Genomic DNA, 142,538 nt, shown 5'->3' with positions numbered 1-142,538 from the left:
AGGACCTACTTATACTAAAAATGTATCCGTTGTTTATCTGACGTTGCTGTTGATGACAAGTTGAACTGGGCATCCTGGTTTTTTGTTTTTGCTGTTGTTTTGTGTTTCTCTAAATCCAGCAACTCTAGGGGAGTGGCCACATGGATCCGTTGCCTCCAAACTGAACCTTTCCCATCCCCTGCCCCAGGTCCTTTTAAGTGGTGGCCCCAGGTCCTGTTTGGAGGAAGCCCTCCTGGGGCGGCGGGGGACAGACAGGTAGCTGATGGTGGAGGTGGGACGGCGGCCCACCCCGTTCCCAAAGGCAGGACTCCCAGTAAGAAGCCGCCGTTGCGGCCACCGCTGACGCTGACTCTCTGGAGAAGTCACCAAGGTCAGCGCTCTCTTCTCAGCCAGGCGTGTGTGCCCAGAGCAGGCGTCCTCAAACCACGGCCCGCGGGCCACATGCGGGTGTTTTTGCCGTTTTGGTTTTTTTTTACTTCAAAATAAGATATGTGCAGTGTGCGTAGGAATGTGTTCATAGTTTTTTTTTTAAACTATAGTCCGGCCCTCCAACAGTCTGAGGGACAGTGAACTGGCCCCCTGTTTAAAAAGTTTGAGGACCCCTGGCCCAGAGAGTTATGCAGGGACACCTCGGCTTGGGCCATCCTGGCAGAGCCTTTGTTCTGACCATAGTCACCAGCAGGAACTGCAGGGCCACATTGACGAAGCCACAGTGTGCCGCCCAGGGGGCAGCCCAGCCCCACACGGCCTGGGGCCGGGGTTCGTGCAGGCCTTGGGCACAATGCCCAGAGGATGAAGCTCTCCCCTGGCAGAAGGCTGCCAGGCCTGTGACTCCTCACTGGAAGACGGTGACCCACAGCCCTCAATTTGCAGACTCACCTCCGTCCACATCAATATACATAACCAGGCCCGGGCCCCACCTGGACAGAAGGTATTTTGAGCCTCCTTGTCTGGGAAAAGCCAAAAAAGGGGCTGATTCATGCCCTTTTGACCACCTCTCTCTCCATGTGATTCACACAGACACATATGCATGATGCTAGAAGGAGAGACCTCAGAGTGGCTGCAGGCTCTCTCCCCTCGGCAGCCACAAGCCCCTCCCCTCCTCAGCAGGCCTGTGGGAGAAAGCTGATGGAACCAGGTCCCCACTATTGATTGCCTCATTGAGTATTTACTGAGTTCCCATTATGAGCCAGACACTGCTCTGAGTACTGGGACCGCAGAGGTAAATGAGAAGAGATATGAATCCTTGCCCTGTGCACAAGACAGTTCCCGATCAGCTACTATGTGCCAGAAACTATGCCTGATGATTGAGACTCCAAGTCCAATAAGACAAGGTCCCTGCCCATATTCATTCATTCATTCATTCATTCATTCACTGTTTCTGATCATCAACTATATGTCAGCGTCTACTAGATAGTTCAGGAAACTAAAAAGTAAGGTAGGCCTTAACAGTTTGATCTGGGAAAGAGATGTGTTTTTAAAAAAAAAAAAAAACTCTAAACAATAAGTTTTCCATTAAAGGAAGCATGAGAGAGGGGGAGACAGAAAGTCTAGAATGAGAGAATTAGAGAAAACTTTGCAAAGGAGATGGGTTTTGGAGGATGAATGGGAGTTCACCAGGCAGGGTAGATAGATGTTCACCTGTACAAAAGCACAGACTTGAGAGAGAGCTAGCTGCGTGTGTCTGGAATAACAAACCGGCAATGCAAGTAGAACATAAGATGGTGAAAATCAAGGTGAGATGGGAGCTATATGGAATCCAGTTTTAAAGAAGTTGATGTGCATGTATGTCACAAATGCTTATTGAGCACCTACTGTGCACAGGCACTCAGCGAACAGCACGAAACAAAACTGTGAAAACCCTTGCCTTGAGGGAGCTTATTTCTAGCAGGGGATTACAGATAAGACTTATTTCTAAAACCAAGTGCCTTGTGAGCGCCCAGGGATGCTCCCAGGAGCCCCGGGGGAGGGACAAGTTTAACATGCTGCCTGGCTTGAGGTCTTCAGTGGAGTCATTGGGTGAGCCGATCTGTCCAGCGGAGAAGAGCCAGAAGCCCCTCTGGCATCGGGTGCAGAGACAGCAACTGCCCTTCTTCAGAAGAGGAGTGTAGCTTTGTTTATTTTCATTTTTGCAAGTGAAAATGCTGGATTCCTAGGCCTCTCCATTGAGTATGGCTGTTCCTTTAAAAAGAAAAAGGAAGTGTGGTCCTGGCAGAGTTAACTGGAGTAATAAAAAATAAATCTTGGTAATTGTTGTGGAGACAGAAAGCAAAACAAACGGGACTTAAGTACATTGTAAGAAAATGTCAGCGTGGAGGGCGGCCATTAGCATGCGAACTCATTTATCTCCCTGGAGTCACCGCTGGATAAGGACCAGCACATTTGATTTTCTGCATTCCTCCTCCTGGGGTTTCTTGGAATGTCAGACAAATGCGTTTTTTTTCTTTTTCCTGAAAAGGACGGGTGGTTTTAAAGATGGTGATGGAGAAAGCTTTGGGGAACAAGCCCCAGGGCAGACAACTGTTAGCATGCACCATCCTGGGGATGGGTCTCAGGTGCCCGGGGGCCCCACAGGCCAGGTCACCACAGGCAGCGAGCAGGGCTGTGCCTGTGTGTGCTCACCGACGCCACCTGGATGCCTTTGAAACAGCTAGTGTCCCTTTGATGTCATCCAAAGAGAGTGTCCGTCCGCGTCATATCTATAACACAGAAACAAAATGGGAGATTCCTGCATTCCAGGGATGAATGACCTTTGTTTTCAGAAACAATAAAAAGCCTCCCTCTTTGTGCCACTTGCCACAGAAAAGAACTTTTTAGATCTGAGTAGGTCTCCAAAAGGACCTGGAATTGAGAGCAGAGATGTATAACCAGAGTTGACATCTATGGAGCATGTTCTGGATGCTAATCCCCCAAACAGCCCTGACTTTAGGGAAATGGAAACTTTCATGGGTGATCCAGTGGCCTGGGGCATGAGATTGTCCATTTCACAGATAAAAAAAAACAAAAACTGAGGCTCAGTGAGTGAGGCCAGTGGCTCAACTCATAGCTGAGATTTAAATCCAAGCCCGATTGGACCCAGTGCTGTTGGTTTACTCACAGCCGCCTCCTAACACAGCAGACGGCGTTCATTTGCGTGTAGACAGGATGCGAAGCACAGACATGGCCACTTGGTTTGAGTCTCCAGAGTCTGCAGTGATCTGTGTAAATCAGACTTCTGCTTGGGGCAAACCTGATTTCTATCTTGAACATTCTGTGGGAATTTAAGACCCAAAGATAAGCCATGTGCTTAACATAAAGAGGCCCACATTGTTTTCCCATGAGCACCATCTGCCCAGCAGGCGGTGCCTCCCTCCAGCAGTCTTGGACCCATTTGGAAAAAGAACCTTCCCTTCTCCTTCTCTAGAAATGCATTCTGAGGAGGCCCTTTTGGCCTCCAGTGCCTTTACATGGGCTCAGGTTATCGAGGCGCCAAAGGGGAAGTGCTGGGCTTCTCCAGTAAATCAGAAATCTGGACACTAAGTGCATGGAGGGGGAGAGCCAGCCCTCTCAGCCTTGAGCTCTGAAGCGAGGCCCATTAACTGGCAGAGAATAACACATGGTCGGGGATTAGCGGGTTTACAGCCTCTAAACAACTGTAACGGGAGACGGGAAGAGCTCCAACTGCCCAGCTGGGATCAGGGAAGCCCGTGGGCATTGGGGTGTGCATCCACAGGTCCCACTGGCTCCTCCTCTCACCAGCTGTGTAACCACGGGCAACAGGATTGGCCTCGCATAGCCTCCTCTGCACAATGGGCATGCACTTGGGACCATCAGTAAATCATACCGTCCATGGTATGCTGACACCCCTGCCTTCCCTCTAGAATTCCTGATCTCAGAAATCAGAAACGGTATCAGGCCCTATCCCCATTCTTTCATGACAAAAAAAAAAGAAAAAGTGTCTCCCTCATTTGTGAGGCCTCTAAGGGAGGTCATTGCTTTTGAACCCATGAAAGGTGATGGAATAATTCCCAGGTTGCAGTGGCAGACTCGGTTTCCATGAAAAGCTGCTTGTCCTGCAGAGGATCAAAGACTCGGTACCACCTTCACAAGGGAAGGGCAGTGAGGTTCCATCTCACATGGGCTGCCATCAACTAGCTGTGCCTACCTCAGCTTTCTGAGACCCCACCCAGGCCGGGGAGAACAGTGCGGCAAGCGATTGGTGATGTCTGCCCTGGAGGTTGGTGGTGGAAGTTGTGGGGTAAGTGACATGAATTTACTATTCCTGATCTAGACCTTGGGCTGATCAGAAGAAAGAATTCAGCATATGTGTGTGTAAGTAGGAAGTACTGTGTGTCTAGAAGCACCGTGGCTACAATAGCTAACACTGGTTGCACTGTTCTGAGCTCAACTCATTTACTCCTTCATCAGCCTCATGAGGAAGGGCTGTTATCAGCCCATTGTCACAGGTAAGAAGACTGAGAGGCAGAAATATGGAGTCACGTGCTCAGTAAAGGGTGAAGGGGAGACCACTTACCTCCTGGACTTCTGTGGGGTGGGAGGAAATGCTACTGGCTTTGAATGGACAAACCTGGGTTTGATTCCCAGTGCAGCTATTTGTCAGAGAGGTCAGTCATTAAGGGCTCTCAAAAAACAACTTGGTCTAGCCCCGGATGCAGGTTAGATATTAATGTTTTCATTTTATCATCTGGGGCTCAGAGAAGGAAAGGGATCTGTCCAAGGTCACACAGTTTGGAAGAGAAAAATTCAGGTCCAGATGTAGGGCTTTTGTCTGCACTAATTGCTCTTTCCTCCATATTAGATGAGAAGGTAACTCTTATCCTGTTCGACCAGAGACATGGAATCAGAACCGGTCCCAAGAATGAGCTGCAGAACCAAGCAATGCGGACCTTCTCCCTAAATATGGAACTCCGATCCTCACAGCTGCAGGTTTCCAAGATGTCCTCCCGTGTCCAGGCTGTCAGGATAGACGCAGACACCCTGGACCACACCAGCACAGCTGGTTGATGGTATTCCCAGCCCAGTTGGAAAAAGGAACTAGCGCAAACCTCAAGAGAGAGCCTGTTCTCATGAAATCCACAGCCTGGTTGGGCTGCTGGGAGTGGGAAGGGAAGTTCAGTCTAATTTCACATTCTCTTATCTGCTGACTTGCTTGGCCCTGTCTCCAGCTAGTCTTCAGCCCCACGAGAAAGGATCTGGCACAAAATGGGAGACAACACACGCAAATTGAATAAAGGAGTGAACAAAAGCTGTACCCCAAGGTGTTTACCTAGAACCCATCGTCATGGCCTCTTGACCCTTGTTTTGGGGGTCAGGAAAGACTCTTCTCTGGAGAAACATAGCTGCTGGGGTCTCCTAGGAGCTGTGTCTGCAACCTGGAGGGGTCATCTCTTAATGCTGCCGTTCCGGGGTGATTTCCTCTTGCTTCTGAGCACCCTCAGATCTGAGTTTGGGGACTTTTTCTTGGCACACAGCAACCCCCAGAGCTCGTGGCTGAACCTCTATGGCAGCACACGGCCCTCAGCAACCAGGGAGTCCAGCACAGCCTGTGAGAAAGGGGTTCCTTCTGAGCAGCACAAAACACAGGCACCTGTGTAAGTACAATGTGAAGATACCCGCCCCCCATGCCAAAGGCCATTATTACAAAGAGGTGCCCACACTAGGACTCGCACACATTCTCGCAGACCTTTCCCTGTCCTTACAGATTTAAATTTCTTAATCAGTAAAATATTAACCTTAACTTAGTTCCAAAAATCAAAACTATTCAAAAAATGTATACTTGGACAATTCACTCTCTCCCCTATCTGTTTCACAAATTCCTACTTCCTGTACATAATCAATCTCCTTAATTATTCCTGGTTTACCCTTCCTGTATTTCTTTTGAAAGGGAAATATTTTATATATAAATTCTAGAGGCCCAGTGCACGAAATTCCTGCACCAGTAGAGTCCCTAGGCCTGGCCTGCAATCAGGGCCAATCAGGTTCCCTGCCTCCCTGCCTCCTCCTTCCCTCGCTCCCTCAGCTCCCTCCACCGCCGCTGGTCACCCACCATGTTCTGCGCCATGTTCTTGCTTCTGAGCACTTTCAGATCTGAGTGTGGAGACTTTTTCTTGTCACACGGTAACCCCCAGAGCTCGTGGCCGAACCTCTATGTGGTCAGCACACATCATAGCGAGTGATTGAACTCCCGGTCCCCCGGTCGAACTCCTGAGGGGACACTTTGCATATTAGCCTTATATATATATATAGATAGATATAGATATAGATATAGATATAGATATAGATATAGATATAGATATAGATATAGATCTATACACACACACATTCCTTTGCATGTGTGTGTATAAGAAATATGCATACACATAAGTATATGTTACATGCAAAATCTCCCATATATTTTGCTTTTTGCACTTAAGTTTGGAGTGTTTTTTTGCTTAACAATGTACCCTGGATTTCCCCCCATCACAATTCAAATTGAACGGTCTCCTTCCTTCTCACAGCTGTCTAGGACTCCATTGTGCGGATGTACCAGAATTTACTCAACCAGATCTAGCTGTGCACATTTTGGTAATTTCCAATATTTTGCAAAGTCAGGTTGTGTTGTGATGAGTGATCCGTGCATGTACTAATATACCTTGCTATTGTGAGGGGCGTATTTTCTATGCGGTACAAGCCTGTGTGTTTGCATTGTTGAATATCGTGTGTTCAAGAGCACAGACACAGGGGGCTCCCTGCCTTGGCAGCACTTTGCGCTTATTCACTGTCTGACTTCCCTTCACAAATCACCTAGCCTCTCCATGCCTCCGGCTCAGATGATCAATAGTATTCTCTCCATGGGGTCATTGTGAGGATTAAATGAGCTAATGTGTGCAAAAATGCTTAGAACATACCTGGCACATAGGAAATACTCAGTAAAATTTGCTGTGTGCGTCTGTACCGGACAATGTCAGGGGTCTACCCAGGTTGGTAAATGTTTAACTATAGGTTCCTCCCCCCACAATAAAAAAAAGTCCTGAATTGTAGCGTTTGCCAATTTCTATAGTCTAAATATGTTAAGTCCTGACTTAACATTTTTTCAACCTTAAGTGAACCGACATATAATGAAACCAGTCTATCATAAGCTAACTGAAATCAACAAGAATTAAGTTTATACGGCACCTTATCAACATTATAACGAAATGACCTTGAACGAAAGGACATATTCGAGGACCTGATGGCTGTCCTCCCTGATGGCTGGTTTCAAGCTAAATCAATGGTCCTCGCTCAGCACGGAGTTGGGAAGTTGATCCAGTGGGACTGGCCTCAGCACAGCCCCCGTGTGCTCTCCAACCTCCCGGCCCGTGTGTGCCCACTGCCCAACAGCCAGCACTGGTGGCTGACTTTGCTGGAAGCCTCACTCTTGCCTGACTTCCTTCCTTTTACCCCCAGATCCTCTCTCCTCCACCTGTTTTTCCTGAGAACTTTCCTGATAAACCCCTTTCCCACATGTCCTTGTCCAGGATCTGCTTCTAGGTAACCCACCGAAGGCTTCCTCTCAAGATAGTTGTCCCTAAATTGCATTGAGATTTGGGACAGTTTTCTATGCCCCAAGACTCAACAAGCTCGCAAGTTCTCTTTCCTCTTAACTCTGCTGTAAACTTCCCTGGGGTTTCATCTGTGTCTGTGCCCTAAGGTGTGTCTGTTCGTGGGCCCTGACTCATGGAGCAAGGTCCTCTCCACTGACTCAGCAATCCCATTTCCTGCCCACAACCTTCTAGAACTCTTGCACTTTTGACACAATGGAGCCAGCCCACCCCTGATTCATCACTCAGTTTTCTGTCACATCCTGTACTTTCCCTGAGGATTTTTCTGTTCTCTTTCTGACCAAGGCCAGCGCCAACCAGCCCACAAGCACCAGAGAACAGAAATGTGGCCAGGCAGACGCCAAGATGGTTCCAAAAAATAAAGAGGCAAACATGGAGGGTCAGGAGGTCCTTGGCCCTTCTCTTGTTGGCATCGAAGTCACTGTGTTGAAATGCACATGAGTTCCCTTCCTGATTTCCCCCAAAAAGGGCATGGCAGGGGACCAGATGGCACTCCATGTGGTAGAAACGTGAATGGGTCGCCCGCCAGCAAGTGTAATCGTTCTGGAAACAGTTCAGAATATTCGTGTGTTCTGTACTTTTCCTCCAAATAAATAAGGTACAAACCTATCGGAAAGGAGTCAGCGATATCTGTAGGAATGAAGACCACAGAGAGAAAGTCCTGGGTTGAGGCGGCTCACCCTTCTGTTCTGAACAATTCCTCCATGGACCTAGCAAGGAGCTCTACTTAGGAGAAGACACCTTAGTATCTGAAGTTGGCTTCCGTAATGGGAGCAATGAGGGGGCTGCCAAAGAAATGACCACTTTCAAAATTCCAGTGAAAACAGCTAAATCAACAGAGGAATAACAAGATCCCAGGGCAAAACGAGTTGGAAAAACTTATCCAAGAGCTGCCCTGAACTGTACAGGCCATCAACTCGCACAGATCCTTCTCTTCGCCTCTGAAAACATTTGCCTCAGGATGACTTCTTGAATTCCATATGGATAATCTGTAGGCGTAGAAATCCACTCTATGGTGAAATTCAATGGTTGTTGCTTTTGTTGTTCTAATTGCTTTTTACAGAGCTCGGGGTAATATAGTACTTTAAAAGTCTAAGACTAGATGTCATTTTCCCATCAGTCGTGAAATCATTACAGTGCTCTATGGGTAAAGCCTACTTCGTACAGAGAACTCCACTAACAATCTGGAGCTATGTTCACCAGAATATTCTGAGTCCCAATTCTGAACTAAATTGAATGTCTCCTATTAAAATAATTTTTAACTAAAACAAAACAGACTAATAAAAAATAATAAAAATTTAAATACCCTACCTGTCTAACAAAATCCAAAATGAAGGCCTACCAATTTGGAGGTGACTCTGAGCATTATCAATATCTAATCTAGCACATGTGAATCCCAAATGACTCTTTCTTCAATCACCTGAGTTTTTACATTTGAATTGGTAGAAGGATGTATTCTCAGTTTCATTTTCCTGCAAAGAATCTTGCAGATCCACAAATAATGTGAGATGAGTAAAGAGTACATACTTTGGACTCAAAAACCTGCATGTAAATCTTCCGTCTGCCACTTACAAGATGTGTAACATGTGTAAAGTGCAAATGTTGTCACCTCTCTCAGCCTTGGTTGGTATCATACACGGTGGCTGTGAAGGTGATAAGACACAAGCATAGAAATAAAGCTCAATACATGACAACTATGACTATTCTTGTTTTCTTCATTTGTCCCCTATTTGAAATAGATTAGTTACTTAAACGTTGTTTTTGTGTCTCCATAGCTTTGTAATGATGCAAAATAATTCTTCATTATGCTCACACTTGGGCGCGCGCGCACACACACACACACACACACACACACACACACACATCTTTAGACGCATAACGTTTTCCAAACCACACTTTAAAGGCCTGTGTGATTTGGGCAAGGATCCTTGCTGCTGCTGTCCAAATATGTTTACACTCAAATTTATATAAAGAGCTTCATTAGCAACAGCCATGGATTAAATGGCCGCCACATGGCACACAGAGACAGTCTTAGGATGTTGGTTTACCCAATTTGCAGAGTGATTTGTTTTTAATGAATTATGCACACTGATCATAGGCTCTGCTCAAAGCCTCATTTACTCTGGAAATTCCTGAAATTGCTATTCATTTCTCCAAGTTCTTTTTTTTCCCCCTTGAAATCCCACAAACACCCTCCGAGAAAGAGAAGTATTAACATACATATATTTTGTAGGTTAGGAAACACAGATGACTTGATAGAAAGCAGGTTCAGGGTGAAATAGTCATGATAATGAATCTGCTCTCCGGCTTTCCTTCCTAATTTATGGAAACCCTGATAGCAAAGAAATTTTGATTAAATAAATTCACAGTAGATTCAAGAGTGTTCAAGGACCAGAGACTTAAACTTCTCTGGAGTAACTCGTGGTGCTGAGAACATGGTAGAGGCTCAATAAACCCGCGCCAATGAATTAATAAAATCACATTTCCAAACAAGGTCTTCAGGAAGTCCAGGAAGGAACTGACCCTTGACTTAGCGTCGTGGCGTGGAGGCTGCTTTCTAAATGGTTCAGATGCACTCTGTGGCTCTCTGCAGTGGAAAAAGCAGGTTCCCTTTCTGGGGGGGCTCATCAGACAATGGCGGGATTTCTGTATTATGTCTTCTACCTGGCTTGCAGGTAGGAGACCTCACATGCAGTATAGACAGGGCGGGTTCGATGCCAACCAGTATTCACAGAGAGCTGAGAAAACACCAGTGTGCCAGGCCTATCCCTGCCCCGAAGACCACAAGAAGAAGATATTCAGAACACCAGGAGTTGGAGCACTTGGTTGGAATAGAAACAATATGGACTCAATCATTCCATTCATGAACATTGTTGAGCACCCACCATGGACAAGTCACAAAACCAATGTAGATGTTCAGGATGTTACTTTTCCTTTGGGTCTCGGTTTTCTCATCTGCAAGAGATTTTGAAAGCTGCACCCAGTATTGGGGGATTAAATGAGTTGATATCTACCAGCTGCTTAGAACAGCACTGAATGTGCCCAGTAAGGGTAACTCTCAATGGCTAGTTCACGTTCCATCGGGTGTTACCCGGGAGCTCTTAGGCAGATCCCCAAAACTCCCTGAATGTGAGCTTGATGTTTTTACAGAGTAGATGTAAGAAAGCCCCCTCAGACAGTGACAAGATGAAACCACACACTTCTCTGGATCAGACATTGGCTCTCTTTTCTTTGGCGGCCACCACCCTGGCCCTAACCTCCCCACCCTCCTTGGATTACACAACCTCCTAACCCATTTCTCAGCATGTACTCTCTCCCCCCACCCACCTTCCCTCCCGACCCCCATCTGTTCTTCACCAAGCAGCCCTCCCAGCCTTCCCGACCCTCACTCCTGAACCATTCCAGGCTGTTGCCTACCACAGTCTAGAATGTTCTCCACCTGGCCAACTCTGCATCCCTCACTTTTTCATTTAAATGTGGCTTTCTAGCCCTGGCCAGTATTACTCAGTGGTTAGAGTGTTGACCAGTGCATTGAAGAGTCGTGGGCTTGATTCCTGGTCAAGGACACATACCTGGTTTGCAGGTTCAATCCCAAGCCCCAGTTGGGGCGTGTGCCAGAGGCAACCAATTGATGCTTTGCTCTCTCTCTCTCTCTTTCTATCTCTCTCTCTTCCTCCCCTTCCCTTCCTCCCTCCTTTCCAGTCTCTCTCTATAAAAAAAAAAAATCAATTGAAAAAGCATCCTTGAGTGAGGATTAACAAAAATAAATAAATTAAATAAATAAAAATAAATGCGGTTTTCTAGAGAAGCCTTCTCTGCCCTCAGTAACCTCCCTTTCCTAAGTCTCACAAGGTCCCTTCATTTCCTCACATGTATCTAATCCCAGCTCACGCTCTTACACTGAGAGGGGCGGTTATGGGATGGATGCCCAGCTGCTTTGCTACACTAAAAGCATTCGAGACAGAGACTGTGGCTGTCCGGTTGATTGCAGTATCCCAGCCTGTGCCTGCACATAGTAGGTGCTCATACGTACGTACTAAATGGACAGGATGAAAGATGGAGGGAGGGGTATACTCATAAGTAAATAAAGATGCCCAGCACAGTGCATGGCAGGGTACATGGCACAAAACATGCCAGCTCTGTTGTTCCAAAAGTTCTACAGTTGATAAGACAAAGAACCAGAACTTGGACCCCATCTTCTGTCCAAGACTGTTTTGTTTACCAGTTTCCCAAGTGCCTCAAGTAGTGTCTGGCACATAGTAGGTGCTCAGTAAATCTTACGGAGCAGAATGAGTCTCATGTGCTCGGCACCATACCCGCCCAAAGTTATGCAATGCACCCTAGGTGTCTGTAAATTGGGAAGGCAAGCATATTCACAATGAGTGCCCAAAGGAGTTAGACTCTAGACAGTGTTTCTCACAGTGTGATCCACTGACACACTCGGTGGATCTGAAAGAGCAAAACTATAATCATGATAATACTAAGACATTATTTGCCTTTTTTACAGTGTTGATCTTTGTACTGATGAACCAAACGCAGCAGGAAGTAAAACTGCTGAGGCCAAAAGATGAATAAAGGCAATGACACCAATTGAACTATAGTCAGTGTATTCTTCCCTGCCAGGTACTCACATTAAAAACTCAAAAGTGCCCTGGCCAGTATGGCTCAGTTGGTTAAGCATCATCCCATGCACCAAGAGGTCACCAGTTCGATTCCTGGTCAGGGCACATGGCTGGGTTGCCAGCTCGATCCCCAGTAGGGGGCATGCAGGAGGCAGCCGATCAATGTTTCTCTTTCTCATTGATGTTTCTCTCTCCCTCTCTCTTCCTATTTCTCTCTAAAATTGATAAAAACGTATCTTTAAAAAAAAAACACAAAAAACCTTAAAAGCCAGTTTCATTTGAGAATGTCTTAGATGAAGAGTAGAAATTATTAATGGTATTTAATCTCAACCCTCGGGTACATACATTATCTTTTTACTATCCTCTGAGATAACATAGAAAGTAAGTAACAGGAAACACTTCTGCCAGGCACTGAAGCCAATGCTTGACTCAGGGGAAAGCATGTGGACACTTATCTGAGTTGTGAGCTAAACAAGCCTTTGTTTTTTTAATGTAACACCATTTTTTCTCCAAAGAATAAGTGACAGAAAAACCATGTTCAGTCATGAATATTTGGAAGGCATCTTTCTGAAATGAACACAATAAGCCTACTGGAACTTCAAAGAAAACAGCTGACAATTTGTTGCCAATGATAAAATGTGAACTTTCAAGTAAAAATTAGAATTTTGGAAAATTTGTATTCACCACTGCAAGCTTGGAGAATTTTCTAATGATATCAGCAATGATATTAATCAGTGTAATTTTAAAAATATTGTATAATCCAATGTGTCAATATTTGTAATATTTGAGCCAATGTTTGCCAGATGACTAGTGCATGATGCTACAAACCATCCACGGGTAGAAGATCCCCTTACAGCACCAGGGAGCCAATAGATTTTCATGTAACAGAAAATGAAAAGTCCACGGACTCTATGTCAAAGTCTCCATTGCAACCTGCCTTTAAGAAACTGCTGCTGGTTGAGTTTTGGTGTAATATCAAAGACAAAAAGGTACAATCCTCTGGCAAAGTTTGTCAAAATACTCCTCCCTTCTCCAACCACATCTCTGTGTGTGGTTGATTTTTTTTATATGCTGTACTTCAATCAAAACACAATGCAAGAGATTGAAGTACAAAGCAGATATAATAAACACTAGGGGCCTGGTGCACAAATTCGAGCATCAGTGGGGTCCCTTGGCTTGGCCTGCAGGATCAGGCTGAAACGAGCTCTCTGACATCCCCCAAGAGGTCCCATATTGGGAGAGGGCATAGGGCAGGATGAGAGACCCCACTGGTGCACGATCTGGGCCAGGGAGGGACGCGGGAGGTTGGCCAGCCGGGGAGGGACCATGGGAGAGTTCCAGGGCATGTCCAGCCCATCTCACTCAGTCCTGATAGGCCGGACCCAAGCAGCAAGCTAACCTACCAGTTGGAGTGTCTGCCCCCTGGTGGTCAGTGCACATCATAGCCAGCGGTTGAGCGGCCTTAGCATATCATTAGCCTATTACACTTTGATTGGTTGAATGGATGACTGGACACTTAGCATATTAGGCTTTTATTATATAGGATAGATCTGTCTTCTATTACTCCAGACAATAAAGAGATGTGCAAAAATGTAAAATAATGCTACTCTTCTCCGTGACTTTTTAAACACATTATGTGTCGTTTTTTTAAATGACTTATTTAGGTTATAGGTGTATTATTGTTGTTTTTAAGTAAATGAATAAATATGCTAAAATGTTCTCCATGTTAAATTCAAATACAGTGAATATGGGTAGACATAACCCACACAAACCAGACTCTCTGGGGCTCTCAGTCATGTTTAACATTGCAGAAGGGTTCTGAGGCCAGAACATTTGAGAACCGCTGCTCAGACTAAGTGCTTCCTGAAATTTCCTCCCAAACTAAAACCCACCTGGGGAATGGTTTCCAAGAGAGCTGGAGAAGTTTAGGTGTGTGGTCATATAGCTTTTCTGGCTCAATGGATCTCCATTTCCCGAGTATTTCACAGCCTTCCTGAAATTATTTGCAGACATTTTTAGAGCTATAAGAAGGGACAAAACAAAACGGGCCCATTATTCAGAGGGGAAATAGAGGTAAAAAGTTGAGACCATTTCAAGAAGCAGATCCGTCCAGCTCCACCCTGGTATGGGGCGAGGAAGAACTGACTTCTCCTAATTTCCCGGGGAGCCTGCGAAGCCAGGAAAGTGGTGCAAGACCCGGCTTTTCTCATGACACATCCATGGCTCGGCCTGTGGTCTCAGCTGCAATCATCATGGGAATCGCTTGTCGTATCCTGGCCCCTGTTCATTTCCGTCACCGCTGAAAGCAGGAATTATCCAAGTGGGTGGAAAAAGAAAATGAGAGCAATTTCAGAAACTCGACATGAGACGTAAACAAGATCCCGGCCACCCTCCTGTTTGCTTCTCTCCCAATTTGTTTCCAACACCATGTTGCTCATCCGCGGAGTGACTGGGACCCAGGCTTGCAAGGCAGGGATGATTTAAAGTGACAGTTGGGGCCCTTTTCGCTGCTGTCTGCAAAACTCCACCTCCCTGAACCGACCCCGTTACAGCCCCTGCTCAATTTCCCACACAGGGCACTGAAAAATGACTCCGAACACCAGACCGCAAGGGGCTTTTTATCTTAGCTGTCAGCCTGAAATACACTCAGAACTCAAAGCAATTATGGAAACATTTGGATCTCCTGAACTTTTCTCTGCTGGGTTTCTCTCCCAAATAAAATGAAATGAAGCCTAGTTCTTTGGGGATTAATATAAACAAAGATCATAAAGGCATCTAGTGAACGAGGTTCGGGGACCGAGATCACAGGCGATGAATGAACAACTAACTTCACTTGCCTTCCACACAAGAGCGTCATGCATCATGGGGCAGAGGGGGCTTTGGGGGAGGGCCGGGCCATGAATATGGTTAATTCTTCTAATTACAGCCCAGGAAAATGTTGTTCCAGCTCCCCCCACCTCCCTCTGTCAATCTACAACTCGAAGGTCCTGAATAATATCAAATGCAAATATCCTTAAAAAAAAAAAAAAAAAGGAGGTGGTCAGAGGGTCTAGAGGGAAGAGGGATTTTTGAAGTATGCACTAAGTCAACAGACCCGCGAGCAGTGGGACAGTGAAATTTCACAGCCAGGCTTTGATCTGGATTTCAGAAAAATGAAGCCATAAATGTAGAGTGTTTTATGAACCCCCAAATAAGAAACTCTTTGTCTTTTATCTAAAATGTCCACTGAGAAAAATCAGAGGATTATCTAAATGTCGAGCTCGTTATATTTTATTTGTGGCAGGGTAAAAAGAGAGCACAAAAATATTTACCAAGGTTTATTTTAACTCTAAATAAACTAAACATTGTTTTAAAGTATATATATATATATATATATATATATATATATATATATATATATACACACACACACACACACACACACACACACGCGCGCGCGCGCGCGCACGCGTGTGTGTGTGTGTGTGTGTGTGTGTGTGTGTGTGTGTGTTTTCAAATGGTTTCAATGGACAAATCCATCAGCCCAACTAGGTAGAAGTGAATGCATTTTCTTGCTGAAATTGAAATTTCCCCTCAGAGGCTGCCATGACCGCTATGAGCGTTTTTATGTCGTTAGCTCCGCAGGTGAAAATGCTCCCTCCAGGTAGCCAGCTGCCCACCACGCATCCCGGTCGATGTCCCTGGGCATCAGTTGCCTTGGTTTGCACCCTGAGAGGAATGACAAATGACCTGAGGCCCCCATCAGCCTGGAGTTTCTGTGCTCTCAAATGTCTTCTTTTTAAAGAGGGCGGGGAGAGAGACAGACTTCTAAACAAAGTGCCTATACAGACCGCTCTCCTGAAAGAAGGGGGCAACCTCCACTCCTTGACAAAGACGGAGCTGGGAGCTACCGGTCTGCTCAGCTGTGTCTCGCCTGAGCCACGAGGCAGGACAGGAAGAAGCTGCCAGGGGAGCCTCCAGTGGCCCACAGCTGGATTCAGCCTCCTGCCTGAGAAGGGAGTGCTCAGGGCATCTGCCTCAGGGCGTGGCTGAGGGCACCAGGTGAGATTATGCAGGCGTGCTCAGTCCACAGTGGGGTTCCTCAGCGAGGGCCCATGTCAGCCTTCCTTGACCTCCATCTGGGATGGGGAAATAGGTGTCTTAGGCCTGCTCTCCTCAGGAAGCAAAGCCACTTTTAGGTGAGCTTGCTCAGAGGAAACAGGGCGCCCTCTACGCATAAAACCCTATAGACAAACACAGTGTCTGCTCAATGTTTTCCCACCGCACAGAGCTCCATTCCTGGAGGATGACTCGGAGCTAAGATGTTTTTTCATAGAAATGACGCTGCTCTTCACAGCCACCCTGTGAAGCAGACAGGCCATCAGGAGAATCTCGTTTATAGATAAGAAAACAAGCTGGGAGCACCGAGTGACTTGCCTGGGTGCTGGCCAAGCTGAGTCTCTAATGCAAACCTTGGGATCCCCAAACTCATTCCAAAATCCTCAGGGTTTTCATTGCTTTCTTTCCCTGGAATGTTGTGGTCTCCTCCTCGGTGAAAAGTAAAGCACCCACTTTCTGAAAAGTCTTGCCCATTTTATGTTTGATTATTCTGCTATTTTGGCAAATAATGAGAATCTAATTTTTAAAATACAAAAATAGTTTTATTGAGTTCAGAGAGGGGAAGGGAGAAGGAGAGGGAAATGGGAAACATCAATGATAAGAATCTTTGATCAGCTGCTTCCTGCACGCCCCCTACTAGGGATTGAGCCCGCTCCCCGGGCATGTGCCCTGACTGGGAATCGAACCTGTGACCTCCTGGTTCATAGGTCGATGCTCAACGACCAAGCCACACCAGCCAGGCTGGGAATTTAATTTTTAAGTTTCATGACTTCACTTAATATCCTTTCAACATCAGAAGTTAGAAGTGATACTCTGGTGTGTTTTTTTATTTATTTATTTTAAATTAAATATTCATAATAAAAAAAGAACCATCAATGAGGCCTGGCCAGTGTGGCTCAGTTGGTTGAGTGTCATCCTGTGCACCAAAACATCGCCAGTTCGATTCCTAGTCAGGGCACAAGGACAGGTTGCCGGTTCAATCCCCAGGCGAGATGTGTGAGGAAGGCAACAGATCAATGTTTCTCTCTCTCTCTCTCTCTCAACCAATTTTAAAAACATTTGTTTTTTAAAAAGAACCATCAATGAGAATCCCTTGCAGTCACTCAATTTTTTACACATTTATGACCATTTTTACTGCTGAAGTGCTTACTAGTATATTTCTGCCCCTTGTGTTAGCTGGTTATTATCTGATATTTTATAAGTTAATCCCAAATCTTCAAGGATCCAATGATCTAATAATAACGATAACTTACATACACATGATAGATGCCATCACAATCCAAAAGCCATCAGCACCTTATGCTCATCATCTCTTTCATCCTCTCTGAACCCAGCACCTGTTGTAGTACTTGCTGCCCAGTAGATGCTCAAAAAACACCAGCCACCTGACTTTTTTCCCTGGAGTTCATCCTTGCTGACAGGTGCACTGGGCCCATTTGGCAGGTGAGCAAGCTGGGAATAGAAGAGTTTACATAACTTCTTCAGGGTCATGCATCCAGTATTGAAGCCCAAAGGACACATTTGTTCCATGCCACCTGTTCCCTGTAAAGTTAGCAAAGAGGCGGTGGGGGAAGGTGGGAGCAGATCCTAGGGAGATGAAAATACTACCAGAAAATGGAAAAGAGAGAAAAGATGGTCTGAACAAATTGCCCAGGGGAGGACGGGGTCCTTATTCCCAGGTACCTCCTCCTCTGCACATGAGAGCTTGAGCTCATAAAATGTGCCAACTTGGGCTTTGAGATTCGAGAGGCAGACACCTGGATGCTCCGGGATGCTTTGATCCTACTGGGTCCAAGGTAATTCCTCTCCTGTTATGAACTCACCTCCACGGAACCCTCCCAGCCTACGTGCACCTGGCTTCCATCTCCCACTGACTCCAACCAGCCTCAGCACATGCCCAGGAAGACCCTTCCCCTTGGTCTTGCACGGTGCTATTTTGTACATTTCCACAATTTTCCCATCTGCCAGGGAAGGTTGCTTCCTTCTACCTCCTTTCTCGAAGTGCTTTGCCCATGGTTCACTCAGCAGAGGTTGTGGGTTGTTTGTGGGCACTCTAGTCCTGCAGGTCACCACACACACTAGTGGGTCACAAAGACAGTGTAATGGGTGACAATCAACTTTTAAAAGAATAGAATAGAATAGAATAGAATAGAATAGAATAGAATAGAATAGAATAGAATAGAATAGAATAGAAGACATTTCATGTGGTAAGAAGAGGCATCGTTTTTTTTTTAAACATTTGTGTCCATTGTGCATGTGTGTGCATTCGTGTGTGCAAGCATAGGTGTGTATCCTGCCTGGTGCATTAGTCAGGAATATGCTATGTTGCTGTAATAAAGAGACCCAAAATATCATAGCTTAACAAGATGGAATGTATCTCCCACTCCTGCACAGGTCGAGAAGTGGGCAGGTGGCCAGGGTTAGTGGTACTCTGTGGGATAATCCAGACACCCAGCTTCTTCCCATCTTGTTCCTCCTCCCCTGGGTGTTCCCCTCAGCATGGCCTGAGCTGACTCACACCCTCAGAGCTGCATACAGTAGCCCATGGAGAGGAAGTGGAAGGCAAGCACTTTCCTTCTCTAAGGGCACTTGGCATAGGTTTCCTCTCAGATCCTATTGGCCAGAACTTAGTCTCAAGATCACACCTACTTGCTAGGAGAGACTGATGGGAAATGTAGTCTTCCAGCTGAGCCATCAGGCACCCACTAAAACTTGTGAGGTTCCATTACCAAAATCAAGAAAGGGAGAATGGAGGCCGGGTAGCATTCCCCACCACCCCGGATAACCAAGTAAATGACTTCTTATCTAGTAAAAAATTAGGACAGTTTGATTTTCATCCTAGTTAGCAGACCCATGACCTCCTTGCCCCACAGTGTTTTCCAAAGTAAGATGAGGGCACGGTACCCAGGTCCCGAATTCACAGAGTCTGAAATGAGGTCAGGAATGGGAACTGTTTTAGAAAAGTGAAGGATGTCCTCTAACAGTAAGACAGGAGTATTCTCTTCAACTTCCCCCTCTGCTGTTAATTAACCACACCCACTTGGGTGAGTTTCTTCCCCAACAGTTCTCAGCTTTCACTCTAACTCAGGAGAGAATTGGATTCCGTGGTCTTCAAGATGTGACATTTTTTAATCTCCTTTTTTGTCCCTATCCTGAGTCTTCCCTATCTGGTCCAAAGTTAGTCAACTATAATTTTAAACAAATGAGCTTGAATATTATCAGAATGTTGTCTCTACCATAAATGCACTCAAGAGGAGTCAGAAATGTCTACTGACGGACGTGTTTGTGTTTAACATTATCACAATAAGGCCTGGTTTGTGGCTGAGTTTGCTGATGTGGAGTCACTGAGGGGGAAAAAACAAACACTGAAATATTTTACAACACACACACACAAATGCACACGCACACACTTGCTTATTGGGTGACTCTGTCAGAGGACCTCATTTCCAAACCTCAGTGGTATTTTAAAAGATAGAGTTTGGAGTGGGGTGGCTTTTTAAACAGAATGGCCATGTGTGAAGAATGCTTCCTTGCCAACCCCTTTCTAGCTATCTCCAAGGTCACCTCCCAAAGCCAGTCCAAGACCAGTTCAGCAAAGAGCCATCAACCACGTTTCCAACAAAAGGCAATGACTTTGGTTTCTCTGCCATATCATTGTACCTTGAAATTGAGCTCTTGACATGCTGTTCTTGAAATGTACAACTTTTAGCTAATTAGAAGGCTAAAAAATGCAACTTAATGAATTCAAGACTTGTTTATGCTAACCTGCCAAGGCGTTTGGCAATGAAAAAGTGTGATTTGGTGAACATCTGATTACAGGCCGTGTGGAATTCCATATGCAGAGGCTGGGTTGGATCCGATTTTTATTGAACTGTTGTCTAGAATGTGAACTAATTTCCGACTACCTCATAAGGACTTCTAAGCAGGGCTGACAAAGGATTTATCATCATTATCGCTCTGGCCAGCACCGTGATTATAAGTGATGCATGTGTAAATTGTGTTTATAAAATTTCCGAGTCACAATTAAAACATGCTGTAATTTTCTCTCTTTTTCCTTTTTTCCTCCTAGTGATGACTTGCTTTAAAAAACTTCCCTTTTTTCCTCTCTCAAATTAATACCTGCCAGAGATTTCCTTTGGATAGAACAGACTCCCAGCACATACCCACACACATTCTCAAGAAACTTTGATCTGCCATTTTTTCAAGCCTGCCCCTTAGAAAGCAGTTTAGCTATCAATACTTTACATAACCCTTCTTTTCAAAACCACAAACTGAAAGTAATTTGCAAATGCCATTCAATGCTCCATTCTTTTTCTTGCTTAGCGCCACACAATTTTTAAATCATAGAGTACAGTGAGAACATGTCTTAAAAAAGGAACAAAATGGGGTTCAGAGAGAGGGAAAGAAAAAAGGGGAGTGTGTTAAGAGCAGGGATAAAAATATCACCAAAATATGTGTACCCTGTTTGTTGGACATAAAGTTCTATATGTGTCTACTTGAGTGAACTTAAGTTATGATGTTATACAAAACTTCCATATATGCGTTATTTTTGTCTGTGTGAGCTCTCAAGGTCTAAAAGGATGTGTTTAACAATCTCCAACTAGTGAGCACTTGATGTTTTACCTACAGTATTTCTCCTCATAATGCTGTCTAGTGTGGATTCATTGGTAGAATCATTATAGAATCATAGATTTAAAAAAAAATTTATTGATTGATCGAGAGGGGCTGTGGGGGAAAGAGAGAGAGAAAGAGAAAGAGAGAGAGATTTGTTGTTCCACTTATTTATGCATTCATTGGTTGCTTCTTGTATGTGTCCTGACTGGAGATTGAACAAACAACCTTGGCATATCGGGACACAGCTCTAACCAACTGAGCTACCCAACCAAGGCTATCATTAATTTTTTTTTTTAAGAAAATAACTCAAAAAGAAAATATACAGTATAAGAAAAGCAAAACCCAGGAAGAGGAAGTGCCATCCATAGAATCAGACAGCACTAGTGACCCAAACCCTGACACACCTGAGCCTCCTGAGGGTAGCACTGGGCATCCACCCTCAGTACCACAGCTCCCTGGCCACATATGATTGGTCCAGGGCCTTCCCTTCAGATCAAGAGCAGCCAACTCATTGGCTTCAAGTAGCCAATGATGTGACTTGACACAGGTGGATGAACTGGACCAATCAGAAGCCCTCTGTCAGGAAAGCGGACGAGGCTATACCCTTGCATGAGGCCTCCCTAGGTGGCACTGCAGCACAGCGACGTGATAAGGAGGGATGCAGAGCTCAAAGGCATCTTCCCCTGGACCATGAATTTTATGGGGCAGGGTTGTGTTTGCTTAGTGGACTTGTGTGATTGGTTTAAGTTTTCATGTTAGAAATCCTGAGGGTTTTGGAAAGCCAAAGCCATGAGGAAGCAGAAAACCACAAGGCAAAGAAAATATACCCGCAGTAGAGAGCAGGACAGCAGAACAGAAAGTCACCCAGGCCCTAGGTCCCAGCACGCGTACACCTACAGGGAGACCCACGGTGGCCAGGGCCTGCTCCATGCTGCCCTTCCAGCCCCCTCCTGTCCCAGGTCACATGCAGCCATAAAGGGAACCCCTTTCCATAAAGTGTTCCCAATGGGCCCCTGCTCCCTGTACCAACAAGCAGAATATACTCACAGATCAACTGCAGGTCCTCACTTTTCCCACACTGTGTATGCTCTTCTCCCCACGACTCCCGGGACCCCAGGGACACCCAAGAGGAGCATCAAGGGACCACTACCTGAGAGGGCATGACATCGCACAGAGAGGCAAAAAAAAAAAAAAAAAAGGATAGAGAAGTTTTTACCCTAAAACCTCTGGTAAAATGTGAAAGAGCACCCTGACAGCCCTGAAACCCTTTAACTAAGAGGCACCTCCTGGGCCTGCAGCCGCCTGCACTCCTCACCCACCTTCTCTGCCTTCCCGCTCCCCCTGCCATCTACCTTATTGTGTATCTTAGAGGCCCCGCACCAATTCTCACCAAGCAAACCTCCTCCTGTCCGAAGTGCACCCAAGATTGCCCCACTGGTGTCTGGCTTCTGGTAGGAGGTGATGTGTATAAAGCACAAAGATCCATTTCCTCTAATGTAAATGGAATATTAAGAGTCCCTGCTCATACAGGAGGACTCAGTAATGGGAGCCATCACTAGCCATGATTCAGAATTAGCCTCTGCTTAGGAAGGTTGGGGAACGTCCCGCCCAAGGGCCGTATGAGGCCTAATAAATCACTTGGTCTCACCCTGCTAAGGCTTTAGGGGTGAGTTCATTATATGTTTGACCAAAGATAGCAGGCTAATTTTTTAATATATATTTTTATTGATTTCAGAGAGGAAGGGAAAAGGAGAAAGATAGAAACATCAATGATGAGAGAGAATCATTGACTGGCTGCTTCCTGCATGCCCCCCACTGGGGATCAAGCCCACAACCCTGGCATGTACCCTGACCGGGAATTGAACCGTAACCTCCTGGTTCATAGGTCGATGCTCAACCACTGAGCCACGCCGGCCAGGCAAATATAGCAGGCTAATTTTTAAGTTGATCATTTTGTATGGCCCACGGATGATGTTATAAATATCCAAATGGCCCTTGGCAGAGAAAAGGTTCCCCACCCCTGGCTTAGGAGACCATGAACGGCAAATGTGTGTATCCAGTGATTATTTCTATGTGCTAGTCCCCTCCCTCCCATGCCTGGCTACATGGTCAGGCTCCGTGAGGGTAGGGACTCTGTCTGTTTAGCTCAGTTCATCCATAAATGATGCGTTTCCCAGGAAGCTCCTCCCTGCAGCCTGGAGCCACTGCTCTTGCTTTTCTGTACCCCAGCTCCTGGCCCCACGCTGGCCCGAGACAGGTACCCGGGCAGGAACGAAGGCTGAGCGTGCTGTCCCCAGGGTCTGGTAGGCATGCTGTTCCCCTGGGCCCCCGGCCATGCTTGTCAGAGGACAGAGTTGCCATCCATCACCCTCACGCAGTGCCTGTCATCAAAGACTGAGGCCCGAGGAGCAGCGCGCTCCGCACCCGCAGCCTGCTGAGTGGGTGGCACTGTCCACAGCCGCCAGTGCCTCCGATGCGAGTCCCAGAGGTTGAGCATGCTGAGTCCCCGTCCAGGAATGTCCAGTGGCGAGAGGGATAAGCCTGACCTCTCCTCCCCAATGTCCTGCTGTCGGGACCAAGTCTGAGAAGCCAAAGGACAGAGCGTGGCCCCTGGGACCTCAGCTGAGAGCAAGCACTCTGACCCACTGGCCCTGGCCCCTCCTCCTTCTGCCGGAAGAACAAGGACAGCAGCTGTCAGTGACATGCCAGGTTCTAACCAGTGGCAGGGGCGCCCTCAACAGTTAAAGGATCGCTTCTGGGAGGACTATGTCTTAGGATTGTCCTGCCAAGGGGCCCGGAAGCTGAGCCATGGACTCCCAACTCCTGTCCCGCCTGATTGCAGGCTGCTCCTGAGGGCAGTGGCTCCATGCCCTTTGGCCTGTCCTGGGCATGGGCAGAGAATGTCCTCGGACAGTCCAAGAAATGCAGGCAGCCACTGGCATGTGTGCGACGTCTGCCTCTGACCTTCAGGTGTACTCCGCCCTGTCTCGCCCAGCGTGCCCAGTGGGAAGGGCCTCAGCTTCCCACAGCGGTAAACCACTCATGAAGGAATCCTTTATTGTCTCTCTTGCTTCCCTGTCTCCCTCCCAGCAGACCAGCCGTACAAGTTCGTGGCTCAGGCTCTGCCTCAGGGAGGTCCCAGGAACACAGGGCTGAACAATATAGCCTTTAGGAGCGAGAGCTCTGCCTGCGTCCCGAGGTCCCAACTGAGTGCAAGTTTCCTGTCTGACTTGAGTCATGTGACCTTGGGCAGGGAGGTCTTTTAATCACATTTTTTCACAAGCGAAATTGTTGTAATAATGGCACCTCTCTCCTGTGTCGATCTCAGGATTGACCGAGTGTGAATATAGAAAAGGCTTAGAGCATACGTGTCCAGGAACCAAGCAGCACACACAGGCAGCTGCTATTTTTTGTGCACGTAGCCCAGTTTCTTAGCCAGTCGAAGCCTGTTTGCACATTTGCAAATAGGAGAATAATTAGTGACAAATGCCAATACAATACTTGCTGAGAACCCACACAGAGGAGGAACTCAATCAATATCAGCTGCTGTTATAAGAATGCTGATTGAGCCCGGCCAGTGTGGCTCAGCACTTGAGCGTTGGCCCAGGAACCAAGAGGTTACTAGTTCAAGTCTCAGTCAAGGAACATGCCTGGGTTTCGGGCTTGATCCCCAGAATGGGGTGTGCAGGAGGCAGCTGATGGATAATATTTCTCTCTCATCAATGTTTCTATTTCTCTATCCCTTTCCCTTCCTCTCTCTCTAAAAATCAATAAAAACATACTTTTTAAAAGAATGATGATTAATAGGCATAATCTTTTATCATGTGTGACTGACATCCAGGCTGCCCTGTACTGCTGCCTGAGTAACAGCAAACCGTGGAGCTGAGCAGAGACAGCCCAGAGATGCACAGACTGCCCCCGCCCCTGTCGCACGCAGATGCCAAGGCCGCGAGTCCTTGCAGTGAGCCCCCACTCCTGAGTGTCCCCATGAGTGCAGGAATATGCCAAATTGCTCAGGGCACCTAGAGGTGAAGCTGCCAGCAAACTTGTGCTCTAAGCCCTTTCTATATTCAGTCTGTTGCCTCCTGGGCAGCAGCTCAGAGCACTCAGGGCCAAGGTGGGGTCACTGGTGAGACCCCTGGCAGAGGTCATGCTGAGGAGGGGTGATGGGAGCCTCTCCACCTGGGACACAGGCTATGAGGAGGAGGGCCCACTTCTCAATGCAAACTCGCCCCCCAAAGGGGCCACAGGCAGGGTCCATGCTCCAGGTCCTGTCGCATCAGTCCAGCCCAAAGACCCATTTCTCTATTGGGCGGCTGCCCCAGGAACGTGGGTCCTGGCACTGGCCACCCCGCCGCCCCAGAGCCCCCACTCCTCTCCTCTATCAGGAAAACAAACCCACTTTAGGTACTTCCTCCAGAGGGAATTGAATAGAGGGAGTGGTTACACCACTGATGCCAGCTGAGAAGCCCTGGAGGGCACTGTGAGCAACCTCGACATCACGAGCAGCCAGGGGCAGCCACCACTAAGGAGGAGGTTCCCCTGCCCAGGGCCAGGGCAGCCAGTCGGAGCCAGGACCATGGTGGTGTCAGCCAGGGGGAGCAGGACCTTGGGTAAGAGGCTGGAAGCACAGAGAGGCTCAGATGGAGGAAAGAGAGGTGAGAGAGCCTCTCCCATGTCCCACCCTCACTCCCTGGTCTTGGCCAGGGCTCCCCAGTGGCAAACCTATGGTAGCCAGGTGCAAGGCCCCTGGAGGTGTTTTCAGAGAGGAAAGGGAGGAGCAGGGGCTGGAGCTGAGAACCAGGATGGCCAAATTCTCTCCTCCCAAGTGTTGCTCACCACCACCCCCTGCAAAAAAAAAAAAAAAGTCCCTTTTCCCCCAGGGGTACCTAGGGTAAGGTGACCAGACGTCCCGCTTTTGGCGGGACAGTCCCGATTTTTAACAATTTGTCCCGGGTCCTGCGGCGTTTTTAAAAAGTCCCGATTTTTGGAAAGAATGCACGACATGCTAGGGAACGGTAGGAGAACGGGAAGGTAATACACGGTTTTCGGAGGCCATGTGGCTATTTAGCCAGGATATGAGTTTTATATTATTTTTGTTAATTTTATAATGTTAAATTTTAATAATAACAAATAATTGTTGAGAACTGATTATCAAGAACTGCTTATCAAAGTTCGCATTGTTGATCAGTTATTAGAATTCGACCACCATTGTTTGGACTTAATGAACAATGGCATTTTGGGGGATTGGCAATGACGAAAACATGTTGTAACTGTCTCTCAGACGATACACATTGTACTGCGCGCTAGTGAGCTAGTTAAACAAGTGATGTCATGACAAATCAGCTATTCAGATAATTTAGGTAAGTAATTTATTTATTTATTTCATAAATACATAAATTTTCTTGAATTTAGCAGACAGTACTCGTATTATTTATATTTTATAGTGGCGGCAAAAAGTCTAGCGCTGGCCTTGAAAGTGACACTTACGACTTACGTTACGGCAAATTCATGACCTTTTAAACAACGACAGCAATCTACTAAAAAAAATTCACTCAAATGAGAAATATGCCAAAGAATAAAATAATACTATACATAATTTCTTATTTATTATATTTGTAAATTGTACTTATGTTGAAATTTAAAAAAATATATTACAATACTATTTTTGCGTTCTATGAAAATTTTTGTTACTCCATATAGACCAAATTTTTAATCAAGGAACCCCCCCCCCCCCCCGCCCCGGTCAATGGTGTCCCGCTTTACCAATGTTAAAATCTGGTCACCTTACCCTAGGGATCTGTGTGGACACCTTCCCTCGCTGTCCTTTTCTGGGAAAGACTCCTCCCTACCCTGCAGCAAAGCTGGCAACTTCCTTCTCTCAAGAGGAAGGGACATTCATGAGCCCATTGACCTTCACCGCAGGATTCCTCAAAATTAGTCCTCGCATTTCCTGCTAAGTCTCTCCCTTCTTCCATAATGGTCAGCCACTTACCAGAAAGATGAATAAGAGTACTTCAAGCCACATAAAAACCTGTACAGTAACCCCACAATCCCTCAGATTATGCTGCAAAGGCCACCCATGTGCCAAAAATGGACCACCAACTACCCAGAAGGCTTAGGTGAGCAGTCAGTGATGGGACGAAGCAGCTACGCAGCGGCTCCACCAGGCCCATAACCCAGTCTCCTATTCTTCCCCGGCTGCGCTCTCCCCCTTCTTGCATAGCTTGGAAGTCAACTTCCCTGGATGGGGTTCAAACATCTATACATTTTTATCAGCTTTTTAAAAATGGAAGTTAAACGTCTAATGGGATTGCTGAGTAGAGATTGAACGGTTCCAGGGGAGGAAGTAATATGGGATAAAAAAGGGGGTGTTCAGTTTCAAAGACTTCTAATGGAACCTTGGAGAAGGCTCTCATAGAAAGCACTTGTCTCGGATTGCCAAGTTTTATTATGGATATCTGGTCAGAAAAAGAAGTGAAAATGTCAAGTAGAACAAGAAATGAGGGTGACCGAGGACTTTCATGGTAGGAGGAAATGTTTAACTAAGTGCATTATTCATTTTTCATTGACGTAAATGCCAGGGGCTTTAGCTCATAGTGCGGGGCTGGCAGTAATGTCCAGGCCCGACAAAGCTATGCAGTTACACGTCTTTTCCCTTTTGTAATCTCGGTTAAAGAGTTCTGGTCTTGAGGGGTCTTTTGGCTGAGGGCAAATGCTCTGTCCCCTCTAGGGAAACTCTGCCTTTTTGCTTGACAGAAAAATGGAAATGGTAACTTAATAGAACTTAGGTTTCTCTGGTTACCAGGACTTAGTGAGCCTTTAATCTCCATTGAATGTACCCAGTCCCCTGGGATTGGGTGGGAGGTCTTTGAGTCAGTGAAAAGTTCACTGTGGTTTTGACATGGGCCTGCTATTTCTTGCGGCTCCATCAGGGATTCTGTGAGTGAGCCATTCTTGAAATCAGACAGAAATGCCTTCCTTTTTCTTTCTGACGGTGACATACAACAGCAATTTCTCCTTCTTATCTGATGTGTTTCAAATGCTGTAGTTACTGCAAACTATTTCCCTAATTGATCCGGAATGAAGGCTAATTCCCATGCCCTGAATTGGTTTATGTGTCCCAAATTTGGAAATTGTTTGATGCATTTAAGACTAGTCTTAGGAGACTGTAATTTGGAGTTGTGTTTAACAAACAGACCAAGAGAGAAAGAAAGAAAGAAAGAAAGAAAGAAAGAAAGAAAGAAAGAAAGAAAGAAAGAAAGAAAGAAAGGAAGGAAGGAAGGAAGGAAGGAAGGAAGGAAGGAAGGAAGGAAGGAAGGAAGGAAGGAAGGAAGGAAGGAAAGAAGGAAGAAAAAAAGGAAGGAAGAAAGAAAAAGGTAGAGCTCTGACCCAATTATAAGTGTGTTTTTAAAATCCTACAAACATTGCAGTAATAATCACGATAATGATAACAAAAGTAGAAGCAAACATTTATTGAGACACTACCAAATTATTTGTGTGAGAGGCACAAATAAGTTCACAAAGGTATATAGAATGGATGTGGCTTGTTCAAGTCAACGCAGACAATTAGAGGTGGACCTAGGTAGGGCAAAGTTCTTTTTGGTTGAGATTCACTGTCATCTGAATCATTCTGAGTAGAGAATTTATGGGTATCCAGAGGCACTCTTTCATGCAATAACTGATGCTTCCAGTTAAGTAAAGAATAAAAAGCAGTATCCAATTTCTTCTATCCACTTATACTTTCCAGACTTGCCCTGGACCATAGCTTACTTTATATGCTGTATACACCACTTTCATTCATATCCCATTGGCCAGAATCAGTCACATGACCATACATGGGAGGCTGGGAAATGTAGTCCTTAGCTAGGCAGCTATGTACCTAGTTAAAACACTAGGATTCTACTAAGGCAAAGGGGCAAGTGGATACTAGATGACAATTAGCTGTGTCTACCACAATCTTACTCATCACTGTGTCTCCATCATCTATTCCAATCTCTGGCATATAAGTCAGGTTGCCAACCTCTGATAAGAGCCCCAACCATTATTCCAACCTTCTGGAAGTCCCGACATTAAATGTGAATATTCTTTAATCAGCATCAGGCGAATGTTGGTAACTCCATTTATAGATGATGGTGTAATATCCATACTCCCCAACTTCTTTATCAATGGGACACCAATTTTGGCCATCATTCTTGCTTACAGAAGAAAGCTAAATACTATATGTAGATGCTCTCCACTCCAGGAAGTAGAGTTTAATCCCACCCTTGAATATGAGCTGAACTTAGTGCCATCTAACTATTAGAGAATAATAGGAACCTTCAGTGGAGAAACCTGGCAGACACTATGTTAATCAGGTGATCAAGGTCAACAGCACCAGTGGTAAGTCATGTGAATATGATGTTTCCTGACCCAATATCATGCAATGAGAAGGGCATTTCATCTCTGTAGTATTTTCTCCGAAAACACATAGTACTAGTCTAATCATGAGAAAACTCTCTTGGTTGGGCGTCTTTAGGGACATCCTACAAGACATCTAACCAGTCTTCTTAGAAAATATCAAGGTCATGAAAAGTCTGAGAAATTGTCACGGTTCAGAGGAGGTTAAGGAGATATTAAGACTAATGGCAACATGGGACCCTGGGGCAGAAAAAGGATGTTAGTGGGGAAACTGGTGAGATCCAAATTCTCTGGAGCAACAGTAATGTACCAATGTTGATTTCCTACTTTGGGGAAAGGGTTATGGTCATAGAAGATAGTAACATAAGGGGAAACTGGGTGAAGGGTACACAGGAACGCTCTGTACTATCTCTGCAACTTTTCTATAAATCTAAAATTATTCCAAAGTAAAACATTTATTAAAATTAAAAATATCCAGCATCCCTTGCAGTTAGGGGTGGCCAAATGACCCTTTACTGGCCAGAGAAATTCAAAATGTCCACAGAGCTGGTTTCTGGGAAAGCTATTGAGTGTGTGCATCATGTTTTTTTCTTTTTTTTAAGAAAAATCTTGGCGCACCCACCTCTTTCCCTTTCTCTTATCACCTCCTCCACGTCTGAAATGTAGGCTTCAGGCATGTGTTAAGGACAGGAGGGCAGCAAGCCAAAGGGAGACCCGGTTCTTAACAAGTTCCTTCAGCAACTACAACGTGTCCATCTCCAGAATTCTCATCACACGAGAAAACCAAGCCTCCCAGCTTGACCTCATTTGGTCAAGCACTGGGTCAAGTTCCTATGATATGCAGCTGAGTCCACCCCTAATTTATATTAGGTGGAACCATAGGAACTTGCCAAGATTTTATTGTTTTGACCTATAAAGATGGCAATTTTTCAATGTTTGACCTACCATGGGTAATTTTTTTTGAAATGTCATTGAATCATCTTCATCAACTATAAATCTAAATAGCAAGTGGCAAACTGCCACTCACCAACATATTTTCTGGGGTGAGGATTTTGCCTCTGAAGAACCATAATATAGGAAGGAACTCTTACCATTTGCAACAGCATGGATGGACCTGGAGAGCATTATGCTAAGCGAAATAAGCCAGTCGGAGAAAGATAAATATCACATGATCTCACTCATTTGAACAACATAAACTGATGAACAAAAATAGATCCAGAGACATAGAAGCATCAAACAGACTGTCCAACCTCAGAGGGAAGGCAGGGGAGGGTGGGAGGGAAGGATAAGAGATTCAACCAAAGGACTTGTATGCATGCATATGAGCATAACCAATGGACACAGACAATAGGGGGAGTGAGGGTATGTGCTGGGGGGTAGGAACGGCTGGGGAGACGTCGATGGGGGGAAAAGGAGACATAAGTAATACTTTAAACAATAAAGAATTTTTTTAAATTTAAAAAAAGCCATAATAATAGGTTTTAAATATGTTTTTACTAGTGTTCTATCACTTCTTGATGTTTCAGATGCCTTAGTAAAAGAGATTCTCAACCTCTCACCATCGAATGCATTTGATGGCATTGGAAAACACACTATTGGTGTTTGTTTGTTTGTTTATTTATTTATTGTTGATAGTTACAAATGTCCCCCATCAAAAAAAAAACAAAAACAAACAAATGTCCCCCATCTCCTCCCCTTTTGCACCCCTTCACGCAGCCCCAGCCCCACCCCAGGCCTTCCCCACACTATTATCTGATCCTTGGGCTATGCATATGTGCATATAGGTTCTTTGGTTAATTTCTTTCAGTCTCCTCCACCCCCTGCCCCTCTGAGATCTGTCAGTCTGTTCCACACTTCCATGACTCTGGACCTATTTTGTTCATCAGTTTATTTTGTTCAGTAGATTCCACATATAAGTGAGATTATGTGACATTTGTCTTTCTCTGATTGGCTTATTTCACTTAGCATAATACTCTCCAGGTCCCTCCATGCTGTCTCAAAGGGTAAGAGCTCCTCCTTCTTTTTTACTGCTGTGTAGTATTCCAATGTGTAGATGTACCACAGCTTTTTTATCCACTCATCTGCTGATGGGCAATCAGGCTGTTTCCAGATCTTAGATATTGTAAATAACACTGCTGTGAACATAGAGATGAATATATTCTTTTTGATTAGTGTTCCATGATTCTTAGAATATATTCCCAGAAGTGGGATTGCTGGCTCATAAAGCGGCTCCATTTTTAATTTTTTTAGGAAACTCAATACTGTTTTCCACAGTGGCTGCACCAGTCTGCATTTCCACCAGCACGCACTATTGGCGTTTTTAAAAAATACTTATCTTCCCAGCAATTTCACTCCTAGGTATATAACCAAAAGAATTAAAAACAGAACTCAAACAAATACTTGCACATAAATATTCATAGCAGCACTATTCAGAATAGCCAAAAAGTGGAAAGAACTCAAATGTCCAGAAACGAATGATGGATAAACCCAATGTGGTCTAGCCCTACAATGGAATATTACTCAGCCATGAGAAGGAATGAAGCACTGACACATGCTATCACATGCATGAACCCTGAAAACATCATGCTAAGTGAAAAATCCAGACACGGAAGACAAGGTATGCATGGCTTCACTTGTGTGAAACATCCAATAGGTGAACCAATAGCGAAGAATGCAGATTGATGGTTGCCAGGAACTGAAGGAGGGATAATGGGAAGTAACTTTTGAGTGAAAACAGTTTTCTTTTGGAGTGATGAAAATATTTTGGAACTCGATAGAGGTAGTGGTTGCACAACATTGTGAAACTACTAAATTCCACTGAATTGTACACTTTCAAATGATTGATTTCATGTTTTGTGAATTTCACCCTTGATTTAAAAAAAAACACACTTTTCTTCAATATTTTAAAATGCATGATAAAACCAAAATAATTATCCTGCAAAATGACTTATAATTGAGACAAAGAAAATACGATCAAGCTAGCGAAGGCTAAAGCCCTCCTCGCACAGAGTTTGCGTCTCAGTGCTCCAGTTGGCTATTGCTACATGAGGAACCACCCCAACATGTAGTGGCTGAATGCAATGATACTTATTAACCACCCCAACATGTAGTGGCTGAACGCAATGACACTTGTTTGCTTGCAAAGCTACGCCTTGTGCAGGGTCCAGCCGGGATGTTTCATCTCTGCCCCACTCACCAAGGACTCCTCAAGGTGGAGATGGAAACACCTAACGGTCCTCTGGCACTTGGCTAGTGGTTGGCATGGGTGGGGACCTCGGATGAGGCTGCGTTCGGGACATCTATGTGTGGTCTTCCCACGCAGCCATTTGGCTTCCCCGCGATATGCCAGCTGGGTTCCCAAGATGGGCATCCCCAGAGGTCCAGGTGGACACTGCATCACCTTTCGTGACTTAGCCTCAGCTGTCACACAGCATGGCTGACTCCACAGTCACAGGCCTGGACAGATGCACGAGGTGGGCGGGGGTCAGCGTGAGAAGAACAGGGGGCCGCAACGGACGGGTGCAGCCACTGGGAAAGTGCAATCGGACACATCCGTCACGTTATACATCCTCATCCTCTTGCACATAAAGGACTGAGATGGAAAATACTAGGAAGAAGCCTGATTAATAACGTGTAACCAGAAATCTAACGGTAGTTTGGGGGTGATGATGGAGATGGTCTCTGGGTTTTCACCAGAGAACTTAGCAGTCACTTCCCTGCACACGTGTTGATGTTAAAGGACCATGGGGAAGCATCCAGCAAATGTCGCATGCCACTGAACCCCATCATTGCAGTGGTAAAACTCTCTCTCACCAGCAGCCCCTCATTTACAGCTGTAATGAACAACCTCTGGGCTCATTTCCACCCAAAGACATTTAGTTCACTCCACAGACGCTGCAAACTGACTTTAAATATTAAGCACATCTGTGTTTACCCAATCAATAACTTTTCCAAAAGAAAGAGGGGGGGAAATGAGAGAGAAAGGAGAAAAGATATATCTGAAGTTGTTTGGGTTAAATGCCAGCGTTTTCATCTTAGGGATGAAAACCACTTCCTCCTAAGGCCAGACTTCCTTAAAACACACCCTTAGGTCAGCTGGTAAGTGTTTGAGGAGCAGAGAAACCCCACTGCTCAGTCTCACCCCATAATTCAACATCCTTCCAAGGCACTCCTATGCATAGGTGGACTTATTCCTCCCTCAGGCTTCCCCCGGATTTCGGTAACCTCCCGAGTGGGACCCCACAGACCGCGGGGAGCCTGGGTAAGAGAGGAGGTGGGGGGTGGTCAGGGCCTCCCCTGGCTAACCTTGAGCTGCAAACGCAGAGTAATTCCCAGGACGCCCAGAGCCGCCAGCCCCCTGCCCCCCTGCCCCTCAGCCCCTCTGCCCCTCTGCCCACCTCTCTCTCTCAGCTTCCGTGTGTGCATTTTCACAGATCGCAGCTGAAGGCCGATGAGCATATGAAGAGAAAGAAGTCAAAGACTACGGCTCTCAGCACCTATTAAGGAAAACATGATCCACTTGGTACTACTTGGTGGAGAGGTGAGAGTTCAAACAGTCCGCCTCTCCAGCCCCTCTTACAGCACAGAGGACACAAAGCAGCCATCTCCCGCCTGAAAACCAGCTCCTAACAAACAGAAGAATTGTAAGTCAGATGTGTTACTTGTTTCTCATTATGACGTAGACCTATGACCCTCATCCTGCTGGTGATGTGTCATCATGTGAGCCCCTAATCTTTATTGGAGAGGCAGCCTCCAATCCGTGAGGGCAAAGCTGGCACCGAGCTCTTGAAAGACTAAAGAGCTGCCCTACCGTGTGCTCCGCGTCACCCGCCACGTGTTGCTGCCTGCTGACCAGGGAGGGCTCCTGCGGCTCAGGCCAGCTCCTTGGGGATTGAAAGCATATTGCTCTGGGGCTTTCTCCCCTTCTCCCTTCAGTGGGGTGACTCCCCAGCCCCATCTAGAGTGACGGCATGTGCCGTGGAGCTCTGATTGGGAGCCGGGCGCCGGGCTCCATGTCCACCTCACTGCTGCCTCCCCGCGGAGGGGCGGCTGTTTAATCTGCCCCCCAGGGCGATCCGGGGGGATTCTCCATGTGTGCCTCCGCCCTCCTCACCAGCGCCTGGGTGAGTTCTCACCTGCGTCTTTACTTCCCACTGAGTTCTGGCCACCGAGCCCCAGCTCTGTCATCTGCTCAGGGCGAAGCGCGTCCTGAGCTCCCACGTGCCAGCGCCGAGCTCAGCACGCGGTGGAGAAAGGTGAGCGAGCAGATGCTGTCCTGAACTCCCGAGTCCATGATCTAGAGAGCCAAACAGTGCAAGCCACACGGAGGTTCACGCGGGAGCTGGTGGAGGAGCAGGAGGCTGCCCAGCAGGGAAAGGGCTGGTGCTGCAGGCAGAGGAAGCAGTGGGAAGCCTGGGTCTTTGCACAGCTGCCTCACCTGAGGAATGGAGAATGTGCCACATGCGCCAGAGTGATTCTTTTAAAACCTGAGTCAGGCCCGGCTGGTGTGGCCCAATGGTTGAGGCACCAAGAGGTCACCGGTTTGATTCCCAGTCAGGGCACATGCCCGGGTTGCAGGCTCGATCCCCAATGGGGGCCATGCAGGAGGCAGCCAATCGATGACTTCCTCTCTCATTGATGTTTCTCTCTTTCTCCTTCCTCTCTCTCTAAAAATCAATAAAAATATATTTTAAAAAAATAAAACCTGAGTCAGATGTTCCTCTGCTCAAAAGCCTCCAGTGGCTTCCCACTTCACTTTGAATTAATAAAGTCTTTGCAGGATCCACAGACCCTGGCTCCCCTCCCCCACCTCTTGAACCTCCTCTTCACACTCCCACCCTGCCCATGCCCACTCTGCTTCAACCACACTCACTGTCTCACTGTTTGCAAAGACGCCGCCTCAGGGCGTTTGCACAGGCTGTTCCATTCCCTCTTCCAGGGAGTTCTTCCCCAGGCACCCCCCTCCCACACATCCCTCAGACCTCTCTTAAATGCCCTCCTCTCCCCCTGTGTGACCTCACTTCCCCTCTCCCCCATCACATTTGCCTTGGTGGCACTTTTTTGCCACTTGATACAATGTATCTTTTTCTATTCAGTGTTGGTCTTCCTCCAGTTTGTTCCTGGCTGCATCCTCACACCTAACCCGGGTCCTGGAACAAAGTAGGGGCCTCCAAGATGGCCCTGAGTGGCCCAGGCCTCGTGTGGCCCTTGTCGAATCGGGGCCGGTCCTAGGTGACCAGTGGAATACCAGGAGGTGATGCAGGTGTCTTCTGAGACTCACAGCCTCCCCTGTGGACTCTCAGGACACCCGACCTGGAGCCCTGAGCTGCCATGTACAAACCTGGCTTCCGGGAGCCCACCACCCCAGAGTGGTCCGTGGAGGGCCCACGTGGAGAGGGAGAGGCCTGCCCCGCCCCTTCCTGGCATCCAGATAAGGCCTCCAACAACATGCAGCAGAGACAATGGGTTCCTGCAAGCCCCGCCCAAATCGCAGATCCAAACACAAAGGAAAAGATTACTGTTGTTGTGGAGTCCTTTGTTAGGAAGCAACGGATAAACCGGAACTTCTGCCAGATAAATCCCAGCCCAGGGTCGGCTCCTGGGGGCCCCCACCCTGACCAGGTGTGAGTGTCAAGGGAACAAGCATGCACAGTGGCTGCCTTCCTTCACACCCGGCGGTGGCTCCCTGTCTGGCTGTGTGCTAACCTCCGCCAGGAGGCTTTACAGACGTGGGCACAACGCTGTAGCTCAGCGCACCGCAAGGCGTCTGCGCCGGCGAGAGGGAGTGGAGAGGTTGGCAGCTGGGAGGCCGCGGAGTGAGTGGAGGAAGTGGCTAGAACCAGGCCTTCGGAAGATGCGTGGTATTTCTCTTGGAACCGAGTCAGCAATTAAAATGTAACTGGAGGTACATATTATTCACATGAAATGATGCTTTGTACAAGGTCACGGCAAATTGAAATCACCTGGCAGGAGGACCCTGGGGCTCCGGGAAGGTGCCTGTGCCCGGGGCCACGGATGGCGGCTCCGCTGGGCCCCACCCCGCAGCACAGCCTCCACGGAACTGAGCTGCAGATGTGGGAGCAGGGGGCCCATGCCTTTAAAGGAGGCCGAAAGTCAGGATTCCAACCCAGGGTGGACAGACACCCAGCAGGGGAGCTGCCGGGTAGAGAGTGATGAGGTTTTTGACCGGAGGCTCCAGAGGAGGCAGCGAGATCAAAAGAGGCCTCGGTCACAGGCCGGGGCTCTCCGCCCAGAGCAGGGCTCTGTGTCCGGCTCCCGGGGCAGCCTGGGAACTGGGATTTTCCTGCCCCGTAACTGACTCTTCTCGGACCCCTTGGGAGGTCGGGACAGCTTCCCCAGCATGGAAAGGCTGCGGTCACCGAAGGCTTATGCCGTGTGCCCCAGACGCCACTCTCAGTGTTTCCTATGAATCATCTCATTTAATGACCCCCACCGCGCCCTTAGCCTCCATCCCATTCTCCGGAGGGGCAAACCAAGCCCGAGAGGGTCAGCCAATTGCTCAAGGTTCGTCACCAACGGAGGGCGCTCTCAACTCACACCCAGATCTGGCTGCCACCAAAGCCCACTTCCTGAAATCAACTTTTTGGGGGGATATTATTTGCATATGATAAAAGGCACGCGTTTTATGTCTACAGCTTCATACACGTTGGCATGTGGACCGTCGGGCAACCACCATCCCGACTGAGATGTGGGACATTTCCATCATTCCGGGGACCCTCAGGTTCCCCCTCTGCCATTCATGCACACCTCGCCTCATCCCTGGACCCAGGGGGTCACTATGGGTTAGTTTGGCTTTTTCCAGAACCTAATCTAAAGCATCTCGGTGTGTATTCGTGTGTCTCGCTCCGTTCTCTCTGTGCAGTGTGTGTATGGGGCGTCCTCTCTGTTGTGAGCATCAGCCCTCCGTGCTGAATTGTGTGGATGAGCCCAGTCCCTATCCACGGCCCCACGGGGGGCACTGGGGCTTTCCAAGGTGGGCTGTTAGGCAGGAACCTGCCTGAACATTTTAATACAAGTCTTTGCGTGAATGTAAGTTTTCATCCCCCCTGGGTAAACAGCAGGCGTGGAATGGCTGGGCTGTATAATGTGTGTTTAACTTTATGAGACGCTGTCACCCTGTTCTCCAAAGTGGCTGTGCCGTGTTACACTCTGAAGTCTGTGTGTCTAAGAGCGGCCGCCAGCGTTTGCTCACCCGGGTTGAGACGCATGAGGAGCAGCCTAAGAAGACTCAGCTCCAAAAGCACTTAAAGAGCTCAGATTAGAGAGAGAGAGAAATCAGTCACACGAGGTCCGTTCACAGCCCCGCCCAGGGTGCAGGCTGGGCCTTGTGCAGAGGGTCCTTGTGCCACAGCATCCTTGGGGGTCCTGCCAAGATCTGTCCCCTAGCTCTGCCCCTCCCACACCCCTGGGTGCCCCAGGCCCTTGCCATCTAGGAAGAAAATGGGTCTGTTGGACAGCAAGTTCCTTCAAACCTTTGTGGAGTCCAAAGACTTAGGCTCAAACCCCCACCCTGCTGTGTGACCGTGGGCAAGTGACTTAACCTCTCTGGGCTCCTCTCTTCATCTAGGTAAAACAGGAGTGATAAGGAACCCTCTAAGCTCATTGTGAGGATAAAAGAAGGCATTATATGCACCCAATAAAGATCGTTATCTTGAATTGTGGTGGCTTTAATGAAACATGTTAAGGAATGGGTAGGATTTTGAGGGAAGTTAGAAAATGAAGAAATCAAAAGGGAAAATAGGTTCAGCTTTTCAGAAAACATCCAAGTGCTCTCAGTGGAAATCTATTTCCCAGCTGCGCCAGCACCGCCCCCCCTCTGCCCCACCCCCGTCTTCCAGTCTTAGTGGAAAAGGGTTGCAATGAACCCTGAAAACTGCATCCAGGGTGACAGTGCTGAGATGGGCGCCCGGCCACCAGAAAGGCGGGTTCCTTCCAGTCTGGCCAGACCTGGGCTGTTTTCCTGGGTGCTCAGGATTGTCTAGACGTGGCCTGGCCGTGCCCAAGCATGCGAAACCCCACGGTGGGGCCTGACAGCTCGCTTGGCAGCAGGCTGGGCGGAGTGATTGGCGCCAGGACTTCGAGGATGACGAAGTGCTGAAATCTCCCTCAGACGGTGTCATATCAGATTGTGCGGCTGCCAGCTCTGGGCTCCAGGCTCACCAGCACGTCCCCGGCAACTTGATGGAGAGATAGGAGGGCCGACATGACAGCCCTCAGCCCGAGGAGCTGGCCAGGAGGGGTCTCCAGGCTGCGTGAGTTGTCCCTCCCCAAGGCGAGCCAGCGAGGGTGGCAGGAAGGAGCCCTGGACTGGGAGGTAGGTCCCTGGTTCTGTTCATGTCACTGACCAAGTGATGGGAGAAACGGCTAAGTGACGAAGAGGGAAGACCCTGATGTCCTATGCACTGTGTGGACCCTGCTTGCATCCTGACTTGGATGGATGGGTGGATGGAGATGAATAGATGAGTAGACAGATAACATGGGTGGATAGATAAGAGAGAGAGATTAGAGATAAATAATGGGTAGACAGACAAATAGCGGTGGGTGTGTAGATAGATGATAACAGATGAGGGATAGGTAGATATACCAGTAATCATAGGTGATATGTATAGATACAGATATAGATATAGATACAGATATAGATTATTTAGATTAATATAGCAGGTCCTTGGGTTACATCGGAGATCCGTTCCTACCACGCGACGTATCGCGATTTTCGCCGTAAGTCGGAACCCACCTACATAAGCACCTACGTCGCTCACATGGAGCATATACACAGCAGTAATGAAGTGAATCAGTAAAAAAAAAATTAAAAGATAACAATTCCTGACCCTTACTTGTGGTAAATAAATAATAAAAAACAAAGCACATATGTACATACGTCGAAATGATGGAACTTTTTTTATATAAATAAATGGGAGATGGTGACGTAACCACAAAATGACATACGTCGAGTCCGACATAACCCGAGGACTGCCTGTTACATACAAATTTAAAAATTTGAGCAATAACTGGATACTTTATTCTTTTGAAAAGTTATTGTTTGATTTTTAGGTGTGAAAATGGTACTGTACAGAGAGTAGGTCTGGCCAGAGTCCTTCATGAATTTAATGTGCATAGGCTGAGAGAGGGTTCTACTTACCTCGTGGATCAAGGACCCTACAGGCAGCAGGAAAGAGAGGAATAGAAGATGGTCGTTTAGTGCGGTTTGTGGGCTGCCAGGCACTCACCTTGGTGAGGGACACAAGGCAGGGCTTCCCGTCTCAGCTCCCACTGGCCTGGCCACCTGCAGCTGTTTACATGTGTCCATCAAAGTAGATGGGGAAAAATCAGTTCCTCAGCCACACCAGCCACATTGTCAAGTGCTCTAATAGGCACATGGCAACCGGCTGGGACAGCACGGTTCTAGAACATTCCACGGTCGCACAACTTCTGACAGTGCTGTTCTAGAGAGTCACAGGCTGAGAATAAACAGTGCGGTTAGGACCATGAGCTGAGAGGCGTGGCAAGGCGAGATGGGAGCGAGGACCGCCAGCACTGTGCACGCGCAGGGGCGTGGAGGCGAGACTCGGACGCGTGCTTGGGGAGCCTCCCTACCCATGCCCCTCGGAACCACGTGTAGTGTCGAAAGCAGGCATGAACCAGCTAACCCCTTACATTCATTTAGGCACGAAGTAGCTTCTTGCTCCCCAGCCACGAGCGGCTTAGCACTGAGCACCTTCCCAGGTTGGAGTCACTGTGTCCCAGGAGGCTCTGGCCTGCGTCGGCATTTCCTCTTCAGACCACGCGCCTGTGTGTGTTCCACCGTCTCTCCCCAAGTCTCCATTCCCAGATGCCCGTTTAGGATACCGGCATGCACAGCAGCCGGGCTATGCCACCGATTTCCCTCTGGTGGCTGACAACCATAGACAGCCTGAGCAGACAGCCAATTACACTCACCACTGACCATGCAGACCCTCCCCTAGACCCCAGCCCTGACACCCCACCGTCTGCTTTCTGTCCATGACGCCAACCCCCGATTGACCGAGACCCAAACCATGGCATTTCATCCTTTCAGTATTTGCTGGTGACAGGAGGAAAGAGGATGGCCCTCTCTACCATCCATGGAGCACGTGACACTGTGTCTCCTTCCAGGGGAAGGGGCGTTTTTGCTCTGCGTGGACTCAACGCCCACCTCCTGGGTTTCAGATCAGCCTCCAGTCCCTGGAGATCTAAGGTGGTTTTCCTTTTGGCCACATGTTTCTTTTAGACTCAATGGCAGCTGGCTGCCTACAATGAGTCTTAATGTGCCTGGGCTCCAAATGGCTGTTGGGAAAAGGTTTATTGGAAAGGTGATATGGTTTTGGATAATCTAGACATTTGGTGACTTGGTTTCTCTACTCACCTGCTTGTTATTGGTCCCAACTAATGTGGTGAGAGGAAGGAAGGGCTGAGAGCTGTTGATAACATAGATTTAATCGAACCCCTAAGAAAGTCGATGGGGTGGGGGTTGGGAGGCAGTCGATGGGTTGGTGGCCTCTGTGGCTGGATGTTGGGCGCTGCAGGTGCAGCTGTGGAGCCTGGGAGCAGGGCGCTGGGCAGCAGGTGGCATTCAGGGAGCAGGAGCTCCCGCAGGTGGGCAGGGCTCCAGCCCAGGAGCGAGAGGGCAGCGTCAGAGGCAGCGAGGTGTGGGTGCCCCTCTCAGGGCCCTCTGTGATGCTAGACTCGGGGACAGGAGTCCGGATCCTGGAAGGACTGAGAAAAGTCACACCGAGCCCCGAGCCTGGGAGAGACGGAGAGTCAGGCGTGGCCGACAGTGACAAGGCAGAAAGACACGCTGAGACCAGAGCCCTGGTGGACCTGTGGTCATAAGGAAAAAGCTCACAGCCCAGTTGCTGGAACTTACTTGCCCCAGAAATGAATTGAATGTATATATTTGCCCCAGGAAAAGTCTAAAAGGACTGTGGGTGCTACCAGAAGCCCCATGTGGGCCAGGCCTTCTGGGAACCAAGACCTGGCTGTCCCACACCCCTGTGGGGCCCACACTTTTCCATCTCATCACTGGGTGGACACGTAATCGCTCTGCCCAAGAACTCCCCACACGCAAAGCTGCATGGGAGCGGCCCGGCCCATCCTGTTCGGTGCATTCAGGATCCGAAGCAGGCACCCAACAAGGATCTGTGGGGGAGGGTGAGAGGAGGCATGGAAGAGGGGGAGATAAAAGCCGGGGGTGGGGGAGAAGGGGAGGGAGCGGGAAGGAGGGATGGGAGGAGAAAAGGAAGGTATGAAGGGAAGGAAGAAAATGAGGAAGGAGGGAAAGCAGCAGAAAGAAAGGGAGGCTCCAATCCTGAAGACAGGCTCAGCCCCCTGTGGGCTGTGGGCGATGGCCCTTCTCCGGTGGGGCCCGGATGTGCACACCTGGCACCTTGGGGAGCTGGGGGGCGGGGAGTGCAGAGCATTTACAGAGAGCAGAGCAAGGACAATGAGACGGGCCCTTTAGCCTCCCGCACCATGGCACCCACCCTCGCCCTCGGACACACTTCTTTCCCTCTGCGTTTCTCTCGTAGCCTTAGCTCTTCCTGATTGCAGAATTTGGAAAACTCAGCAATTTTAGAACACCAGGGAAGAAAATAAAGCTGACCCTTCACCCCCACCGTACTCTTCTCATGTCCAGGAAAAAAAAGGTGCTTGTCCAGCCTCTTATTGTTTCGTTACTTTTAAATGAGACCGTGTTGGTCCCAAGAGTTAAGTGGGAAAAGGGGCTCCCGAGTTCTCCATGGATGACAAACGGGAGAGGTCAAGGTTGTATTGCCAGCATGGCAGGCGTGGCAAGGCCGAAGCACGTTGGTGTCACACTCTGGGGATGAACGGTGCAATCCAGGGACCTTTTATGTAGGTCCAACTGAGCCACAGCAGACAGGGCGATGCTTGCATTTTTTACATGCCACAGCCAGCACTGAGCTAGGAGCCCCTACTCAGAAGGGTGTTGCTACATTTGTTTAATAACGACAGTAGCACCTACAGTTAACTAGCCACGAATTCTGTTTTTAAAATATTAATAAACGATGAGACTAGGTACCTGGTAGACAGGGTAGGGAATTAGGAAATCCATTTGGGGGCGCCAGTTGGTTGAAACAAGTTTTGTGAAAGGCACCGTGGTTACATCCAGTAAAATATTTTACAGGTACTTACCTTTTGACTTCAAATTCTCCTTCAAGAAATGTATCCTGAGAAACACGTTTATCAGCACGCCAAAAATGACTGTACACGGTTTTTCACTGGAGCGCCATTTGTCCTAGCAAATCATTAGAAACGACCTAGTAGAGGCCTGGTTAGGTAAATACAACCGAGCAGGAAGCACCCAGCCATTACAGAGGGAGAGCCAGGTGTGTGGGCACTGAGGGAACGCCCAAAGTCTAGCATCAGGTGACAGGAGGAAAGAGGATAACAAAACAGGTAGTGACGCTCATTCCCACTGTTACTAAAAAGAAATAAAAATAATATATGGTGGGTGGACATGCAACCATGTTTCCCAGTCTCTGATGTAGGTTCTCCAAGAGTGGGAATGATACCCCTACATCATTCCTCTAATGTTATTTGGATTTTTAAAAAATAACTGTATGTCACTTGTTTAGTGAAAAACATGTTTAAACAAAATATAAGTGGACAAAAATAATTACTGTAAAATTACAGTTTAAAATGCCAGAGAGTTAACTAAATTTTTAAAAAATTGATTTGAGAGAGAAAGGAAGGGAGGGAGAGAGAGAAACATCCGTTTGTTGTTCCACTTTTTTGTGCATTCATTGGTTGATTCTTATATGTGCCCTGACCGGGGATCAAACCCATAACCTTGGCACAGCAGGATGATGCTCAACCAACTAAGCTACCTGGCCAGGGCTGAATAAAAAATTTAAAAAGTAAAATCTGCTATACATCTGTGATGCTTGCATTTTTTAAATCCTCACAGGAGGATATGCTTACTGATTTTAGCCCTTTGCACTCGCTTGCTTTTTTCTCGATTCCTTTATTCTACTCGGGATTTAATTTTTTAAATACCCCAGATTTTACAAAGCGCGGCAGTAGATTAAAAAACTGGAGTTTCTTTTCATACAAACTTATTTATTTGGATTTTTTTATATTTCAAATTATTGATACATTCAATACAATTCGACATACGAGCTGCTACCGATGCTAACCGTGTTGAGTCACACTCCGACATCCGAGTGCAAAAGGTTAGAGAGAGGGGGAAGGAGAGAGGGGGAGACAGAGAGAAAGAGAAAGAGAGAAAGAGATGAGAGAGAACATCAATTGGTTGCCTTCTGCACGCGCTCCAACTGGGGATCGAACCCGTAACCTAAGTACATGCCCTGACTGGGACTCAAACTCGAAACCTTTCAGTATACAGGATGACACTCCAACCAACTGAGCCACAGCGGCCAGGGCGATGCTTGCATTTTTTACAAATATATGTGAATTTTGCTGGGGAAGGAATAGTTCTTTAAATAAACCACCAACATATTTTTTAAGAACTCAGCTGCTAGTACTTTGTAAACCGTTGGAGAAGTTTATTTTGTTATTATTCTCCTGGATGCAGTTTCCCTCTCTGCTAACAATAAGGCATGGTAAATATTTGCATTCTCTTCACTCTGGAGAGAGCAAAAAGAACATTCCAGATACCCTCCCTCAATGCTTGAGTCTAATTTAAGTAAAGAAGTGCACCAAATATTATCAGAGTTGATAACCTATATGCTACTTTGCTTTCAAATTATGAAAAATGATTATGCCAGTTCTGGCTGACACTTCCTGGTTGCAGATGGTCACCTTCTTACTGTGTCCTCACGGGGTGGGAGGGGCCAGGAATTTCTCTGGGCTCTTTCATAAGGGCACTAATCCCACTCACGGGGGCTTCGCCCTCATGCTCTAATCACCTCCCAAAGGCCTCACCTCCTAATGTCCTAATGTCACTACATTGAGGTGGCGTTAGGATTTCAACATATGAATGTGGGGGGTGGGGGCAGGGACACAACATTCAGATCAGAGCACCGTCTTTTAACTCTGCTTTCCTCTCTGTCTGCTCTACTCTGAGGCAGAAAATGCCCTCCTGGAGGCAGGATGGCTGCCTGAGCACCAGCCTTGCATTCTATCTCCCTGAGCTCCCAGCCTAACAGACACATTCCTTTCCCAATGGCCCACGACCACTGTGCCTCTTTGATTTATGTGGGTCCCATATCTGCCCCTGACCCCAATACTGTGGCAGGAGGAGGATGTGGTTGGCCAGCCTGAATCCCCAGGCCACCCTGGACCCGGGAGTAAAGTACTCCCACCCAAACCAAATGGACTGAGTGTGGAGGAGGGGAGGTGCCGTGGAAGTTCCTGGTGCTGCTGTTATTAAGAAAGTTAAACCGATCATGAGTAGGCAAAACAGCAGCTGTCGGCCTTATCCTTGAGGTGGGACCACACCACACTGCATTCCCTCGGACTTCCGAGTGTGTGGCGGGGAGTGCTTGCTCACCCTCCTGTGGTGCTGGAAGCGTTGGCTGGGTATTGCGTGGGGCCGACCACATTTACTTCCACCTCTTGTATCACAGGCCAGCAGACAGAGAACTGCATTTCTCCCAGCCCCTGGCCTCCAGCAGCATCCTGCATACATGGCATGGAAGAGAAGCTGTCACGCAGGGTTGGGAAGGCAGGAGCCACTCTTGTTTCTCTGGCAGCCATGGAGGATGTGTGGGCTTTGGCAAAGGTAGGCCTTGGTGGCCACTGACGTGATGCCTCGCCAGCCACCCAGCTCGGGACCGCAAGGCAGCCCTGTCAGCCATGGTTTCCCGCCGTTTTCTGACCTATGGGCAATGGCACCAACTCATCGAGTCTTTGGATTATCCGTTGGGTGGCAAACCCGAAAGCTGAATACACACAGCCTCTCCTGACTCCTCCCGCAGGTTTTCTGAAGATTTTGTAAACACCGAATTCCCTACATCCAGTCCCTTTCCTTTGAAACACCTAGTGTGGCTTGTTGTCCTACTTGGACCCGACTGGACTATTGACTTTGGTGGAGAATTTTAAGACGCTCTAATCGATCCAAACTCCTTTTACTCTGATGAGGAAAGTGAGGCCCAGAGGGGAAACTGACCTGCTCTGATCACCGGTTTGCGGAAGTTTCCCCTCAGCCTGCCCTGCCGCCGAGGCCATAGCCACCAGCCACATGTGGCGGCTGAAATGGAAATGAAGTAAAACGAAATCAAATTTAAAACTCAGTTCCTCCATTGCTCTCTCCACATTTCAAGTTCTCGGTGCCACACGTGGCCAGTGACCCCCGTCCGGGGGAGCACGCACCTGCCACCTACGGAACAGTTCCGCGGTCACGGGATGTTCTATTGGCCAGTGCTGTGCTAAGCAATCAGAGAACAAGTCTCTGCCCCTTCTGACACTGACTTTCTTCTTAATAAACAGCAGCACTAGAAGGAGGGCGCGGCCAAATCCTCTGTTACAAATGGGGAAACTGAGACCCAGAGTCACACAGTGACTCAGATTCCCAGGGGCCCCACAAGGCCCTGTCGCCTAGTACTTCACATCACTGCGTGTATTTATGTCACAAACAGCACGAATCTCCAAAAGGATGCCAAGAGAAAGCAAGCAAGCCAGTCGTTATTCTTACAAATAACCATGAACTATTGATTTCTCAATGGATTCAACTAACTGCCATTTAAACAATATGGTGGGCCTTTTATTCCCCACATAAACCACGTTCTGCATCTGATTCAGATTCCAAGATTCTAAGTAGAATTTTATTTTAGTTTTTTAATATTTTTTAACTTTAACGATTCGAGAGAGAGGAAGGGAGAGAGAGAGAAACGTCGATTTTGTTGTTCCGCTTATTTATACATTCACTGGTTGATTCGGCCAGGGCTCTAAGTAGAATTTTAAACGCCATCTGTAGCGCCTTGTTCTCTACGAGCCGAGTCATCGAGCCAGGGCACACTCTGTGAGTCACAGCACATGTCTGTTTCCTACAGGCTGGTCACTGGGGGATAAGATCCCTTCCAATAAAAAGCCTGTGGGAATGTGTTTTCTTGCAAGGAGCCATGAGTGTTTTAGAGGCAGAAAAAAAATATTTCTCGGAACGCTTTTGCCTCGTTATGGCTTATGGGGAAGAATGGCCCGGCTCGGCCATCTGGGTGTCCGGGGATGCCCCGCTTGGAGGCAGGAATATCATGGGGCGCAGTGTCTGTGGATGCTGAAATGAAAGAGCGAGAAGGACACTGGATGTGCTTTTCTCCAGCACAAGGTTCCTCCCCCAGAACAGCTCAGAGACTGTCGGAAGCTGGGCGCCATTCCAAAGGTTAGAGACGGGGCCAAACCGTATCATTTTAGCCTTTTCAGATGGCCCTTTCTGTCTCTGACACGGTAAATAGCGTCTCGCCACAGTTGTAGCAGTCCATCCCTCAGACAGAGCCTGGAGGCAGAGCAGTGCCATCTGCCTGGCACCCCCAGCGCCTCGCCAGGCTCCTGTGCCCGGACCCGTCTTCCTCTCTGAGTTTGGGTCGGGCCAACTCCTCCTCGCTCACAGTGGCCGCTCTGGCAACTTGTTAGGAATCGTGTGGCTCACTCCTCCTAACGACCCCAGGAGGCAAGGTTTCCAATTCTCAGCTTTCCAAGGAGGGGAAAGGCTCATGGAGGTTAGGTGACTTGCTCAGGGTCGCACAGCTGGGAAATGACCAACCAGCAGCCCAGCCTGGGGCCCCAGCTCCGGATCCGGCACTCGCTGAGCTGCCCTGACACCAGAGGGAAACCATCCTGCAGCCCCGGGGGCCCTGTCACTGTGACCCACAACATGTGGCAGTGCCCGCGTCTGGAGAAGTGTTTATCTATATTTGTCCTACAGTCAGGTCGGCTGCCTCGTCCTAGGGCAGCGGCTATACCATCTGAGTAGACACAACAAACTTTTAATAACCCTACCCAGCTCTACACCAGAGTATATTTTTACTCTTGTGAGTCAGCAGCGGTTTATTTGTCAATAGAGGCCAGTAAAGGCAAGGCCCAGGGCCATTTATAAACAGACCATAGCCCTGGAGACAACCCGGGAAGCCAAACTCTTTAGGAATGTGCTTGTCCCTGAAAACAATGCCCGAGGAGCCCACGAGGCTGAGGGCTGCCTGGGAAAGGGGTTGCTGGGGGGGGCGCAGAGGTGCTCAGAGGTGGACGGGGTGATGACCCCGGAGCCCCCGGGGCCTGGCAGCTCTGCATCCCAGCGCCACCACGAGGGACCCATGGGACAGAGTGACTCGCTCCTCTGAGCCTCAGCTTCACCATCCGTGAAGCGGGCGTGAAGATGCCGGGCTTTCGGGGCTTTGCCAAGGTTAGAGGCGGTGAGTTACGCAAGGAGCAGCGCTCAAATGCCACCCGTGCTGTGCTGAGGAGGGCGGTGGCTGTGAGGATGGTGTGATGGGAAGGGGGATTTGCTCAATAGTCATTCTCCAAAAGGGAACTGCATTAGCTGAACACCTACTCTGTGCCAGGTGCTCACCGTGAGTTGAGAGAGGAGGGTGAGAAGGCCTATGTAAACGCAGCCCCCCTGTAAAGAGTAAATGGAGAAACAGCAGCTCCGCCTCCCCAGGATCTACCAAAGCTAAAAATGCAAGCGCTCATGACCAGCAATTCCTTTTCTGAGTAAGACCAACAGCAGCTGGGTTTATATTCTTCTAGAAAGCTTGTGCAAAAATGCTCATAGCGTCTGGACACAGACATGTCAATTTCAAAAAATATGCTCATAGCAACTTTACTCTTCATAATCAGGAACGGCAAACAATCCAAGCTTCTGTCAACAGTAGACTGAGTAGATTGTGCTGTATTCCTACAGGGAAATGGTGTACTGCGATGAAAAATGAACGCATCACTGCCACACACAATGGGTGAGTCTCACATCGTAATGCTGAGGAAAGGAAGCCAGACAGCAAAGAGCACACACTGCGTGATTCCATGCACGTGACTGTCCAGAGACAGAAAACCAATCGATGGGGAGAGAGGTCAACGTGGCGGCTGCCTCCAGGGCGGGGGAGGGCACAAAGGAACTTTCTGGGCTGATGACAATATTACATATCATCATCTGAGAGGCGGTCCACACATGTGTGAATGTTCTGTGTGTCGTACCTGTTTTGTCTTTTTAATTTCTTTTTAAATATATTTTATTGACTTTTTTACAGAGAGGAAGGGAGAGGGATAGAGAGTTAGAAACATCGATGAGAGAGAAACATCGATCAGCTGCCTCCTGCACACTCCCTACTGGGGATTGAGCCCGCAACCAAGGTACATGCCCTTGACCGGAATCGAATCTGGGACCCTTCAGTCCGCAGACCGATGCTCTATCTACTGAGCCAAACTGGTTTCGGCCCCCGGTGTGTCTTTTTAAACAGGAGCATGTAACCACAGAACTGCCAAGACTGGAAAGTATCCCAGAGATGAGATTGCCTTGTGACCCTGAGGGTGGCAAACTCAAACGCCTGCAGGGGCCAGGAAGGGTGGAAAAGTGGCTGACGTGGGCCTGGTGGAAGGCAGGAGGCTCTAGGTCGCTCAGATTGTTACCAAGGATAAGACCTGCGACACAGTGTGGTTTAAACATACATGTTGTTGCCCTCACCGGCTTAGTTGGTTAGAGCATCATTCTGTGCACCAAAAGGTTGGGGCATGTATGCGAGGCAATGGATTGATGTTTCTCTCTCTCGTTCCTTCTCTCTCTTTCTCTTTCTCTCTGCCCCCTTCCTCTCTCTCTCTAAACTCAGTAAACATATTCTCAAGTGAGGATAAAATAATAATAAAATACATGTGGTTGACCCAAAGAAACAGCTGAGGCTGCAAGTCTGTGCCCTCTGTATTGAACGTTCATTTCACAGTTGGACAACACGAGGGGACCTGCCCAAGCTGGCCAGTGATACGAAGCAAACGAAGAGATGTATCCTAGAGTGAGCTTTATTCCAACGCTGCAGAATCGGCAGCAGGCTGCAGAGGAAGGACCTGGACTGGGGAGTGAAAGGACATGGTGAGGGAAAGAGACTTGACTTGGGGTGGAGAACACACAATACAATATACAGGGGATCTGTTATCACATTGTACACCTCAGCTCTGGCTGGCATGCTCAGTGGTTAGAGCATTGGCCCACATACCAAAGGGTCATGGGTTCAATTCCCAGTCACGGGCACATACTTGGGTTGCAGGTTCATCCCAGGTATGTGCCCGGTAGGCACACGTTAGGGAGGCAACCAATTGATGTGTCTCTCTCATATTGATGTCTTTCTCTCTCTCTCTCTCTCTCTCTCTCTCTCTCTCTCTCTCTCTTTTCTCCCCACATTCCCTCCTTCCCTTCCACTCTCTCTAAAAATCAATGGGGAAAATATCCTCAGGTGAGGATGAACCAAAAATTTTTTTAAAATAAAAAAAAATTATACCTGAAATCTATATAATCTTATTAACAAATGGCACCCCAATAAATTCAATAACAATTAAAATAAAAATTATATGGTCCCACCCATGATGAGAACTAAGCCTTAGGCTGGCTTCCCACAGCCACAGGGGTGACTTCCCTGATGGCCAAAGCAGTGCATGCATGCTGGAGTTCCTTCACCTTTGCTGTGAGTTGTACCAAATCATCCACTTGTGTTCTTTCATTTGTACCATTCCTTCAAATAAAGTAATTTGGAACCCCACCTTGAAGAAAGGTATTGTCCTACTCCTGGCTCCACCTGAAAGCTCAAGGTTAAGTCACTTAACCTCCTTTGGTGTCTCAGTTTCTTTATCAAATGGATAGAGTCTTGGGTATCACCTACTTGGACATAGAAACTCCAACTTACATCTTTGCCATCCCCCCAGGGTGCCCCACTCGTGGTAGGTACTCAGCAAATGTTGCTTAATCAATCAATCAGTCAACCAACCATATCAAAGGGATGCTCTGAGAAAGAAGTGGTAACCATGAAAGCACTGAGTCAGGTGACCCAGATGCAAGGTGCTCGGTGGAACAGCCTGTCACCGGAAGCCAGCTGTTAGCAAGGATGAAGCTGGGGAAACTCAAGGTCCAGAGGCTGAGACTAGGGATGCAGCTTCTCTCTCCAGAGCTCTCCAGGAGCCTGTAGAGCTCTTCGCAAAGCAGTTAGATCCGTCGAATGACCGTTTACAGACACCCTGTTTTCTAGACACTAATCTGTCCAAAATGTGCTTTTAAATGTAATTTTAACAGGTGTAGTTCATCAGAGCTGTTTGGTTGGGGTGACAGCAATACAACACAATCTGGCCTCAGTAAACTGGCTTAAGAATTTATCGGCTCCTTGAATCAAGTATCAGGAGCAGAGTGAGCCTCAGAGACTCAAATGCGTGTTCTCTCTCTCTCTCTCTCTCTCTCTCTCTCTCTCTCTCTCTCTCTCTCTCTCTCTCTCTCTCTTCCCATCCTGCTCTTTTTTCTTCCAAGAAAAGGGACCACTAAACTGTACCTCTCCTTCTTGACATAATTAGATGGGGTGGGAAAGAATAAAAAGGGGGAAAACTTTCTCCCTGGGAAACTCTCAGGTCAGCTCCATCCACCCACCAGCCGGCTGGAACCACTGTCACAAGTACTGGTACCTCCATCCTTTCTCAAGGAGTATTTACCTGCCAGCTCCAGTGAGAAAAAATCCTGTGCTGAACTCTGATTGGCCCCATTGGGGTCACATGTCTGAAGCAGGGCCAATCACTGTGGCCCAGGGGTGGTGTCTGATAGAGACATCACTCCTGAAGGAATCTCTGGGCTGCCATCTGAAGTTATTTTTGATTCCTCAAACACAGATTTGTGGTTTCTTTTTAGTCTCTACCCAGCTGCCTGCATTACATCCTTTTATAGTTCCAGAAAGATGTTGAGTGAGTGGGGTAATCAAGTAGAGAGAGTAAAAACTATATTGAAGGAGGAGGTGGAGGAGGGAGAAGTGTTGATTAGAGGAATACAGAGAAGATGATTAAATTGTGATAATAATTAGTTTTTATAGACACTTACATTCCTCATCTCTTTGCTCCTCAGCTGAAAGCTCCTCAGGCGAGGAGGTGGGGGTTCAGGGCAGGAATTACCCTCCCCCTCTCCAGGTGAGACCAAGAGATTGCAGAGAGGTGAAGGGACTTAATCTAAATTTACTTGTTAGATTATGAAGAGGATGAAAAAGACCCAAAGGTGCTTGCTGCCCCCCTCCCTCCCCAGCTCTCCATCAGGCTCCCTCCTCCCCTGTCCACCTCTCAGACAGCAGGCATCCCCCCAAGTGGGCCGTTTCCCATAGTCCAGACCACTGTTCCACTATTTGGTGAATGTCTTCCTTTAAGTCCACTCCTACTTTTTACTTTAATGATTTTTAAAAGCAGAGTTTATAGGACTGCTGTCCATGGAAAAATCACTATCTCTCCCTAAGTAGACTGTAACTAAAAGTGGATACACCGGAAGCAAAGCAGTGTAGTTCAACTCTACCTGGACTCTGTTACCTGTCAAGCCTCTGGGAGAGGCCCTGCTCTGTCTTCCTCGAATGAGGAGATCAGCAGGTGTTAGAGAGAAGTTAGCACCAACGGAGACTCTCCTTGATGTCATCAGATGGCGTGGGAGAGAATGGAAACGGGAAAAGCTCTCTCGCTGGGTGACAACTTATAATGCACATGTGAGCACACCTAACAATGAAACACGTGAGAACATGCTTACTTTAGTTGTATGTTCACTTTCTGGATAGTTCTGATTTCTCCTACCCCTCACTCCTGTTGGGTCTTAGGACATGATGGAACAGGACACATTTGATGTCTTGTAATTGTGGGTCCAAATAAATTTTTAAAATGTGTGTGTGTGTGTGTGTGTGTGTGTGTGTGTGTGTGTGTGTGTGTCTTATATCCAGAGAATGGAGGTATATGCAGGACCAAAGGCTATATTTCAAGGTAGAAAACAGTAAATATTAAGCTACCAAAATGTAAAATAAATTGTTCTAATAAGATTGACTGTATAAAGTCGTTTTATGCATAATCCCTAAAAAAATTCATATTTTCTGGAGAAAAGAAATGTGTTAAGTGCAAGGATGCAATAAAAAAATCCAAAATGTGGGAAATGCCTCATGATAAATAACCTATTTCTTCAACAAATACATTTCCAAAGGAAAGAAAGAAGAGAGTAACCAAAGGATTGATAGCAACCTAAGAGATACATATAGCAATCAAATGAAATATGTGGTCCTTGTTTAGACCCTGATCCAAAGATCCCAATTAACAGTATAGCGGTGAGAAAACAGAGGAGCATGAATCACTGACGGGATATTGGATGGCATTTAGGAAATCATTGTCGATTTATGATCAGGGTATTGTGTTCTAAGAGAGAGATACTGAAATATTAAAGAATGAAATGAGAGGAAGTCCAGGATTCATTTCAAAAATCAAGGTTGTTACGGAGCTGATCATTGCTGAAGCTTGGTGAGCAGTATGTGGGGCATTCTCCAATCTTATACATGTCTTAAACTTTTCATCATAAAAAGCTTAAAATGACCCAGACTTTATAAACAAATTAGAAGTCCCTCTAAGTTATGTTCTTCTAAAATGTGGGAAACCAGTGCTCATAACGTCTCCCGGACTGCCCTGCCCTACCCTGGGCAGAGCCAGGTCGGAAAGTAAGTGGTTTCATCGTTCTTGTGGCTGCAGGGCCCGTGTTGAGGCTCCTGGACAAGGCCGTGGGGCCCTGGCCCTGGACTTGGGGGAGGGGTCCTGACAGGTCTTCAAAAGAGGCAGGTTTTGCCCATTTCACAGCCCACTGAGAATTCACAGTTCCCTAATTGTGAACCAAACATGAACTTCTTTCGGCTTGGGAGCTCATTTGTGCTTGGCAAAAGGCAACATCTCATTTCAAAGCTGGGAAGGGAGGACTTTAAAAGATTTAAAATCCAACTCCGAAAGCTCCTTTGGACATCAAATAGCTTTTCTGAAATAAGGTTTTGATGAGTTAAGAGCAAACGAATCAGAAACATATGGAGTAAATTCCCCTTCAAATCCACATGGGCTTAAAAATGAAGGAGAAAGGGGCTTGGCAAATATCTTCTCGGTTTTATCAAACCCCCAAGCATTTTACAAACAGCACGAGATGGTCGGCACATCTCAAATGCGGCTGAACGTGTCCAGTGCTAACAGCAACGTGAAGGAAAGGCTCCTGCTACGGAACGCTCTTCCGGGGTGAGTGTTAGCTCCCCTTCCAGCTCCCCCTCCGGCCAGTAAGCACTGGTCCCTCCGTCACCCCAGGACGCTGGGAGCTGAACTTCAGCCACAGGGCCATGAAGTGGTGCTGGTCCTCGCATCTCCTTGTTCTGCTTGCTAACTGCATTAAAGAATATTGTAAAAGTCAGCATTTCCATACTGTTCTGGTCCCTACCCCCTATTAGAGACCCTCCCCCCAAAATCCCCACTGCGGCCATCTCCGGGGAACCAGAATGGCCGCCCCAGAGGAAAGCGATGTGAGCACCACGCTGTGTGCCGGAGGTGAGCCGCTGCCTCGGGCCCGAACAAAAAAGCAAAGCACATGTGCTTTGAGAATCAAAGTCTGGAGGCTAGAAGCAGACTCTGGGGTCAGGTGTATACGACAGGGGGCCCTCTGAGCTCAAATGGCAGAGGCCTAATGCTCCTCGGCCATCACTGGGGTCAACCCCCTTTCAATACGAGCGAGGAAACTGAGTCCAGAGAGCACAGGGCCCTGCAGGGGGGGGGGGGGGTCACCCATCGAGGTACCCAGCAGTGACGCCAGTGATGGGATCCAAACTTCCTGATTCCCAGGCCATGCACAGGCTGCACCTCAGTATCAGGTGTTGCACAACTTGAAGAAAACATTCCGGAGCATAACTGAGGATCCTTGTAAATGGTGTCACACTGGGGCAGCGCCAAAAAAAATAAAATGCATTGGTGGCCGACACATTTCCAGGGTAAACACCAGTTCCATTTGCCATGTCAGTGCCACCTGCAGGGCAGCACCCATCCCATCCCATCCATAGTCACTGAGAAGGTTCAAGGAGATGGATGAGAACGGCGGTAGGAGAGTGGACTCGGGAGCCACACTGCCTGGGTTTGCTTCCCGCTCTACCACTTAGAGCTGTGTGATGCTGGGCAAGCTGCCTAACCTCTCTGTGTGCCCAGGTGGCTCCTCGGTACAGTGAGGGTAGTAAGGGTTCCCATCTCAGGCTGTTGGAAGAATTGTATGAGTGTCTGCGTGTAGGGCTGTTGGTGTGGGTTTGGCCCAGAGTAAGCGCTCAGCCAGTGCTCACCCTGGTGATTATGATGCTGTGCCGGTCATTGCAGACACATGACCTCATCGCATGTCGTCCTCATCACCCTGTTGATGTTATTACCCCATTTGCGGGATGAGAAATCTGAGGCTCCAAGAGGCTGCGCAGCTTGCAAACAAGTAGCAGGGCCAGATCTCCAGTCCAGATAGGGCTGCTCCCAGGCCGCCTGGAACCCCGAGGCGCCGCTGCTCCAAGGTGCACAGCGTGGCGGGCAGAGGGCAGGCTGGTGTTCTGCCCCAGCTCAGCCTCCTGGCCAGGTCTGTGCAGTGCAGAGGCTGTACAACCAATCGCCAGGGCCTTGTCTGAGTTCAGAGCCCGCCCCCCCTTTTTTGAGCAGGTAGGGAGATAAAGGAGGGGAGACTCCACTCCAGCGCAGCATCCAAAGCCCTGTTCTGAGCTGCAGTCCCAGCCCTGCCTCGTCCTAGCCAGGTAACCTTGAGCAAGTTAATTCTCTGAGCCTTAATCCCCTCATCTGCAAAATGGGCCTGATATTACATCACCGCGCTGAGAGAAATAAACCACAGAGACCTGTAATATTCTCACTTGGCAGGGGTCCCAGCACCTGCTAATTGCCCGGTAATTCTGAGCCCACTCATGACTATGTTGTCACTGCCAACCAGACGCTCCACCCTCCACCTCCAAGAGGACAAATGTCTCCATCTCAGTGTCCTTCACGGTTCTTTCCTGCCTACAGCTCGCTTCCGGGGCATACCTGCACCCAGCATCATGCCTCCCAGAGCCTGCCCAGGAGAGAAGCATGGAAATGCCAGGGAGTGCCAGGGCTCCCATTGTCTGCGTATCTCCACTGGCATTCTGGGGTCCTCTTCGTGGGCGAGCCAGGTGCTCGGTGATTGTTTCGTCCATGAACATGCAAATGGCTGCGTCTCGTCACACTTCGAGATCTGGTACCAAATGAGAAACTTGAGGCTCCAAGAGGCTGCACAACTTGCAAGCAAGTAGCAGAGTCCGTCCAGACAGGGCTGCTCCCAGGCCACCTGGAGCCCAGCAGGCGCCTCTTCTCCAACATGCGCCATGTGGCCAGCAGAAGACAGGCTGGTGTTCAGCTTCAGCTCCGCTTCTTGGCTACAGTCTAAGATGGATGTGGCCAAAAATAGGGTCTTGTAAATAGGTCATATTTTCATCCAGCATGATGGATACAGACTGAACTTCCCTCCACTTTCGTTTTTTTCATCTGCAAAACAGAGCCAATAATACCTGCTCACTCATCTAGGGGAAATGATGAACAACATAGACTGATGAACAAGAACAGCATCGATCAGGCTGTCAGACCTCAGAGGGAAGATAGGGGAGGGTGGGGATAAGGGAGCTAGATCAACCAAAGGACTTGTGTGCATGCATATGAGCCTAACCAGTGATCAACGACAACAGGGGGGTGGGGGCATGCGTGGTGAGGGGTTTGGGATGGAAATGGGGGGATGAGGACAAATATGTGATACCTTAATCAATAAAGTAATGAAAAAGTAAAAAAATAAAAATAAAAAAAAATAAAAGGTGGTACCCAGAGCATAGTAAGTGCTCAATAAATGGTATTCCCAACACTGGAGACTTTACTCCCATTCCCAATCCAGTTCACACTAAAAGCCAAGAACACTGTAGGTCAACCTCTAAGCAACAGGCATAGTGATGAGCCCACCCCCTGGGCTCACTGAAGATGAAAAGACTTGCTTTGCTATGTCAAGATCACAAACCTATTACACTTTTAAAACCCAAAGAGGAGGCCCAGGCCCTTTGAAGCCAACGTAAATACAACTGTTTAACAGCTTATGTTAACTATCCAATGGGAACCGAGTTGCCTAGATGGATTCACGTTGCCAGCAATCTCTTTTAGAGACATGGTATTTGTTGGAAATCAGGATTTTACTAAATGTCCTGCGGTCGCCTCCGCTTTGTTTCTTAACAGGGCTGTCTTTATGTGAGTTTTCTTTGGCTTCCCAATAGAAGAGTACCAGATTCCTTTTGAAGTTTTTTATTGATGAATGAGCCGCTATAAATAACCCTTCATGGCAGCCGCCCGATCTCTGAAGTTTATTCTGGAATAATAGTAGCAGTGGGAATGAAGGGCAATTTACGGCAGCGTGTCACGGAATAGTTTAATGGGCTTCATACTGTTTAACTTAATCTTTACAGATGTAAAAACAGAAATACAATTATTTTAACAACTATTATTACATATTGCTTTGCTAATGAAAACAAAGGTGTGGGCAGCCCTCTGAGACAGAGAGGGGATCTTATGAAACAGAGAGGAGAAAGTGTAGGGTGCTGGCAGGATCCCCCTCGATTTGGGTATAGATGAAGACCCATTGGTGGAGATTCTTGATCCCACCCCCCCCAAAAAAAAGTCTCTTTCTGCCTCTCAACTTTGCCACATGCACACATACCCAACCATACACACACACACACACACACACACACACACACACACACAACCACACACACATCATCATCATCATGTGTTCATACTAAGGGCAGCTTCTCTGAGCTGATCTCAAGCTCAGCTCTGCGGTATGAATTATGGGGCCCATGGAGAATTTCTGCTGCTGGGAAAGACAACCGCTTGCTCTTAATGGAGCTTGAAGGACTTTTCCTGTTTCTCACAGTCCCCAGCTGCCACCCCACCTCCTTGTTCCTATCCCATCCCCCCACCTTCACAACTCCAGCTTCCAGGGAGCACCCTTCTCACCAGAGGAGACAGGGATGCAACGCACTTGAAAGCCTATAAAGCCAGGGGTTGGGTGTACAGTTTGAACGCTCTCCTTGCCCCTCTGGGAGGTGGTGGAGATTAAAAAACGGAACCCCTGGGCCTCGTCCGCAGTGATGTAAAGACTGCCCTCCGCTTTGATTCTTCAGGGAGGTCCTTGCCTCCGGAGGCGGTCCAAGCCCAGAAGCGCTGTTCCGGTTAGCATTTTCTCATGAGCTGCAGCCGAAGCCCCCTGCACTCCGGACTGGGAGCTGGGAGCCCCCACGCGACCCTTCGCTATTTAACTTGGTGCCTTGGGGAGTTCACTTCTCCTTGCCCCTCAGTGGGATTCTCACCAGTAACACTGGGAGATTGCCTGAATTCTGCAGCGTTTGGAAAATGACAGGAGTGGGCAGAGAGGAGTCAAAACATTTATTTTAAAGCTCAGCTGGAGACTGTGGCTTATATTCGCGGTGAGCAGAAGCCTTGCCCACTAGTCAGTGGCAGCTCCGGCCACCACAGCCCCCACCTCATAGGTGGGGTGGGTAGTGGGCAGAGCCTGGAGAGCAAAATAGAATGTGCAGCTCACTCCCAGGGAATAAAGAGCCAGGTTGGGTCCCGATACCCAGTTAATTCTACCCTTGTTTCCTCATCAGATAAGCCCCACTACTGCCCCCACCCCAGGCTGAATCAGTCTAGTCGTGGAGAGCAACGCTACGTGGAAGAAAACATGAGGAGTGGGGGAAAGCGCTTTCATTAGATTGCGCATCCGGTCTGCAAATACTACTGTCTGTTCCGCACCGAGCACTTGTTTATAATAAGCTGAGGGGTGCTCCCCAGCAGGAGAGTCAGGCATCAAGGCAAATGTAATCCTGAAACGAACATATTTTGGATGCCGACTATGCAGCCGAGTCCCTTCCCAAGGTCTGAGAGAGCCTGCGTAATCCTCTCCGTGAGATCTTGACCCCAAAGCATGGAGCTAAAGGCAGAAGCTACATTTCTATGCTCATCTCCTCTCTGGGATTTCAAGATAAAGGGCCTTTTAATGCTTCTTAATCAGTGGTACCTTTTTTGATCTTCCAGACCAGTGAGTAAAAAAGAGTAATCTAATGAGTTTAGTAGCCACATTAAAAATGGATGTACTCAGCAAATATTAAAATGCACTCAGCCAATCTTAAAATGATTACTAGCCCCTCCTGGATCGTATCATTCTTTTATCAGCGTGTGTTTTTACTGCAAACTCTCCTCCGTGTACACAGAGTTTGCACATGGCTCACAGAATCTTGGTAGCATCGGCTGAAAACACAGATTCTAGGTTGAGCTCCAGGCGTGGTGGCCCTGCAGGATCCTGCAGAGCTGATCACTAAGGCAACGGTGATGGAAGACTTCAAACTCGGAAATGGCTTCAGGCTTTAGGCTCCAGGTCTGCAGCCTCAAAGTCACACCACACCCTCCTCCTAGCCCACCTGGCTCCACAGGAGCACACCTGTTCATCTAGTGGTAGACCTTATCCCAGCACACAGAGACGAGTAGGGATCTCTTCATTTTTATTTTATACTAGAGGCCCGGTGCATGAATTCATGCATGGGTGGGATCCGGCCAGCCAGCCCAATCAGGACCGATTGAGCCAGGCTGGCTGGGGGGGGGGGCCTCGGGTGGTTGGCCGGCCGGCCCTGCCCCCTGGTCGAACTCCCTTTTGAACTCCCAGTCAAGGGGACAATTTGCATATTAACTTTTTATTATATAGGATCAGGAAGATCGATTGAAAGTATCAGGAAGTGGAGAGTGTTTAAAAGATTTTTGAATAACCATAATGTCCAGAAGGCATTGGCTGGTGCATGTCAATTTGCTTTTCTAGCTTTCCTCACCTGAATGCAGGCTCCTCGAGGGCAGGGCCTGGGTCTGGTCCACCCATATATCCCTCAGGCATGTCACAGTCCTGCCAATTAGTGAGCACACACTTGCTATTTGTTAGATGAAGAATAACAAGCTATTCTGATTACAAAGGCTGCTTGGTACAAGTTGTATTTCTGACCATCCTTTATAATAAAAGGCCTAATATGCAAATTGTCCCCTCGGGCGGTCATTCCACCAGGAGTTCGACTGGGAGACCGGGAGTTCAACTGCTCACTATAACATGTGCTGACCACCAGAGGGCGGCACGGAACATGGCAGACATTGGCAATGTGCTGCAACCTCTCGCTGGCTATCCGGGGGCAGGGTGACAGGGACAGAGGTGCAGTGAGAATGCGGGGTGTCTGCTAAGCTCGCTCTCACTCCCCCTGCTACCCTCACCTGGGACACCAGGGCTCACGCACCAGGGAAGCCCCTGAGCTCAGGTGCCGGGAGCCCATGAGGAAACCACGCCGCACCCACCCATGTGGCCTCTTCCAGGTGAGCCAGGCCACAGCCTCCAGGACCGCAGGGGCTGGTCGGGCTCCTGGTGGGTTTGCACAGGAGCCAGTCTGTGAGGCCATCTGGGAGAGAGCTCACTGCCGGCCCGGCTTCCATGAGGCACCGCTGGGTGGCCCAGAGGCCCATGCTGTGCCCCGGCCCACGGCCTCTGACTGCACTCACCACATCTTCGAGTGGGGACTCGGGTGCCGTGACTCAGGCAAAGGAGGGCAAAGGTACTGTCCAGGGCCCAGAGGTCAGCTGGGACCTGCCCTTCCACGCCAGATGCTTGCGCTTCAATCACCAGCCAGGCCTAGGGACCGCACCCGTGCACAAATTTCGTGCACCGGGCCTCTCGTGGAAAAATATAAAACCTCCTCCTTCTTCATGCATGTTCCTAAATGCATGGGCTCCCTTTATCCTGAGCTAACACGTGTGTTAACATTTATGAAACTCTCATATATGCATCATTGAAGATGGTGTGAAAGAGAGTGGGACCTTTAGCAACAACTGGCCTTAATTTTTGACCCAGGTTCTTCCCAACTATGTGCCATTGGTCAAGTCTCCACACCCTGGCCTTGACTTCTATCCATCAAGTAGGGAGAGTAAGCAATCTCACAGGGTGGGTGAAATGATTGAATGAGGTGATGTGTGCCGAAGATTATAGGCTCAATACCCTCTCCCAAGGAGAGGTGAAGACATGAGCCTTGAGTGATGTCGGCAGCTGGTCTGCTTCATTCGGTCCCGATCCTACTTTTTTGTTTCTTCATGCCAAGTGCTTTTTCCAAATAATCCGGGTACTTGACCTCAAGCCTCCCCTTGCTTATATGGAAACTGCTGGCTCCGGAGCTCAGCGGCACACTAGACTCACTGGAGAAGGTTTCTGAAATACCATCTGGGGCTACAATGCAGCCATCCGTGCTTCTTTTAAGATGCCCCGGTGATTCCAGTGTTTATCCAGGCAGAGGTTCACCAGCTATACAGATGAGAGTCGAGTTTCTAACCAGCAGCTATTTCCATAACTGGGGAGAGGATGGAAACCGACATGGCAATGGAACATGGTTCCTGGATTGGCTTAGATGGAGACGTTGGCCTGACCCCTGTGAGGGAGGGGACAGTGAGGACACTGGTTGGATCTTTCAACCAATGGTTACTTCATGGGGGTCTGTCCCCATTCCCTGGTGCCAGACATCAGGGCAGGGGGTCAAAAAGAACCCACAGTGCTGGGAGTGTGCCCCAAGGCTAATTCTGAAACTGAGTAGCCATGTGTCTTAGGACATGGCCAGCTGTCCACTCTGTACATGTGTATAAATGGAGATTACAGTAACACCTACTTAATATGAGGGTGGTTGAAATTAAATGAGAGAATGGATATGAAAAGTTTGCACAAAGTAAGTCTCTTTTACCTCCCTATACATTTCTTTGCACCTTCTACTCTTGTAATTATTTCAAAATCTAAAAAGTTTAAGTCAATCAATCAGTCTTTTCCACTCATCTCTCCATGTTGTCAGGATGTTGGCAATTGAAGTAAAAAAATTGTGCCTTATAGAGGCACTGCACAGGGTATGCTGGAAAGCTCTTTGGTGACGATGGTGGTGGTGGTGGTGGTGGTGGTGATGGTGATGATGATGATGGTGGTGGTGGTGATGGGGATGGGGATGGTGGTGGCAGCATTGAAGTAAAAACTATGTAATAAGGATATATAAAAACAAACTGGAAATACCACAATCTCTTGGAGGTAAGATTCTTACAGATAATCATGGGGTTAAGGTTTGTTCTCTTTTTAATACTTTTCTAAATACTCCACATTTCTTTCTTGAACACATATAACTTCTATAATGAACACATTCTACTTAAAGGAAAGATGGTTGAGTTCGTGGAGAGAAGCTATGCGTCTATGATGTGTAAACATGGGTAGAGGGAAAGAAAGAATAAAAGATGATGCCGAAACCGGTTTGGCTCAGTGGATAGAGCGTCAGCCTGCGGACTCAAGGGTCCCAGGTTCGATTCCGGTCAAGGGCATGTACCTTGGTTGCGGGCACATCCCCAGTAGGGGGTGTGCAAGAGGCAGCTGATCGATGTTTCTAACTCTCTATCCCTCTCTCTTCCTCTCTGTAAAAAATCAATAAAATATATTTAAAAAAAAAAAAAAAAAAAGATGAAAAAGCCACACCCTTCCTTTGACGCCAACAGATCTACTCAGTGGTGTTGGGACCTCACTGCTGTGGCTCAATTCTGGCTGCAGAAGGGACTCTCCTGAGGAGCTTTAAGAAACACTCTGCCTGTCCCACCACAGGCCCGTTGAATGGGGATCCCTGGGATAGGCCGGGGCACTGGGAGGGGCAAGAGCTTCAGGCTCCTGCAGCAGAGGAGCGGGCCGGCCCCCTGGTTTATTCTCATCTCATCTAGTCCAGTGAGCACTAGAACAAACAGCAGAGACAAGAAGTGAAACGCACTGGAAATAGATTTATTTCTCTGCAATTCCCACTTCCTATGTCACTGTGTGGCCCGTATTCAGACCAGACTCTGGGTTATTCTTAACCTGGCAGTGTCTCCCCGCCCCCACCCATCCCTGTCCTCTAACCCCTCACCCAGGGAGCAAAGGAGGAGCCGCTGGCCAGTGCGCTCAGGGCACCAGCAAGCGCCCAACATGAATGGCTCATCACCCTCCCCCCATTATGCTCTCAAGATGAAGCCCCCAGTGCTGACTTGAAGTCCAAAAATGTGGGAAAGTTTATTTATTTCTCCAAAGCATTCCTGATTTGTAATGTGCTTTCTAAAAATGCTCCAACTGACCAAGCCCCTGCTATATTTAGCCGCAGCGTTTAAAGAAATGTTCCTTGCACTTTATAAGGCGGGCTTGGAAATGAATGCATTTAGGGGAAACGGCTCCCCAGTCTGGTCCTTGTCTCCCCAGAAGTGGGATGGAACCTTCTCCTGGCCTATAGGGAAAGCCCTGGTGCTGGGGCCGAAATGAGGAGTTTTGTTCATTCCCAAAGCCCTTGAGTTCACAATGGCTGGACTGCCATCCCTGGGGGCCCCTTCTAAGCTCCTAGGAAACTCCACAGGGACTCTGCTCCCCTCGGCCTGTGCAAACAGACGCTCCTGTGGTTTTCCTAGCTCCCCTGCCACGCAGAGCTGCTTTTTTTTTTTTGCTTTTGGTTTCGTGTTCAAACGATTGGATCATCTCAGGAGATGTAACATTGCAATGGAGAAATGAAAATGGAGGCCAGCCCACCCGCAGGGAGAACTGGAGGAGTCGGCCCCCAGGAGTCTTCTGTTACCTCCAGAATTATGTAACCTGAGCAAGAGTTGTTGGTTCATGATTTCGTTACCGAACTAAGAAGTCACGATGGAATTGTAAAATAAACATGTTTAGATTCGAGGCTCTGTCTGTCTACATGGACAAAACCTCCCGTTACTTACTGCTGTCTGTGCACCAGATATTTCATAGGCATCAACTAATCTAACTCTGACAATGGCCCTATGCAGGAGGAGTCGTGATTATTCCCATTTCGCAGGCGAGAACGGGGGGCCGGTGCTGGCCTACGAATTTAATCCATCATTTCATGTCCTCCTCACAACAGCCGGATGAGGCAGTTACTAATATCATCCGCCCCCCCCCCCCCCCCTTGTACAGATGAGAAAGGTAAGTCTCAGAAGAGCCAAGTTATTTTACTCTTAAGTTACCGGTGACACACAGCAAGTGAAGGCAGAGCTGGGTCATTAGCCTCTGTCTGGTGGGCTCCAGGGCCACACATATGACGAGGTTAATGCAGCCCTCCCGGCCCAGCTGAGTATCACATTGCTGCCTAGTAACAAATCAGTAAGACACTAACGACAGGGGTGTGTCTACAGAGACCTAGGCAAGTGCAGAGCAGGGGGTGGAGAGCAGCTACCTGGGGAAGGTGGTGATATCAGCCCAGACGCTGGAGAGGCCTGATATTTACATTCCGCATTGAACATGAGGAGCTGAGTCACGCTTTACAGTTCCTGCCGTCCAAGGACATGACCTTGTGAACACCAGGTGCTGTCCCCCCACCCTTGGAAGAGGCCTGACCTAGACACTGTCCAGGGCTGAGACACTTCATTCGAATCCTACTTCCTCTGGACCTGGGCAGGGGGACAGACACCCTCATCAGCATGTGATTCACACGTGGGAAGGGGGCGACAGCATCAGCCATGTTCAGAACACCACCCGGTAAGGGATGACTTCGTTTTAGGTGCTCAACGAACTGAGGACAAGTTCCTGTACAGTCATTCACAGCCCTTAGCAACTTTTCCCGGCTCAAAGCTGTGAGGGCAGGGTCTCTACAGCCAGGGGGCAGGCCCTGGGGAGCTAAGTCCAAGCCCAGACCCTGGTCCCTTAAGAGGGTCACAGATTAGGATCTAGAACCACCTTCTCTTTGAAAGTTGCCAGATGAGAGAATTCAATCACCTAGAAAGCCAGCTACGGCCCCCAGTATGATCCCAGTATTATCGGGGAGAGTCTAGTCTTGGCTCTTGGCTGTCAAAGGAGTGGTCAGGGAAGCTGCAACCAACTGCCCCCAGGGGAAAGTCCTCTGCTGCGCTGGCCATCTCTGTCTGCCCCACCCGGCTGGGTGCATCTCAGCCCCTGCTCTGGCCCTGCAGGCTGACCCCTATGGACTGCATCATCTGGGTTCCCGGTAGGCTGGACTACTACAGGGGTTCAACCAATCAGAGGTCTGAACATGAGGAGGGTGGGAGAGGGGGGTGTTTCTTCTGGCTCCCACCTGGACCAGCACTGGCTGCATCCCCTCTCCCCTGTGCTCACCCTGGGCTGGGCACCTTCCCTGCTCCCTCGCCCCTGTAACGAGTCTCTTCACCCTCGTCTTTCCCAGTGGCCCGTCTAGGTGAGTTTCTGTTTCCTCCTGGAATCCTGGTTCTCGTGCCTGATGGAAAAAGGACTCTGGGACCGAATCTCAGCCCCAACACCTCCCTTTACCCTCCCTCCTCACTGCCAAGGTCATTAAAGACACCTGACTTGACTATGTACCTCCAAGACTTAACAGGTCCTCTGCTCCCTTCCTCCAGCCACCTCCCAGGGGGAGAACTAAATTTTGTGCTCCATCTCATCTGCCCACCACGGAGTAGTCCCTGGGCTTGAATCCACATCTGGCCAGTGAGCCCAGTGCGATTGGCATTCGGATGCCACTGGAAAAGAGAAACCCCCCCAGTTCAGCCAGACTCCACCCCCCCCCCTTATTGCCCACTGCAGGCTCCCGTACACATCTAGGGTATCTGCCTAACCCCGAGGGCCCTGGGTGTGGGGCCTCTGAATAAGGGCAAGTGTAATAGAGAACTTGCCATTGGCTATGCAGGCAGTTTGTAAAAACTGCTTGAAATGTGGATGAAAAATACTTACTTTTCCAAAAAAACTGATGCTCTCTAATTTTAAACACAAACTTTGCTTAATATTGTGTATTCTTGACTCTATAACACAACTCCTACTTCATGGAAGCAAGACTCCAGCCACCATGTACATGGGAAGTCCACCCAGTCCTGGCTTTCACTCCCACTTGTTCCTGGAAAGGCCACCCACTCTTGTGGTGGTAACATTAGCCTGCCAATGTCTGGGCAGATGGGCCCTGGCCTCCAGCTGTGACAATAGCATCACGTGAGGCTAATTCTTTAACCCACAAATGGATACACACGGACCATTCTGCATGAAATGGTGGAGACACAGGTGGCCTCTTTCTCAGAGAGGCACAATTGCATGCAAAAATGACTAAACACTTCCCCTTCAGTTTCTAGAAAACCTGATGGGGCATTTGAGACCCAGGAGGCCATTAGCCTCTACAAGAGCCAGCACATATCCAAGGCCAGACAAAGCAAAGGCCTGTGCAAAGTTCTCTTACCCTTCTCGACGTCATGGGAGTGAAGGTCTCACGTTGATACATCTTCCAAGATTCTTTCATAAAGTCCATTTTAGTTTCACTACACTAGTGCAAAAACTAAATTGTTCCTGGCTTGAACTAAGTAGAAAAACAAAATCTATCAATACTTGGGCTACTTTTAAAGGTTTCAGCACTAGATTTGAGACTATCTGTCCCACCTATATGCAAAAAAAGATGAATTTCTGACCATCTGTATACACCAAACATAAACATACATACACACACATGAACACTTGTATGTGCATATATACATACATACACATTAATTTATTTATCATTGTGCACATGCCTGCATATCCCCCATATGATCACAAGTGAACTTATGTGTGTGTGTGTGTGTTGTGTTTGAGAGAGATCAGGGCTTGAACCAAAGGTCATTTACAGAAAACAGAGCCTGTACCCCTTGTTTAGATGAGAGCACAGAGGCATACCTTCAAAGTGCCTAAGAGTAGAATGATAGCTATTTCTCCTTTACCCTAAATATTTTAATTATTTGAAGCCCATGATTAAATCTGGAACATTAAGAAAACTATTTGGATTACTAAGAACCAAAGCCCTCTTTCTCTTCAATAGGAAGACATATACATGAAACTGTATAGAATCCACAGAAAATGACCCCACTGTCCACTCCTCTTGGCTTCCCTAAGCCAGATAAATGCGGGGATGAGGTAACAGAATGTCTCTTTATATATGCATAAACCCCCTTACAAAGTAGATGCACATTTCTGCCTTTTCCCCCCTGTGACATAAAAAATGTTTATATTATATTTTTAGAACTGTAACTCTAAAATACCATCCTTTTTAAATGGCAGTATTAGATTGTTGGCTTCTCCAGAAGACAGCCATCATATATTAACAAAACACACAAGATAGAAAGTCAAACACAAAAAAAGAAAAAATATATAAAACATCCTATACAGCGGCCATATCCTATACTTTTTGACATGCAGGCAGTATCCAATGGTCCTGGGGTTTCCTGCTCAGGCCCCTGAGATGCTGACAGAGTTGCCAAATGTAATCCCAGTCTCCTCTTTCTTATTACATTGTTTGTTTATTCCCCCCAGTAATCCACCGAGCCAGTCACTGAGAGGTTAGTAAAAAAACAACTTTATTCGCAGAGGCTGAGACTTTGGGGATAACAAAATAGCCAATGGCAGCTCTTCTGCCACATTTTAAGTCAATCACAGTGAGCCTAGATCTCAGCAATGGAATCTCATCCAAGTCCTGAACGTCAAGGGCACTCTGCAGCTCACTAATGTGTTCCCACCAGCCTGGGTAGAATGGCGTCAGGGAAACAGTTATGAGTCAGTAGCACATAGCTTTAAGGATGAATTCTCAGAAAGTCAACTCTGTGCCCACAAATCATTAAATTATTAGGCTTGTCCTAAATGTCCTTTCCAACATATTAGCCAACAGGCTCTCTTAATGTAAAGTTCGTGTTCATTTTTATGTAAGTCCTAGAAACTATTTAAAGGTCATTTTGAAGCCCTATCGCAGCCCACCTCCAGAACTTATGACTTATTGTGCCTATCCCACATCAGATAAAATTAAAGTAACTTGGAGGTTCAGTAAATCGGCTTTCAGAACTCCTAAGATAACCCAAAGAGAGATACCACAGAGGTTAGGTGCATTTTCCAGAAGTTCTGAGCTTAAACTGGGCTGTAAAAATCTCAATTTTCTTTTTTAAAAAAAATCTCAATTTTCTTAACTAGATCTTTGCTGCAGACCCTGCCTTGCAACCCACCCCTCCTACCAGACTTCCAGTCACCTCCATAATGGGTTTATTTAGCTTTGGCTCTGGGTCTGCTTGGTAGGGGTTAGAGGGAGGAATGGGGTCAAGTTGCAGACTGGGATGCAGTGGGCTGGGAATATCTAAAAGAATCCTCCCAACATGCCTTGTGTTCCTTGGGGTCCAGAGAGTGGCCACCAGCAGATTCCCTTACTCCTCCCGCCCCTAACCCATCTCTCTCTTTGCCTGCTTTCCATGTGTTTGTTTCACCCAACTTTTTTGATGATAGTAGTCCTTCACTACCCAATTCTGGAAATGTAAAAGCAATTACACCTAGATCTTGAAGAAAACATGAGAATAGAAAATCTTACGTTGTCTGCGACATCTTCCCTCCCCTTCACACACTTCCGGTCCCCCCTGAAATCTTTGATCCCTTAAAAACAAAAGTAAAGAGATAGGACTACTGCTATGGTTGGTAATGTGCGTTGGAGAACATGTGATTGACTAATGACTAAATTATATAGAGTGCACTTTCTTAACAGTTGTCAATATAAATGCTTTCACAGGGCAATTGTTATAGTAAAAAGAGTCAAGTATTTAGCCAAAGAATAGAACATGTTTCTTTTCCTGTCTAGAAAGAAAGAAAGAAAAACACAGAAAACTTCTCTATTTAAAATAAAAATGTGGTTTCTCATCTTCCAGCTGGACATTGGTTGTGAATCCTCACCAGGACTTAGATCTGGCAAAGAACCTGAAAAACAGGGTCACTCTCGGTGTCCCCATAACTGGACTTCAGGGACGAACCCAGCGGTGAGCACCCACCTATCTCCCAGACCTGTGGGAGCCAAGGCCCGAGTCACAGGGACAATGGAGCCGGCCACTCTTCCTCCCATCCGTTCTGCCTTCGGGGTGCCTGGGCCTTCGTGTGCCCCAGACACGCAGGACCGGTGGTGGGTGGCCGAAGATCACACCTTTAAACTGACCTCAGGTCAAGGAATTCTCCTCCCGCGGTAGGAGGTCTGAGATGCCCCAACTCCAAGCGGGCAGGATCTTCTAAATATCCGAAGACGTCCAGGTCCGGGGAAGGTCCCCTCCAAGAAGCACCTCCCCCCACCCTCCCCCCGCCACACACACACACACACACACCTGCGCGCATAAGTTGGAAACACTTCCCAGGATCCACACCTCCGCGAGGAAAAGATGTTTTTTGTTGTTTTTTAAGACTCCTTCCCCCAGCAGTGGGAGCCCTGGTGACTCATGAGAAGCCCAGACCGGGGCAGACGCGGGAAGAACGGCTCCGATGTGCGCTTTACTGGAAGTGCAGCAGGGTGTCGGGGAGCTGCAGAGGGAAGTAGGAGAGGAAAGGAATCCCGAGCTGGTAAAAGCCGCCCTGGACGTGCGGGTCCAGCATTAGGGAGGCGTTGAAAGGCGGACAGAGGCTCGTGGAGGCGGCCAGAAGCGAGGTCCCCAAACAGCCGCCGGGATCCTGCTTGGCACCATCTCCCAGGAGCTCGGCCCCTGCCGCCGGCTTCTGGCCCTGCCGTCCCGCCAGGATACTATCTATGCTGAAGCTCTTGGACTTGTCGGAGCTCCTCGGAGAGCTGCGGCAGGCGGGGCGCGCTGGGGTCCCCGGGCCGTCCACCGGGCGCGCCTGCTGGCCCACCGCCACCGCCGCCGCGACCTGGACAGCACCGCCCCCCGCATCCACCTCTGGGGGCTCGAGGCCGGGGCCGAGGAGAGACGCCGGCGGGGAGCCCTCCCGGAGGGGCCAGGGGCGCGAGGGCGCTCCCTCGTGGCGGGGGGTCGCGGGTCTGGGCCGCCCTTCCCCGCTCCCCGCCTCGGGGTGCGCTTCTGCGGTGCGCTCTGGCGTCTCCGCACGAGACCGCTTGGTCTCCGGGGGCCCGCCGCCCGGCTTGGGCTTCCTCTTCCGGCGACGGTAGTTGCCGTTCTCGAACATATCCAGGCAGCGAGGGTCCAGCGTCCAGTAGCTACCCTTGCCCGGTCGCCCCTTCTCGCGGGGCACCTTGACGAAGCAGTCGTTGAGCGAGAGGTTGTGGCGGATGCTGTTCTGCCAGCCCTGCCTGTTGTCGTGGTAGAAGGGGAAGCGGTCCATGATGAACTGGTAGATGCCGTTGAGGGTGACCCTCTGCTCGGGCGCGTCCTGGATCGCCATGGCTATGAGCGCGATGTAGCTGTAGGGCGGCTTCTGGGGGGGCTCTGCCCGGCCCGTGGCGGCCAGTGCGGCCGCGGGGGCGAACGCCAGAGGCAGCCCGGGTCTCTCGGGGCCGTACAGATAGAGCATGGGCGACGCCGCCAGAGCCGGCAGCCGGGGGCCGAAGAGGTGGCTCATGGCGAGCGCGCGCCGGCGCTGAGCTCCCCGCGAGGCCGGAGGCCCGGGCGGCTTTAGGGACTGCGCCCCGCGCCGCAAGGACCCTCCCGGGGAGCCTGCCGTGCGTCTGCCTCCCGCTCCGCCGCTCTCCCCGGCCGCTCCACGCTCTGTCCCTTCTTCATGGCTTTAAAAATGTTAAATAATTGTTGTAAGTTTGCTATTATATGTTGACTTAGCGCTGGAAAATAAATTGTCTATGATAAACAGTCGTTGTGTTCTCAGCCCACCCACATTAATTAAAATTTCATTGCTGAAAAACTCCAAGCTTTTCCCTCCACGTGTCTTTTTGATACCAGCCAATCGGTTTCGGGGCTATTCCTTCATTTGTTTATAGAATTAGTCTGTTGATAAGTCCGCCCACCCAAGTTGAATCAAGCTGTGTTTATTTGGAAAAATTTCCGGGCACCCAATATATAAACGCACTGATCTGATGTTTGAAATATCGCGTCCACCCCTTGACGCTGTGAGCACACACAGTCAGCGAGGCAGGATGTGGGCCCCGGGGCCTGGGAGCAGGGTCTGCCGGGCCAGGAAGGAGAGGTGGGGATGGGGGGCGGAGCGCACGGGTGAGTTTCTACCGCTGACCTGGGGGAGCCCCCCTCCCCCCAACAGCCCAGCCTCCCACAAAAGGTCTTTTCTTCTCCCAGGCTTAGTAGGAGGTGTAGAGATGGCACCGTCTCCTGAGACGCCTTCCTAGATCTTTGAAAGCTTTCACCTCTGTTGTGGGGAGAGGCATCTCCATCAGAGAGGTTTGGGAGTCTGATGAGAAAAGGATGCAGACCTCCTAGGGCAGGTCCTGGGCTTGCCCCCGAGGAAGTCACGGCCCTCCCCAGGTGGCTGGTACCCCAGAGGCAGCAAGCCTCGACCTCCAGGGAAAAGGATCCTGGAGCCCAGCTTTTCCTGAAGACAACGCCGATGGTGCCAGGGAGCTGGGTAGGGCGTGGGGTTACCTGGTCCACAGCTCATTTGAGGAACGTTTCCAAATACACCCGATTGGAAAGTTCAGGGGGAGAAACTAAGGTCTTTCTGATGGGGCTGAGGTTGCAAGCAAGAAAGACCATAAAAGGGGAATTTGGCAGCTGGCTGGGGAGAGCTGGTATTTGTGAATGCGGGTCTCTTGCTTTATATTCTGCGCTTTCCTGTTTATAACAAGGAGGGGGTTATAACAACTTTACAAGTGCACGCAGCTGGCCCATGATTACATTAAACATTTGGAAAGCCTGCTTGGTCTCCCCCGACCCACCCACTCACTCTGGGGTTCAGTGAGCACACCCCCCCCCCCATGCATTTTACATTCAGCCACGTCAGAGTTTGAATCGAAAGCCTTGGATGGTGCTGATTCCCTTGGAGGTGTCCTGCCCTCACTCCACCTCGTTGGAGGGAGGGGGGCCTGTAGCGTGACTAGTTCTTGTTTATGATCTCTGATGAATATTTTTTAAAGGAAAAAAAAAACACAAAAAACACCAGCATTCCAGATAACTGAATTGGCATTCCATTGAGTGAATCGGCCGTGATGCCAAAGAGAAGATGGAGGAGTGGGGGGGGGGGGGGAGTCGAGGGAAGGTGGGCATAGAAATTGCCCAGACCTGGCTCCCACCCTGGATGGGGAGAGAGGCACTCGAGGTGCATTGGGGAGGGGGGGGGGCTGCCACTGCTGCTGTCAGAGAGGCGACACCATGCTGCAGGCTGGTTTCGAGCGCTCAGGATAATATCACCCCAAAATGGGGAGTCCAGAAGTTTGGGGGTTCCGGATAGCCCGTGGGAGAGCGAATGCGTTTGAAATACCGAAAAGGACGCGGCAATCTGGGTGGAAAGACCGGTTTGGGTGCAGGCGCGGCTTGACGGAGTGCCAGGCCAGGCCCTGGGACACACCTCCGAGCCTCCGACCAGGGCGCCGCATTTCTAACCTGGGGCAACCTTTGGGACCTGGCCCACCCGGGCCTAGGTCCTGAGGGCGGCCCTCCTGCCTGGAGGGGGCGGGGCGCTGTCCTCTCTCTGGATCTCTGGCTCTTACCTGAACACTCCTTTCAACCCGGGAGGGAGAAAAGAGCCTCTCTGCCGCGCTTTTGCAACCCTCGGTCCCACAGTCCCGGGGGATCCCCAACCTCTCCAAGATCAGCGCGCCCCCAGCGAGTACAAGTTGAGGTCCAGCTCGGTTTCAAGCCTCGCCCGCCCTAACAGACGCAGAACAAAAGATAAACCGGTGTCATCCGCACCTCCCCCCCACCCCCACCTCCGCACTCTCAGCCCTTCACGGAGCTACCCAGGCACCGGAGTCCAGCACGCACATCCCTGCCTCTCCAGAAAGGCGCGCCGCAGCGACGCTTCTTCTAAACTCTAAGGCGTATCCGAGCTGGAATTCGTACAATAATAAACACCACCCAATTTGGGCATGGGCCGGACGCAGGCGGAGACACGCGCGTCTGGTGGGCGGGTCACTGATAGTAAAGGGCGGGGGGGGGGGAAGAAAAATCCGAGTTCTAGTCGCGGTCTGGAGAGGCATCGCCAGCCCGGCGTGTTTGCTGAAGTTTGCGGTGTTTCCCAGAGCTTGCAGCCGCAGAACTCGGGGCTGGCGCCCCAACCCGGCTCCCCCGCGGAGAGGAACCCTGGCCTCCCAGGTGAAGAGCTTTTGTAACTGCGAGAGGAAAGACCGCGCTGGAGCGAATTTCCGGGGAGCGCAAGGCACGAGCCTTAAAGTCTGAGAGCGGATGCGCCCTCGTGCGGAAGCTCTGTGGGTTAGGACCCAGCGGAGCCGAGGCCCAGTGGCAGGGACCTGGGAAGAGGAGGAATGGGGGAGGGGGGAATGGGAGGCTGCGGAGCCTGCATGGCAAGACAGCTGGGCAGAGTGGGAGTCCCAGAAAGCCAGGTGGAGACACTGAAAGTTCCCTGTGGGTTCCTAAGCCTTCAGATCCCAGAAAAGAGCATTCGTGTCTGAAGTCAGTGCGAGCACCAGCACCAGCCTGCAGGAAAGCCCCGCGATGCCCTGATGTTTCCGGAGGGACCTCGGCAGAAATCAGGTTCAGCGTGGGATGAGGGCAGGCAGTACCTTTCCCAGTTCCCACCTGTTGAGAGAAAGCCTTCTCCTTGGGCAGGCTAGGCAGAGGCCAGGCACCAACCTGGACCAAAGAGGCGGAAGGGGAGAGAGGAGCTCCAGTCACTGCCCTCGCACTACTGGGGTCATCTACCCTTCCTCTGCTCCGCCGGCAAATTAAAAAGCAGACAGTCTCGTGAACGATGACCTGTGTTCTCTCTCCAAATATGTGCATCACTTTCTAAGCGTGAGGACAGTGTATATGTGTATGTGTGTATGTACATGTGTGTGATTGATTCTACCATATGTGCAATTTATTTGACAAGAGTGAGGGTGGAAAGATGCAGGACTGACTTAGCCAGGTCACCTGACTGACACCCTGAAAACACTGGAAAAGGTGATGATACAAAGAATACCATCAATAACTAGAATGTCCTGGAGGCTATTATACGCTGGCACTGCTCTGAGTGCTTTCCATGCGTTAGGTCATTCGTTCCTCACAGCAGAAACCTGCGCCGTCCCCATTCTGCAGACCTAGAACCTAAGGCCAAGTCCTCCCTGAGGAAGGGATGCAAAGCCAGGGAAACAACTGCACGATATAGTCGCCGATGTGTGAGGATGCTAAGGGCCCTGCGGCAGTTCTCTTGAGAACCCTTGCAGCATCTATGAAAGACAGGGGGGCTGACCCATTTCACGGATGATGAAACGGAGGCTGGGCACAGAGCACCCCCAAGACATGGTAGGTAGTGAACAGCAGAACAGGGATCAGAACCCACACTTTTCCCCCCAAAGGTAGGTTCTCTGAGGTCTGACAACCTCAGGTGTCCACAGACGCTCCAAGGGCTGTGCCTGGAGTCAGCTCCAGAGAGGGGAGGTACGCAGCACCGCCAGAGCTGGAGGTTTGGGGCATTATAAGCAGGAAACCAAGCGTCCTCGCTTTTATCCTACTAAAACCCAGAAGCCCCTGCTCCCCCCCACTCCTCCTCCTCCTCTCCCACTTTGAAAGGACTGGAGAGCCGGGTCTTTGCTGCTTCTCAGCAATGGGGGTAGGGGGTCGGGACTGAGATAACCCTTGGCTGGTCAGCTGATGCTGAGTGAAACCCACAGAGCAGGGTGAGATTTTCCTAATTATTTATTGTTTAGAGCCCACCTTGTTCCCCCAAAGGATTTAAAGGGTCTAAAAGGGGGCAGTTAGGGCATACACTGCCCTGCCCAGTTTATCCTGATACGTACAGTTAATTGAGACCACAGATGCCGTTCTCTTCTGTGTCCGGGTAAATCCTATCATCTAACAGTAGGTCCTTACTATGGGCTGGGCCCTGTTGAAGCACTTTCGTGTCATGTGTTGGGTTCATTAATCTTCACAACAGCCTTATTTGATGACCCCATCGTTTTCCAGTTGAGAAACCAGCCCAGAGAGCTGGAGGTGGTGTGCCCACCCGAGGTCACATAACCCTCCGCTGGCCTGTGCAGAGGGCCTGAGCTGGTGCCTGTGGACTCAGCTCAGAGAGAAAGGCTCTGCTGGGGAGCCCGCCTGCAAGAACAACACGAAGGCAGGGAGAACCAGAGGGGCTGCTGGGAAAGGGAAGGCCCAGGCCCAAGGGCCACTGAGTCAGTGGTCAGAGGAGCCTCTGGCCTTCACGACCTCCCAGCCTGGGTGGCCATAGATTGAGCACAAAGCTATAGCCCAGGCTCAAGAGGCCAGGGACTGCCCTCCCATGCTCCCCAACTTCGTTCCCTTCAGGGGACTTGCAATGCCAGCAAGCCCATCAATCTGTCAACCCACCCCCCTGCCCTCCACTTCAGCTTTTCACAGCCTCACGGCCCCAGGGATGAAGTCCCCATAAGCCTGACCCTGGGAAAACCATCGCACCGGAGAGACACATTCGGGAACCTAACTCTCCACCAGCTGTGCCCCTCTGCCTCTGCTGCACAGCAGGCATCTTGCAAAAGCAAGAGAAAGGCTTGCACAAGTCCAGGCGGCGGCGTCTTCCCAGTCACAGTGGCCGTCCCGTCCCTGACTGTGGCTGCCCAGCCTTCCAAGCGCCCTAAAACATTCCGCCCCCTTCCTCACATGCCTGTGTCAAAAAGCAAACATTTCAAACGCCTTGGTGAGCTGAGGCCACGCAAGAAACAGGCAGGCAGGGAATGCTTCTCGAAGTTTGGGAAAGCATTCCAAGTATGTGGTGCCGGAAGTCACTGGTGGCTCCGACCCAGTGTGTCCTGCTCACCTGGAGTCCAGCCCCCAGCCGTCCCTGGCCTGGCTGACACAAAGCCGTAAACCCTCGGCTCTCTACTTGTCCATTTCCACCACACGGATAGCCACGATGGTGCTGCCCAGGGGTGAGCCCGACACACATTCCGCGAGGTGCCAGGCACAGACTCTGAGACCCCAGCACACTCTTAAGAAGCGTAGTTCCGTGCCTTAATCAAGGTGTCTTTTCTCGGTAAATTTTCATCGGGCCAACCTGGCCCAGGACCCCGTCCAGTTTTATTTTTGGATTTGGGATGGGAAGAGGAGCGAGGAGGCAAGTGCTCAGCCACCACGGCTTGTTTTCTCCAAGGGGGACCTGGGAACTCTGCTCTCTGTGCTTTGAGTGCAGCTCACAAGCCTCTCCCAGGCCCGGAGGTGACCCCCAGGCAGTCTTGGGGTGGAGAGGAGGAGATGGACCCCGAAAGATTTACGAGCCAAGTGCTGAAGTTCCCAGGACCCTGTGCTTTCTTCCCTTCAACATGGGATCTTCCCTTCTTGCTGACAGGGAAGGGGAGAGGGGATCATTGAGGACCCAGGGCAGGAGGCCCAGCGGCTGGGAGGGAAAGCGCTGGGCTGCCCCCATGCCCTTGCACTCACCTGGTCAGGCTACAGACAGACGAGCAGACCCAGGCCAGGGCGGGAGCCGCCTCTTCACACAGCGAGATGTGGCCTTCCGGTTCCTAGCCCAGCGCTCCCGCTTCCAGGATGGACGTCAACACTGATTTTGGTTACGGGAACAGGCCGTTTGAACCAGGGCAGGGAGGTCCAGCCAGCCACGGACCCCAGCCTGGCCTTGGAGAGAGGTCAGGGTGGCGGCACACCAGCAGCCCTTCCTCCCTGAGAGGTGAGGTTGGGCATCTCTCCACGTCTTACGCGAAGCAGAGGCTACTCCAGCTGCCGCCTCTCCGGACCTGGGAGCGTTCGGGGTGCTCAGAGGCCTCGGGGTCTCTCCAGGCTGCCCATGTCTGTCTGAACTGCTCAGAGACACGGTCCACCCCGCCGAGGCCAGTGCGAGACCCAGGGTCAACTTCCAGGGAAACGGTTTCTGCCGTGGCCTTCGGGCTGCTTCCCTGTTATCCGCAGGATCGTTGAGACCTGCAGGACTGCATCTTATTAGGTCACGAAGGAACCTAATCACCAGCATGGCTATTTGCAGACTGCGTTCTGTTGGACCACAGAGCCACCAAGCCCTGAGGCCCACCAGCCTGCACGGACTGTCAGGCCCTTCCACCCTGTATTCCCTTCCCCCTTTCCGGACAGGCCCTGGGATCCTCCGGAGGACCGAGGACCGACTGGCTGAAGGAAGGGGCAGCAAGTGGATCTGAGAAGCAGACAGCCTGTGGGCCCAGCACTCAGCCTTTGTGCCTGGGCAGTAGACCTGCAGGGTGCTGGGAAGTCACCAAAAGGCAGCCCCCGCTGGTGCCTGGATGCCTGCTGCTCAAGGTGTCATGCTTGTGCTCCAGGATCTTCCTACTTCGCCAGCCAGCCCGGCAGAAACAGACTCCCCGAGGCCCCACGTCGGGGTTGTAAAGGCTGAGCTGAGCCAGCTCTGAGCTCAGCGCCCAGCACAGGGGCCAGCCTTCTGGCACCCACACCTATCTTGGCTCCTAGGGCTTCAGACTGAGGGATCCCGAGGTGACCCTCCACACCCCGGCCCTCCACACTAAACGCAATCCCCCAAGTTGCCCATGTTCCCAAGGGAATGAGGAGCCCCTCACTATGTCGTGCACCCCATTGGGGGGAAACCTTCTGGAGAGCTACCCCCACCGTGGGGACTTAAGATGCTTTCCTGAAGGGAGAAGATCCAGGGCGTTCAGAGGCTGGGCTGGGTCTCTCCCCAACTCCATCCCATTTCTCTGTCTTGTATTCTCCGCGTGTCTCTCAGAGCTGCTCTGAGTGCCAAAACTTAAGATGAGGGTAATCTTTTGGGAGGACTCTTTGAAACACCTGGGGAGGGAGAAAGCCAGCTAGAATACTCTCGCTTCTCCTGCGGCAACAGCATAAAAAAAAGTAGGAGCAAAACGAAAGCAGCGTGCCAGGGCTGGGCAAGGAGCAGGCTGCCTCTTTCTGCAGCTCAGAGAGGGGGAGGGGGGTCTCTCTCTCTCTCTCTCTCCTCTCTCTCTCTCTCTCTCTCTCTCTCTCTCTCTCTCTCTCTTTCTAACACCCCCTCCCCCCTGTAGCTGGCTAGCCCAAAGCACTGTGGCCTGGGGGCCTGCCGAAGGCAAGCCTGGAGCACTGGGGCTCCCGTTCCCGCACATTATGAAAAGGAATAAAAGGCAGCATTTTAACCACATGCCACCTCTGGGGCCACAGACTGAAAGAATCTGTGTCACATGTATGGGGGAAATTATTATGATCAAACTTTCCCTAATTCTATCTCAGCATGACATAGAGACAGAATGCCATGTTTAAAACCACAATACAGCACCCAGGTTATAGCTCCCGTTTCGCTGCATCAAGGAAAAACACCTTTTGGGAAATCGTCCTGGCTCCTAATGTTCCTTTCACATGGAGCTTGGCCCTGGGGGAGGCATAGCTCACCTGCTGGGGTGGGAAACATCCCCCAATTTGGAGCTCCAGCCTCAAAATTCAGGCACCGGGACCAGCAGGGGAGTTGGCCGGGTTTGGGCCAGTGAAATCGGATAACAAAACCATTTCCCCTTGGGCCACATCTCACAAAAGTTGTGTTGCTATTAAAAATTAAAAATAAAAAAGATGAGATATCAAAATCGAAGAGAAACAACCTCATTACTTGAAGTCTGAAAAGGTTAATAAATTTAGAACCCAAAGCACTGGAAATTATTTTTGAAGAGCAATGAAGCTTTAAGATTTTTCACTGCCATAGAGTAAGGATTTGGAAATCAAGAAGTGAAGAGATCTGAAATCCACCTCTGAACAGGCCATTTTCGGGATGGTCATTAAGCGATACAGACTCAGTCCCTTTTGGTCTTTCAATGGCCCAGTTCAAACTCTTCTCCGAAAAACCACTGAAGTGGGTAAGGAAGTCCGCATTTTAGGAAATCCAGGGGGAGCAGGACTCCTCCGGGTTTGTAGTTCGCTAACAGAAGATGCGGCTCCTTCCCCGCCTAAATTGGGGATGGGTGGGCATTCAGGTGGAATGGCACTGCTGGTCTCAACAACTGACCTGTTTTTCTGCATTTAGCCAAATGCATGACAGCAAATGACATTCCAGCAAGCAGTCCTTCTGAGCAGTCGCGACTAAGCAGGACCGTCCCTGGGTTGCCTCGACTAGGTTGAAATTCACCAGGTTGAAATTCTGAATTAATAGAAAGCCTTTTCTGTCATGAAGACGACAATAGGGAAGTACCCCTCTTGTTCTGGGATCACCTAGATATGTCTGTCTACACACTTACCCACCTGTGTAACAAAAATAACCCAAGCAGGTGGATCCGCAAACCCACCGTGGCTTCGTTTTAAATGCGAGAACACAAACACACTGTTTTTGGGGCAGAAAAACAACATGGGTTTATTTTAAGGTACGTACAACAATTAAGACCACATAAGACAAACACAGGTGACGTTAAATTTTTTAAGGTTTTTTTTTTTCTTTTCTTGTAGGAATGCTCAAGGAGAAATCTACTATACAAAACCATCACACTTTGTAAATAAAAAGTATCAGATACTTGACTTCTTTTTCGGCCAACAGCAACAAAAAATAAATTATGTTCTTGTTTTGCCAAAGACCTACAACTGGGGAAAGAATTATATCTCGCAATTGTACAAGGGGGAAACCCCACATAGGTTTTTTTTATGAATTTTCGATTTGGCAGTTAGAATGGTTGGGCAAGATGAAAATTATCCAGTGAACTCAACTTTAAATATTATATTAATGGCTCTGAACAACAACAACAACAACAAAATAGCCTGATTACAAATCCACACATTTGTACAGCACGGTTAGAGAAATTTAAAATTACACACAGCACATACACAAATCTATAGAGATCCCCATAAACCTATGGAAGTCTCTACAGAGAGTCCTTACTGGGTCGCTATGGGATTTGGTCCATAATTTAATTTTGGAAACCCAGAGTGGAGCCGAGAGCACAGCCATCCTGGTAGGGGAGGGGGATTTTAATATTCATTTCGTTGGGCTACGTCCCTTCACGGGGGCGCTTCTCAAGAATCTCAGAAACGGGGCGGCGAAGGTAAGTTACCTGCAGCTTCACGCTCTGCTCCCGGGTCTGAGAAAAAGCTGGCGGTCGTGTTTGGGTTCTTTCCGCGTCTCTGCAAGGCTGAACTGTCCGAGAGGGTCACGTCTGCGAGGCGAAGCCAGAGCCGGTCAGTATTTGGTGCAGTCGTAGGAATAGGGGGCGGCGTGGCGGTAGAGGGACGGCGTGGATCTGTAGGGCAGCTGACAGCTGGCATTACCGCTCACTTGGGGTTCCCCGAGGGTCGAGTTCTCAAGGCCCAACCGGTGGGAGTTGAACATCTCCCGGACGTTGGGAAAAGTCTGCTGCTGGGCCGCAAACGTGTGGCCTGGGAGGTGGTTCAGGTCCCCGCTGTGGTTGAGATACCAGGAGGCCGCCTGGGCCGCGGCGGCCGCCGGCTGCGGCGCCGACTGGGGCTGGGGAGCCGGCGGGGGCGGCGGCGCCTGCGGGTGGTGGTGGCCGTGGTGTTGGTGGTGGTGTCCCGCGGCGGCCAGCGCGCCCTCCTGGCCCGCGGCGAGGTTGAGGGCGCTCAGGGGCGACGTGGGGCCGCTCGGGTGGTCCGAGAGGGCCTCGTCCAGCGCCGGCGGGACGCACATGTGCGCCGGCCGCTCGGCGCCCGTGTACAGGCTCATGGCGCGCATGCTGCACTGGTAGCCCCCGGCCGCCCCCGCCTCCAGGCCCTGCGCGCACGGCTGCCCGTACGCGGCGGGCGGCGCGGCGGCATAGGGCAGCGCCAGCGGCGGCACGACCAGGCCCGCACGCCCGGCCGCCGGGCTCAGCTCGCCGCCCGGCGGCGACGTTCGCAGCGTCATGATGTTTTCCACGCTGAAGCCCGGCAGCCCGTTGGGCGCGCCCGAGTGGTGCTCGGGCAGCGAGCCGTCGGGGGAGCCGGCGGGCGTGGAGGCCGCGCTGCGCGGGCTGCCCTGCAGCGCGCTCTCGGGGCTCAGCGTCTCCACCTTGGTGATGACCGGCAGGGCCGGCGACGCCGCCTCGCTCTTGATCACCACCTTCTTCTCGGCCTCCTTGGGGGCGTCCGCCAGCGGGGGGCCGGCCGGGGCGCCCTTGGAGGCCGTCGGGGGCGGCTCCTTGAGGTGGGCCCGCTCCTCCTTCTCCTTGGGCACGTCCTTCTTCTTGAAGCGCCGCCGGCGCCGCAGGAAGCTGCCGTTCTCGAACATGTTGTAGGAGTCGGGGTCCAGGGTCCAGTAGCTGCCCTTGCCAGGCTTCTTGTCGTCGCGGGGCACCTTGACGAAGCACTCGTTGAGCGAGAGGTTGTGGCGGATGCTGTTCTGCCAGCCCTGCTTGTTCTCCCGGTAGAAGGGGAAGCGGTCCATGATGAACTGGTAGATGCCGTTCAGGGTGATCTTCTTTTCGGGCGCGTTCTGGATCGCCATGGTTATGAGCGCGATGTAGCTGTAGGGCGGCTTTACCAGGTCCTTGGGCGCCGCGGGCTGGTGGTGGTGGTAGGGCGCGTAGGAGCGGCCCATGCCCGCGCCGTACTGCTCCGGGTGGCCCGAGTAGACGCCCATGGGGCTGGCCATGCCGCCGTAGCTGCCCGCCGCTCGGTAGTAATTCTGCTCGCTCAAGTAGGGCACCACTCCCAGGGCGTTGGGGTCGGACACGGAGTAGCGCGCCTGCATGCTGCGTCCGAGACGGCTCGCCACCGCCGGTTCGCACGGACCGTGAGGAAGGCCCTGCGAGAGCGAGAGAGCGAGCGAGAGTGAGAGCGCGAGAGAGGAAGGGAGCCGGCGGGGGGGAGCCCCGGGTGCTTGGAAGCCTCGGGGACGAGGTGGAGGAGGCGCCGGCGCTCGGCTCCCGCCTGCGGACGGAGAAGGGACGCTCGCTTCAGCTGACCGGCGGGATCAGCATCCTGGAGGGCGCGACCCGGGCGAGCGCAGCGCCGGCCCCTGCTCGCTCGCTCGCTCGCTCTCGGGACCGGCGGGTGGCAGCCCCGGCAGGCGGCTGGGGACCCAGCGGAGACGCCACGCGCGCAGTGGACCGAGGCTGGCCCCCTGGTCTGTGCCAGGAGGGGTAAGGCGGCTCTCCAAGCCTCCCAGCAAATCGGTAGCCCTGAGGGTCAGCGAGCCGGGGTCCAGACCGGCTGCCCTGCCGAGCCCGGAAAAAGAAGTAAAGTCCCTTTTAGGGATTGGGAAAAGTTTCAAAAGTCTTCTTGCTGAAAGCGAGTTTTTACTTTCCTCCGGCCACGCCCCCTCCGGGAACTTTGCACCAATAACTCCGCAGCTGTGGGGAGTTGGCACCCAATCAGGGCGAGGAGAGTCCGTCGGCTCTAGGACCCAGCCGCGCAGAGCCAGACTTTAATGCTGCTCAGTCTCAACTTGAAAAGATTTTCTTTTTTTTTTCAAGAAAAGAGTTATATCTTATTAAGTTTTATTTTATTATCAAATTTTGGTTAGTGGGCCCACGTGCCCAGAGGGAAAAAAAGATGCTCCTTTGCAAAAAAATAAAATAGTTAGTTTGAAAAATAAAAGCGAATTGATTAATGTAGTCAAATATCACTCTCTCCCCAAAGACCTTATAAGTAGCAAAGACCCAGGGACTATTTTTCTTATTAATGAGTGATGAGGCGAATAATTAGATTTCCTAATTGTCGGGGCCCAGGTGTAATGGATTCAAAGCAAACGTGCTGGCTTGGCCTAGAAGGGGCCTCGCCTGGATGTTATTATTTAAGCCAATAATTAATAATCAACAGGGAGTTTCCAGGTTCAGGGCCGTCAAGAATAACCTAGGAATGTTTTGGGGGTAAATTACAGAAATGGAGTGCCCCTTGCCCCCACCCGAGGAGGTGGACCGCAGTGTCTATAAGGGGAAATGAGGAGTAGGGGGAGATAGCAATATCTTGGTCCTTTAATCCTGTAAATTCGCCGTGGATTCGGTAATTCACCCGCGTCATTGTGAGCAGTTTTGTGGAACTTGGGGACCTCGGTGAAATAACTCTGCTCAGCTCCCCCTTCCCCTCCCGCGTAGACGCGTGCAGCCCACAACTCCAGCATCGCAGCGGCTCCCTTTTCCCGGAGAGAAATGCCCTTCGAACGCGCGTCCCGAGCGCCGGGAACAAAGCAGCGGGTCCCCGGCGGGCAGAGCCCGGCCCCTCGGCCCGAGCAGAGAGCCCCGCGGCTTTCCGCGGGGACTTCTCCCCGCGACGCGCGTCCCTAGCGCGGGCTCCCTACCTGGCCTGCGCCGGGAACGCCGACCCGGGCCGCAGTTCCTCTTCGCGCCCCCGGCAAAGCCCCTTTGGCGTTCTCCAAACTGACTTTTTACATTTCGGTGGGGTTTGGTGGGTTGGTGTTTGATAGGTGATCTGGGCACCGGGGCTCCGTGGGAGGACGCGGTGAGCGATTGCAAACGGTTTAAGACGCCCCCGAGAAGCGGTTCCAGCACTTGGAGCGTAGGGGTCCTCGCCCTTCCAAGTTTTCTTCTTCTCTCTAGGAATCCTGGAAAGTTTGTTTATTTGTGGACTGAGTATTTATCCCTTCAACACCTCGAATCGTCGGACCCCCCTTTGCCCGCTTCCCCTGAAGGGGCGGGACCCCCTCTCCCCCGCACAAGAAGGGCTAGATGCTGGTCAGAATTCTCCTGGAAGTTGTCCATCCGGTTGGGTGGAGAAGAAGACCAGATACAACGTTTGTTTCGGGTTTCCTTTCCCCCTCCTAACCCTCATTAGATTCCCAGGAAAGGGGTGAGAATCCACCGCCACACTTAGCTTCTGGGAGGTGAATAGAAGGCATGGGGGGCATCTCATTCATTTTCTCAATAAAAGGGCAAAAGAAAATACATGTACGTGCATGGTCGACAAATGATATTATCTCGTGAAAAACGCAGAATCAAAGAGAAAGTGCAAAACAGGTTCCTATTACCTCGAATAGTCTACTTCTGAAACGCTCACTCTATTTTTTTTTTTTATGGCTGCTCTGAGTTCTTGTTCTAATTTGATTTTTTTTTTCCAACGAAGTAACATAAAGCTTCCCAGACCTTAGCTCACAGGTGAATGGTTTGAGAGTTCTCTCACCCCACCCCCTCAATTCCCACTACGACTTTATTATTTTTTAATACCTCTAGTACGTTCACATCCATCTCTTTTTTTAAAAAGTACTCTGGCGAAAAGTGCCTTTCTCGGGGCGCGCGTGACAGGCACTCGGCGCTGCTCACAGTTTTACTGGAAATGCTGACTATTGGTCAAGAAACACTCCTCGGTCTGTAGGCTTCCTGGAGAAATATTATTTACTCTGCTTTTACGAGGTGCTTTCTAAAAAGCTTTATCACAGAATAGGCGAAAACCCAAAATATCTAAGGACCATGGAAAAATACATTCAAAAATATCAGTTTCTGCAGAAGTTTGCACTTACAAGGCTGTCCAGGTTTAAACCAATGTCATCTGAAAAGAACTAAGTTGAGTTGCCAAAATTAGTACTCCCCCTCCCCCCTAAAAAAAAAGGCGGGAGTTGGAGGAAAGAAATCCTTATAATCAAGACAGAAAAGGTGAGGGAGACATTTTCCTTTGCCCCTGGAATTAGGTTTCTTCTCTGCTCAGTAGGACTCCGGGAGAAATGTTTGTTCAGGTTATTAAAACAACACCTTCCACACACCTGGGCTTTGCAAAAACCATATTTCCGATCTTTTCTGGAACCTGCTCGGGTATTTTGGATTGGGGGGCTGCTCATTTCCTGCTGATTTCTTCCTTTCCTGACCTTGTTATCAATGAGCTGAAAGCAGAATCCGGTCCCAGAGGGCCCTGTGTCCTTCTAGAATAATAAGCGATGATAAAGGCAAAAGATATTCAAGTCACCGGGACACACACCACCACCACCATCACTACCACCCCATTGCATTCTCTCCTGAGAGCCACCAGCTCCTGCACCTGGAGTCGCTCGGGTGACCTGGAGTGTTGGCACCCCCTTGAGGCCAACGGAAAAACTACTCTTAAAAGAAAAAAAGAAAAAAATCAGATCCTCTGGTTACAATGAAGGTGCTGACACCTTATGGATGCAACTTAACATTGCATGGCAGGAATAAAGCCTTGAAAATCAGAAGTAAATAAACTGTGCGGTGCGTCGTTTAAAAAACACACAAGTAACACAAAACATTTGCCATAGCTTTGCAATGTGTCAAGAACACCATCTGTTGGAAAACAGAAATGTCTTTGAAACTGCTAGGAGAGCATGAAATCCCCTCTAGGGAGATTCTCTCGTGTTTTAAGCAAATAAAATCTGTGCCTGTTAGGTGGCTAAGTCTGTTTTTCTTTCTTTCTTTCTTTCTTTCTTTCTTTCTTTCTTTCTTTCTTTCTTTCTTTCTTTCTTTCTTCCTTCCTTCCTCCCTTCCTTCCTTCCTTCCTTCCTTCCTTCCTTCCTTCCTTCTCTCTCTCTCTCTCTCTCTCTCTCTCTCTCTCTCTCTCTCTCTCTCTCTCTCTCTCTCTCTCTTCTTTCTTTCTTTCTCTTTTCCTTTTTAAGTTCCAGGGTTGTTGAACAAATTGCTCCTCCGTGTCTTCCCAGGGCAGCTGTCTTTCTGCCCTGCGCGAGTTTCAGGGAATTCATCAGAAAAAAATGTGTGTACTTGATGTGTATGTGGCATTGGATTTAACTTGAGGGAGATTTTTAAACGTGTCTGCAGCAGCTTCTGTGTTTCGTTTTGTTTTTATGTATTTAAGAAATTAATCAAGGGTAGGTTTGAGAGTACCTGGGGAAATTTGAAAATGGAGTGCATGTTAGATAATTATTTTGTATCAAGGTTAAAATTCTTGCGTGTGATAATTATGTGATCAAGTAAGAACATGTTCTTGTTTTTAAAAAGTACATGTCAAAATATTTAGCACTGATAATCATCATCTCTGCCACTTTTAAAAGATTCAGCCAAAGGTGGGGGGTAGGGGGACTGAGGGAGGAGGAGAGAGAAGGGTATCTGAAATATAGTAAAATGAGAACAATTACTGAATTGCGGGTATTCATTGGTATTCTTCTTGCAATTTTTCTGTAAGTTTAAAATTTTTCAAAATTAAAAAAAAATGAGGGGGAAAATACCTTTGCTACTCTGAAAATTTAAAAAGGGATGTGACACAAAGCAGACATCTTTCTACGGAAAGAGTTGCAAACCCTAATATGGGGACCCAACTTGACCTCCGTGTCCCCCTCCTTGTGCTCTGGAAGTTTCTGAAAAACAGCCATGGAATTTATCACATTAAGCTGTGGTTGTCAAAGAAAAAAAGAAGCTGATTTTCTTAAAAGCGTATCTATCTTATAATTCAAGCATCACCACAATTAATACAGTCAAAGATGCAAGAAATCCAAGACTGCTGTAGATGTTTTCAAAAGAAAATATTAAAGATATGCATGTTTCTTCTTAAAGAGAGTTCATGACATGCTTCTCTGTGCTGCCCATTTCATACAAGTCCTATAGAGTTGCCTTTATGCATATTGCTATGTAAGTGATTTGCTTACATGGTGTATCAGTCAGTTAAGGCTGGTGTATGCATAGTAACAAACACCCCCCAGTCTCAGCGACTTAATCTTTTTTATTGTATTTTATTTTTATTGTTGACATTATTACAGATGTCCCCCATTTCTCCCCTCCTTGCCCACCTCCACCTAGATCCCACCTTCCCCTCCCTCTGGCTCTCACCATGCTGTTGTCTGTGTCCATGGGCTATGTATACATGTTCTTTGATTAATCTCTTCACCTTCTTTCATCCAGTACCACCTAACTCCCCTCTGACATTGTCAGGCTGTACCATGTATCCATGTCTCTGGTCCCATTTTGTTCATCAGTTTATTTTGTTCATCAGATTCTACATATAAGTGAGATCATATGGTATTCGTCTTTCTCTGACTGGCTTATTTCACTTAACATAATCATCTCCAGGTCCATGCTGTTGCAAAAGGTAAGAATTCCTTCTTTTTTACAGCCTCGTAGTATTCCATTGTGTGAATGTACCACAGCTTTTTTATCCACTCATCTACTGATGGGCATTTGGGCTGTTTCCAGATCTTGGCTGTTATAAACAATGCTGCTATGAACATAGGGGTGCATATATTCTTTCTGGTTGGTGTTTCGGGATTCTTAGGATATGTTTCCAGAAGTGAGATTGCTGGGTCAAAAGACAACTTCATTTTTAATTTTTTGAGGAAACTTCATACTGTTTTCCACAGTGGCTGCACCAGTCTGCATTTGCACCGACAGTGCACGAGGGGTCCCTTTTCTCCACATCCTCGTCAGCACTTGTTGTTTGTTGGTAGCCATTCTGGCAGGTGTGAGGTGATATCTCATTGGGGTTTTAATTTGCATCTCTTTGTTAATTAGTGACATTGAGCATTTTTTTCATGTCTATTGGCCATCTGTCTGTCTTCTTTGGAGAAGTGTGTAGTCAGGTCTTTGCTCATTTTTTGTTTTGAATATATTTTTATTTATTTCAGAGAGGAAGAGAGAAAGAGAGAGAGATAGAAACATCAATGATGAGAGAGAATCATCGATCGGCTGCCTCCTGCACGCCCCTACTGGGGATTGAGCCTGCAGCTCAGGCATGTGCCCTTGACCAGAATTGAACCCAGGACCCTTCAGTCTGCAGGCCAATGGTCTATCCACTGAGCCAAACCAGCTAGGGCTTTGCTCATTTTTTTATTTTTTTAAAATATGTTTTATTGATTTTTTACAGAGAGGAAGGGAAAGAGATAGAGAGTTAGAAACATCGATGAGAGAGAAACATCAATCAGCTGCCTCCTGCACACCTCCTACTGGGGATGTGCCTGCAACCCAGGTACATGCCCTTGTCCGGAATCGAACCTGGGACCTTTCAGTCTGCAGGCCGACGCTCTATCCACTGAGCCAAACCTGTTAGGGCTTTGCTCGTTTTTGAACTGGGTTGCTTGTCTTCCTGGTGTTGAGTTGTATAAGTTTTTTTTTTAATACATTTTTATTGATTTCAGAGAAGAAGGGAGAGGGAGAGAGAGATAGAAACATCAATAAGAGAGAATCATTGATCAGCTGCCTCCTGCACACTCTGCACTGGAGATTGAGCCCATAACCCGGGCATGTGCTCTGACAGGGAATCGAACCTGGGGCCTCCTGGTTCATAGGTGGACACTCAACCACTGAGTCACGCTGGCTGGGCTGTATACGTTCTTTATATATTTTGGAAATTAACGCCTTATCAGATGTATCATTGGCAAATATGTTCTCCCATACAGTGGGTGCCCTTTTCATTTTGTTGATGGTTTCTTCTGCTGTGCAGAAGCTATTTAGTTTGATGTAGTCCCATTTGTTTATTTTTTTTCTTTTGTTTTGGTGAAAATACTGCTATGAGAGGTGTCTTGGTGATTTAATCTAGAGCCAACCCCAGCTCAGAGGGGGCTCTGCCCATCAAAATCACTCAGAAGCCTGAGTGTTCAAAGTTTTCCTCTCCTGTAATCTTGGCAGGGACAAGAAAGGGAGATTCTGCCCGGGGAATTGTGTTCCTGCCTGGAAGTGACAAGTGTCAGTTCCATTCCCAACTCATTGGCCAGAGCTGGTCACATGGGTCCAGCACACCCAGGGGACAGGAAGTTCAGTCTCCCTGTGCCCAGACACGGGGCTACCTGGCATTTGTTTAGCAGCCTAAGTCGGCCACACATTCCCTAGGCAGGCAGCGACTCGGCCTTGTTCCCCTCTGCAGTCCCTCTGCCTTGCCTGATACCTTGGCACATAATAGGTGCACAGGAAGTATGTATTGAACGAATGTGTGCCTTTTCCAAGACTTCCCTAATCCTATCTAATAAAGAGGGAATGTGCTAAATGACCATCACTCCATCACAAAGATGGCTGCACCCACAGCTGAGGCCAAGTTCCCATAAGGAGCCTTAATGAGCAATCAGCAGGGACCTGAGGCTATGCCCTCCCCCACCCAGCGGGGCTTGACAGGGGACCTCAGGCCATGCCCCCCACCCAGCGGGGCTTGATGGAGGACCTCAAGGCACGCCCCCTGCCCCGGTCTGGGCTGGGGGACCTCAGGCCACACCCCCTGCCTGGCAGGGCTTGACAAGGGTGTGACTGGCCAGGTCTGGATCTAGTCCAATTGGGGGCGGGGGGTGCGGCCGGGTCTGGGCCTCACGCGATTTTGAGGTGCATGTGGGTTGGCGGGAACTTGACTCTGGGTCCCATAGCCCCAGACTCTGATAGGAGGAAGGTTTTCATATACATTTTACTAATTTTCTTTCATCTCTGACACTTCTATTATAGAGAAAGGGCAAATAGCAATATTAACCCTTTGCACTTGCTTGCTTTTTTCTCGATTCCTTTATTCTACTCGGGATTTAATTTTTTAAAATACCGCAGATTTTACAAAGCACGGCAGTAGAATAAAAAACTGGAGTTTCTTTTCATACAAACTTATTTATTTGGATTTTTTAATATTTCAAATTATTGATACATTCAATAACCGTCACACTCGACATCCGAGTGCAAAAGGTTAAATTATTTCCTCTAATTAATCCCCTTTTAATGTGCACGAATTTCGTGCACCGGGTCACTAGTATATGAGAAAATGTGATGTGTGCATACTGTGTGCCAAGCTCTCTGCTAAATGTTCTGTCTGTGCTTCTTTGGGGGTGTGTACCATTCACGTCACTGTTGAAAGGGAGAGGAAACTGAGGTTTGACGATCTGAAATACCTAACTCATTACTTAGCTGTCTCTTTGAAATTAGGGTTAGGGCCTTGGAAATTAGAGGAGACTTAGAAAGTCAAACCAGAAACTTCTATATAACTAAAAAAGTCTGTATGGAAACATACCTACATATAATTTTCTAACTATATATGCACAGTCAATAGTGTATTCACGGAGGCATGACTTCTGAACACACATGACTCAAGGTCTCTGAAGCTTCGGCTTTTTATATCACCAACACGAAACCCTGTAATTAACCCTGTAGGGTCCGTGACTCATTATCGGAGCCTGTGAGGCAGGCTGCTCCTTGTCGGGGGTGCAGGCAGGGCTGGGATTGTTGGGCAAGGCCACCGGGAGAAAGAGGTGAGGTGGCCTGTTTTTCACCCAATTTACAGCCGGTGGGGCGGGTGCTCTGAGCCCTAGGGAATACGCTGAGCTTGCAATCCCGGTCTGGGGGCAGCTTTGGCTGGTGCCTCAGCGTGGCTGCCAGGTCTCGGGGTGGCAGGAGCTGCGGCAGGCTCCAGAGGGACCCATCCAGGACAGAATGAAGTCAGCAGCAGCGGCTCTGCCCTGCTGGCACTAGCTGCTCTTCACCTTCAGGAATGCCCAGAAAGCCAAGGCCATTCTCCCACCGGCTCCCAGCCTGAGCACATGTGCACCCTCTCTCTACAGGGCCTCTGCACGTGCCCTGCCCTTTGCCTGGGTCCCTCGGTTCCTTCCTGCCTTGCCACTTCCTCTGAGGCCTCCCCCTAACACCCACCTACTTCCTCCTCCCCCCCCTTACCCACCCCTCATCCTGATTAATTCCACCCTGTCTCATGGAATCTGGCTGCTCCTCTGTTTGTCATCTGCCCCCCACCCTCGCCCGCCTCAGGATGTAAAGGGCAGGAAGGCAGGCAGGGAGGGACCTGGTCCGCCTTGCACACCCCACTGGGCCCAGCACCCAGCTCTGCTCGGCATGACTCCGTGCTCTGAAATTATAAACGGAACCAAGGGTGTCACCTGGGGGCTTCAGAGACACCCCCCACCCTTCCCGCCATAACCACAGGCACAGTCCGCCGTTTAGCCGTTCAGACCCAGACTCCAACTCAAACACGAGCTGGCGTTTATTTTCGGCGCCTGCTGCAGTGCTCGCTGGTTCCCACCTTGGCAGGCGCAAGGCTGGCCTCGCAGGGACTCCGGCTGCAACGTTAATGTTAGCAAACACAGGGCGCCCTCACCAGGAAGGCACTGTTCTCACGACCAGCGCCGAGAGGAGCTGCCAGGGGGCCCTCTGCCCCTCCTGTGGGTGCAGGAAGACTCAGCTGCGGACCTGGGAGCTTCTGGTGCTGTCCTGTCTGTGGCCGCCATGCACCGAGGGGGTGGGGGGTGGGGGGAGGGCAGGGCTGAGCAAACCAAGATTCAGAAAAGGGAGAAAGAGGACGGAGGCGAGCTTGGAGAAGTGGGCAGTCACGCTGGGCCTTGAGACCTGGGTGAGGAAACGGCCTTCCTTTTCCTTAACATTGGAAGTCGTCAGATTTGGGGAGAAAAATGCAGATGCCCGCATTGTGCGTGGGATCTAGGTGCCCTAAACAGACCCATGGTTTCTCTGAAACCAAATGGAACAGGAACCCCGTATTTCGTCTAGGCAAACCTGACTTGGGGGGAGAAAGACTTTCTTCCAACAACCTTTGGGTTGCGTGCGAGCTTACTAAGCAGTCTCACATTTATGAAGTATTCGATGCCGCTCCGAACATCTCTATCGTGAACGGTTGCAATTCAGGAGTCGCCACTTGGCTCCGTGGCTGCGCAGGAGACAGCAGTGACCGCCTGCAGCGGGAGCTAGGGGAGAATCACCCCCACTTTAAATGGGCACGAGCATCCTGCTAGCACACCGCCCGGTTAAGCCCCCCCCCGCACCCCCCCACCCCCCGCCCCGAGCAGAAAGTCGGTAAAATGACAGGAGCATCTGCTCGCCACCCTCTCCCTCTCCCAGGCCCGTTAGCTCCTGTCACTGTTTCTTCTGGCAGGTGCCCTTGCTTCTGGAAAAAAATAGACTTCGCTGCTCTTTCTTTTCTTGGTGACAATCTCTATGATCCTCTGCCTTCCTGCTCTGTGTTTAAAGATGGTAATAAGTTTACTTAGAAGAAATTGGCTGGTTCCTGTGGGGGTAAGAGTGGGGGTGGGGTGGGGTGGGGCGGGGGTGGGAGGTGGCCTTTGAAAACAGGACCCACGTGATTCCCGGTGATCCCGGCTGCAAAGTGTGAATTTATATGAGCGCTCGGGTTCACCCGAGGATGCCAGCGCCCTCGCTCCGCCCCGCACAGCTTCCATGAGGGCCGTGTGTTCAGTTCCTCGGGGTCCTGTTGTGCCTGTAAGTAATGCCTCTTCGCCTTCACTGCTCCCTCCCACAGCTGTCACGTGTTTGTGGAGTTTGTTGGTGCCCCACCCTTCCCTCCTAATAGTCCTCAGGCCAACTAGGGGTGGGCTTTTTGACCTGTGAAGATTGGGGTCGGGGCAGGGCGGCATCTCTGGGGTGGAAAAAACACGAACAAAACCCAGCAGGAGGAGAAGGGCAGAGTGGGGTGGAGAGGGGTGTTGTTTGGCTGAGAGAGGAGGTGTGCACACCAGTTTGCAGTCAAGCAAGGCCTCGCTTGTCCAGGTGAGGAGTGGGTGCTTCGCCAGGTGGAGGCAGTAGGGAGCCAGGGTCACAGTGGAATTCAGGTGCATGGAGGGCGTTAAAGGGGAAGGAGGGGAGGAGGAGGAGGAGAAAGATAAAGAGGAGGAGGAGGAGGAGGAGGAGGAGGAGGAGGAGGAGGAGGAGGAGGAGGAGGCCTCTGAAGGGGAGGAGGAGACAGGCCCAGAGCGAGGAGGCAAGAGGCTGTCTGAGTCGTGGGGAGTGACATCTTTGGCCTGGGTGGTGCAGTGGGAATGGCAAGCCATCACTGTGACACTCCAGGCATCCTCGTCTTGCCCAAGTACAGCCTCCCTTGAGCTGCCACGCGCTGACGGACAGGCCTCAGCTGATCCCGGGAGGGGAGAGGGCGCGTAGCGCAGAGCAGAGCAGCTGGCAGAGGAATGCCTGGAAGTGGAAGGGCATCTTCCAGCTTCTCAGGAGCAGCCTTTGTTGTCATAGAATCATTCACTTATTGGTTTTGTGACAGCGTGAGGAGCTGCGTTTGTGAATATGATGCACGAAGAAGTCAGAGAGCTGAAAGCTGAATCTGACGTTTCGGTTTCGTGTTTTACGCCCATCCTGTGACGCGTGGGGGGCTGGAAACGCTGGCATTTCAGAAGCACAGGTGGGGAGAGGTTGAGCTCTCAGCGCGCAGCACCTGAGGTGCTGGACTTCATCTCTCAACACCGGCATCTCCCGTCCATCTAAGAGGATTGTATGGAACAACGAAAGCTGACATCTCTAGCGTGCTCGCTGAGGGCTGGGCAGGCACTGTGCCTACACCCCCCCCCCTCCCCGGTGTACCAGCCCACTCCGTCCTCCGGCTGACTCCGTCCTCTCGCTGACTCCTTCTTCTCGCTGACTCCAGGGGAGGAAGCACTTCCCCACGTTTTGTAGAAGCGGGAGCTGAACCTCAGAGAGGTGGTGTTAATTACCTACAGTCACACAGCATGGACGAGCTTTTCACCCACTTACCTTTCTCCTCCAGCCAGCTTCTAAAGGGCTGGTGAGAATTCAGAAGGGCATGCCTAGGACAAGCTTTAAAATCCTTGAGTAAACTTGCACAAGAATGTTTATAGCAGCTTTATTCACAATGGCCCAAACTTGGAAGCTAGCACGATGTCCTTTAGTGGGTGAAGAGATTAAACTGGGGTCCATCCAGGCATTGCCATTGTGCCCAGTGCTGAAAACACATGCAGGAAACGTAAGGGCTCCTATATTAAAAGGTGAAAGAAGCCAATCTGAAAAGGCTGCCTGCTGTACGATGCCAGCTCTATGACATTCTGGAAAGGGCAACACTGTGGAGGCAGTGAAAAGATCAGTGTTTGCCCGGGGTCAGAGGGAGGGAGGAATGAGTAGATGGGAGGGAGGATTTTTAGGGCAGGGAAACTACTCTGTATAAACTGTAATGGTGGATACATGTCATTATACTAAGGTGACCAGACGTCCCGCTTTTGGCGGGACAGTCCCGATTTTTAACAATTTGTCCCGCGTCCCGCAGCGTTTTAAAAAAGTCCCGATTTTTGGAAAGAATGCATGACAAGCTAGGGAACGGCAGGAGAACGGGAAGGGAATATACGGTTTTCGGTGGCCATGTGGCTATTTAGCCAGGATATGAGTTTTATATTATTTTTGTTAATTTTATAATGTTAAACTTTAATAATAACAAATAATTGTTGAGAACTGATTATCGAGAACTGCTTATCAAAGTTCGCATTGTTGATCAGTTGTTAGAATTCGACCACCATTGTTTGGACTTAATGAACAATGGCATTTTTTGGGATTGGCAATGACGAAAACATTTTGTAACTGTCTCTCAGACGATACACATCGTACTGCGTGCTAGTAAGCTAGTTAAACAAGTGATGTCATTACAAATCAGCTATTCAGATAATTTAGGTAAGTAATTTATTTATTTATTTCATAAATACATAAATTTTCTTGAATTTAGCAGACAGTACTCGTATTATTTATATTTTATAGTGGCGGCAAAAAGTCTAGCGCCGGCCTTGAAAGTGACACTTACGACTTACGTTACGGCAAATTCATGACCTTTTAAACAACGACAGCAATCTACTAAAAAAAATTCACTCAAATGAGAAATATGCCAAAGAATAAAATAATACTATACATAATTTTTTATTTATTATATTTGTAAATTGTACTTATGTTGAAATTTAAAAAATCTATTACAATACTATTTTTGCGTTCTATGAAAATTTTTGTTGCTCCATATAGACCAAATTTTTAATCAAGGAACCCCCCCCCCCCTCTCCTCCCGGTCAATGGTGTCCCGCTTTACCAATGTTAAAATCTGGTCACCTTACATTATACCTTTGTCCACACCCATAGAATGTACAACACCAAGAGTGAACCCTAATATGAACGGTGGCCTTGGTTGTGTCTAAGCTGGGGCTGCCATAACAAAAATACCACAGACGGGGCGGCTTAAACAACAAACACTTATTTCCCACATTTTGGGAAGCATGGGGGTTCAAGATCAATGCAAGGGCCCTCTTCCTAGTGCATGGACAGCCTTCTTCTCGCCATGTCCCCAAGGTGATAGGGAATGAGAGGCTCTGCGGAGCCCCTTTTATAAAGGCTCTGCCTTCATGGCCTAGTCACCTCCCTCAGGCCCCACCTCCTACCACCATCACACTGGGGATTAGATTTCAGCATATGAATTGGGGGGGTGGGGACACAAACCTTCAGTTAATGGTGATCATGATGTGTCAGTGTAGATTCATCCATTTCAACAAATGTACTTCTGTGGCAGGGGATGTTGATAGAGGGGGAGGTTGTGTAGGGAGGAACAGGGCTATGCGGGAACTCTCTGTACCTTCTAAATTTTGCTATGAACTGAAAACTGCTCTAAACAGTAAAGTCTATTTTAAAAAATCCTCAAGTGACCAAATGCAAATTTATATATATATATAATCAAACTTGAAGCGTTTGAGTTAAAGTTCTAGAATATCTTTTTACAAGAGAGCCAGCTAATTTATTCTAAGATGTCTCTTTTTTTAATTATTATTTTTTAAAATATTTTTTATTGACTTCAGAAAGAAAGGAAGAGAGTGAAAAAGATAGAACATGAATGATGAGAGAGAATCATTGATCGGCTGCCTCCTGCATGCCCCCGACTGGGGATGGAGCCTGAAACCCGGGCATGTGCCCTGGCTGGGAATCCTGGTTCATAGGTAGACACTCAACCACTGAGCCATGCCAGCCATGCCCTTTTAAAATTATTTATTCTTTTAAGTGCCTGGACTTTGGGGGTACTTCAAACTTGAAACGCGGGTGTAAAAGAACTAAATGGAATGCCCTTTCCGCTGGCACCACCTGCTTTCTAAAATTGCCACTGGGGGAGATTGTCCTCGGTGTTTCCTTCCATCTGGGGGACATGCCAGCCTGGCCACCTGCGGGACTTGGCTGTCGGTTATCAGCCTGGACTCTGCTCTGAGCACAGCTGGCTGACAGTGAGTCATGCTCATTTCAGCGGCTGGGCCAGGTCAACTTGCATAGAATACTTTGCACCGATCTACTGTGTTCTCCTGAACTGGGAAAGGACACCCCACCTCGCTGAGAGATTTCATTTTATAACCTCCACTGTCCAGAGCAATGCTCTGGACTCCCTTTGCAAGCCTGGTCAAAGACCTGGCCCCTTTCATGGAGCATTAAGGCCTGTGAATGTCTTTATACATCAATGCTAGGGATACCACCTGGGCATGCAGGGTTGTGACCAGGAGCTGCAGGTTTGCAATAACCTCGTCGGGGTTGCATCAGGCTCTGGCCCTTCCCATTTGGGTGGCTTTGGGCAAGGTTCTTCAATGCTTTGAGTCTCTGTTTCCTGCTCTCTAGAATGCCAATCATGTTTGTTGTGGGGATTATATTTAGGTCTGCCCTCTATGGCACTGAGCCCAGAGCCTGGCACTTTAGTAGCATTCTTTATTACTGGTTTTAATCATGTTCTATATGATGAATGCAAATGGATTAGGATCAGTTCTGTGAGACCTTGAATAAGTCACTGGAACACCCAGAAACTCATTTTCCATATCTATAAAGTGAGTATTAAAATGCTTTGTCCACCCCTGGCAAGTGTGGTTCAGTTGGTTGGAGTGTTTTTCTGCACACCAAAAGGTGGCGGGTTCGATTCCTGGTCAGAGCACATACCCAGGTTGTGGGTTCGATCCCCAGCAGGTTGTGTGAGGAGGTGGCTTCAATGTTTTACTCTCACATTGGTGTTTTTTTTTTTATCTCGCTCTCCCTTCCTCTCTCTAAAATCAATAAAAATAAAATTTTAAAAATTGCTTTGCTTTGTCTCTTTCACATTGGTTGTAAGGATTGTATGAAGATTGTATGAAGAACTTTGAAAAGTGGGTACCACTTCTTGAGTGCTTATAATGCACTATGCATGTTGCTAAGGGTATGGAATCATTCATAGGACGTGGTTACTAGTGGCTTAACTCCCCTCTTTGTTTGGGGGAAAGGGGTTATTTTCCTAATGCTGCGGCCAAACTGACCCTTCCCCTCATCTGTCCAGTTAGATTGGAGTCAGGGAGGCCACGGACTTGGTTGTCCTTTCAGCCCCATCTCTTCCAAAGGCCCTTAGATGGACCCATCCTGTGTGTTGAATGAATGAGAGACCAAATGAGTGAATGATGTAGACGAGCAAATGCAGGCTGCCAGGAGATGCAGAGGCCACGGTGAAATCTGAGGGGTGTGGGCTCAAAGTGCGGCCTCGGAGCCTGCTTACCACTCACCAGGGCCTGGGGTGGACCCGACCCCAGACCCAGCGAATTCCATTCCATTTAAAACCTGACATTTTTAACCAGGTGCCCCCGCCGGAGCCGGGTCTATAGGTCTCAGAGGAGAGGTCTATAGGTCCATAGTTCTGGAGGAGCAATCAGGGCAGCTTCCCGGAGGAGGCGCCCCCCGGGACTAAAGAGGCGGGGTGTGTTGGGATTGGCGTCGGCTGCCAGAGCCCAGGGCTTGTTCACGTCCGCAGCCACGGCGCCCGGCAAACGCACGTGGGAGCCGAAGCTCCACGCCGACGGGCTCCACGAAAATACCACAGGCAGGGGCACCCCTCTCCCGGCCGCTCCCCCCATCTCCGCGCGACCCCTCCGTCCCAGCTCCGCGGCCAGCGCGCAGGCGCGGGGGGGGGGAGGGGAACGGCGCACGCGGGTGACGTCACTCTGCGCCGGCCCGGCCCGGAGGTCGCGCACTGACCACGTCGCCATGGAGTCCAGGGCGGGTGAGGGTCCTGTCCCGGATCTGGCGGGGGGCCCAGGGACTACGGAGGGAAGGAAGGGGGCAGGGAGGGCCCCTGGGAAAGACGGACGGGTCACGCGGAAGAGGGCTGGGGTCGAACGCGGGCGGGATACCAGGATAATGGGATCAGAGGGAGGAGGGCTGTCTGCCGGCCTGGAGGTGGTGTCCGGTAGCTCCGTACCAATCCTCACAAATGCTCCCGAGAGATCTGCCCTGCCATACCATTCCTGCTTTACCGCGCGGGAAACGGGACGACACCAGTGTTACCGAAACGCTGGGGCCCTTCGTCATTGTCTTCTTAACGGATGCCTCGGCTGTCCCAGGCACTGGGGAGGCTCGGCCCAGAGTTCCCTGGGCTTTGGTGATTGGTTGCAGGATTGCCTGGCACAGATCACATAGAGCTCACGGTGCGCCAGGGCCCTGCCATGACCACGTGCAGCGTGAACACTGCACGGTAAGCAGTTGCTGACAACACAGTGGGGTGAGAAAAAAGACCCTTGGAGATGCTGCCACGTGCCAGGACTGAGCTCAGAGCTAGAGGGAGAAAGAAGAGTGAAACCCAAGCTGACCTGACCCGCAACTACAGCACAGGGTCGGGCATGTCACACATTAATAATATATGTCGCCTTTTATTATTCTGACCATTTCCTATGTTTTCATAACTTTCCAAGGGTAAGGACGTGCCCTTGTATTCTCTCCCGCCCCTCCCAATTAGCCCAGTGCGTTCTGAATGGGAGTCACTCAAATGTTTGTGATGAATGGACGCTCCAGGGCAGGGCCCCAGTTTCTGCATGTCTTGTGTTCCACACAGTAAGGGTCCTGTTAGGGATATTGTAGGACTTCTGGGTTGTTAGTGAAAGTGATAATGTAATAGCCTTAGGATAGTTGTGTCAATGTAATTGTTTCTGTTTTGGAAAAACACAAGAAAATGGTGAGGGTGCTCTGGATTCTTTTTTTTAATTTTTATTTTAGAGGGAAACATCAATTTTTTTGTTCCACTTATTTATGCATTCTTGTGTTGATTCTTGTATATGCCCTTACTGGGGATTGAACCCACAACCTTGACATATCAGAATGATGCTCTATGCAACTGACCCTAGAGCTTTCCGCGCTTTGGTTCAGCCAGGGCCTCTGGGTCCTTAAAGGAAGGACATCTGTCTTTGATTGAGTACTCAGAGCATCCTTTCTGGGGGAGGTGGTGGCTCAGTCCTGAAGGGAGAAGAGGGGCTGGACCTGGGAGGAGGGGAGAGGAGAGGAAGTATTAAGGCCTGGAAATGAGAGAGGTGGGCAGGTGTGGGGGGCCAGGGACCATCAGTGGTTGAGCCACTTTTTGAATTTGAAGTGAGGAATGATGGGAGATGAGGCTGAAGTGGCCAGCAGAGTCTTGCAGTTCATTCCACACCTTACAACAGAGGGATCTGCAAAAAGAGTGGAGCAGAATGGAGGAGGGGAGACTTCCTGGAGGTGGTGCCAAAGCTGGGCCTCGAAGAAAGAGTTTGCCAGAGGGACAGGGAGCTGAACAGACTTCCCAGCAGAGGCCAGCAGGTGCAGAGCCCCCGGCAGGAAATGACAGCTGAGCGCCGGAAGCTGCCTGTGTGGCCCGCCCAGCGGACAGCAGCACAGTCTCAGCCTGCATCTTTAGGAATGTGTGCTCCCTAAGCACACCGAGTCTGCCTTTTTACTTCTGGAGTGGTTCAGAAACACGGCCAGGGCTAAGAGGCACCAGCAGTGTTTGGGCTGGGCTGCAGGAGGCTCTGGGGTCTGGCTGGGAAGGGCCTTCTATGCACGCTATGCCATGGGGATTTAGGTCTAGTCTGAGGGCGCAGGCAGTGGAAACCTCTAGCTGTGGCCCTTACACCTTAGACCAGTGATGGGCAACCTTTTGAGCTTGGTGTGTCAAACTTCGCCAAAAAACTGGGCATAACTCAGGTAGTGTGTCACTTTGAGGAAAAAACATTATTTTGCAAATGTTTCAGCCTCAGCGGCCGCATGTCATCAGAAATGGCTACGCGTGTCAGTGCTGACACGCGTGTCATAAGTTCGCCATCACTGCCTTAGAACTACACATAGAGGGTTAACAATTGATATAAAATGTGCGGAGGGATATAAAAGCATACATCAGTAACAAAAGGCTGGAAACCGCCTGTTTACTGCCCATCAGTAGGGGACTGCTTGTGTAAATTTTAACCTGTTCATATAGTGGGATACTGTGCAACTTGCAAAAAATATGAGGGTGCTTTTAGATGCCAAATGGGCTAATCGGCAAGATATTAAGTAAAGGAACAAAGTGCAGAGCAGTGTGTGTAGCTGTGTGGAGAGTGCACTCTCCGTGGAGAAGCAAATGAGGGTGAGAATACAAGTATCTCTTGTGTGAAGCCTGAGAGACCTGGGAAGAATTCACTAGAAGGAACAGATGCACTGACTGCCTTGGGGGAAGGGCCTGGTACCTGGCAGAGGGCAAGTAGAGATACTTTTCATTTCAGATCCTTTTGTATGGTTTTAAAGTCCATTTACAAAAATAATAATAATAATAATAATAAGTTATTAGGATGCATTTATCCAAATGTTCCAAAGCCACCCAATTCAGAAATGTTTACGGTGAGGACCTGGCTGCCAGCCCCATCCCACTCCCAGCCAGGTGACTCCATCTTCCTCTGGCTGAGGCTGCTCCGTGTCACTTGTGAGCAGCTTCCACTCATTTAAGGGAGATGGACGATCTGAGAGGTTAAACCTGCCCCTGCTTCCTGCCTGCGTGATGAGAGAGGCCCAGCCACACGCTGTGTGTGGAAGCTCAGGTCCGCGGTCTGAGTGTGTTTAGTTGTGGTGAGCACCATCTACGTTCTCTGCGAAGAAGAGGTCCGCTTTCGCTGCCCGTGCCAGAGACGCACGTCCCCCAGGCACCATGTCCACCTATCCCGCGGGGACTTTTGGGTACAGAGATAGCACTCCTTGTCACAGTAACTTACATTTGGGCACTGAATCTACTTCTAGGTTGGTAGTAAGAGTATATCACTGAAGGCGATGACCACATAAATGCTTTGCTTCATAATTCACAGTGCTGCCGTATAATAAATTGTTATGAAAACAAGTAGTAGATACAAAGTGATTTGGAACAAACTTCTGTACAAGGTTATCCATTTGGGACAACAACAACAAAATTCAGTGAATATTTTTAAATGTGTCTATATGAAAGTGCTGGTTTTGTTTTTCTCCTTAACTGGAAACTGCCTTTATATTTCTTCACTCCAATAGGAGCATATAGCCAATGCAAATTTTATTAGGACTGCCACAATCTAAGTACAGTATATTTGTTGCCTAAAATTGCATTTCCAAAGTTGGATGTAGAAGGAAAGATTCCCACACTAACAAAGGGGGTTGTAGTTGGTAATCACAAATAATAGCCAGTTTGCACATCACTTAGGGCTAAGGCAAGCTTGCTGGATTTACAGCAGGAGTAGACCAATCATAGCTGTTTCAAGACTGAATAGACAGTGCTGAGTGACAGCGCCGTGACTGAGCACAACGCGCATCCCTGGCGATGCTGGTTACATGGTGTGGGTTGCATTTTGTTCTCCTGCTACAGGTTAGTAGAACTGGGTTAAACATTGGAATTATATTGAGTTTACTCTATCGTTGGACTTTAATGATTTGTCGTGGATGTAGAACTTACCACTAACCCTGATTTTATGATGGAGAGTTCAGAAGCCCTAGATCCTGGTCTGATCTGTAGAGTGGAGGGTGCATGAAGCAGGCGTGGGAGAGGCTCTGGGGTGCATGCGCCGTGGAATTCCTTGCCGCTGTTTAATCAGACACCCTTGTTATGATAGGTGTTTCCAAACAGGACATTCGGGAGCAGATCTGGGACTACATGGAATCACAAAATATAGCAGACTTTCCCCGGCCTGTCCATCATAGGATTCCCAACTTCAAGGTACTGAAACATCCCCAGAGCATTCAAGAGGGAAACGGTATTCCTAAATGAATAGCATTAGTAATACAGTTACCACCCTGTTCCATGGTGTGAAATCCAAACCACCCGGCGGGGGTGTTTCTGTGTTTCGGGGTGTCCCTTCACTCTCGGGGCCCCTTGCCTTTCTGTGCAGGGTGGGTTGGTGGGTTGTCCTGTCGACGTGGTTCTCAGTATACATTTACTATTTGATGCAGAATGAAATGTTTATCCCGGCTGAACGCATGTTATTGTGGTGCCTTTTTACAAAATTGGGTCCCCGAGGATAGAAAGGGTGATGTGCTCTGAGATGTCAGCCCACTGCTAGCACCTTTGGAAAGAGGGAGGCTTCACCAGGCCCGGATGACTCTGGGCCTCAGGTTCCCAGCCGCTCAGCACAGAAGACAGTCAAAGATGTCTGTGTGATAGGACCAATAGGAACAAGTTTGCTTGAAAAAGGCAACATGCACAGCTCTAATGCTTGGCATACATGTTTCCTGATAGAAAAAGCAAGTGCCTGTTGAAAATACACTGCTCTGTCGGGCCCGAAGGACGTGGCCCATGTGCTTGCCATCACCCCCATTTGGGCTGGACACTCTCTCCCAGCCCGGCTCCCGAGAAGCAGGCCCCAGCCCTTGCCTGGTCCTTAGCTGAGCTGGTTGCGAGGCCATCCTGTTCTTCTGAAAAACGGCTCTTTTGGATGGTTTTGTCGCTACTTTGTTTTGTTTTAGTGCTTGTTACTCCAGGGAGAGAACTGTACGTGAGTACAGGGAAAGGATGAAAGGTGCACAGAGTCAGTGATAATCTTTCAGAAGCAACCAGCTAGGACAGGGACGGGGGTTCCGGGCTTGGGCTCTAACCTGGGTTCATATGGTCTTTCTTGTTCAGGTGGTGGCTCACAGGTGTGTTCCTTTGTGAAAATTCATTAAGCTGACACATGATCAGTACCCTTTGGGGGAGTGTGTTTTATTTCAGTAACAAATTGGGGCTAGGCCAGCTTTCTCAGCCCCTTTCTACCCTGGCTGCTTTCTTAGACGTTTCTTTGTGTGACTCCTAAATCCTGTTTCACGCACGACGAGTGCCTCCGCTGTCTGGGAGGGATGCTGGAGCAGGTGCTCAGCCTGCAGTTGTCCTCAGTAACGTGCGGTTGCCTTTAACACAGGGTGCTTCTCGGGCCGCTGAGCACTTCCCACGCTTGCAGGCGTTCAAAATGGCCAGGACCATTAAAGTCAACCCTGATGCTCCCCAGAAAAACGCTCGCTTCTTCGTCCTCGACGTAAGTGCAACTCTGTCTGCTTGCCTACCCAGGGCTCTTACCTGGCTTGCCAAAACATCAAAGACCTCGAAGTTTTTGCCAGAACGCAGGAAGTTAAAGTGGACCCCGATAAACCGCTGGAAGGCGTTCGGCTGCTGGCACTGCAGGTAATCCCACTTCCCTGCACGGAGCGCTGGCCCTGACGGGAAGGCGCTCACCGGGTGGCTGGTGAATGCGTGCAGTCCTGTACTCAGAAGGCTGGTTCTTCTAGGCCCTCCCACGCAGAACGTGCCCTGGAGTTGTTTTTCCAGGAACAGTCCAGAAGTCTCTCACTTGCTCAGCAGTCTGTCAGTCAGAAGTCCTGGATGTTTCCGGAATTCAAAGATAAAAGACGTGCAAGATGATGACATGGAGGCATTCTCAGTTCTGATGTGCTTCATCAGAAGGGAAAGATTACAATATGTTTCTTTCTTTCTGCTACCTTTGTAACATTGCAGTGATAACCCATGAGTCAGGAATCTCTTGAGTCCCCAAAATATATAAATTAGAACAGTGTTTCTTAACAGTATAGGCCCCCTTTCAAGAAAAAAAAAAATTTCTCCAGGGTTGCTTTAAATTATTATAATTCAATAAGTGCAAACATAAAACTTGGTATACATTTTAATGCTCATAGCTCTTATGCAATGATAAAATGAAAATACACATATACTAGTAAATTAAGTACAAACAAAACTTTAAAAGCAGTAACATTCAAATCACTAGTTTTATGAATGGGTTATGTTTTGCTGAACACATGGCTGCTGATAATGGGAATGCAGTACTGAGAACAGCGGGGCGGGGTCTTCGGAATGCTGACTTCCCCTCCCTCGCCTCGTGCGGTGACTCGGTTCTTCTACGCCTCTTCTGCCTCCGGAGAAGCCTTGGTCCTGCAGGGCACCTTTCGTCCCACGTGGTGAAAGGAGTACCAGGGAGTAATTTTACCGGGCATGGGGAGAGTGTAGGGATCCTGCTCCGGTTCTTTCAACTCTCCGGTGTAGGAAGTGATTCTGTCTTCTGTTTGCGGTTCAGCCCCGAGAGGCCTCTGGTGTAGGCTCTTCTGGAAGCATTCTTCCTTGCCAGCCTTGTTTTCCTGGTCAGTAAAGCACTTTAATGAACCAGAGGTGGTGATAGCAGCAGCAGTGAAGGACCCACGGTGAGCAGATATATATGAAACCCATTTCTTTTTTTCTTTAATATATTTTATTGATTTTTTACAGAGAGGAAGGGAGAGGAATAGAGAGTCAGAAACATCGATCAGCTGCCTCCTGCACACCCCCCACTGGGGATGTGCCCGCAACCAAGGTACATGCCCTTGATCAGAATCGAACCTGGGACCCTTCAGTCCGCAGGCCAACGCTCTATCCACTGAGCCAAACCGGTTAGGGCAATGAAACCCATTTCTCTCTAAACATTTTCCTATGTTCATTTAATCCTACTGACAGCCCTGTAGGAGAGATCTCTCTTCCCATATGACATTGAAGAAACCAGACACAGAGAGGTCAAGTGTCTTGACTAAGTCACACGTGAGAATGGTAGAGACTAGATGGGACCACTGAGTCCTCATTGTCACTTTATTTATTTAGGGGAAGTAAATAGCCACGCTGTGTTTCAGGCTCTGCCAGGCATAGGGACGGAGTGGTGAGAAGCACACAACGTCACCTGCAGGCCCTATGCTCTAGGGCTACAAGTTCATCAGTGGTTTCGTGTGGTGGGTTACCAATCATGTAGGAAGCAGATGAAACTGCAGGTTCCCCAGTCCCATCTGAGTGCAAGCAGGGCTGGTGCTGCACACGGCCACAGACCACACCTGGCTTCCCCGGCTCAACCCCAGGCCTTGAATTGGTTTGTGCTTGAGAACCACTGGCCTTGGCTGTGCTTGCCAACACTCACTGCACGTCAGTACCCTCCCGCGAGCTTTGAAGATGTCTGTCACTGAAGTCAGGTTCTGAGTCAGAGGCTCTGAGCGGGTCTGGAGTTGCTAACGTACAACTAAGGTTGAGATCTGCTGAGCTACAGGGTGAGCAACTTCCAGAAAAGAGGGAGTAACCGGAATCAACCTTCAGTGTACCAGAGTCATCTGGAGACTGCAAATGCCAGGAACCCAACACTAGTTAGCGCTCAAAAAGGAAAATAGCATGTGGTCATTGCTTGTATGAAATACTCTTCTCTGTGGTTGAAAATGTTTATTTAAGTAAGCCAAACTGATTTCATGGGTCTTTTATTGGCCTCAGACTGGCTTCTCCTGCACAAAAACTGAGGCATACTATTTTCTACACAAAAGGTTTTATGAGTGTTATGATTGCCTGTGGCCCTCCCCTGGGTGATCAACAGAGATGCCCGGGGGCAGTGGTTCTCCTGACTGACCAGGTGGGCTGTTAAAGCAGGTTGCTGGGCCGGCTTCCAGTCATTTCTAACAAGTGCCGGGGGTTTCTGTGGCTGCTGCCCAGGGCACCCACTCGGAGAAGCCCTGTGTCCTCTGGCACTCACAATCTGAGACTAAATACAGTCAAACCTCGTTTCTCCAACCGCTCCCATGTTGACCAATTTGGTTCACAGAAAAAAAGATCTCAGTTGTCAACCAAAACTATATTTTTCAACCTGACAGCCCTTTCATGCTGATACCTCAGCAAGACAAAAAAGTGTCTCTTAGGCAACAAACAAAGGAGAGAATGCTTTTGTTGCTGGTGATTAGCACAATTTTAAAACATAAAGAGGCCATCCGGAGTGCTAATGTCGAGAAAGATTTGAAAGTGCTCACAAAACCATAGTCACAGGCAATTGAATACGTGAAAAAACTGTTGTTGATTGGATTAATGAAAGGCAGTTAGCCCAGGAGAGCATGTTGGAGGCAGTGGTACATGAAAAATTCGTTTAAGGTTAGTAGGGGGTGGTTCGATAAATATAAGAAAAAAGTATTTATTTATAGATTAAACAGTACATTAGACGTGTACTGTATAGAAGAAAGGTTAAAACGGAATCATTTGGGAGTCTGGAATGGATTAATTCAATTTACATTATTTCTAATGGGGAAAATGATTTAGTTTTCGAACAAATCGCTTCTTGAACAGCCTAGTTAAGAGAACCGAGGTTCCACTGTAGAAGATAAGGGCTGTTGACACAGATGAATATATAATATTGATTCTATCAAGTGCAGACCTTTTAGATTGTGATTTATTGAACAGCAAACTTGAGTTAAATGCTTGATTGCAAAACATTATTAATGTAGCTGTAGCGACTAGTTTCAAATTAAAACAGTAACTATATAGTACTTAATGCTGAGAACAGGGGACATGGGAAAGTTATGGTTGGAAATTTTATAAGAACAGGATTTGTGTTGTCATTTTTTTGCATGTCACAGTTTTCATTGGCAAGTGAAGTAGAATTAGCCATTTAACAAATGCCCTGTGAAAGGCTGGGGAAAGTAGTGTCTGTAAGTAAAATGAACCCCCACATTTATTTATTTGTTTGCAAACAAGTCATTTCCTTGGCAGACAGCAAGAAATTGCAGATAATAGTAACTTGTCTCACTCCTGAAATGTTAAAAACATACGCAAGAAAGTTCCTATTTCATTTTATAATTTATCGATTGTTTTTCTTTTAAAAGAGCAAAAAAACATTGTTGGTTCCAACACCAAGACTGAGAACAGGGTTATTTAATCGGATCACACCACCTCCTGGGGCAACTAAAGACATGCTGAGAAAATGTGCCACCTCTCAGGTAAGTGCCAGAGGAGAGAACTGTTCTCAGCTGCAGCTTCTGCTCAGTTAGAATAGCCTATAATTCACCACAACGCTGGAAATTTATTTTTGTCTAAGTCAATGAACAGAGATGTTAAAAATTATTCAGCAGTCCTGTCACGAAGGGAGCCAGGTAGAAACACGATGAATACACGGGTTCTATTTTTGTACCTTGGTTTCTATTTTGCACCAAGCTGGCAGATTATAAATTCTGTTAAAAAAGGAAAAACAAATTACCTGGTACTCTGGCGCCCTCTAGTGTTAATCTGTGATGTTTAGTGGTCTGTAGATTTTTATCAAAGGCCATGAGAGCAATTGGGGACACAGGATAGAATTTCCAAAATATGTTCAATTGGAATGACTCACCAGTTGTGAATTAATTATTGCATATATATATATATATATATATATATATATATATATATATATATATATATATGTAAAAAATGCACACACACTCTGAATAGTTATAAAGGCAGTATTTATTAAAATTCATTTCATTTTTTAAATGTAATGAAATCTACACAATAGTATGTATACATTTGGGAGGGACACCCTATATATGTATATGTATATAAATGGGTATGTATATATGAGGATATACATATATATATATTTGATATTATATATAAGATTTTCCTGAATGCCTCACCATATAATAAAACCAAAGTGTGTAACTATTACTTTAGTGTGTGTTATAATGGAATTTGTATTGTAGTTTACAGATAAAGAAATAGAATTTGGTGGTTTTTCAGACTCCTAGAATAGACCCAGGTCATTTGATTCTTAATTTACTGGAATAAAAAATAGGGCATCAAGATATTCCTTTCTTACAGGGATTTTTCACTTAAGTCTAATGTGTAAAAACTGAATGCTTTATTATTATCTTATATAATAAAAGGGTAATATGCAAATAGTCCGAACAGCAGAACAACCGAATAACCAATCAAAGCATATTATGCTAATGATATGCTAAGGCTGCTCAACCGCCCACTATGACGTGCACTGACCACCAGAGGGCAGACAGTCAAATGGTCGACCAGTCATTATGATGTGCGCTGACCACCAGGGGGCAGATGCTCCGACTGGTAGGTTAGCTTGCTGCTGGGGTCTGGCCGATCAGGACTGAGCCAGATGGGCCAGACACACCCTGCAGCCTTCCACGGTTCCTCCCCGGCCCAATCGTGCACCGGTGGGGTCCCTCAGCCTGGCCTGTGCCCTCTCGCAATCCAGGACCACTTGGGGGATGTCAGAGAGCCAGTTTCAGCCCAACCCCGCAGGCCATTCCCCTTGAGAGGGCGCCAGATGCAGGGCTCATGGCTGGTGAGCACTGGTGTGGCAGCGCGAGCCTCTCCCGTTTAGGACTGATTGGGCGAGAGCCACGGCAGGCACAGTGGGGCCGGATGAGCGGGAGCAGCAGGTAGGAGCTGCAGGTGGCATTGGATTGCGGGTTTCGGCCCGATCCCTGCAGGCCACCCAGAGGGACCCCACCTGTGCACGAATTCGTGCACTGGGCCTCTAGTTTATTGATAACCTGTTGTATTCCAAAAATAGAATTTGATGAGGCTTACAATAGTACATAATAATAAAGTAAAATAATAAAATATGTGTGGGAAAAGGAGCAAAGGGAAAATAAGGATAGAAGAATAAGAGGCAGCAGTGGTTCAGGATGCTCCTCAAAATTGCAAGCCCTTTGACCCTCTTCCCTTGGCAACCTGGGTTGCAGATTTGAGCCCACGTTTCTTGGAGCGACAGGGGTTGTGATCCATGTAAATTATAGGCTCATGACAGTAACAGAGTCTTTTCCTGGGATCGAGGTCCAGGTTGGTGCTGCTATAGTGGTCTGTCACCCGAAACAGCATCCCTCTCCCCTCCAAAAGGGGACCGCCACTCTGCTTACTGCCAGGAGTTCCCCATGGAGCGCCGGCACTGGCTGGTCCCACACACGCACTCCTGAAAGCATAACGGCCCACGAGAAGGCCAGACCCGTTCTCATGGCTGAACTTTAATAAGGATTGAACAGCAGGGTTTGGGCATTTTTATAGCATGAGATACTGGATCCAAATCAGAGGTCCAGAGTCATGAACTTCAAAAAGATTTTCATTTACTTTATGGCATAGGGAAAGTGGTGAAGTGGGGAGAGACACTTAGGCCATGCCTGCACGCAGATACAAATTTTAGTGCGATCATTATTTTGTTTGCCAAAGCTTAGTGGCAGAAATACTGCCGCAGTGCATTATCTACTCTAGGAGACTCTGGGGGCACCTTATTTCTTGGAAGATGAGTCTCTGAGTTTGTCCTCACCACCTCAGCCCCCTGCCACCGTCACGCCCCAGCCATCTGTGTCTGTCATCCTTGTCGTATTTGCTCGGATACAGGAGTGTTCTAGTAACCACCCCGCAGGCAGGCAGAAAAGTGTGTCAATCACATGATAAGTCCGTCTACCCATCAGTGACTCTTTTTATTGATTGGAACATGACTTTGGAGAATCAGGAGACTCCTGCTTGCTCGTGCTCTGTCTGGCGAGGCTTAGCAGGTGAGGCTGGCTGAGTGAGGGAAGAGGAATTGTGACAGACAGAGTTACAACCCAGCAGCCCCACACAGCTGTCTGCTCACTATGGCTGCCCAGCACTGAGCCCATTAAAACTGAGTTGGGGACAAGGGCTGTGGACATGAGATGCCTGTCTCCAGGGCCATTGAGAGTGAGGAAAAGGGGCTTTCCCGCGGTGGGAACACCAGGACTGTTGACTAGTTTGACAGTCGGGAGTCCCCCAAACTAATCTCATGTACTGATTCTGTACGTGGCTTGTCATATAGTTGTAGACGGGAGACGGGCCAATACCACACCCAGTGATTCACTTCTGCCAGGTACTGGTCTGAACATTGTCCCAATGTGGTTTCCTAGATTAACTGTAGCCCTTGTTAACGGAATCACGGCCTGTCAGCTTCCCTATTCGTTAAATACGGGCCTCCACTAGTTAACATACATGGGGGTACTTTCGGTGCATTTTGGTTGAATAAGTAATATTTCAGAAGTGAGTGTGCTATACACGAAGGTAATGGCCTCCAGCCTTCCATACTGCATGAATGTGGCCACGTCTTATGTGCCAAATGCTGTACCTCCGTGTTATCATTTCATCGTAACACCAGCCCAACAAGCCTGGGGTGGTGTCCCTGTCTGAAAGATGAGGAAACTGAAGCCCAGAGAGCGTCCTCCTGCTGAGGTCACAGGGCAGAGGGAGCTGGACCAAGTTCTGAGGGACTCCTGAGCCTGCCCATGTTCTGATCACGGTGCTCTTCTGTGGCATGGGAAAATGGTTTGCTAAAAATCATGAAGTTAATATCCTGTCCAGTTGTGCTGTCAGTTCCTCTTGGCGTCTTTCCTGGGAAGACATTGTGGTAAATTATCCTAAAATGGTTTTCCTGAAATTCCATCTCTGCCATGTTGTAGGGCTGCGCGTGCATCTGCTTCTCGCAGGAGGTTGATTCCGACTCGCACTCGCCTGTGAACTGTGAGGTGGGGCAGCCGCTCGCTGCGGGGAAGCTCAGGTCCGTGTCTCTCTCCGCAGGGCGTGAGGGACTACAGTGTTCCCGTGGGCTTGGACGCCAGGGTCCTCGTGGACTTAGTGGTGGTGGGCTCCGTGGCTGTTTCTGAAAAAGGTAAGATTAAAAACAGAAACCCCAGTGCGGCCACTTGGCCTGCAGCTTGCTTTCCAGCGGCTCTGCTCGGCTTCTGGGCGCCGACGGCAAGGAATTTCAGCTTCTGGTCGCATGCCTGGCTTCCAAAACCAGTACACCTATCGTTCATTGTGAAGAGTTAACTCCGTCCCTCCCACTCCTGGCCCCACTCAACACTTACAGTATTTTCACTCTTCTCAACAGGAAAAATAAAGTGAGATGTTCCCTTCAGGTGGTGAAAGGTTTTCCCTCTGTTCTTAACTGGCACCGAGCTGAATTTATTTGCAGTATGTCAGTAAATAGCTGGTTTTGGGGAGCCTCCAGTAAGTGGGAAACCTTAACTGCTACACCTTTTGTTATGGAGCAGCAGCGTCCCTGACAAGACGTGCCCGCGCCTGCTGCGGGGCCTGGTGCTTCGCGGTGCAGGCAGGTGAGCAGCGTGGCGCCGGCGCTCTGCCTGGCACCCTCAGGCGTGGGCCCCTGTGCTTCCCGAGGGACCTCTTCCCCCTGCAGGGCTCTGCCCCAGCCCAGCCTGATGCTCTTTGAAAACAATCTGCTGATTCTTTGCTGGAATCTCAGACCTGCTTATACAGTGTGATTTGGGTCCCACTAGGAAAGTGTTCTCTCTCCTCTCCTCCCCAAAACACTTTGTTTTTTTGTTCGTTTGTTTTTATTTAAATATGTCTTTATTGATTTCAGAGAGGAAGGGAGAGGGAGAAAGAGATAGAAACATCAATGATGAGAGAGAATCATTGATTGGTTGCCTCCTGCACACCCCACACCAGGGATCGAGCCCACAACCTGGGCATATGACTGTGAATCGAACTGTGACCTCCTGGTTCATAGGTCGACGCTCAAAACACTGAGCCATGCCAGCTGGGCACCCAAAGCTTTCTCTTTGAAATTAATTGGCCAAGGTCCAGCTCTGTCTTCAGGAGAGGTTTTCAGTAAAGAGTTGGTGAGAGATGCTCCAAGGCAATCATTGAGCTTGGTGTTTTTAAATGCTGGTCTGCAGTATCTTCACCTTCAATTTACTTTCTGTCTTTTCCCAGCTCTGAGCTAACATGGGAGATGCTTTGCGTTTCCTGTGCAGTTACAGATACTTTATCTGTCACAAGGGGGCTGCACGTGAGCACACCTTTCCTGCGTGCCCACCAGGGGCCAGGAGCCAGGCCAGTGGGTGTTCTCTGCCCGGCCCACAGTGAGTGGGAGGAGCAGACAGCAGCCGAATTGCAGGACCTTGTGCGCAGCATCAGGTTAGGACGGGCAGCAGCGGGTCAGAGGAGGGACCTGTGAGCCTCGAGCAGGGCCTCATCTCAGAAGTGACACCAGGGCTGGCGCTTGCACGCCGGTTGTTCCCAGGCGGGTGGAACGAGGGAGAGGCGGCAGGTCTTCGGAGCAGGCCCTTTGCTGTTGGGGCCGGCTTTCCTGAGGCCTTGAGGCCAGTGACAGGATTTGGACTGATCTGACGATGGAAAATTAGCAAACATTTCTTCTTTCCAAGATTACCAGGGGGTTTCTTGTTTAGCTTGGGATGTATGAAGAAGAAAGTGTTTTGTAAATCTCACCATCCAGATAAACGAGCTGATTAAAGCAACAAAACCACCTGCATGTGTTTGGGGAATTTGAACGGCACAGAAAGCGTCACATCCCCCCGCCCCCCCCCCCACCTTCTTCCTTTCCCAAACCCGCTGCCGGCAGTGCCCGTGTCAGTGCAGACACCCACACCACCTGAGACACGGGTGTCGCGTGTGTTCTGCATGGGTTGTGTGTTCATCCTGTGTCTGTGTCACAGGACGGCGGCAGCACTCGCAGCGCTTGGTGCCATGTGGGTGACGTGTCTCCAAGGTCTTTGCCGTCAGCACGGCCAGGCTGACCTGTTGATCGCCCTGGCTGACGGACATTTCGTTTTCTTCAGGGTTTGGTTTAGTTTCTTCCCTTGCGGATGGCGCTGGAGTGAGGTGTTAGCTTTTCCTATGGCCTACGTGGGCCTTTGGGGCCTGTCTGTGGGAGAGGAATTGCTGACAGGATTTTAAATCCTGATGGATGTTGTCAGATTACTCACCAGAAAGGCTGCCCACCTCACCCCCCCAGCACCGTATGCCTTGCCTCTCTTCCCACCGGCGAGTTAATCCCCAAAATCATCCAACTTTAATGATTTGCCCATCTGATGGCATTTCATGTGCCTTTTGATTTGCATCAGTTACAAGTGAAATTCAACATTCTCATCTGTGTGCTATTCATCTGCCCATCTCTTTTGTGGACGGTTCATATCCTTTGCTATTTTTCTGTTGAATTGTCTTTCTCTTATTTCTTTGCCTGCGCTGTTGAAGGGTTTTAATTGTAAACATAGCATGATCAGATCTGAATCTCAGATGCTTACTTACACTCTCGGTGGTGAGGCTGATGTGAAGTAGAAGTCAGAATTTCTGCACTGTCATGGCTGCTACCCAGAGGACCGTGTGGGCTCAGTTTGGGAGCCAGAGGCATGTTACTGCTTACTGTCCTGCCGCGTTCTTTCCTCCTGCAGCCTTGGATAATAATCCCTTTGTTACGCTACCATTTACAAATTAGCAGAAATAGCACTAGTACTGCTTATACAACCCTCCCTCAGGAGCTGTAGGGTTGATTGGGTAGCTGTGCCATCTTAAATCACATAGCCCTGATTTTAGAGCTTTTATTTTCCCTTCAAGGGAAGGAGATGAAAAAGATTTTGCCTTTAGTAGGAAGTTACTCTTAGTCCTTTTATAAACAGCTCTTTCATTGTTTTTAAATGGATTCCTGCTAGCACAAAGCTCACACAAATACAGGCTCAGTTTCCTTTTGTAGCATGTTTAAACGGTTTGACGTTCTCTTCGTTGTTGTGTTAGCCGCTGTACATATTCAGCGTTGTTACTCCTCTCTGATTCCTCTTTAAGTTCGTTCTCAGTGGGCCGCCTATGGAGTTACTGTGGAAGGCCAGGGATATGGGGTCCACGTTTCTCCCTTCACTGTGACGTAATGAAAAGTTTACTCCTGAATGATTCCCGGACCCTACTCAGGTGTTGATTCTCTGCGTTGTCTCTTAGGCTGGAGAATTGGGAAGGGAGAAGGTTATGCTGACCTTGAATATGCCATGATGGCGTCGATGGGAGCAGTCAGCCAGGGGACGCCAGTGGTCACCATCGTCCACGACTGCCAGGTGCTTCCTATGGCCAACGAGCCACTGCCGTGCTCCTCCGAGAGAGTGAGGGGGACGTGGGGAGGGAGGGGACTTGGAGAGAGACAGACCAGTCCCGCCTTCACTCCGCACTGTGTCATGAGTGGCATTGATCAGCCGGGGCTGGACCTGTTTAGTGAGGGGGCAGCTAGGCCGCTCCCAGTGGATCTGGGGAGATGGGACCTCCACTGCACAGTGCCGTGAACACTGCAGCGTGTTCCCCGTCAGCTCCTTTACCCACTTCTGTTTGCCCAGGTCGTCGACATACCTGAAGCGCTTCTTGAGGATCACGACCTCACTGTGGACTATATTCTTACTCCAACCAGAGTCATCGCCACGGGGTGTGAGCGCCCAAAGCCAACAGGAATCACGTGGTCTAAGGTGGGTCAGCGCGTGGCATCGAGGGCAGCCACAGCCTCCCGTGGCCAGTGCTGGCCACAGCTTGGAGGCATCTCTTTCCCTGTGTTCTCCATCTGGCGCGGCAGCTGTCCCCAGGCCTGGAGTGGCTGTACGTTAGAGTAACCGTGAGCTTTTCAATAATTCATCTCCTGAATCACTGTCTCCAGGCACAGACCTAAGAATTACTTTGCAAACCCGTGGGATTCTGATTAGCAGCCAGGTTCAAGGTCTCCTTCCACAAGTCATCTAGCTATAGGTAGCAGAAATGAGCCGATCACTAGGAGGGCTAGCAACTAGGATTTATCTGCCAATTGTTTATAGCATTAGACTTAGAGATACTGTAATTAGAAAGCTAGTGGGCGCCTCAGGGCTTGGGTGGCATCTGGGGAAGACAGCCCATCTCCCGGCTTGTCCTCTTCTGAGCGTGCTTCCTCTCGAACCTTTCCACTGGGCATTTGGAGGAGCCTCAGAGCATTGTCATCAGTGATAAGCTCTAGTCTCACGCAGAAGGGTTGTATTTCCATTGGAAATACTTGTGGCGTTTCTGTTCCTCTTTGCCAGCAGCGGCTCAGACCTGCCCTAGCATTTTAGAATGAGGGGGATTTTAAAGATCGCCCATCCTTGTCTCCTTATCTCTGGTTCAGGAAAGCGAGAGCCAGAAAGAAAGCCATTATCCAAATCGTAAAGCCAGTGTGTGGCTGAGGTACAATTGGAACCCAAGGCTCTTCTTTTTGGGTTGGCAACAGACGCCTGCAGTGTCAGATTCCTGATTTATATTGGACTTAACATGTGTTTGTAGGGACAGGCTTTTAATGTAATCATTAAAGAGTACATGAGTGACTGATATCTGTGTGCTCCAGTGAAGCGTGATTGCAGCGTATAAAAGAAAATCAAATTTGCTCTTTACTATTTTTTTAGTTACACAAGGGTGGAAATATTTTTTTATGTTTGATTAACAAGCAACATCTTTCATTGCACATGGCAAGTTAACAACATGTAACAAATGTTCCTAATTGCCAGCCAGGAAAAACAGTAGCACTGCCGTGGAGCTGTCCCGAGTGTGATGTGCAGCCGCAGGTTGGCTCACAGAGGCCTTTCTGTCCGCGTGGGGAGCAGTCGCCGAGCCGTCGGCATAGAGCACAGAAACAGCAGGCAGCTGGCAGGAGCCGCCTCGCGGCCGGGGGTCTTTTCCATTTAGAATTTGTGGGGGAGTGTGGAAGACTACACTGACGTTAGCTTGTCATTCCTTGTACCCAATAAACATCTTGCTCTTGAAGCAAGCAGTTTTACGTGAAAGCACGCATCTGTGCATCCCAGTTTCTAACAGCCCTTTGCACCTGCCGGTGCGAGGGTGCTGCAGACTTCCCGCTAGTGTGTGCTGTGGGTAAAAGCCTTTCATTCTTCTCCAGCTGGTTGCAGGTGGTATCGTACCGGCCCTAGGATGTGTGCAGCAGGACGTATTTTTGCTTCACGTGACATGTTTTAAAATGAACTTCTGTCGCCCGAGTGTAGAGCCTTGCCCCGTGGGCCAGGTTCCCCGAGAACACTTCTGCCTGAGGGAGCTCTGTGGTTCACCGGGCAAAACCCACGGGGGTTACAGCACGTGCGGGGTGGTCACCCTCACCCGGCCCAGACAGCAGGGGCCGAGGCCTGCGGGTCCCGCTGCTGCTGCTTGCCGTGGAATAACGTTTAGCTCCTCCATGTAGGTATAGTCAGACTTTTTCTCTGATTGTAATTGCAGGTTTTGATCATGCTTTCTATACACCCATATCTAGTAACTGAAGAATCTAATTATGACTAGTTTAAGTCAGTTTTTAAATATTCTGAAAGACTACAAGAATCTGAACTCCTTAGGAAGGTAGAGCAGGGGCATGGGAAGGAGTCGGGTGGGCTGGACTTAGATAATCTTTGGGATTTTTTGGGACCCAGAGCCTCTAGGCCTGTGAGTTTAATCACCTTTTGATGAATCCGTTCAAAAGAAATTTGGAGGGACAATGGGCTAAAAGCTCCTGTCGATTAGAAAAGAGTAGTCACATCTTGTGGAAATCCCATGGCACAGACATGATTTTTTCCTTTGTGTCTGAACAGTGGGCAACATGAGAAGGAGCAAGCCTGTCTGTGCACCATCTTCCCATGGCAGCTGAGTCTGTGCCATTCCTAAGACCAGAAGGACAGGTGCCGCTCGCAGAGGCTTCTCTAAGGGACTGGTAGCGCGTGCTTCAGTGAGCGTGGTTGTAGCGTGTAAAGGAAAACCAGATTTGCTCTGCCAGGGAGCAAGGCTGGTGGCCACTCGGAGAGGGCTCTGACCCACAGAAGGGCTTTGCCGAGGTGCAGAGTGTTACTTGGACCAGGAACTAAATTAAGTCCGCAAGAAGGCCTAGGCCATTGGTCGGCAAACTCATTAGTCAACAGAGCCAAATATCAACAGTACAACGATTGAAATTTCTTTTGAGAGCCGAAAACCGACTTCTGCGCATGGGCTACGAGGTTTCAATCACACTGTACATGCGCGCCCGCTCGTGGTATTTTGTGGAAGAGCCACACTCAAGGGGCCAAAGAGCCACATGTGGCTCGCGAGCCGCGGTTTGCCGACCACTGCGCTAGGCTATTCTTAGGTGTTTGTGTTCCTATAAATCTTACTCTAATTCATTGATTTTTAACCTGAGGCCTGTACACTTCTTGTGGTTTGGAAGTCCATGAACCGACATTGTGGAATTGTGCACAGAATTGTGGGAGAGTCCCAGGGAGGAAATCCTAACCTCTGCGGGAGGTGACGGGGCCAATCGGGGGAAAGCGCTGCCCCCATCAACCCGCCACTGCTGCTGCCTCTGGCCTCCCTCTGCGAGAGGCGACTGAGTGATCAGGGGAAGGCACCGCCCCCATCACCCTGCTGCTGCTGCCACTGCCCACCTCCACGATGGCCTGCCCTTGGCCCTCACAGCTGCCGCCATGGCGGCCTGCCCTTGGCCCTTGCAGCTGCCACCATGGCGGCCTGCCTTGGGCCCTAGCAGCCACTGCGGCTTTGTCTAATTAGCATATTACTCTTTTATTAGTATAAATTCTGCCCCGGCTCAGTGGTCCAGGCTCAGGCTGACCCGCGGGCAGCCCTAGTGTCCCTGCCCCAGCAGGACAGAGCCAGCAGTCTCCACACTGCAGGCCCATAGAGGCAGTTCCAGCCTGTTTAGGTGGCGCCACAGTTGAGCCTCATTTACTGGGGCACCTACCTTTCCTTTGTTGAAGGTTTCAGGAATTATCTGTTGATTGATTAGGCCAAGAAGACAAAGATGTCCTTTGTATAGAAGTCCTGTCCATTGAGACTAACGTTGTGTGTGTGTGTGTGTGTGTGTGTGTGTGTGGTGTTTGTTATTTTACACTCATTGCTGGAACTGTTCTAGTTCAGATTTGCCTTGTTTGCACGGTTTCAGTGACACATTTCTCTGAGAAATGCTCCTTCAGTGGAGGGTGGAGAGCAGGAGGAGGGGATCCCTGTGACCTATTAGACCTCATCCTGCCCAGTGGCATAGGTCAGGGGGAGGGGACAGATACGGAGGCAAAAAAACCATTATCCTGGGGAGTCAGCAGGGGACGTGCCATTTGTGACCCTGTAACCCTCATACTAGTGACCTCAGCTGCCCCCTCTGTGCGGGAGGTCTTCGGTTCTCTGCTTCTGGCCTCTGGGAGAATAGAGAAAGCTGCCCGTTCTTGCCAGCTGCTGTGGCATGCCCTTAGCCAGGGGCTCAGAGCCACTGAGTAAGAGAGCGGGGACCCACATCACAGGGCTCGTGGCTTACCGTGCAGATAGAGGGCACGTGGGGCAGAGTCCCCTGTGGGGTTTTCATCTCCTCCCTCCTGACCAAGTCGTGGTCCCTTTGGACACCCTGAATAGCTGGAACTGCTTTACTTTTCCAGATCAGCTGTGCGATGATGGGAAGGATCCCAGTACTCAGAAGCCTTCGCTCCCGAGAGAAGCAGGCCGGGAGAGACGTCACGCTTAAGGATGAGCACCCGCACCTAGAAGCCCGCAGCCAGCACGCAGCTCCGCCAGGCGCTGTAAGAAGACCCGGGAACCCAGCCCAGCCGGAGGCAGGTTCCCCGCAGGGCGGATGTGCCTTCTGACACTGTTTACGTGGGGAACCTCCCCCGGGACACCCGCGTGAGGGAGCTGAAGAGAGCCCTCAGGGAACGGGCGCAGCCCCACTGCAGCTCACCTGGCAGCCCCCAGCACAGGGCCTTCCTCCATCTCCAGGACCCAGCCTCGGCCCAGCAGGCCCTCTCCTGCTTACAGGGCTTACACCTGGGTGCCAACACCCTGAAGGTGGCGCTGGCCCGGCAGCAGAGGGCCAGTGACCCGGCAGGAGGCCCTGCTAGAGAGCCGCACCCAGACCATTGACAGTCTGTGACAACCTGGACCTCCAGCGGCCCGCATAGGAGGATGCAGCTGAACTGTTGCTACACGAGCTGCCTTGACAAGGTTCGTTCTTTCTAGGAAGTCACAGCCTTCAGGCCCTGCCTGGTGATCTCCTGACGAGTAGGGAAATTAATCAGTACACTTCCTACACTCCGGAGGCTAAATTCCCCATGGATTCCGTTCTCTTTATCATGGTCCTTAGCCCACTGGATGGTATAGCCATGCTGGTTCTCTGGAGAGACAGCAGTTGGAGGGTTTAGGGGACCCATGAGCAATAAATGAGTGGGAGTAAGTGGTGACAGTGGCAGGGACCAGACGCAGGAGCACTGTGGGGCAAACCAGGACGCACGCTCGTGCCCCGCGACCCTGCCTGGCACTGCTGGAGGGGAAAGCTGCATTCAAATCGCAGAAGCCAAGTACCTCCGCCTCCTGGGTACAAGCCACTTGTCTCAACTCAGTCCTGGTGTCGGAAATGGAGAGCTGGTGCGACCTGGACCCTTGGTTGAGTGGGCTCCCCTCTGTCCTCTCCTTACTTTCTAGCCCTTTTCCTCCCCCTGGGCTTCGCTCTGCCATCGGCCAGTGGCGCCCGCCGCCCACCCCCCCTCCCTCCCCCCCCTCCCCGCCGCACACAGCAGGAAGTGCTGGCTTGTAGGAGACAGTGGCTTTGGAAAGTGAGTCATCCAGGCCTATGTCACAGGCAGTCCCGCAGGTGCGCTCACACTCCCATTAGCCCAATGCCTATGTTTTCCGAGTTTTTTCCTCTAGTTCCTTGTTCCTAAAAAACAAGCTGGATTTTGGCTGAACTATGCTTTCTAAACAGAAGCACTTTTGCCATTGATCCTGGGCATAATGTCAAAATAAGCATTTAAGTGGAGGTTTTATTTTTTCAAATGTACACACATTGGAAATTTTATTTTTTCACCAGAGGGTCTTACTGTGTATTTTAAGTACATTATTATGCCTCAAGAGGCCAGGCCTTGCACGAACTTTCAAGGAAATATTCTTAAGGTACTCAGTCACCCTTGGAAAAAACATTTTCTTTTTGGATTTACAATGAAAATACTGTGGAGACTTCGGAAAGAAAATCTATCCAAATAGACAGATATCCACTAGATATTTCTCTAGCAAAATGGGACTATTCAGGAACAACAAAGAATTGTAATTCAGGATATAGGGTCTAATGGCAAACCATGTGAAAGTCTTGAGAAACCAAGGAGAGGGATGCTCTTTTATGGACTTGGGAGGCGCTGTTGTAAACGAAGAGCCCATTGGAGGAAACTGAAAGATGGAAGTGTAGTGACTTTTCGTTGGCTGAGTTATGGAAGCCTCCCATTGGCTGAGCTGTTACTAGGCCAGAAGGAATCCTTTCTTCCTCCTGCTGAGGCAGCAAGTAGAATCATGCCCTGTCAGGGAAGCGGGGTGGGTCCCTCCTGTTGGGCTCAGTAGTGTGCATAGAGTGACACGTATGGAAGACCTCTCTTCCAGCTTCTGGACTCCACGTTCAACGAGGTTTCAGTTTATTAATTTTCACCATCCTTAGATTTGTTCATTAAATGCAGACTCCTTTTCCAAGTTGTCATGAATAAAAGAATAGACAAATACCTTAAAATGGACCAGGACCTTCCCTGCCTTGGGACCTCGGGGCTTCCTCTGTCTTGGCCAGACTGTCCACCCTCGTTTGCGGGGCTGGTTTTGTTTGTCACTAGGCGATCAGCAGGGATGTCAGAGGCCGACTCTGGCCACCCAATCCAGAGTAGCGAGCTGATCTCTTCACTCCTCACTCTGTTGCCTTTTGTGTAGTTTTTCTTTTTTCCCTGAACACCTCTTGTATTTGGCATGCTCTTGTTTGGTTTTTGTTGACGTTTTCACTGTTGACTAGCACTCCAAAACAGGAAATGTATCCCTGCCTATCTTTTTCACTCCTGCTATACCCCAGCTGCGAACAAGTCCTGGCACATACGTAGCAGCTCGGGAAACGAACATGTGAATGGATTCATCCAAGCCCAGAGAGGGAAAGGAGAGCATGATGATACCGCCCGAGGCCCTGTGTCCAGTTGTGCCTACGCCAGCCTGCCGTGGACTGTGTTACACCCATCAATAGTGGTCCCTCTTGGTTAAACCAGATCGCTTGGGTATTCTGTCACTCGCGGCCAGAATAATCCAGACTTATTGATATACAGGTCTTCTGAATGAGTTTTATCATGTTTATATTTGTGGGAAAGTAGTATAAGGAAAACTGAAGACCACGTGCCTGAAATGTAAGTCCCCCAAACGTACCGGCCTGGGCCCACCTTTCATCCCTCCGTCCTGCCTCGGGCAGGCCTGGGCAGGCTTCCTCAGAGCCGCCAGGAAGAGCACTCAGGTGGCAGGACAGGTACTTGTTGGAATCAGAATTGCATAATTTACATGACGATAATGAGGTTAAAGATCGGAAAATGACCACTTGACAACGTGCTGGGAAATACAGACATCTTTTAAGTGGCGCTGTCTTGACTTGTGGGTCCCATCCTGCATTTTCCTAAACGGTGGTGTGCTTTGCCAGTGGATTTGCCTCGGGCCAAATCTGCAGCGGCAATTTCCAGAAACTCACCGTGAGTGCTGGCCTTTGGGAGCCCAGCAGCGCAGGTTCCACTGTGGTCTCTGCTCCGTTCCTGTGCTGCGCGCTAGTCATGTGGCTGATGCGGGTTTCAGCGTCTTCATCTTTAGAACAAACCCTTTGGTGTCTGTAACACCTGACCAATTCTGACAGTCTATGTTTCTTTGGAGCTTCACCAGTCTCCATCACTTAGATTTTTTTGTTGTTGTTTATAAAAGTACACATAGCCATTGTGAGAATTTTGGAATATCAGAAGTATAAAGGGGTATCACCCATCACCCCACCATTTAAGCAGCCTTGATTGATGTCATCTTTTATTTATTTTCAGTCTTTCGTCTCTGCAGTTTTAAAACAGCTAGGATTAGCAATGTGAGCTGCAGAAACAAACATTTGGTGGGGGCATCAGTTTTGCCAGTGTTAGGAATGCTGTACCACGGCAGTCACTTACCTCCGAACTTCATTTGCTCATCTACGGATGGTCGTATGACTATCCGTCTGTGAAGGCTAGATCAAATAATGCCTCAAAAATGTATGGTCTACACGTAGCAAGTGCTCATGATTGTGTACTTTGGTGGGGGACCATATGGCTCAGCTACCCAGAGACCCCTCTCGATCACCTCTCAGACTGGGAATAGCACCTCCAACGGGGCAGAACTCAGGACTAACCCGAGGTCCTGTCTCATGCCTTGCCTTGAGAGCAAGAGTCTGAGGCGGTATCAGTGATTGGCATTTCCCAGGTGACAAAAGTTGTCACGGATGCTGGGACCTGGTGGACATGGGCAGGGATGACCACATCACTGAGCTTGCTGGAGGGCATGTTTATGAAGATAGGAAGCAGCCATTTCTGCTCCAGAGGGGCCCCTGGCTATGGAGTTTCCTCCAGACAGAAGAAGGCACGCATCACCTGTGTTCCCCTGCCTGGTAAGCCATGGCCGGCTCCTCCCACCCGCGGATGGCTGGGTCATTGAACTGGAACAGTCCCTTCTGTTGAGATCTGAGAGACAGTGTGACGGCTCACAAGTGGAAAAGCAGCGCCTACGGCGAACCCACTTGGCCAGTTTCTAGGAAACACAATCTGAATACAGTTGAACAAAGAGAAAACAGATCAACATGGGGCCTTTCAGAGACTCTCTAAGTAAAAGGATCTGACATGAGATATGAAGGAAGAGCATTTATGAAAAAGATTTACTGAAGGAAATAAGTGGATTTCAGGCAACACCTGCTCTGTACTGAAAAATCTGAGAAAACAGTTTCCTTTTTTCTACGAAAGAATCGTGTCAGTGTTTTACCTTTTCTGCGCTGATCTCGAAGTACACAGGAAATCCTGAGCTCTAATATCAAAGACCCTGTGGGCTAGATCACGATCAGAAGAGAGCCGCTTAAAGTAGGCAGAAAGGGAAAGCGTTGAGCAGGATAGGTAAAAATATGTTTTAAAAATAAAAATGTGTGATTCTATATATTAGACGTGGTGTGGAGGAGAGAAGACAGTCAGCAAGAAGGTGAGAAACCGGGAGAAGAGACAGTGGCAAAGCTGCAGCTGACACAGGGAAGGCAAGACCCGCCCACATTCAGCACATGGAGAGCCCTGGCCGGTTTGGCTCAGTGGATAGAGCATTGGCCTGAGAACTGAAGGGTCCGGGTTCGATTCTGATCAAAGGCACGTGCCTCAATTGCAGGGCTGATCCCTAGTCCTGGTCAGAGCGTGTGTGGGAGGCAACAAAGGTGTGTCTCTCTCTGTCTCTCCCCCTCCCTTCCACTCTCTCTAAAAATCAATGGGAAAATATCCTTGGGTGAGGATTAACAAAAAACAAAATATGGGGGCTCCCCTCAGCTGCAGAAGGCAGTGTCAGTGCACAGAGCTCCACAACCGATGTGTGTGTGTATAAAATCCCGGGACAGGATGCCTGCCTGGAGAGGATCCCTGACCTGGTCCCACAGCCCGTTCTGGAAGAACTGCGCTGCACCGAATAGAGATCATTGCTGCAAAGCCAGTGTTCTTCCCACTTCTGCACCCACTTCTCACAGCCGCCCCCCCTCCCGCCCCCTGAACCCCTACACACAAGGCTGTCCTCCAAGGGTTATGGGACTTGTTCAGGGTTCCCCTGGTGCTTGCTGTCCTCCATTACTTTCTCCGGGAGCGGAAGAGCAAAGACAGCACCGTTCGCACCCATCCTCCGGGGTCCTGCCTGCCACTCTGGGTCTCTGCTCTCCCAGTGTCCTTTGGGACTCACTTGACGCCCCCATCTCACCCAGCGACCCACACAGACCTCGCCCCAGACACCACATAAGGAGAAAGAAGCTGATGACACAACACAGCAAATGAGAGGCTGAGAACAAAACTACCCAAGAAAAGAGCCAGCGCAGCTAAAACCACAAAAGAGCTTACATTTGGCAAGGAGACTGGAGAGAGGAATCACATGTCAGATGGGAACAATTAAAAAGAGGAAAAGCCAGGACTGGGGATGGTCACGTAGTGAAAGCACTCTCCACCCACACCCCCAGACACCAGTGACCATCCCTGCGGCCCTGCATTTTAATGTACCAGGGCCAGGCCATCTTGTTTGCCAGGAGAGAATGGAGCTTTTTGCCAAAGGAGCAAAAGTGAAGATTCCTTCCCTTCACCTCTTCCAGTCCCACTGGGCGCATTCCCACACATCATCACCTGCCCTCCCCTACCGCCCCCAGGAGGCACCTGGCTTACAGATGACTCCTCAAAATGTTGATTCTGGGTTTCACCCTCCCTACCCCCAGCACAAATACCCGAGTGGGTGTTGCTAAACTGACTTCCCCTTTGCCTGGATCTAATCTAAGCTGTGTTCCAAATAGAATAGATACCCCTAAAACTTAAGGGACTCCAGTCATGTTCAAAATGGTTTTCTCTTTGGGGGCAGGGGTTCCTGGGACACCTTTCTTTAAAATAAGTCTTACATAGAACCCCACGCAGGCAGCAGGCGAGAGGGTAGTGCGTAGGTGAACAGGTAATCACTTCCGGGAAGCATTCCTTGATGGGTGCTGCCTCCCTGACTGCCCAGCCCCTTCCTCCTGCAGGGAGGGAGGGACCACATCCTCAGCTGGGGTGGCTTCTGTCACCTGCTGACGCTTTCTCCTCATAATAATGACTCGGTTTATGTTGTTCATTATTTTCCATAAATGAGTGAAATCACGTGGTATTTATCTTACTCTGACTGGCTTATTTCACTTAGCATAATGCTCTCCAGTTCCATCCATGCTGTTGCAAATGGTAGGAGTTCCTTCCTTTTTACCGCAGCGTAGTATTCCATTGTATAGATGTACCACAGTTTTTTAATCCACTCATCTGCTGATGGGCACTTAGGCTGTTTCCAAATCTTAGCTATGGTGAATTGTGCTGCTATGAACATAGGGGTGGATATATCCTTTCTGATTGGTGTTTGTAGCTTCTTGGGATTTATTCCTAGAAGTGGGATCACAGAGTCAAATGGGAGTTCCATTTTTAGTTTTTTGAGGAAACTCCATACTGTTCTCCACAGTGGCTGCACCAGTCTGCATTCCCACCAGCAGTGCAAAAGGATTCCTTTTTCTCCAAATATAATGAACAACATAAACTGATGAACAAAAACAGATCCAGAGACAGAGAAGCATCGATCAGACCATCAAACCTCAGAGGGAAGGGAGGGGAGGGGAGGGGTAAGGGGGAGAGATCAACCAAAGGACTTGTATGCATGCATATAAGCCTAACCAATGGACACAGACAATAGAAGGGTGAGGGCATGAAGTGGGGGTTTGGGGGGTAATAGGGAGTAATAGGGGGATGAGGTATGTAATACCTTAATCAATAAAGAAATTAAGAAAAAATAATGACTCAGATTTACTGAGCTGTTCTGAATGCCGTGGGAGTAGTGAAAGTTGGCCTCCAAGTGCTTTGACATGCCTTTCCTCTAGAGAAGGGGACTATGCCCTTGAACCTGGGCTCTGGGGCTGCCTGGTTAATAGGCTCCAGCAGAAGTGGCGCTGTGAGCTTGCATGAGGAGCCTAGGAAATGCTCAGCTTCTATTTTGTCTTCCATGGACACTCTTGGAACCCAGCCACCATGCTGTGAGGAAGCCCAAGCTGCCCGTGGAGAGGAACCGCCAGCCAGCACCACCTCGCCAGCCCTGTGGGCACACCATCTTGGAAGTGGGATCCTCCAGCCCCAACTAAGCCATCTCAGCGATGCCTCCTGGAGCAGAGGCAGGCTGTTCCCGCCGAGCCGGGCCCGCACTGCAGTCAGGAGTGAAATGAATGACTTTTGCTGCTTTCAGATTGGGAGATGACTTGTTCCTCAATAATCAGTTGCATAATTTCATTTATATTATAGATAATGATATTCACATGTAGATTATATGTAAATATACATTATTGAAGATACCATCTACAAATGGAAATGGTATGCACAGAAACACAAGCACATACTTCCAGTTAGTCCTTGCAATCACTTTGAGGGACTCTATTTCATGGACACAACCGCGGTGCAGAGAGGGGAACCGACCTGCCCATCGTGTCCCCACCGACTGGCAGTGAAGCTGAGGCGCAAATTGCAGAAAAGCCAGGGCACTTCCGGAGTCGGAGTGCAGGAGCGGGACGATTTCCCAGGGCGCCCAGTTCAGAAGCCTGCAGGAGAGTCTCCTGGCAGTGGGCAGCGGGCTTGTCCACTCTGTGCTCCATCTATCCCGCCCCTTCCGTTCTGACCTGCGCATCTCTCAATAGCTACCCCTGATGGAAGCCCAGGGGGTGGCGGGCACTGGGCCAGCCTTGCCTCCTCTGTGGATGAGGCACCGAGCGTGGCGGCTTGTTCCCTGGTGCACGGCAGAGCTCCGCTGCTCCCCATCCGACACCCCCTCCCCTCCTTCGAGCTCTGATCCCTTTGCCAGCCCTTGTCCTCATCCTAGGTTTTCACCTGAGACCGCCTGGGCGAGCTTTCAAACCAGCAGAGACTTCTAAAAAGTGGAACCCACACCCCTGCTCCTCTGACAGGGCAGGGTTTCTCCCTGTGAATGACCCTTTCATCTTCAACATCCATAAATCACGAAGGTTACAATGGGAGCTGGCATGTGACCATGTAATGTGGACATTTTGCACTTTGGATAGTTTGGAAGCAATAAACTCAGGCCCTGAAACGCTGAGCTGTGAGCAAACTGAACAGCCCTCCCTGTCTCAAAGGGCGGGTGGATTAGCTCATTTAACCCCAGGAAGGGTGAGAAGGATGTGGCTCAGAGAGGTTACATGACTTGTTAAGGTCACACAGCAGAGCTGGCCTTAGCCCCAGGGTCTCTCCCAATCAGCAGGGGAGAAGTCTGTCCTCTGGAGAAACTCTGATGGCTCATCTCTTGACCACCAACAGGGCCTCAGGGGTAATTGGAAGCCACAGTGGCTTGTGGGGAGCACCAGAGAGATGACTAATGATTGAGGAATGTGGTGGGGAGGCGAAGCACAGCAGGTTTGCAGTAAATTCAACTCGGACATGTACAAGCTGTGTGTCCTTGGGCAAAGTGCTTCCTTACCCTCTCTGTGCCTCAGTTTCACCTGTAAGCCCTTTATAGGTTTTACTTCATTTAAGCCTCACCACAGCGCTTTGAGAGAAGTGCTCCTATCATTCATTATCCCCGTTTTACAGATGGGGAAGCTGAGGCTCAGAGAGGAGGGCATCTGCCCAAGATCACAATGTTAGACAGAGATAGAGTCAGGACTCGAATGCAGGCTCTCTGATTCCCACATTTTCAACCACTACACTTGTTTTCTGCTTCTCCTGAGACCCACACAGCTGTCTTGTTGGGGGGCGGCGGGGAGAGAGACAATGTTTGCTTTCTTTTCACTTTTCTAAGGCTTATTTGTTTTATTTTAAATAAGCCCTATCATTTGTATAATTACTAAAATACTAATTTAGTTTGACCCTCTCCCCAAAAAAGGCAGCTACCCCCTCACAAAGGTCAAAGAGCCTGAAACACCGAAATCAGGTTCATCTGTGCACATGGCTTGCTGTCCAGACTGTTGTGAAATCAATTTTCCTTGGCTGGGTTTATTTTTGTAAGACTCTGCTGTTGCCTCAACACAAACCGCAAAGCAGACAGCAGGTGGCGCTGCCGCCTCATAGAGAAACAGCCGGGGTGTGACAGGCCCGGGGTGGACCCAGTGCCTCTCTTCTGACCCTGAGCTCTTCTTGGAAAGAGCTTAACGGTGAAGCCCCCTGGAAAGTTAACCGGGTCCCACTGTCCTCAGGGCCTCACTGGCCACGTCTGACACCGCTTCACCAAGCCTCTGACCATTTGGACAGAGATGACCCAGCCCTCCCTGCTTCACACAGAAACACGATGTGCTTATCTGTGGCTGCTTTAGAGGAGATTTCCAAACACAAACGTTTTTATCCCTTTCGGGGGCACATCTGAGAACCTGGCCTACTGCCATGTGGCCATAAACCCTGCACACAGTAGGATGTGTGGTCCATGCCTCCTCACCGATGTGATCTCACTAGTTTAATAAGATGCTCACTGCGGCTTGTCACCGCTGTTTCTCCCCAGACCCTTGCCCACCAGCACCGTTTCTCCCTGCTCTGCCATCATGCTGACACAAAGCACGGCAGAAAATGAGCCGTGGGTGTGGCCTGCATCTGGCCCCATCAACTTAGTCCACTCTGGACAGGCTCGCTCTCTTCCACATCCCCAGCCCACACTGCAAGAGCTGGAGGGGCGCCTTGGTGACCGTGCTCACCGTGGGGACTTTCTGCTTTGGCTCCAGTTTCCTTGACCTTGGTGACATTGTCCCTTAAAGATGTGGACATGAACCCCATCCTTACCCCAGTGTCCTGGTGCTGGAAAACGAAACAATGCACTGGCCTGTCAACCCATGATGATGGGGTGTGTCAACCACTAAATCGAGTCTAGTGCAACTGCAACGGCTGACACATAGTAGGTGCTCAATGTCTCTTGCATGAATGAGGCTGAGGCGGTTTTTTCCTGTCTTTCTGTTCTTGCATGCCAATAATATTTTATACCGGCAAGCATCAGTTGTCCCTCTTTCCCTGCCCATCCCCAAGGCACATCATATAATTGCTAAGGCCCATGATGTGTCTTGGTCCTACAGTAATTCAGTGCAACGATGTACGGACCCGGCTTTTTCCCGACTGTCCAGGCTGCTGGCCACACTGCTTGCCCAGCAGAGCTCTGCCTCAGGGTGTGCCTGTAGTCGATGCCGGACAAGGGCCATTCTCCTTAAAACAGCCCTGAACCCAGACATGTTGATGCCCAGGAGATCCCAGAAGCAAGAGTAGGGAGGCCCCAGCTGGCGTCTCTCACCCTGAGCTTCAACTTCTGAGGTTTTCTCTGATGGACGCAGGGGGCCCAAGGAAGTCAAGGGAGCTCTCATAAGGGGCCATGGTGGGAACGCATGAAAGCCAAGTCCGTGGTCCTAGAGGGAGACACAGGTCAGGGGGTCTGAGCTGGGGCTGCTGTGCCGTCTCCCCACCCCAACTGCATGGCCTCCCTACAGCTTGAAGGCAGGGAGGGGTGTGGGAGGCGCTGTGTTTAGAGACCCCGGGCCCCTGGGTGGTTCCCCATCTCGCTAGTGGAAGCTGGCAGCCACGGAAGCTGGTTCCGGGATCACACTTCGCTTCCCTCCTTTTTCACTTGACCCCACAGCTGGAGGAGAATGGGTGACCAGGTGCCACGCAATACAATGGTCAGGGACATGGGCTTTGAAGTCAGAAAATCCTGGGTCTGAGTTTATATTCCACCTTTTACCCAGTGTCTGGAGCAAGTCCCCTAACCTGTCCAAAGCTCTATGTCTGCACCGAGAAAGCGAGGGTCGGAATAGGCCTCCCGGAGGACTGCCGAGATGAATTGAGCGGGTGTGTGCCCAAGGGCTCACCGAGGGCCTGCAGAGGTCAGCTTGGTAAACATGAGTGGCTGGTGAGTCCAAGCTCGCTGGGCTCCACCTTCTCCCCATCAACTCCTTTTTACCCGTACACTCACAGGCCGCCCTGGGCTGCTGGCGGGAGGGGGCAGCAGAGGCCACGCTGAGCTGCCTTCTCTGGGGTTGTCTGGGGAGCCCAGAGAAGAACGGAGGAGAAAGAGACTTTCAACTTGAGCACTCACCAGGACCACTTGGGAATCTGTAAAGACTGCGGATTCCTGGGAACCCCCTCCAGAGATTCTAACCCCATGGCTCTCCAGGCCCTGCCCCACTCCGAAATCTGCAGTTGGGGCAGACCACCCAAGTATTCCAATGAGGGTGGTTTCGGGGCTGCACTCTGAGAACCGCTGTCAGAAGTGAAGCCACGGGCTCAGGGGCCTTCTGACCTGGAGGTTAGGAGATCCTGGGGTTGAGTCCATGTCAGAGCCCCAGACACAACTCCAAAATTCCATCTCTTGAGCCCCACAGATGCCATCCTCCTCCCTGGGAAGGGAGAGAAGGTCCCAGTGTGTCACACCAGAAGATGGGGAGTTTAATGGTTCCCAAAGTGGGTGCTGATAGGAAGTCCCTGAGCAGGAGGCCTTGTAAAATATGGGTTCTGGCACCTGGTATGCCACCACCCACCTGCTCACACCTACAAGCACCCGATCTCTCGGGGGAGGAAGGGGAGACATATGTGGGTCACATGGCTACTCCTGTTGGTGCCACCCCTCCCCCAAAGGTCCTTGAAGACAGTATTATCAGAGATGAGAAAACTGAGGCTCGGAGGTGACTTGGATGGTTTGTTTAGGTGGCCTCGGCAGAGCCCAGACTCTAGCTCCGCATTTCCACTACCTTCGGAGAGAGCCTGCTATTGGGGCACTTGCAGGCAGGGAGCCAGGCTTTGGTGCCACAGTCATGCCTTCCCACTCCCAGGCCCCCAGGCCCAAAGGGAAAAGAAAATGGGGACACTGCGGAGCTCAGTGGGCCAGGCGTTTTCCCATCAGAAATGCACACCCTGAGTGCCTTCAGGTCCCCGCGCTTGCGTCCAACGTGGGCCCTGGGAGTGAGCTCAGGGCGGTGGTGGCCTTGCCGCTGGGGCTGCAGTTCCGTCCAGCGAGGCCCGGGGAGCCCAGAGGCCTCGCTGGGGTGCTTCTGCTGCCAGAGAGTGCAACGGGGCGGGCTGCTGGAGCTCAGGTGCACCCACAGCATCGGCCCCGCGTGGAAAACCCCGAAATCTGTGGGATTTGTGATCCTGGAAGGGAAACCCTGTCGCATACATCCTTGCTACTTCCCTGCCTCTGGGCCTTTTATTATTGAGCGGTGGAATTGCATACATTTAGGGGGTGGAATTGCATACATTTAGGGCGTGTTCAGGACTGCATTGTTGCAAGACAAACTTCCTAAAAGTCGCGCAAAGGTTTTTAATGGATCCTGTTGAGAATGCCCCGGTGCTAGGATTCCCACGTGTGCCCACAGGGCCAGTGATTTTGCACCAGACTCAAAGAGCCTTTACACTTGAAGCTTGTAACTTGCACGCGACGGTCACCCTTTCATCGCAGCGCACGACAGTGGGAGCTTCGCCCAGCAGCCCCTGGTGCGAGCCTGGGCTGAAGTGGGCCTTGGAAGACACAATGCAAGCGAGTTCTGTCCCGCGCAGCAGCAGTGGCGGCGGCGGCGGCGGCGGCAGTGTGAAATCTGGGATGAGGGTGTGGAGGCAATTCTGCCGGCGGAATCTGGCCCTTTCAGGTTTGCCCGGAGCCAGCTCCTCTCGCGGGGAAGGCTGGACTTTTCTGTCACCCCCAGGCCCCAAGTCAAGCCCGAAAACAGCAAGTAGGCCCATCCCAGGGCTCCGGGAGGTTTTCTTGCCTTGCACCCCGGACGGGGACGCGCTGGGAGATCCCACTGAACTGCAGGCGCCACCGGGAGATGAACTGGAAGCCGCGATCCGCTGCCGCCCTGGAATCTGGCACCGCAGCGGCGCCAAAGCCACGCACCACCGGGACGCATCCCGGCCGCTGGCGCGCCAAGGTCCAAGCGAGTGGGCCAGGGGCCTGGAGAGGCCGCGGGAGACCGGGGGGCGCGCCGGCGGGGCTGGCATTGGGTTTCTCCTAATCAGCCCCACTTCCCCGGAGCCTCCGACCTAATTGGGGCGCAGTCTCCGCGAGGGAGGAGGCCCGCCTCGCCTGCGGAGGTGGTCTGGGTGAAAGCGCGAAGTTCCCGCGCTGGAGACCTGGGGGCTTTTCTCTGTTTTCCTGGGCACCCGCGGGAGGCGGGGGAGCGGAGAGATGGTCTCTTCTGGGAGAGCAGTGCCTTCTCCATCGCAGCGACCCTACTCTCCGAGCGCACGGCCAGCGCGCGCCGGCGACAGCGCGCTTCGCCCAGGAGACCCCAGCCGCCGCCGTGGCCCGCCCGAGACCCCAGGGGACACGGAGTCACCGGCCTTTTCCTGTCCCCTTTATCTCCGTTTTATAGACAGCTGTTAGGTTGGGACATTAATTGCCCGGGCGAGTTTATTGATAATTTTGATGTAACAGAGCACCGGAGAAATTACCCTCACGTCCAAAATGTCAACTTTGAGAAGAGCCAGGTTCAGAAAAACTGCGGTGGGTCCTGAGCGGCCGCACCAACAATGCGACTTTATTGTGTTTGTTTTCCCAAATAGCGGGAATGGGAATAGAAAGAGGGCGATCAGCAGAAGACGCAGGCTCTTAAAAATGTTCTCTAGTCCCTGAGGATTTAGAGGGACATGTTCAGGGATTGGAAACATGCCTATCACCTTGCTCTCCCACCAACAGCACTTTTTGGCACACATTTTACTCGATTCCTGATTTGGGAAAAACAAGTGTAAGGCACCAAAAAAAAAAAAAGTAACTACAAAAAACCTAAGAGTTCTTTCATGATTTATAACCGCTGGAATATTGGAACAGTAAAGTCTGAAATTCAAAGTAAAACTTTCCCTGGTCTTGGAATGGGAAAAAATATATATAATTTTTATATATTTATGTATATTTTACCTATATATGATCTTCCCTGGGAGAAGGAGGACTCTAGTTTTTCTTCAAACGTTTATTTCTTTAAAAAGAGAAATGACATTTAGAGGGGCAGAGGGCTCTTCTTAAAAAACAGAAGCCAAGAAAAATAGTTACTCGTGTCCAGATTTCACTTCAACGTGAAATGAAGAGTGAAAAGGAGAGGGTTAGCCAACCAATGAAAAAGAAAAAAAGTATTGAGAATCACCCATATTTTAAATACAAAAAAATAAAATAAAATAAAGTCTAGCTATCCCAGGCCGGTTTCGGTCTATATTTGGGGTGGAAGATATTCTGCAATCCCAATGAAATACTCATGCGATTTTATTTCTAGTTGATACAATGGTTAAAGGCCACGTACAAATGTTATACATTTTTATTTTTGTTCTTTTTTTTTAGGAAAAAAAATACACAAAAGGCAAAACATCCTCAAATGGTCATTTTATACAGTGCAGAAGGAAATTTAAAATACGTGTCACAAACGCTGCACCCCAGCAGCCAAAATACTAGAAAAAAAGGGGGGGGTAGTCCTTCATTTTATATATATATTTATATAAAACATATGGGAATTTGTTTTTACACACATGGGACTTTGTTTCAAATTTACAATGGGTATCTAAAAAAAAAAAATTCTACGCGGCAAATATTGCCAACAAAGTTACACCATTAATACTGATAAACGGAGGAGCCTATGCGGTGTTCCGATTACTAGGGGAAGAAAGAATAAATAACAGGATGAGCCTTGCTATCGTTTTAAAAAGTGCCTTAACCTTTCTGCATCGCCGCCGCAATCCTGAATTCGCGCGCTGGCCGGGCCTCCCCGTCCCGCGTCGGGCCGTGTTCGCGCCGCTTTCGCACCAGTTTACAGTAGAGGTCGGGAGACAGCCGGGTCTCGGGAGAAAAACACCCTCCAAAAAAGTACACGTAAAATTCGAAACAAAACCAAAAAGACTGCAGAGAAGGAAGAAGGGGAAGGCGGAGGGGGGGTGGCAGAGGCCCCGAGAGCTGCCTGCTTCTGGGCTCCATTGGTTTCTTTTAAAAAAAACAAAACAAAACAAAAACAACAACGAACAGTGGCTTCAGAAACGCAAGTCGCAAGTCGTGCGCACAGACATCCACCTGCGGCTGCAGGGCTTCCGAGGTGGGGGGGGGGAGAGCGCGGCCTCTCGCCCCCCCTTCCCTGCAAAACGCGGCTCTACCACGCGACTTGCGCATTCCAAGACATTCTTCCCAAAGAAAGTTAAAAATAACAGCGATAAATACTCAACCCCCCAATAAAAGTATTTGATAATGATGGTCTCCTGTTTGCCTTTCTTCTAAAAAATCTCCCCCCCCCTTCACTTTTTCCATTAAAGGGTTAAGGGTGGGGGAGAGACCTCAGCAGAATTTCTGTTTAGATGTTGAGGGTTTCCCCCCAACACAGCACCTTCTCAGCCGGTTTCAATCGGATCAAAAAGAAGATATTTATTTACCAACAGCTGCAGTCAGATGAGGCCTGGACGCCACCGTTTTTTTAAAAATATTTTGAGGGAACAGGAGAGGAGGTGCCGACCTCTGTGCCGCTTCTTTGCCCCGGGGGTGCCTTTTGAAATAATCCGGTTGGGGAGGGGTCAAACCCTTTGCTTCTGCCGACGGTTATACCTCGAGAATAAAGCAGTTTCTAGGGACGGGTTCCCTGCTCCAGGCGGTGGCCGGCCGTGCGGAAGGGCCCACGGGCTCCGGCTCACATCACACAGGGTTTGATGTCTTGGTAGGTGACCTGCTGGTGGTAGTAGGAGCCGCCGCCGGCCGAGTGCATGGAGGAGGACGCCATGGTGTTGAAAGAGAAGACAAACTCCTTTCGGTCACACATGCTGGGTGACTGCGAGTGATACCGAGGGATGCCTGTGAGGGAGGTGACAAGGGGCCAGAGTTCAAGATGGAGAAGCAGCTCTGCCCGCAGAGCTCTGGGCTCGGGGTCCCTATCATCCCCTCTCTCCACCCCCACGCACAGAGTCCCCGAGTGAGCTCCCAGCCCTGACTGGGCCCTGGGCTTGTGCGCCCCAGGGGAAGATCCTGGAACACCCGGACACATCCCTGCTCCCGGGAGCACCCTCTGCCTGGGCCTGCACCCGCTTTGGACACAGAGGCCGGGCTGGGGGGCTTCCGATGCCTAAAAGGAAGAGGTGGGGTGGAGGCCCCGATGGGTCTGCAGACTTCACGGAGGGCTCTGGCGGCCTCCACCTCCCGGGCGGGCGGCCTGGCGCCAGGGCAGCCACTTCCCAAGCTCAAAGGCTGCGGAGGCCTCAGTGCAGCCAGAGGCGGGCGCTGGGGGCAGGAAGCACGGGGCCAGCACAGGGGTGAAGGGGGCTTCTTCCCAGGAAGCCCCCCTTGGAGAACAGGGCCACCTGGGCAGCCAGAGCCCAGGAGTTTGAAGCAGCCCAAGCAGGGCCACCCCAGACCCCGCCAGAGAAGTGGCCTTTCGGCCACCAGGCCCGGCTCCTGCCTCCCACCGGCCGGCCGGCAGGCTGCTGACAGCTGACCCCTGAGAGGCCCCTGCTAAGCTCACTCCAAGCTCCTGCCAGAACTAGGCGGGAGTTCGGGAGGGGAGGTTTTTCTCCTCTTCTTCCTGAGAGCTGGGGAGAGGGCACCCGAGGACCCGAAAACCTGGGTCCTGAGAAACAAAGGGTCTGCGTGCGGGGCCTGCAGCTCCGATCCTCGCTCTGGGCCTGGCACAGACCCTCTCTGCCTCTGTCACCACCAATGCCCCTGGGCTCCATGGTCACAAGGCCAGGCCTGGTCCTCTGAAAGGCCAGGGCGCTGAGCCTCTGCGCACCAGGCCCAGGCGGCGCTGGGCCTAACTCTTCCGTTCTGCCAGGGCAAGGAGCAGAGGCGACTCTCCGGCCCGCTTTCTGAGGGACCACCCCCGAGGGGGAGCCAGCTGGCCAGGCTGGGCCCCATCTCCATCCTGGGAACTTGCTGAGGTGTGAGGGGGCCTAAGGGACCAGGAGCAACTTAGGATATTTGGATCTGAGCCTTTTGGTGGGACCTGGCCGTGCTCCCGCAGGCCAGCAGCCTCGGGTTGGAAAAGAAAAAGAGAAACGACATGTTGACCCAAATCAGGACCCAAGTTGCCTTCACGCCTCAACGGAGAGAGGTAGGGCTGAGGGGCACCGCACTATGGGGTTGGCACCCAACCGAAGTGGCTGCAGGCTCTCCACCGAGGGCCGTCAGCAAATTGGGGTGCTGGGCCCACGCAGTGCGCTCACAGAGCTCCGGCTTCCCCAGGACTTGGACCGCCCTGACTCCCCACTCACCTTGCAGCTCAGCTGGGGCGTTGTGACTGTTCTGGTGCAGATAGGGCTGGTCCAGGGAGTGTGTGGAGAGGCTGCCGGACAGGGGGTTAGCTGCGGGGTTGCAGGGGGACAGGGGCTGCTGCTTGATGTAGGAGGCGCCGCTGTTGAGCGCGGCGGAGGCCGAGGGCGGCCAAGCGGCCGCGGAGCCCGAGTAGACAGCGTGAGGCTCCATGACCCCGCCAGCGGCGGGCAGCAGCGGGGAGGCGGGCACCGAGCTGTCGTGGTGAGGGTACTCGCCGGCCGCCCCGCCACCACAGCTGCCCATGTACGAGTGGCCGCCGTTGGCGGGCAGGTGGGGCACCGAGTGGCTGGGCAAAGCCATGCCGTCCACATTGCCCGGCAAGTGCCCATTCATCATGCCCAGGCCGCCCTCGAGCGCCAAGCTGTTGGGCGGGCACGAGAGGCCGCCGGCCGAGCTCTGGAAGCCGTAGGTGTCCGGGAGGTGGTTGAAGCCCAGCCCGTTCATCATGCTGTACATGGGCTTGAGCGCCTGGCATTTCCTTCGGAAGCCGCGGGGCCGCCGCCGAAAGGAGCCCTCCTCGAACATGAACTCGCTGGCCGGGTCGATGGTCCAGTAGTGGCCCTTGCCCGGCCGCCCCAGGCCCTTGGGCAGCTTGATGAAGCACTCGTTGAGCGAGAGGTTGTGGCGCACCGAGTTCTTCCAGCCCTGGTAGGAGCCGCGGAAGAAGGGGAAGCGGCTCTGCAGGAACTGGTAGATCTCGCTGAGCGTCAGCCGCTTGGTGGGCGAGCTCTGGATGGCCATGACGATGAGCGCAATGTACGAGTAGGGCGGCTTCTCCGGGCGCCGGATGCCGGCGTTCGTCTTCTTGGCCTTGGACGGGCCGGACGACGCGGGGTCCATGGCCGCGCCGCCTCCCCCGCCGCCGCCGCCGCCGCCAACGCCGCCGCCGCCGCCGTGCGGTGGCTGCTGCTTCTCGGGCGCCGAAGACATCGGGTGGCTGCTGCCGCCGCCGCCGCTGCCGCCGCTACTCTGCGCCGCCGACGAGCCGGGAGGAGGAGGAGGAGGAGGAAGAGGAGGAGGAGGGGGGGGGAGGGCGAGGGGGAGGGGGCTGCGCACGCGGGGCTGGCTGCACCTCTGCCGTCATCGGCCACTTCTCCCGAGCGAGCCGCGGCGCGCCCTCCCCCGCCCGGCCTCCCCGAGGAGCTGCTGGATCGGCCGGTGGTTGGCGCAGAACCCCCTCTCTGTCCAGCTCCCTCCTCCCCCACCTCTATCTCCTCCCTCTTTCCCTCTCGCCCTCCCACAAGGGAAGGAGCCGAACGGAGGCTGAGGGCAGCCTCTTGGCAGCAAGGGCGGAGGCTGCGGGACCCCCACCCCCACCCCCCTCAACACACACACCGGTTTTTTAGGGGAGGCACCAACTCCGGGGCCTGGGCCGTGCGCCCCCGCGGGGAGCAGCGCTGGGTCCCCACCGCCCGCCACGCTCGGCTCCACGACTCCAGCGGAGGCCGTCCTCACTGGACCTCCTCTCGGCAGCGTCTCCCGGGCCGGTGTAAGACCCTTCGGGCGTTTCCTCCCCGCCCGGCCCCCTCCGGCCCCCACGTTGGTGGGCGCTTAAAGGGCCCCCACCCTCGCCGCCCAGCGGCCGCCGGCAGAGCCCGCCCCGCCTCCACCAACCTGGAGAGCGAGTGTTAATGCGCTCTCCGCCCGCGGTTCAGCCGCGCCGCGCGCTGGACCCCCGCCTTCTCTGCCCGGGCGGCGCCTAGGGAAACGCACCCCGGGTCCTGGGCCCTCCCCGTCAGGTACAGACCAGTGGCAAATCCCAACTGCGGCGGCGGCAGCGGCCTCCAGATCGTGGCCATCACGGCACAGTGGGCTCGGCGGTCCCCGAGGCCAGCGGGCGTAGGTTCCCGCGAGGGACCGCCTCCCCACTCTCCCCGCCCCGGGAAGGACTCCGCTGCGCCCGGGACTTTTCGGACTCTCCCGGCAGCTAGCGAGCGAGCGGGCGGGCAACGGCTGGCTGGGCCGAGCGAGGGCGGAAAACGAAAGTGCGGGCGGGTCGCTGCTGCTTTTGTCTCCGGCTCTGCGTGGCCAGGCAGGAGCGACGGGAAGAAGGCTGGTCTTCGGGGACCAAAATCGCACAGGCTCCCAGAACAAGCGACCCCGCTCGTTCACTCACTCATGCACACATAGGCATGCATTGATGCACATGCAAACCCGGTAAATGACTAGACTCACATGTGTAAACTCTCTTCTCTCCTATTTGTGCGTTTCCACTCACGCACTCGGCGCTCCGGCTTGTGCGCGCCCACTAAGGCGCTCACTCGCACACACAATAGGCCCATGGGAACCTCAATTTCACCAACTCCCACTCAAACGTACATTAGCCACGCTGGGATCTGAACCCACTCGTAGTCCAGTGGACTCTCCCCCAGCCCCACCCCACCCACACACTGAAAACCCTATTATTTGGCCCCCGCAGCCCTGATGTCCCCACTTTCCAAGAGCAGGTTCCGATTCCCCAGGGATGGTAAAGGCCCTGGCAGGAAGTTTATGTGGCTCAATGTAAACATGTTCTGAGGGATTCTTTAATAATAATAATAGAGAATTCCGCGCGCGCGGGCGGGGCGGGGGGAGTTGGCCTAACGCCCCTGTGGGCCGGCCTGCCGCCGCGACAGGGCCTCCGACACTGCGCGGCCGGCCAGGTTCCGGAAAGCTGTCTGCGCGGGCGGGGAGCGCAGGCTCGGGCGGCCCAGAAGCGCGAGGCGGCCCGCAGCAGGGGTCTCGCACGCCCTCCTCCTCCCCCTCTCCCCCGCTCCCACCTCCTAGCACCAGGGTGTGGGCTAGGACTGGCGTGAAGGGGCGGTGGCGCCGAGTGCAGTAGCGCGCAGGAGCCGGACGCAACGCGGCACACAGGGACCCAGGTGAGTGCTGCTCGCGCGCAGACTGTGGGGCGCCGGGCCCGGCCTCTCCCGCTAGGGCCTGGGGTCGGGTGGAGGGAGACCAGGGGTGTTTTTTGTGGGTCATCGCGAAGAGCCAAGATGCCGTTCCCTGGCTCGAGCTGGGGTGAGAGGCTTGCGCCGGGCTCAGAGAGCGGCCGCGGCGCCGTTCAAAGCCCACCGACCTCGCGCGTTTCTCTGGCCTCCTTGTCTCCTGCGGATGCCCCTCCTCGTTCGCTTGGCGGTAGACGCCTCGACGCCTTCGGGGCGCCTGGCGCGTCCTGGGGAGGAGCTGGGGGCTCGCTGGCGTTGTCTGGCTAAGGATCACCGCCTGATCCGGCGGAGCCGCGGTCTTGGAGGCTGGAGAGTCACCGTCCCTGCCCTGAGCTTCCTCCTGGCTCTCCCGGCCTAGGCTCCGCGCAGGCAGGCAGCCTAGCTGGCCTGGGGAAAGGATGAGTGTAGGACGTGATGGCGTTGCGTGTCCCGGTATTTTCGCACAGGTAGACGCGCAGTGGCAGACCCACCTCCACTTCTCTGGGCCCAGAGAGCATCCACAGACCACAGACATCCTCAACACCTCGCCTGCCTCCAGTACCCCCCCCCCCCCCTCCGCCAGCGAACACCCCGCACACAGCTCAGGTGCCCCCACTCTCACAGCCGCCCAGGCCTGTCCACCGCCGAGGACACGCTTTAGGTTAAACGCACCCTCTCCAGCACTGCACGTCCTCCCACGCACAGACAGCCGCACATGCACCGCAATCGCGCGCACTGCCGCTCTGCCTGTGCGCGGACCCCGGCACGCGCACATTCTCGCCATCACTTTTTTTCTCCCTCTGCCAAACGGCAGCTACAGGCAAGGAGGCCCAGGCGGCGCCGGGAGGGAAGCTCCCGAGAAGGGGTCGCTACCACCAGCTGCTGGGAGTCCATCTGGCCTTTGGAGGAGAAGCGAGCGGGGGAGGCTGCTGCTAGAAAGCCATCGAGGGGTGCAGCACTCCCCATGGCTCCCAAAAGCGATAGGAACGCCTTCCTTTCTCTCGCTCCTCCTCCGCTGACCCGGAGCCTCCAAAGTGAGGGGGCTCTTTTTCCAGGATCCCCCTTTCCTCGGAAGTCCTCTCCAGGTGGGAGGGGATGCCAATTGCATTTTGGCTAACCCCCCAGAGCAGGCTTCCTCTCTCCTGCACAGCCTATCTCTCACCAGCTCTGCTTGGGGGCCCCTCAGTGTTTTGGGGTGGGCGAGCTTATGCCTTCATGGGCTAGAAGTGTGAAGTCAGACCCCACCTGGCCGCCACTTAGCCCGCAGGTTCTGACAACAAACCAGGCTCTGCAGGGGAAGGACAGCAGTTACTTTTGCCCACGGAGCGGGGTCCGTTCCCAGTGGTTTTGGAGCCTCAGAAATGTAGCGGATGGAGGTTCTTCCCATCCTCTCCTCTGCACCCAGGCAGGACATAAAGGTGGGGGCATGAGAAGGAAGGGAGGAGGAATGAGCTCCTAGATCTGTAATTTGGGATGAACTCCCCCTCAAATCTGGGAAAAACCACAGCCAGCGGAAGGAGGGCTTTTTCCACATGCCCAGGAACTAGGCTCTTGTCTCTTAAGATGCCCCTGAGAAGTCCCACCTCACCTTGCAATTTTAGGGTGGGGAAACTGAGGCTCAGGGAGGACCTGGCCTGGGTCAGCCAGTGCTGACCAGCAAACATCTCTTCATCTTGCCTCTCCACCCCCAAGAACAGACTGTCATTGCAGTTTACCCTCCCAGACAGACGCCTCTCTGCAGGCCGCAGCTGCCCAGCATGGAATTTAGAAATGCTCTACCTCTGGCATGCCTGGCTTCCTAGGCCCAAGGGCCCCAGAGACCTGTTGGAGAATTGACGGTGATAAACATAACAAGCACCACAAACAGTGTCAGCTGGACTTCTCAACTGCTGATCGTGCCCAAGTACTGCTCATCACCTGATTAACACCCCCCTGGGTGTTCTCTGGGCTGTGGATCCCTTTGACCAACTGTTGAAAATTACATTCAACCCCCCCCCCCCCCCCACACACACACACAGAAGGCACATACATTTGTGGAATGATTTTCAAGGTTTTACCAAACATTTTGAACCCATGGGTGGGAGCCCAACCACAAACCCGCCACCTCCTCTTCACAAACCCAGGACCCTGGTTAAAGGCCCCACAGATACTTGTTTAATCTCCAAAGAAGTCCCACCTTTTACAGATGGGGCTCAGCGAGGTTACCCTGGTCCTAGCTCACCCTGGGTTCCCTTGGTGCCATAGCGTGAGGGTCAGCAGTGGTCAGAGCAAAGACCCTTTGCCTGCAGATTTGAAATCACGGTCAGGATTTGAATCCAGCCTCCACGGGTGTAGGGATGTTGCAGGAGCTATTTGTGCCTTAGTTTCACTTTGGGGTGAAGGGGGGGGGGAGAAGAAGGGGTTTTTATTGGTTTATTTTTGCCCCAGCTTTTTTTATTGATATAGAAATCAAACATAACCTTGTTAAGTTTAAGGTATATGATGTGCTGATTTAGCTTATTTATATGTTGCAACATGATTACCACAATAAAGTTAGCTGCCACCTCCACTCCTTCCACACAGTTAATGTGTGTGTGTGTGGTGATTGCATTTAAGAACTACTCCGTTAGCAACATTCAAGGATGTGACACAGTATTATTAGATGTAATCACCAGGCTGTAACTTAGTTTCTTCATCTAAAAAGTGGGACGAATAATTGCACCTTTTCCTTAGGGCTGTTGGGAGCATTGGACAAGACTGTGCGGAGACAGACTTAGGCTATCCAGACAGACAAACAAACAAAATCGGCTTGAGGGGCAGTCGGAGAAAATGCAGCCTGGGATGTGGCAGCTTTTCGCTCTTAGCTTAAAGAGCCATCAAGACCCCCCTCCCGTACCAAATCAAACGTGCGCCCCAGCGCCAGCGCCAGCCCCAGGAATCCCAAGATGGGGGCGGGGGTGTAAAAACAGACACGCCTGCCATGTCTCCCACTCCCCAAACCCAAGGTATTTTTACTGGCTAATTGCTTAAGTGAAGCCGCCCGGGCGGAGAGCGCGCAGTAACCCGAGCAGGGAACCAGATCCTGCTCCGATTGTGCCCGGGCTGGCCTCGGGGGCGGGGGCAGAGGCAGCCGCCGACCACCCACCGCGAGGGCGGCCGCCTCGCCCGCTGCGCCCCTGCTCTGCATTAGCGCCTGGCCAGCACCCCCCTGCCCCCGCTCCCTCAATCCCTTCCAGAGGACGTCCAAAGGCGACCCCAGGTAGTGTGGGCTGGTCCCCAAACCCCTGGCAGGTACTGGGCAGTGAGGGAAGAAGGCTGGCCGGCCAGGGGATCTCGGTAGGGAGGCTGGAGGGACGGGGTGGGACATCTATGGGTGAAAATGCAACCTGCAGACAAGGGACTTTGGGGAGAAACGTCAAAGTCAGGAGGAGAGAGGGCAGTCTTCCTCCCTCAGTCATAACATGATCTGCGCACAGAAGGGGGTTATGCCTCTGCAAACTCTGGATATGCGCACACAACACGCGTGCCAGTCTGTAGAGGGGCAGAACCGTGGGACTGAGTGGTGTCTGGCAGGCACGGCCGTGTCAGGTGGGTGTTCAGGGGGAGGGCTGTGCACAGAATAGCTGAGATGTACAAATATGACTCATTTGCTGCACCGAACACTAGAGGATGTAAGTACAGTGTGGTGTCTCCGTGTGCAATTAGTATTTTAAGACGTGAACAATACAGCACATTACTCACGGGCACTATGAGGGGGCCGTATGCAGATCTTTGAATCGCCAGTTAGGTGCATGGGGTGGTCTGAAGGTGTGTACAACGCACTGTGTTCCAGACACAGAGTATGGTGGGCTCTGAAGAGAAGATAATATGGAATTCGATAGACGGTTGTAGGTTGTGTGTATGATATAAAGGGGTGTATTATATATTGGGTTTACATGAACATTGTAAAATATGTTCAATTTGATGCCGCTGGGCACAGAGCATCATGGGAAATGTGTTGACAGTGCATCTGGGTACAGCTGGTCGGAGGAGAGGGGTCTACCCTGGGGAGCTCAGTCCCCCCAGGCTCCAGGCAGCGTGTTTGCAGCAGAGGATGGCTGCGTGAATCTAACATGCGGTAATAGAAATGCAGAGACCACTCAGCTAACGGTGATTGAAGCCTGACTGTGTGCTCTCTGAGGCCCCTCAAGGTAATCACTCGCTCATGCAGCCCTGACCAGACCATGTAAGGCAGGCTCCAGGGAAGCCAAGGTCCCTGGAAGCCAAGCCGCTCTCCTGCTGATTTTTGTAGCTTTGGAGCACGTTGCTGTGCTGGGAAGCCAGGGCGGCCCTGGAAGTGCTGTGGAGTCCTGGGGACCACGTGTCTTCTGTGCGGGCCTCCAGGAGGTTGGTAGTGCGGGACCCTGTAGTCCTCTGTCTGCAGCCGGTACAGGGGACGAGAGGTGTGGGTACTGAGGAGCCCGCTGGGCCCATGGAGAAAACTCCTGATCGGAGCCCGCACCCACGTTTTGGGGTGCAGTACCCACTTGTGCCCCATTGCTGCCCAACTAAACTCCAAACCAAGGCAGTCCTGATGTCAGTAGGAAGCCGGACTCTGGGTCCCCCTGAGACTCTTGATGGGGTTACCCCAAGATGAGGAGAGAGAGAGAGACATCACCCCCGGGCCCATCGAGCCCTGCCACACGGGGCGGGCGTACGTGGGGCTCAGAAATCCCACCTGTTTGGACCACCGGGGCCACGGTGGGGGAGCAGCAAGGGAGGGGCTCTCCCTGCACCAGGCCCCGGCAGTTCATCTCCCTGTCAGCTGTACATTAGGGAGAGGTTCATATTTTGGTCAAGAAAAAAAAAAAAAAAGGCCCGCGCTTGCACGGCTGCAGCCCTGAGCTTGCCCCTCACTTGGCCCTTTTACCCAAAAGCACACATTTTCCATGACGTCCTTCAATGAAATATTTGACAACATTGCAGCCCAGGAATTTACAGCCTTCTTCCCCTGCGAGATTTTTGGGAGTTTTCTGGCATAAGAAACAGAGACGCTCTGGGGACACGGAGTGTCCCTCGCTCCCATTCCGGACGCCTGGCTGGTCAGCCGCCCTGCCGCTTCCCACAGAGGCAGCTCTGAAGCATCCGGCATTCGTGCCCCACTGCCCGGGCAGCTGCGCTCAGAAAGGTGGCGAGAAGATGTTCCTTCCCGCGTAGGGTGTGTGTGTGGGGGGGTGCGTGGTGCCGGGCTTGTTTCTGAGCAAAGGCTCCTCACGGGAAGGAGAGGGAGTGATGCCCCAAAGCTGCCGCAGAGAGGGAGGCTGTGGCTCGGCGCCTCCTCCGGGGTAGGGCTCCCAGTGGCG

The 142,538-nt window shown here is 50.4% G+C and overlaps 4 protein-coding genes across 4 annotated transcripts; 1 reads left to right on the top strand and 3 right to left on the bottom strand.

Annotated features, from left to right (window-relative positions):
- Positions 1–68,653: 68,653 nt before the first annotated feature.
- FOXL1 (forkhead box L1) lies at positions 68,654–69,700 on the bottom strand. The gene has a single exon (XM_079799653.1). The coding sequence runs from the start codon at positions 69,693–69,695 to the stop codon at positions 68,655–68,657; it is 1,041 nt and encodes a 346-aa protein (XP_079655779.1). The 5' UTR covers positions 69,696–69,700; the 3' UTR covers position 68,654.
- An 8,974-nt stretch (positions 69,701–78,674) lies between these two features.
- Positions 78,675–81,318, bottom strand: FOXC2 (forkhead box C2). Its single transcript, XM_079759548.1, has one exon. It carries the CDS (start codon positions 80,826–80,828, stop codon positions 79,323–79,325), a length of 1,506 nt encoding a protein of 501 aa, XP_079615674.1. The 5' UTR covers positions 80,829–81,318; the 3' UTR covers positions 78,675–79,322.
- Positions 81,319–96,666: 15,348 nt separating this feature from the next.
- Positions 96,667–123,649, top strand: MTHFSD (methenyltetrahydrofolate synthetase domain containing). Its single transcript, XM_079800561.1, is given in 11 exon segments — positions 96,667–96,742; positions 100,587–100,690; positions 102,014–102,127; positions 105,604–105,717; positions 109,307–109,397; positions 112,484–112,596; positions 112,870–112,995; positions 116,923–117,113; positions 117,115–117,188; positions 117,191–117,227; positions 117,229–123,649. Coding segments are annotated over 11 exon segments (1,155 nt in total). The 5' UTR covers positions 96,667–96,726; the 3' UTR covers positions 117,404–123,649.
- Positions 123,650–131,309: 7,660 nt separating this feature from the next.
- Positions 131,310–136,477, bottom strand: FOXF1 (forkhead box F1). Its single transcript, XM_079760075.1, has 2 exons — positions 134,248–136,477; positions 131,310–132,835 (listed from the first exon to the last, which is right to left on the bottom strand). Exons 1-2 carry the CDS (start codon positions 135,236–135,238, stop codon positions 132,675–132,677), a joined length of 1,152 nt encoding a protein of 383 aa, XP_079616201.1. The 5' UTR covers positions 135,239–136,477; the 3' UTR covers positions 131,310–132,674.
- Between the last annotated feature and the right edge of the window lie 6,061 nt (positions 136,478–142,538).

This window comes from Cnephaeus nilssonii (genome assembly GCF_951640355.1).
Source record: "Cnephaeus nilssonii genome assembly, chromosome: 20".
NCBI classification, from domain to species: Eukaryota; Metazoa; Chordata; class Mammalia; order Chiroptera; family Vespertilionidae; genus Cnephaeus; species Cnephaeus nilssonii.
This window is presented reverse-complemented; position numbering and strand designations above follow the sequence as displayed.

Coding starts and splice junctions, on each gene's coding strand:
- FOXL1 (XM_079799653.1), bottom strand. CDS start 69,695: ATGAGCCACCTCTTCGGCCCCCGGCTGCCGGCTCTGGCGGCGTCGCCC.
- FOXC2 (XM_079759548.1), bottom strand. CDS start 80,828: ATGCAGGCGCGCTACTCCGTGTCCGACCCCAACGCCCTGGGAGTGGTG.
- FOXF1 (XM_079760075.1), bottom strand. CDS start 135,238: ATGTCTTCGGCGCCCGAGAAGCAGCAGCCACCGCACGGCGGCGGCGGC. Junction 132,836..134,247: donor CGCCCCAGCTGAGCTGCAAG/GTGAGTGGGGAG, acceptor CCTCCCTCACAG/GCATCCCTCGGTATCACTCG.